Genomic DNA, 129,028 nt, shown 5'->3' on the forward strand with positions numbered 1-129,028 from the left:
AAGCAGGTGAACAGTCTTGGGGCTAGAGCTTTAAGGGCTGAGGTTGGCAATAAACTGTTCTGTCTGGGTGTCGAGTTCATGCAGCTCCTCCATCATGGAGGTTTGGATCTCATACACAGGAGATCAGCTTGAAGCAAGTAAACAAATCCAGGCATGGAGTAGTCAAACTTAACCTAAACCTAAACCTAAAAACAAATAACAGTACTGAGTCAAAAACATGGAGAATGACACTAGAAAAATGCTGAAAAAGTGAACATAGAGCATGAACAAAAGGCAATCTGGTGGTGGAACAACATGCACAAGGTTGGCTAATAACAAAACCAGGACAGGCTAGAAATAAGAGCGGGTGTGGATGATCAAGGGGGTTGAGAGACAAAGTGGGGCAGGAACGGAAATAACAGGACATTTTAGTATTTCCAGATAAAACAGGAAATACGATATGCAAGGACTAACAGGATATTACAGTTTTGTGTGTAACATCAAGGGATTACAACTACCATTTTGTTTTACAACCATGTGTTGTGAAAAGAGAAATAAATGAACCTTTGAAACTTTCCTTAAGTTCTGTAATGTGAAGTGAACCAAATTAATCAAAATAACAGCCTGGCTCAGACATCTGCATCTGTTGTTTTACGTCAGCCACCTTGGTGAGTGTGCTAATGCACAACCCTTGGCTTTAATTCTAATAACTGGTGCTGTGTGTGTGTTTCTTAGTCACACTTCATTAGGCAGCAGCAGACCTCAGTTAAAACAGGTGTTTAAGTGCATGCTGCACAGATTTTCTTCTTTCTCAGAATATTTTCCATTTTATGAGCAATTTTTTATGCATTTACCAATTTTGAGAAAACTTGTTTCCAAGTTTTGCAAAATTGGTTTAATGATTCATCCACCAGCTTAATATTTATGATTTTGTGGAACCCACAATCCCTTGTGTTATGCTCACATTAAGTTAGATAACAAATTATCTTAAATTATGCTTTCCATTAAAAAGCAATCCCAACTGTGTTTTTTTGTTTTTGGTAAGAAAGATAGACACATTACATGCATTGATACCAGCTGTATAGACATATCTTCAATGTGAATGAAGACTGAAATACACCTAAACAATCTCAGCTACAGTCTGCAGCTGAAAGGCACAAAATACAGAGATATCCCACAATCCTCAACTCTGTAAAATGTTTTATATAGGTACACAAACACATGTGTACAACCACAGACACATAAAAAATTGTGCACACAATTACCTCTAACCGAGATACACACCAACGAAGACAACACACCCTGTAGCCCCATAGTTGGGTTGTTTTTGGTTGTGGTCATTCCCCCCTCTGTTACGTGCATTCAGTACAAACTTTACTTTAAACTAGTAAACTTTAGAATCTCTACATGGATGATAAAACACTTTACACAGGGCAGTGTACGTCCACTGAAGGTTTCAGAGACTGACTGGAGCCCAGTTTGGGTGAAGAGGGGGATTTCCAGTCCACAGTCCTTAGGTTCCTGTGAGGATATTTTTATTTTCCTTTTTTTATTATTCATCATCATTTCAATTTTCTGCGAAGAAACACACAAAATCTCTGCTTTTTTTTAAATGCTTGATCGTCATGTTTGAAATAAGCATTTGACTATTGAAATTCTGTATCTGCAAAAACTTATCCAGTTTAGCACTTCTGTGCTTAGAGATTTGATAAAATATACCTAGTGTTATACTAATACACATAAAATTCCTTCAAGTTACAGTTGTAAAAATTCTGTGTGGTTTGAAATGTTGCTTTAGGAATGAAAACATGAGACCCTCTTCTTAGAATGGATTGTGGTCTTGATACAGTATTTTTTTTGGAATTTAGTGGGGACCATTTATTGTTCAGGAGGTTAAAGAAGACCATGACATTGCAATATAAGGAGTATCCACACAGCGCGTACAGTTATTCTAACTTGTGTTGATATTCATGGTTGAATACAGCTTGGGTTTGTCTCCACACTGATTCCAAATTTCAAAAAAATCTAATTGTCATTATTTATTACTTTTATGGAAGGAAGACAACAGTTTTATGTTATGTATATTAAATTAAGTAGATGAGTTTGTTTGTAATTACATATATTCATTACAGACAGTTTGGACAGGAAATATCAATGTGTGCTGGGGCTATCTACCCAGGTTTAAGCATGTATTGTCTTATTTGGAACTTTTGCTGGTAATTCAAAGTCCACTTGTGGCTGTTTAAACTGTAACAAACCATAAGGAAACACACTTGACCTGTTTACAGTACAGTCACACAGCCAAAGACCTATCAGGATAACTCTCATTTGTAGAGTTAATGTATTAAATTAGTCTATTTGGATACGTTTAATGGACATAATGGCCCAAGCTGAATGGACTTAAATTACTTTAATGATGCCATTTTCATTGTTGAGAAGTATGTAGTACTTCTGCCAACAAAAAGCCTGATAAGAAGAGAGTGAATTTGTTTGTACCTGACAACAATTGTGGTTTTATGATGCTAAATGTCTACTAAAACGACTGTCCCTGAAAGCTGGATGCTCCCAGGATGGAAAACAGCTCTTGAAAGTTGCAAAAGTGACAAAACATGCATTTTAATGTGTTGTATGTATATATCAGCTCGGTAATTGTTCACCCTTCTTCTTTTCATCTCTTCTGCTTTCTTTACTAAGACCAAAAATATGTGGTGGTCCTGCCTCTGTTGCATTCCCAAGACACACAAGGCCTCAATTCCTGTGTCCCACGTCAGTTTAAATGTATTCAAACACATTTTACAATCAACTCTGTGGGACAAAGCCACTTTATAACCTCTGATTTAGGTTTATTGCAGCACCTCACAGCAGTGTTACCGCCTCAGAGGCAGATTTCCCAGTCGGCCCACTGGCCTCTGTTGGTCTTTTCTGGTCGACTGCAAACAAAGTTTCCTTTTGTTCCGCTTTTTTGTTCTGGTCATGATCTACCCACTGGAGCAGTCTGTTGAACTCATTGATTCTGATTGGAGACATGAGGTTTTCTTTTTATGTCTGCATGCTGGAAAGAATCACACTCAGACTTACGTTGACTGCAGACCCTGCTCTGTCCAATAGTGTTATAATTAAGTGTTATAACTAATTAAAAATGTGTCCAATTATTTTAGTTGACCTCTGTCTTAACTCACTGCAGTTATCAGCTTCATCTTCGGCTCACATAACAATAATTTGTTTAAAATGGTCTTATAGCACTGTTAATCTCCAGTGTGGGAAAGGACCAGCACGGATAGCGTAGAACAAGAAAAAAGATGGGTAGAAGTACTGAAGTGGTGCAGGATGATAGAGTGACAGGGGGTGTTGTTACAGTAAGTAGACTGAGACCTGAGGAGAAACAAATAAGGTAACAAATAAGAGTAGGAGAAAAGAGGAAAGAAAGTGTCAAGCTTGGGCTCAAGGCAGGACTCAGATGCAGAGATACGAGCAAAATTCAACAGACTTTATTAAGTGTAGGCAGCGAGAGAAAACCTCTTGACAGAGTGAAAATAAACACGACTATGAAAAACTCCTGATGAACACATGGCTATTAAAAGTTAGTCTCTTATGAAAGAGTAAAACAAAAGGCTACAAAAATTCATGGGCAAAAATCTCTCCCAAGGGAGGAAATAAGCAACAACCTGATACTATAATCCTAAGAGCAAAAAACTCTCCAGCGAGAGGAGACACAAACTGACATGACTACAAGGCAAGAACAAAAAATCACTCTAAGCAGAGGAAGACTAAAGACTAAGCAGAAATTCTAAACTAAGGTAACTAAACTGAGCTATAAAATCAACAAAAATCACTTATAGAAGAGGCAAAGACAAAATCCTTACACAGGGCCAAAACTATGGCTGTGGCTGAGAACAAGGGAAAGTTGGCATGATCTCACAAGGGACAAAACACACTGGCACAAGACAAGGGAAATGCAGACTAGTGGACACGGAAAGATCGAGGGAGGCGAGGACATACAGCAGTAGGATTAACGACATGGGTATTGGGAAAAGGGCCCACAAACCGTGGTTCAAGCTTCTTGGAAGGTACTTTGAGGTTAAGGTCCCTGGCAGAGAGCCACACCCTCTGGCCTGGCTGGTAGGCAGGAGCGGCTCTCCTCCTGCAGTCGGCAGCCTTCTTTACCTGATCTCCCTGGCAGATGAGCATCTGCCTGGCAGCTGCTCAGGTCCATTGACAGTGGCATAGCAGAACATGGGCAGAGGGAACCGACACCTCCGGCTCGTTGTCTGGGAAGAGAGGGGGCTCACACGCTTGAACAGAGTAAATCCAGTAGCAGAGGTGGATAGTGAATTATGTGCATACTCTACCTAGACCAGGTGTTTGCTCCATGTCGAAGGGTTCTGGGGAAACAAGGCAACGGAGGCCAGTTTCCAGCTGTTGATTGAGGCGCTTGGTCTGGCTGAGGTCAGGCTGGCTTTGGCTCCAGTGAGCTGGCAAAACTCCTTCCAGAAGCGGGACACGAACTGGTGGCCACGGTCAGAGACAGTGTCTTTGAGAAATCTGTGGAACCTAAAAACATGATTAAGTATAATTTCTGCCGTTTCCTTGGCAGACGGCAACTTGGGCAAGGCGATAAATCTGACCATTTTAGAGAATCTGTCAACCACTGTGAGAACCGTGGTGTTACCTTGGGAGACCAGAAGCCCCGTGACGAAGTCCAAGGAGATATCTGCCCGTGGTCTGGAAGGAATGGGAAGTGATTGAAGAAGACCTATGCAAGATCCGGTGGACGTCTTGTTACGAGCACAGACCGAGCAAGCCTCGATGTACTCCTGGACCTTCGCCTCCATGGACGGCCACCAGAACCTCCGGGAGATAACAAACATCGTCCGTCTAACTCCTGGGTGGCAGGAGAGCAGAGAGGTGTGAGCCCAATGAATCACCTGTGGATGTAATTCAGCTGGGACAAACAGCTTATTCTTGGAGCACCCACTAGGTGGCGGAGCTACACCGTTGGCCTGCTTTACCTCCTTTTCTATCTGCCAAGTGAGCACTCCAACCACACTTGCCCATGGAAGGATGGAGTCTGATTTCTTGGCAACAGGTTTGGGGTTGTAGAGGCGAGACAGGGCATCAGGCTTGACATTTTGGGACCCCAGCCTGTAAGAGAGAGAGAAATTAAACCGGTTGAAAAACAGCGTCCACCTGGCCTGCCGAGAATTAAGTCTTTTGGCTTTGCAGATGTACTCCAGGTTTTAGTGGTCGGTCCAGACAATGAATGGCTGGCTGACCCCCTCCAGCCAGCCACTCCTCCAGAGCGAGCTTGACCACCAGCAGTTCTCGGTTGCCGACGTCGTAGTTTCTCTCAACTTTGGACAGCCGCCGTGACAGAAACACAGAGGGGTGCATGTTGCCATCCTGCTCGGATCTCTGAGAGCACACCGCCCCGATGCCCTCATTGGAGGCGTCCACCGCCACCATCAGACCATGAGGATCAGGCAAGGTGTGAATGGGAGCTGTGGTGAAGTGACGCTTGAGGCCCTGAGGTCTCTGCCTCTGGGGACCACTGGTATTAAACCCTGTTTTCCATTCATCACCCTCTCTGATCCTGATCAGATGGAATGCGTTGCGTAGGTCAAGTTTCGTGAAAAGGAGGAGTAATAGATGGTACAAATATTGAACAGAGGGGTGGAGAAACAGGAAGATGAAGGGGAAATGTAAGTCCAGAGACACATGGAAACCTCATGGGGGAGAGAGGGAGAATTGGTCATTGGTCTCTAATGTTCTGTCCCACTCATCCTCTGGGAGAAAGAAATCTTGCTGTGCTACAGCCTGTTAGGACTCTGAGCAGGGGCTGTTAAGGCATGTGTTCGGGTCCCTATAATCGAAGTCAATGCTCATTAGACTGTGTCATTACACTGCAGTCTCATAGGACACAAAGTTCATGCACAAGCTCAAACATCATATGACCCTTTTTCAGCAGGACTGTATTATTTATCTTTCAGTGTTCAGAAAAGCATCATTTATCACTCACTGACCCCTTGATGTTCCACACAACCACAGAAACCTCTCTTCCCTTCATGTTGATGGTCTGAATATGTTTGGCCTTCGAGGCTTCTTCCACAAAAGCCACAGAAAAATTCCCCACTTCAGCTTGAAACAAGTCTTAATTTAAATGGTGTGGACATTTAAAACCCACCATGAAGACCTGACTTTTCTTTGAAACAGAACAGCGACCTGAAAAGGATTTATCCAGATTTATTGATGTATATTTAGACTATCGAGAAGAGACAAATGATCTCTTTTGTTTACAAGTGAGTCCCAAAATGTTTCCAAGATGTTCTTGTAGTTCCAAAGTTCACCAAGGTGAAAATAAAGGCTTGGTTCATGAAAAACAGTGTTGAATAATTTTCTACTTAATGCGTAGCTTAACTCAGTCAAATTGTTCACTTCATCCCGACTGACTGTAGTGCAAAAAATGGGAAAACATACTTTTTCTATGAAAAAAACAACATAAATATCAACTTCCCTCATTCTCTCACCAGTTGTTTCCAAATGTCAGACTTCTACTTGAAGTTATGAATAATAAATAAATAAATGATAATTTATTGGCTCTAAATCCACTTTCCCAGCAGCATAACTTGATGACATACAGATCTCTGAATCTAATCTCATTTAAATAACATTTATCCACATATATATTTATATGTGCATTCTAAAGGTTGCCTTCCTGTATTGGATTTCATGGTGATACAAGACTTCACTTTTACACTTACACTTTTTACACTTTTGTGACAGAGTAAATAAAACTGTAACACTTCTATTTCAACTTTGGACTGTCCTAATTAAAAGATGTCAAATCTGATCAGACATGAAAAAGCAACCACAGTCATTTTTGTGACCCAGAAATCCAAAGAAAATGCGTGTGTGTCTGTGTTTGTCTGTGTGTTTCTGTGTGTGTCTGTGTTGTTGTTGTCTTGTTTTGTTTCATTGTGTCTGGTAACAAAAACCCACAACAAAGCTCTTTTGAATTCACTTGACTTGAAATTATTACATGAAAGTAGTCAAGGTCTTTCATTATTTTCATATGTATATAGCATAGCATAATATGTGGGCTGGCTCAGAGTCATTCTTCTAGGTATGACACGGTTTTCCCCAAGGAAATCTTTCTAGATGGAACTTTAATTCACTGAGTAAATGTAAGTGTTTTAATTGGGTTGATGTTCTTCTATTGCTTTTTATGCATTGTAATTTTGTTTTACATGTACAGTCATATGTGTTCTTATTAATATGTGTTTTTTGTTTCTGCATTTGCAGCGTTTTCCTTTTGCATCTGTTTCTTATATGCAACACGTTTCTGTATTTACAGCACCTGTCTGTATATGCAGCGTGTTTGTACTTGTCAGCCACCGTAGTTTTTTATTAGGACATAACTGTAAAAAAGAGCTTCCTGTTAATGGCCTTCCCCGTTTAAGTAAATGTAATAAAATCAGAGGTAAAGTTAGTTTTAACATCAAAGGACACATAAAGTAGCTGAGCACAAATTTGTGGTCATATAAAGTCTTGGACAGCTCTACAAAGAGTTGACAACGTGCACCTCAACAGCAGTTTCAACGGCTATTTTATAATGACCAGTTCTAAAGCCTGACTGCTGTGACTGAGAGACTGTATCATCCTCCCGGAGGCCTGCAATTAAATGATTTTGACAGACGAGACATTCTGCATTTAGATCAGTGGTTATTTAGGTCTCAAGTTTCACCACCTACAATATATAGACAAAAGTATTAGGTAACCTGACCATTACACCAACAGGGCTTTGCTGCTTTAACAGCTTCCACTCTTCCCGGAAGGTTTTCCACAAGATTTTTGGAATGTTTCGATGAGAATTTTTGCCCATTCATGGAGTAGAGCATTTGTGAGGTCAGACATTGATGTTGGATGAAAAGTCCTGGCTCACAATCTCTGTTCCAGTTCATTCCAAAGGTTTGTGTGGGCCAGTCAAGTTCCTCCACACCAAACTCACCCAACCATGTCTTTATGGACACTGTGGCACAGTCAGACCTTCCCCAAACTGTTGCCACAAAGTTGGAAGCATAGCATTGTCCAAAATGTCTTGGTATGCTGAAGCATTAAGATTTCCTTTCAGTGAAAGTGAGGGGCCCAACCCAACCCCTGGAAAACAGCGCCATACAACACCTGAATTCAGTAATAAGGTGTGCCCCAATACTGTGTTCTACATAGTGTATATGCAATTCCATCACTTAAGCAGTCTCTCATATTGAGGGAATTTTAATTTTTTTATGTTTATCAGAACATTATTAGCCTCCTGAGTATGTAATGACAAAGATATTGTAGGTCTGGTGGTTTTGGATCAGTTGAATCAGCTTTGATTCAAGACAGGGGTCATTAGTTTGCGTGATTTGCTTGATAACCAGTCAGGATTACCTATAGTAAGTAACTCAGAAGAGGCATAACATGGCAATCCTCCACAGGTTCTCACTGCAGAGGGACGCAATAAATGCTAATGAAGACTGAGACTTAGACTACACTTTATTGATCTCTTTGGGATGACTCCCTCAGGGAAATTGAATACTACATTCAAAAATCTTTAGTGTAACACTGTTAGGTCTGTAGTTCAGCAAGGGCGCTTGTACAGTGCTGTGAAACATTTGTGTTATGTCTTCATAACAGGTACCAGGTGCGTGGGGTGTAGTAGCCTCCCAGCATGGTTAGAAAAAACAAATAAGAAAGCAAACTTTGAGTTTTGTGCTCATTCTGCTTAAATAACAAATTTTTGGCACTGATGTTAAAATTTATGTAGGTTCAAACTTTAAGCTCGATAATAACTCCCTCTCTTGTTCCTGTTTTTGCTAAAATCACACACAGTAGGGGACTTATTGAGGTTTATAGGTTGATACTTTAAAGAATTACAGATGATTGCTGATAGTCCCAGACCCAGACTGTGTGTATTTTCCTTCCTTCCCCGTGATGCTGACCATCAGTTATACAGCGATGATTCACCACTGGCATCAGCTCATTTGCACTTGTGTCTTCCACGCAGATGAGCCACTTGCTGTTGCTGTGTTGTCATTGTATTGCAGACTCAGCCTGTCATTGGAAACCGCATTTGATGATGTTTGGTCCTGTAATTTCCTGGCATTAGTGAGATACAAATACAAAAGCATTATCTTAGCCTTAAGCAGATGTTTGCTGCAACAGGAGAACATGTGTTTCCATGTCCTGCTGCTGAAACAGTCATCCTTTAGGTATTAGAAACTGATGGAGAGAGAGACAAAGAGGTGCTGTTTTTACTCAGAGCGGAATAAACAACTGAGATGAAGACGGACACCTGGCTATTTAAAAGTGGAAGTAAACCATACGCCAACACACAGCTACATGCCAAATGTTAACTGAATGTTGCTAGGAAGTCCTGTCAGTTACTCACATACCAATGGTTGTTTACCTTCACACACTCTTATGGTTCACTTCCTGTTCTTTTCCTGTTTAGGAACAAAGCTGGATTTGGTCCTTTACCAGATCGCCCTGATTATTTCAGCGGTAAAGACCTGTCTCTGACGTGTGTGTGTGTGTGTGCGCATGTGATAGTTGAAACGGCTGTACTGGGTAGTGGAGCAGGCACCTCTGGAACTGCTCACCTGAGACCAAACCTTTTCATACACACTTGCCAAGTGTAGCTAATGTTGTAAGAAAAAGTCCATTAATTCTCCTCTTTCTCAAACAATTCAGTGACACTTTATTGGCATGACGCTCTGATCAAAAACATGTTTCCAGAGCATATATGTAAGACTGACTGCATAAACTAATAAATACAACAAGCACACAGAAAAAGACAAGTCCTCATCATACACACACACACGCACATGTACAGTACACAGTCTGCAGTGCACAAGCATATTTATATTCCAGTGAAGTGAGAGATTTGTCCTGCTGTGTATTTAAAGATTAACGTTTACTTCCTTTCCGAAAGCAGGGTTTTTCATTCTTCAGGTGAGAGGTTTTTGTTTTTGTTTTTGGGGTGTGTGTGTACCACAGGAAGTGTCCTGTGTCAAGTGCAGTGGTCATTCAGCTACTTCCTTCACACCTTAACCTGCAGGAAATGATGCTTCCTATTGGCATACATGTGGGGGCTTTCCACAACTGGATGCTTCTCTCTCTCACTCTGTCATGTGGTGAGCTGAATGAAGCTGCTGCCAACCTTGGTGACAACTTCCCTCATTCTCTAGAATGAACTGTAAATCTTATGATCATGAGAATAATGAAAGTACATTTAAGTGTCTGACTTTGACACTGGAGTTCTCATTTTGTTTCTTCTCAACAGTCAACACTGCTCTCTCTCAAACATGACCATCTTTCCTCTGACCTGAGCCAGGTAGTTTTAGCCTCCCACTTACCTTGACAGTAAAAGTGGCAGAAAACTGAATCATTTTTGGAAAGGTTGTAAAGAGCCAGTATTAGGGGCACCAAGGAACAACCTACAGTATTTTGTTATTTAGGCATGAGGTATGTACTGGTCACTTGACTCCAGCGTTTCTGTGTAAAGAGGTGATTAAATGAGGTGTGATTCAGGGACATGGCAGTGCCTTCACTAACACATTTGATTGAATAACCTGATTTTGCTCAGGGGACATTTCACTTTGGCAGAGCATCTACATTATTAGCCCATGCACCTTTTTAAACAGAGCTCTGTAACATTCTGTGTTCTAACTGCCTGCTCTCTGTTCACACAGGGTTTGTAGTGACACCCGACATAACAGAGACAGGGATGCTTTTATTAGATGAGCTGATTTGTTACATTCTCTAGTCGAGCGCTGTTAAAGCTCTAATTAAATGATTCAGCTAGTGGAAGGTAGTAATTGGAGATGAATCAAGGGAATGTTTATGTCTGAGTAGGATAAACTATCCCATACTGTCGGCTAACTGTCTCAGCAATTTGGGTCAAACAATCCTTTGAAACCCTATTCGGTAAATATTTATTTCAAAGCTTGTTCTTTTTTTTTCTCTATTCTGTTTTTTTCCTGTCTCATGTTCTTTAGTATTGTTTTTGTTTTTTCTTTCCTTACTTGTGTCTGAGCTGTTTGTTCTCTATGGAAACAATTTTCTGAGGTAGCGTTTGTGTTGTCAAGGTGCTAGGCTTCCATCACCTTCGATCAAGCAGTGGTCAGTGTGTGCGGCTGTGTGTTTTGAGTGTATGAATGACTGACTATGATTAGTTAGTGGGAGCACTGGTTCCTTTGTGTCAACAGACTCTCTAAGTCGCTAAGGCTAATCACCGAGGTAATTACTGTTAATTAGGCTCATTAATCATTAGACCTGACACACACACCCACCTGTCAGTTTTACTCCCTGGTGTGTGTGTGTGTGTGTGTGGGGGGGGGTGGGTGGGGGGTGGACAAGATAGGAATAGTATCTTTCAAATACAAAAGTATAAATTTTGTTTTGAAAGAATAATCTAAAAACATGGAGCTTTCCAGGTCTGTGCTACTAAATACCCAAGTCCACCAACCATGTGTTATATTCATGATACAACTACATTCTTCACATGCTGCACATGTCAGATTACTGTGTCTCTATTTGTACAGAAGAATGGTGTATTAATGTTCTGTTTCCACCATTTTCATACACAAAAGACATGTCACATTAGAAAACCTCTTGGACAAAACCAGAACAGATCAGAACATTGATTATGCGTTTTTCAAACCATCCAGCAATATCAAATTATTTGGCAATTAAGGTGATTTATTTCATCTATGGCCTGTATGTTTATTCATTTATTTCTTTTGGTTCAGGATCTGTACACACAAATACCGAAAGAGTGATGTTTAAATCAATTAATGAAGGTACAGAAAGATTCAGAGTCAGTTAAATAGCTGTGTCTAATTGTACAGCTGTACAACATGTAACACAAGAAGTGGACCGGAGGGATATAATCCCCCTGTTTATTCAGAAATGATCTACATTCACTACAGTTCAGTGAATTAAATAACTTTCTTAGCAATAGAGTAGTGGTAGTTATATGTTCAAATAGTTCATTGAAATTGCTTTCCATTAACTATACAGTGTGTTTACTGAACAAGACATCGATGCAATCACAGGAATATATGCTCTCCTGTTTCTCATTTAAAACCCAAACTAAACAATTCTGCATTTAGTGAAACAATAGTCTTTATTCATGCAACAGATGCTGAAGCTGCTCTTTAACTTTAAAACACTGTGGCCATACATCACCTACTGACTCAATAATGTGAGATCATGTTTAGAGAGACTGAAAACAAATTCAGTAAAATTCTCTGTTGATATTATCCTTCTTTTTTCTTTTGTCTCTTTGCTTATTAGTAACTGATGCTGTCATTCCATGACAGTACGGCAAGCCAAAACCTTTTATTGTAGACATTTGATTTTGATACAAGGAGAACACAATTCCTCAAAGGCCTTGAAAATTTTTTTGCCATATTTTTCTGCTTATGGAATGCTGACACTTTATGGACTACAAGAAGTTTGAATATCATCAAACATATTTTGGGGCATTGTGAGAGTGTATAGTACATTGTGGATATTTACATATAACATTTTGTATCTTTTTACTTTACTAGTTATTACTACATGATAAAGCCACAGTATATTAAAGATTTCACAGTGCTTGTGTAAACTGCAACTACCTTAACTCCCCAAAAAGTCATGTGGATTGAAAGAATAGATGGGGAGTTTGTCCCACCTTTGTAGAGCCAGGATAGCCCACAGTCCTGATTTTGTTGAACACGTGCTGAAGAACTGCTAGCAGTGACAAGTGGATGTAAACAATGGCTGTTCCAAAATGGTGACTACCTTGCACATCCCTGTGCAAAACTGTCTCTTTCATTTAAAAAAAGTATTTTGTTTTTCATATTCTATTGTTCTATCTATTGTTTTCCCATGCATAATATTTCTAGACTTGCTTTTCCATTCTTTGTGTTTTTGATATTTTTTTTTATGATGATTATTCCTATGCAACAGAAGACAAATTCAGCACATATGAAAACCTACTAGGTAATAAACCCCTATTCTGATTCTTTGTATATCATACCCAGAAAGCAAAGTCACAATAATGCATACAATATAAATATAGTCATAAAAAAAAACACAATGTAAAATAAAATAGAGAAACAGAAAAATAATCCTGTCTAGTTAGCCACTTTTACTATGGGATAACCTTCAAGTGGCTTCATATATCTATGTTCAACACAGTACTAAATGGCATGAAAATGTCTTGAAAAAGCCCTATCTCTTTTCATTTGCAACTGCTTAAATGTTGACATGCCAATGTATATAGATGTCATTTGTGCGTGTATGTGTATGTCTTGGGGTCTCAGTGATATCATGTTTTATATAAAAGCCACTGTATGCCAAAGTTGTATTCACCCTGTTATGATACACTCAGCTATATGTGGAAATATGTTTGCTTTGCTCACAGGAGAGGGAGAGGCATCACACACAGATAAGTGCATACACAAGCAGTCAGAGCAGCTGAACTTCTCACATGACTTATATTAATGTGGTGGTCCAATAACTGCATAAGTGATATGAAAGAAATTGCGATATTATTCAATTTGGACAGATAAGCAAATGGAACAAATGATCGTGACAGAAATCTTTCAGGTGTGTTTGTTCTATGACAACACATTGTTTTTTTCACCATGATGTTGCTGATGTTGTGTGTGTTTTAAACTGTTCAAGATGTATTATTAAAACTACATTTTTACAAGACTACTTACATCTCCAAGCCTTAACCATCAAACTGCTCTTTGAAGAAGTAAGAGCGGGAATTTCCTCAAAAGTTAAATCTCAGTCCTCACAAAGATAGAAGTACAAGAACACACAAACACACGTGCACAGAATGGCAAGTGGTACCCAATAAAATCAGCGTACGGAAATGAACCCTCAATTGGGACCCCACGGGCCATTGCAGACCCATTTTAACACACACAAAATGTATAAACAGAAAACTGAAGGCCACTGAAAACACTGGGGAACTAATGGGTTGCCAGTTTGAGTAATATGGGCCCAATTTCATCCTGTGTTTATGACGGGTGACCACATACTTCACTGGTGTGTGTATGTGTGTGTGTGCGCATGTGCGATCGGTGAATACTTAAACATATGTGAATGTTTTCATGTGTAAAGGAATGCAAGTGGCCTCACTTACGTGTGTGTGTGTGTGTGTGTGTGTGTGTGTGTGTGCCTCTTGTTGTATAGTCCTGTGTGGACCTGTGTTCCAGTGCTGACAGGCAGGTCATGATGATATTTGAATGAAGAATGCGGGTCCTAAAGTCAAAGATGGTGACACAGATATACCAGTGGAGGTGGGTGGGGTGAGGGAGAGACAGACGGGAGGGTTTTTATTACCCCATAAGTATAGCTGTATTATATTTGCCATTTTGTTTGAGGGTAAAGGTATTTGCATTTTTTTTTCTTTATTGTTTTCATTTTTAAACTCTGTATGACTTTGAGCACATTAGGAGATGACAAAAGAAACCGTTTTAATTTACCTTTTGTTATGCAGGTTTACATCATCTGTCAAATGATCAAATGGAAAATGTCTGGCAAACCAAACAGAGAATCATTTACATTTGACATAATTTTGTAAATTATTTCCATCAAGAGAATGAAAGAATGAATGTTATTGGATGGGAAAACAGCCGTAGGTAATGGTGAAGTAGTAGGCCTTATCTGCCAGAATTAGTAGATTTTTTTTTTATTAAATCATTGATTTATTCTAAATTGATTTTGTTGTAAACAACATTAAAGATGCACCAGTTAAATAAAAAATAAGACCTGGACCTGCAAAGGCAAAAATAAAGAAAATGAAATAGGGTGAGGGTTAGGGTTAGGGTTAGGGTTTTTCAAAATGAAATAAAACTAACCCTAACCCTAAACTAACCCTAACCCTAAACTAACCCTAACCCTAAATAAAACTACATTCTAACACTGTAGCAAAGTTGTTTTACAGTAATGTATTATACATTAAATTGAAGCACAATACCAGATAAAACCACTGAAAGCTGAGAGAAAACTTTTGATGGAATGAAATAATTAGAAAATTATTATGCTTTGTTCATCACTTTGTATTTGTTTTGCACCCAGCCCACCTGAGAAGGTGGGTGGCGGTTTGTAAAGATGTCAAAAGGCCTTCTGTGGTAGCAGGAGAGTGATCAGCAGCTTTCTGTGGGTCTGTTTGTTGAGCTTTCTTGTTCTGGTTGTTCTCTTGAATGGCTGGACTTCATTTCATTTTTCTCGTGTATTTTGGACTTAAAATCATTACATGACTGCCGCCATGTGGTCATAACACAGATGACATCATTTAGAACACAGAGATGGCAAGAAATGGATTTAGAGTTTAATCAAACTTAATTGAAATGGGGATCTTAATGAAACAAATTCTGTCATGTCATTCTGTCATTCATTCATAAATGACATCTAATGATGGCAGAAATTTGAAAACAGAAATGCAGCACACCCTCACATTGCCCTGGCCATCTTTATTATTATAATGCTGGGTTGTCAGGACTTTTTATTATTATTGACCTTTAAGGAGCCATATTCTGTTATCAATATTCTGGATTTTTATAACCCCTCTTTTTGTCCCCTCTTTATTACAGAACTGATTGGATATTTTATTTTAAAGTAACTGCATATTTTTATTGTGTTAATCAAAAACAATCTGACATAACATTTCACAAAGACCTCTGGGAGTATTACAGTGCACCACATTAACTTTGGCCTTCGACGTTTGAACTTTCACCTACAGACCGTTCTACACACACACACACACACACACACACACACACACACTCCTTTGCCATTATATACAGAGCTCTGCTTTACCCCAAAACAGACACACAATCCACAAGCACACATTTCTCTCTCTCTCTCACTCACACACACATACACATACACAAGCCTCTCCTTGTGAATTATCGTACAGGGGTGCGTCACATCACATGGCATGGGATACAACAGGGGTGGAGGGCTGTGTGAACAACAAAGACGCTAACAGGACACTGCGTTCAGAGGGGGAGCTGTAATGTCCAAAAAGGAGAAAAAAAAAAAAAAAGTCAAGGATGAATCCTTTTCAGCAGAATATTAACAATACAGATGTAAATCTACAATTATAAGAAAAATAAAATTCCACCACAACAGCTTATCTTTGCACATAAATACACAGGAATAATAATAATAATAATAATAATATTCAACATTGTGCTTTCTTTCCCTCGCTCTTTCTTGCCACTGCACCATTGTCAAACGCGTTAGCCACTAACATTGGTCATGCAATTTCAAAAGAGCACAAAACAACTGCGGCCTTAAAAGGGAGACTCAGGCAAATTTGACATCACTACCAATGTAAATCATTTCTTAATAAAGAAAAAGGAGTATACAACTAATAAATTTAATCTCCATTCAGTGAATTAACTAAGTTAGTTCTGTGGTTTAAAGGCAGATTAAATGCAAACGTATGTAGATGGGCAGCATTTTCGGACATTTTAAACTCCTTCTTTTTGCTGTCAATCCTGGATGTGGCGTCACAATAAGTGTCCCTTTTTATAGGAGTCAGTCAGTTCAGTTTAAAGAGTTAATAACATCTCAAAGAGGGTATATAAATAATGACATCTAAAATCCATCCACTGACCTAATTTGTGCCGCCTCCTGTTATTAGTGACTATGGGAATTAATGAAAATACCGCAGCCAAGCTTAGCCAATTTCAGTATATTGAAAATCATTTAACCAATGATACTTCTGAGAATGTGTGGCAGAAGCGCGAAAAACATTAATTTATCTTACAAGGCCAGTTGCGCTCTTTCACATGGATAGACTATGATACAGGTAGGCTCCTCACCTGAGCCTGTAAACACAATAGACACTAGGGGGCAGGCTACAAACACCATGTTAGCACAGACAACAAACAAGGTTTCTTTACAGATAATACACAGAGAGAGATCAGACTAAAGAGAGAGAAGGAAGACCATATTGTCTAATAGGAAGAGATGACATCGATAAGCAGCAGAAGTCAATCGTGTTAATGACTGTAACACTACGTTGAGAAGTGATTCAAACAGTATATGATGTCAGCTGGAAAGTTGCTGTTTGTTTGTTTTTTGCAAACAGTAAAATGCATTGTGGGTGTCACAGGAGAACAGCTTTCTGTGCATTTTACTGTGCTGAATGAGGAGTCGGTGACTCACTCATTTCATATTAATTGCATATATCTCATTATCACAAACAACATATGCAAGAACAGTGTAAAAGAGCAAGGAGTAGAAGTACCACTTAGAGTACAAAAAACTGATAAATATCATGCTCATATATATATGTACTGCACTGTAGCCCAGAAACGTGGGTTGTCATACTACAGTCCACTAATATCTTTCCTCTTCCTCGTCATAGTATTAATGCTTCCCACCCAAACTATCATGTTCATGACATCTCTTTAATGTTAATGCATCATGAAAGTCAGAAATTAAACCAATAAGTAACAAATTTTAGAGTGAAATTTTGGATTACCTCAAAACTGTTTGAATATGAACTCCCGAATACTGATACAATATTTCTGTGTTTAAGATGCCACAAGACGCTAAAACTTGTTCAAATGTAATTCTCGTATTTGCTTTTAGAGGTTGACTTCTTTGTGTTCCAGCTTTGTCTGTGCACTGTACAACATCTCGTCTTTCTGTCACATCATGGAATGCCAGTAGTTTTTCCACTCCTCATTCTCTAGTGGTTTGGACCAGTAACACAATTCAGTCATATCTGCTGAGATATGACTGCACTCTAACCATGACTGCATTGTGTTGTGAGATTTATTTTTGCTGCAACATGTATCTATGTGCCTACGGAAACTGCTATGACACCTAATATATAATATAACCACTTCTGCAACATGCTGATCTGTACCACAGGCTGCCCCACACTGCTGGTATCTCTACATATTCAGTGACTGCATTTTGTAATATGCACACGAAACCATGTGAAAAGTGAGGTTACTGGAAATGAGCACAACAGGAAGTGGATTAATTCATCTGTTTATATAGAAATAATGAAAAAAAATTGTTTGTCTGCATGCTTGTGCAATTGTACCTAGTTAAATGCGTTTCCAGTTAGAGATCATTACTTTCCAGTATATTCCAGTTCTCCATTCCTTCCTATTATGAACCTCACTCTTGTCCGACATTTTTCTACAGTGGTATGAAATCCTCAGGTAAGAAAAGTTGTGAGGAGAATTCGTCCAAAACCTGGGGCTGTTTTTGCTCTGAGTGGTGTAGCAGAGTGGCTGGGAACATTTATCCAGCTACAAACCTTGTGTAGCTGACATGTAGTAGGCAAACTTTAATACCCAACAAACGATATGGTATCACTGCACTGTGATCATCCACCATCCATTTACAGTCAGTGGTAAAGGAATGACAAGCGAGTGTATGTTTTTAATGCACAAAGATAAAGGTAGATTCATTCCCATGTACCTGCTTGTACACTCAACTACATTAACAGAACAGTGTAAAGGGAGCGTGCAGAATCAATATGGTGGGTAAGGCAGTACATGCTAGGGCTGGCCAATGGAACGAGGACTCAAGGATTGGGGTACCATATAGTGGGGGCATCCATAGATAAATATACATAATAGAGGAGGTGCTGTTTGTGTTTGTGTGTGTGTCTGTGCGCACACATGTGTTTTTATGTGTGTGGGTGTATCTGTATGTATGAACACCTCCAGAGTTCATGGTCTCTCAGTCACTTTCGATCATTTGCTTCCTTTCTCCTTGTATCAGTTACTCTTTTCTCCCTGCGCACTTTATTCCAAGGTGTTACTCTCCTGCGCTGCGAGGTGCCCGAGGGTTCGGTTTCCCATCGTGGGTCCGGCGGTTTCTCCCCTTTCTTATCTCCTGAAGATGCTTCCATTTCTTGTTAGCTGGGCGGACAGAAGGGCCCAGAGCTGGGACGTCCTTCCCTGGAGCAGGAAAGCTCTTATCCACTTGGTCAATGCCGGAATTTTTACGTGCCCAAACTTGCTCACAAATCTGATCGACTGTGCTCAGGTTAGGGTGGTCGACCAGCTGCATGAAGTCCCGGTACCAAAACTTTTGATTGGTCATTGGGTGCGCACCTCCACTGCGGGGGTCTAATCGGACAGGGGAATCAGAGGGTAGATTGGAGGTTGAGGAGGATGTGGAAGGTACAACTTCCAAGGTAATGCCCAGTAAGGTTTGCGTGAAGCCATGTTCCATGGCGTGGCACTGGTAGATGCCAATATCTCTCTTTAGGACCCGGCGAATCAGAAGACCTCTGTCTGTCAGGAGGATGCGGTCATCTGGACGCACCTGGAAAATAGAAATAATTTTTATAGAATTATTGGAGCTTAAATAATTGGAACAAGATGGACTGCTGCCATTTTGTCTTCTTGTACAAGTGTGCAAAAAGATAATATTGCATGTTCTTTAATTTGAGATTGGACTGAAAATGGTACTAAAGATCATTGTGGTTTTTTACCTCTTCACGTGGGTTCTGTGGATGTTTCTGAAAGGTCCAGGTGACTTTGGCCTGCAGGGATTTGGGGATACACTCCAAGAAAGTGCTGCTTCCTTCAACTCCATACAGCTTCCTCTCTGCAACACGATACTTATGGTGGTCTGCAGGGGGCAGCAGAGAAAAGGACATTAACAGTGTACTGTAATTCAGACATTTGCTCACCATTGACAATTAAGTACCAGGCAAGTATGGAAAAGGTCATTACTTTGATACAGTTTTGTGATTCAGACGATTAAATTATAAAATGGTTACTGGGACTTGGGTCTTGGTACTACTGGAAAATGCAACCTACATTAGTTATTATAGAAATGTAATGACAGAGTCTTGGTCAGTGTGGCTGCTGATGAGATAATTGATTACAATCACACATAATAGCAGCATACTGTAGAGCACTGCTGAATACCCACTGGTACTTAAAGATGATTTGAACATTCAGTAACATGTCAACACTAACAAGGACTCTTCTAATCCTAGCAATGCTTGGTCATGTATGCTCCCAGAGTGATAGGGTACAGACACTGATCTTTTCTCATTACTGTGCCTCAGATCTTAATCTTAGCTATAAGTGGGAGTACATCTATGGAAACATTTACGAAATCATAAGACTTTAAAAACATAATTATAACAAACAAGAGCTCAGTTTGGTCAGAATAAGACCAATTTATTTTACTGAACAGCTTGTTGAGGAAACACTGGTGTACAAGCTGCTTAACTACTTTGGGGCCATGTCACTCTCATCAGAGACAATTACTCTGACCTTCATTAGTTTTACACAACCAGGCTTGCATGCCACATGATGTAATCGTATTACTCAGGAACTCCTTCAGTGTGAGTGATTAGTTGGATTCAGTTATGTGGCAGAAAGACGGGTAGCAACAGAATGCTCACATTGTCATCTGTGGGGACACAAGTCAAAAGGGGTGAAGGGTGGAAGGGATTGGGATTTTTGGCACAAGGGAAGTTAGTTGTCAAATGCAGAGAGTCTTTGTGAGTCAGAGCAGGATCAAAATGAGGCTTTGTTCTTTTTTATTGAAATATACCTCTCTGCAACACTCAACTTGTAAAACTGGTCACAGCTACCAGAGCTTTCAAGCTTTCATTTTAAGAACCAAGACAAAACAATAGTTTTTGAATAATACCTCCAGAACATAGGGTGTTGGGGTCACCGTTCCTTACGTCTTGGCGACGGAAACGTCTGCAAAATGTTGTTAAATTATTTTAATATACTTGCAAAAACAGTAGTTTCATTGTGTTTTTCTTGCTCAGTATAACGAATGATCATATGGTGTGTATCATTAGTGTTTGTATCACAAACCTCTTGGTGTTTGGCAGGTAGCGAGTACAGGATGTTCCATCCCAGGCACAGTACGGGTCTCTGGCCAGGCAGCACTCAGCACAGGCCTTCCCATACACACTGCAGCGGTGAAGGGGAACCTGGGCAATGCCTGTGTCTGATCCCACATACAACTGTTGCTGTGAGGACACAGAGTGGAGGGACAAGTTTTAAAAGAAGACTGTACCCATATCAGAGTAAAAACCTCTTAACCATGATCATCCAGCTTCCTGTGTCCATGATAATTCTTGCAATGTCTTATGCCTTATGATGTTTCAGTGTTGATGTATACATGATAAAAATGTTCCAAAATTTGGGTCAGCAGAATTGTAGAACATACAGATCAACTTCAGTGTTGATCCAAATCTGGAATTACCATTATAAGACAATTGTTGTTTTTATGAAAATCAAGAGAACAACTTAGCCATGCAAAGATTAATATTCTCTTAAAAAGAAGGTTTATTTCCTTAGTTAATTATAAAACAAACATACCCGTTTTGAGGAGATCTGCATGTTGATGATGGATGAAGCATCCTGAAGAGAAAAGAAAGTACAGCAGAAACTATAAGCATATTATATATAAAATAAATTAGGATTATTATAGAAAGACAATTTAAAATACATGACTAGCCACGTATGTTCACTCAGTATATGTCAAAACATAAGTGCTTATATCTATAAGAAATTAGCTTTATCATTTCGTACTTTGAAGACCTCCAGCTCTTCCAGTAGAAGTTCCTCCATGTTGTTCCAGCTCTCCTTGGGGACATTGATTACCTTTAGTACTGTCCCTTTGTCTGAAATCAGAGATGGAGTCCAACATGTTACTTTTCATATATTGCTGAATTATTTTCATGTTTAAATACTGTCAGGTAAAGTCAGGAGTTATAATTGACAATAAGTAATTCACCTGTGCCGATAAACATGACGTCATACTGCCCGTCAGCAGCGCTGACTCTGTCCACAGCAATCTGTGTGAAGCTGTAGTCCACATTAGTTCTGACAAAGATGGGCCGTCGGCTCATAGGGTAGACGGGGTTATACATCAAAGGATGGTGACGTGCAAACTGTATCACATCGTCTGGGAAACCCTTCGTGGACTCAAAACTGCCAAATGTCTTGCTGGGACACTAATGAAAGGCAATTAAGAGAAGAGAATTCATACTGCAGCATATGTTTCTTCTTTAAATAAGCCTGACAAAGTAGATAAAGAACATATGAGATACAGCACAAATAAAATACTGGCAAATGGCTGCTGCTTACATTTAGAGGCAAACTCTCATTTGTAGTTATAGTGCAGATGTAGTTTTGGTTCCATTGTGGTTAAAAAAACTCACTAAATTCCAACAAGGCCACAACATGGTGTAAGTAATCTGGACCAGAAACAAACTCTGTATATACTGGCATCATTAAAATTGAAAAACATTTTTGTCCCAGGAACCTGTAAATGTATGTATTGCATGTTTCATATTTATAAAAGGATTTACCCACTAACCAGCAATTCAAAGTACTTTAATAATCCACTAATCTACTTCTACTGTAAGGGATTTGTTATAGCTCTGCAGAACAGGACTGGCATGTACTCAGAGACTCTTTTCCATGTTTGGACTCAAATATCATCCATCATGACTCAGATTATATTTGTTGGGCACTTTTTTGTCAGTTCTGCATGAAAACTGCCATAAAATGTTTGCCTTATCAAAGCCACGGCCCATCAGTCCACAGTGAAGTGATTAGCATACAGTATGACGGGGTCAGAAGGATATAGGAGAGTCCAGCCTACCTCTCTATAGCTCCATTCTTCATTCAAGGATACTAAATTCATTGAAAATGTGTGGTAGCATCAAGCAATTTTTACATTTTTGAAAGTGAACACATTTTGATCTAGTTTTTCATACACTTAATCTGCTTTCCATGCAGTTTTGCACAATTAACTTGTAAACATGATTGTGTTTTTATTTAATTTGATTTGTTTTGCTAATTTTACAACCCAGTCAGTTGACAATGGCATGTGAAAGGGTTTACTCAGGGTTTACTGTTGGTCAAATACCTTCATTATTCTGCACAAATACAGAGCAGAATGTTCTGCTATGGCAGTAACAACTAAAGCTCTGCATTACAAATCCTGCTGATGCTACACATTTGTGCTTAGTAAGTAAGAGCTCAATAAGTCATATTGATTAGGAGGACCGTGGAGAGCTTTTGGATGAAATGAGACCTAATGCTGAGCACTACAAGTGTATAAGACTTAAATCACAAGAATATTATATGACATGAATGTATTCATATTTAGGCAGTGAAGTATTCCATTAATCTTGCATTAATAATTTGATTTAAGTCAATGTTATGTATTATACAGTGTTTACTGAAGTGAAAGTAAGGTTAAAAAAAGGTGGTTCAATGTGAAGTCAGTTTTAACTTAATCTACTTTATATATTGTTTTGGAATTTCATCTACAACGTCATATTTTAAGCTCATTGTGTTTTGTGTTTAAAAACTGAATTTACAAAGCAGTTAGTCACTATGGCCATCTTATAGTGTATTGTAGTGTATGTGCTGAATGTTGATGAGTGAGGACAATGTTTTGATCTAAAATGTAATGGCATAAAATGTAAATACCCAGTAAAGTGCAAGTACCTCAGAACTGTTCTTAAATAGCATCCTCCTGTAAATATACTTTTCATTGGAGTTAGAAACCCTTGAAAATGCTTTAAGGATGGGCTTTTACAAACATACCATTCCTGGGCGGGGATAGGGGACTTTTCCCTGGAAGGGGACCCACTGATAATTGGGCCCCTCTTTGTGAGCAAAGGGCCCCAGGAAGGCCCGCCGGATGTCATTCATGGAGTATAGACACACAGCTGAGCCTTTAAATACACTGCTGCTGGGGGAAAGGGGGAGCTGGGTTAGAAATATCAAAACACACACATAGCACACACAGATATGAGCTCTCTATTTTTCTGTCCTTTCTCTCTCTTTTGCGCGCGCACACACACACACATACATTTGCACAACACGAATGAACTCTGACCTGGAAGTAGAAAACACAGTGTAGACCAGAGGGTTCTTTCTGTCCCTCGTCTGCAGCAGGAACACATCGCCTGAGGATGGACACACATATACTCAGTTCAGGTGGTTGTAGTCCAGAGGTCAAAGGTTGGGAGAAAGATAAGCAAAGCCCTATGGGCATGTCTAACTACTCTAAAGAGACATTTCACTAATAACTGAGGGTCATGACATGGAGCAAATTCCATTACAGCAAACAGTAGTAATGTGGTGTAGGTATTTCGGTAAAATAACATCAACATCAACAGGGGTAAAAGGATTCGGCCTCAGGTATGGTCAGAAAACTCTTGGTCAAGGGACTCATTGTTCATATTAGGGAATGCCATGACCGGATTTAGCCTAAGGTAGGGTTAGGATTTGGACAAATTTACCCACCTAGCTCAGTGTTCACTGTGTCACAAGATAAGACAGATCATATTACTGGCCATGTACAGATTAGAGGAATCAATCCAAAAAAATCTTGAGAGCTGAGACTGCTGCAGCTGCTGTGCAAACCACATGACTGGAGGTTTGGTATTTCTCATGAGATGCAAGATTTTCACATGTTGACTGTTTTAATCATAAATTCTGCATTGTTTTCATAGTTCAATGATTCCTCCACCTCAAATTAAAGGGAGATGTATTTAAGTGCAATAAGCTTTCTCTTGGTCTGACTGTTTGCTAGGTTACTAGTAGGCTTATCAGTGATTCTTTTCTGGCATGGCATATATGCAGCTTAGAGTCATAACTGAAGACTGCTCTTTGGAGTATTGCCCTTATGACACTTAGTAACCATAACAGGAACAGCAGGCCTGTCAACCTCTAGATTTCTTCACATGCTAAGTAATAGCTGGACAACTAGGCATTTGCTTGAAGGGGTGCTTCAGCAAATGGCAAATATAATTTATATTGTTCTTTAAGTTCCTCCTCATTCACATTTTTATTACATTTATTGTACTGTATGAAGTCATAACTTACAAAATAACACATAAAGATTGGAGCACTTTTATTTCTAAGTTATGAATATTTTTGGGTCCAATGTCAGGGTGAACTGGCACCAGATGTTTGTGGAAATGTTGAAGTGAATTTTAGTGAAATTATGTCCTCTTCATTATAAAATATTTCCTCTTCCCACAATCTATTCTTCAGAACTGTATCCTTACTTCTGGAACACGTTTAATGAAAGCACATTTACAGTATGCATTTTGTCATATGAACACTCACCAGAGAAAAGCCTTCAACTTAGCCTGAACCCACAGTAGAAACACTGGCTTCAGATCAGGCCAAAATCTATTACCAATTAATCTCTCACTCATGCTTTCTGCAAGTCTGCAGGAATGTGGGATTGAATGATAAACTACAATTGAGGTCAGAAATCCTGGTTAATTTATGATGTTTTCCTTGAATTTTTTTTCTCCATTTGCACCCACAGAATGTGCTTCTGGGTAAAAAAGCTGGAAAATCAGCCCAATTACAGGATTTTGTTTTGCCTTTCTTACTACTGAAATTGGATCTAGCCAAAACATTGTTCAGTATGATAAAGCCAGAAATGGCGACTGAAAATGGAAAAGTTTTAAAAGACTTCGTTATCTGAGTCGATGATAGTTCACATTATGACATCTGTTGTGAGTTGGGTGAGGTCAAACGTGTGCTTTCTTCAAGCTTAGAAAAGGATGACTTGAGTATCATGCAGGGCCATCACAACGAACATCACTTATGTAACATCAGACTCGACATAATCTTAATCATAAATGAGTTGATACTGTACAGATGCTGTCCGTGTGCACAGTGAACTTACGCAGCTCGTCAAAGTATGTGTCACTGCCGTCGGCTCCTGGTACCGAGCAGATCAGACGGGTCTTGAGGAATGTTGTCCATTTGTTCACCAGGCTTCGCTGACCGCCCATGTCATTCTGATTCAAGAGAACAATCGAGAGTTGTTATACAAATTTACGTGTGATATCCTGTAAAAGTCTGAAAGGATGTAGTTAGTGTAGTATTACAAATTTGGAACCTGCTACTTTCATCACTTAACTTGACCTCCATTACAGAACTGACAGCGAGGTTGAATGGGCTTGCTGCAAACACCCAGTTTATTTAAAATACTGCACTTAAACAACGAAACAATCTCCCACCCTGCAGAGCTGTCCGATGCGGGAATAGGTGGACTTTCCTAACCCCTGTGCCTCAACCGCCGTCTCACGGAAGAAGAAAAACACCTTGTCATCATCAGGGTTTTCACTTTCTGGGACCCAAAAGGAACCAACAAACTTTGGTTCTGGTGAACAAAAGAGGAACAATGTCAGCTTTTTATTATTTTTTAACCCTAACACATTATGAGTTGCTTTAAGTTAATTGGAGTATAAAGTAAAAGAACTGATGCCTAATAATCTGACACATAAACACACAGACCATTGAGCCAGCGCGAGTCATGCTGTTCGGTGCGGATGGAGGGCCGTTTCCCCAGGCTCCTAAAGATGGTGAAGTCTCTTCCCATCAAGTCAGTGGCCACCCCTGCATAAAGCTCATCACCTAGCAGACAAAAAGTATCAGCAACTCATGGTCTGTGCCTAGGGCTATACCATCAAACAAAAGCAGCTAAAATCAAGGTATGAAAAAGTCAAAAAATGAACACAGCAAACACATTTCCAGTCATTCACTTTTGAGGCAACCTTAATCTAATCTATAATAAGGAATCAAGGCTGAGAGAACTTTTTTCCACAAATGTTAATAAAAAGCTCACCAACGAGTACAGATGCAGCATTGTGGCGAGGATCATAAGGACTCTTTCCTTTCCCATCCTCAACCTTGGAGGGGTCAATCCTGAACACATGATCCTGAATTAGAGGAGAGGGAGACTTGGATTTATGGTGGGATCACACATACACTTTATTTTCTTTTGTCAGAATCATACAGTCATTTTGGAGTGAGATTTCAGGTTTGAGATTTGGGAGCATGGGGAAACAAATTCGAAACTAACAACTTGAACTAACCATGGATTTGTGTGCACGCTTAGTCATAATTTACCTTCTCTGCACCCTCAGTCTAGACTTCAGTTTTATTATGCTAAGGTTTCCAAGCATGAGTAACTGCTGGGTATCAGATGTCAACATTTGTCTCTTTATGCATAAAATCTTGTGTTTGAGGTACTTTCCTCTAGTTTGTTCAGATTATGTTCCCACTTATTATGAAAAGACAGTTATTTGGTTTTCAGAAGACTAAGGCTCACATTTTCATGCATCTGAACACATTTGGGTGTTTTATTTGTTTGAGCATGTGAGAACAAACGAAAAAAGTAGTGAACAGAACTTGATGCATTACAGTAAGAAAAAATGAGTTCAGCAGTTTGTGTGTTTGTGGTGTTGTTGCCCACATTCCTCACCTCCATCCTGTGTCCCACCTCTACGAAGGCACAGGTAGGGTGGAACGCCCCGGTCCCACAGGCGTACAGGTGAGTGCGGTTATAGTGGTGCACAATCTTCACATAGTTCACACAGTCAGACTGAAAGATACACAGAGAGAAGTTTTAGATTACGTACGAAAAGCGTATGAAAAAGCAATTTGAAGAGTGATAATTTGAGAAGAATATTGTTAATTGTTTGGATGATGTAAATCCTGCTTCAGGACATTGCACAACAGCAAGAATATCAAAGATAATCCAAGATAGACCAAAACTTGGACTCTCTCTCTCCCTCTCTCTTTTGACTCAGTTATACATTCCTCACATAGCTCCTCTAACCCTGTTGTGCTTGTGACAACACTGTCAAGTCCTTAGCTCTGGCTCCAACATATTGTTGTGGTAGGCTTTGTGTCCTCGCTATACACACACACACATACACACACAGACGCACATGTCTACACTGTGTGTGTGTGTCTGTGTGTGTGTGTGTTTGTATCTCTAGGGATAAAATGGTCACAAGAACCTCCATGTGAGTGAACGCAACAAATAAAAGTGTAAGAAGTCTCTAAAACTGTGGCCTATTTCATATAAAGGATATGCGATGGACTTCATATAAGAAAAGGACATTCTGCACTTGCAGAGGTTATGAAACTCTAAGCAGAACATTGGCATGAAAACAATGGAAGATAAGACAAAGAGACAAACAAATGGAACAACCCAAAAGGAGAGAACTTAGCTAAGTGGTTTGGAGGCTTGATTCTATTATTATAAGATTTAATGAACCAACCAGCTTAAAATGTAAAGATATCCATCCAAATTTTGGTAGTTATGTTTATAAGAGGATGTGACCATGATGTGAAGAATGCTGTTGGTCAATAGTCAACAGAAGCACAAATCTAAAGCATAACAAAGTTGAATATGAAATGGCTGCTATGGAACTGATGTTGTCTAATGCCATTGTGAGGGTAAAGTTTATTTTCCAGCTCAAGTTGTGTATTATGCTTGACATTTGTTTGCACACGTTTTATACCAGCTTAGTTAAAACATTTAAATCTCACTTAGGTAACAACTGAACCATACAAAAACAAAGGACAATAATACCTGTGAAGAAGTGCGCAGACACACACAGAGAGACACACACACGCACACACACAGTGAACTCCTTAAATTAACTTCCTTTTAAAGGAATTGTTTGATTTGCAGGCAGTTGGACAAGCAGATCAATACTATTCTCATACTGTATCTGCCTGTTGAATAAGCAACAGCCAGCAGTTGTTTAGCTTGGCTCAGAAATAGTCTGGTACGGAACTGTCCCTCGATAAAACCAAAGTGTGTCATTTTAAATTTCAGTTTTTGTACGAATTAAAAGACAATGTGCGAGTTAAGGAGCTTTAGAGGAGATGGGTTAAGCTCCGTTAACTAGCTGGGAATTGCATTTAGCGTGCAGTAAACCAAAACTAAAACCAAAGAATAAACTAGTGCTTGTAATCTCAGTTTTCCCCTGTCGTTTTTTATTTCTCTTCCTCTTTTAGCCATCTTTCAGTATCCCCATCCCTTTCTGTCTGTTCCTCCCTTCTACTTCTTATCTTGACAGCAGGTTATTGACCCACAGTCACATCTGTTCATCTCAGAGTCAGGTTACAGTACGCTGGATACCAGGAGACTGCTGGAGAAAAGATTTATCATAAACTAACAGACAGCACGGTATGCTCTGCTTTTCTTGCCTGATCTTAACACCAGGATTTGCGGCGATTGGCTTGTTTTACAACTACTCTGTCAACTGAAGATAACACGGACACCATGATAAATGTGATTATCGCCAATGATTATCAGTGATCTTCAGCTCAGGGATTCTATAACATACGATGAGCTAATATGATGGTTTCAAGTGTCTGTAATGGTACTACAAAACCAGTCTCCTCAGATCTTTACGCACTATTTTAAACACACACTCTTATTGTGCATTGAGATTAAGATTTCTCACTGGTTTACTGCTATTCTAATGCTATTGGATCCCCAGGGGCCACTGGAGAAAAGGTTCATAAAGACATGAATCTGACAATCAAACTTGGATAATGAACATTCACCCCATGTGCAGACTTTATTTCGCTTTGTTCTTAATCTTCCAATTTTATTCAAGATGGTAGAACCTTTTCAGCTTTCTATTTTTCTTTCTATGTTTTGATTTATACTTGCTGAACAAATTTAATTTAAGATAATTTCTTCTGTTACCTATTATCTGCACCTTTAACGTCTTCATTAATCAAATGAATCAAATATCTTTCTTTATCTGTCTGTTCGGTCTTTCAGTCTCACCCAAGGATGGCAGACAGACAGGCAGGCTAGGTCATGAAATCTGTGAGAGAAACAGAACTGTGGCTCATTAGGCCTAACACACACACACACACACACACACGTGCACAACATTCAGAACAAAGACCTGCTTTTCAGCCTTTGAAAACCACCAGGGGGTTAGAGTTTGAGTTGTTAGGGTGTGAATACGTACATGTGTGCATGTGTGTGTGTGTGTGTGTGCATGTACTTGAAGGTGCTCAACCAATCAACAGGCCTATTAAGCTGTTGACAAACACAGGAGACCCCTGTTTCCTTTAAAAGAAAGGGGAACACACACATTTCACTTTTTCCTGTACCCTTGGGCCAACACACACATTTACACAATGAATGAACACTCATACACACCCCTCAACATCTTCCCAAGTTCCTCTGATAAAACATACTCGTGCCAAGTTTCCATCAACTTTTGCACCTGATTCTTACTTTCAAGATCTCTTCCTCCCCCTAACTGCTATTGTATTTTAAGCCTTTAGTCTGTGTGTGTGTGTGTGTATGTGTGTGTGTCAGAGGGCAGAGGAAGGTGAGGGATTCAGCCGAGTGGCGTTTTGACAAAGTCAATTCTTTGATGTGACAAAAGAGTATGAGAACAGGAGGAAAAGAAAAGGTAAGAGGAGAAAAGACGCTTGAAGGACTTTGAAAAGATTAGAAAAGAAGGAGGCGAACGAGGGAGGTGAATTATGCCAGCAATCAGGTTTCCTCACTGTGTGGTTCTTAAAGGGTTGACTGGCCAACCTTTGACCTACCACTGACTCATTAGTTGAAACAGTGAGCAAAGCACAGGCCGTGACCTCACTGCAGCCTGAGCTTTAGGTCTTGCCTTCATGTCTTATAAAGCTGTATTGTTCCTCAGTGGATGTCTTTTTTCCCTTTTCTCTCTTTATCCTAGAAATCATTAACCCAATCTACCTATTTATCATTTTCACCATTATTGGTCCTTCTCCAATTCTTCTCTCCAAAAGTAAAATTAACTTGATTCATTTGAGCGAATACAAAGCAAAAAAAAAAAAGTCATATTCCATGTTTTAATGGCCATTATACTAAAACCAGGCACTATTTTAATGTATTATAACATTTTAATATATTGATTAATTGTTGTTATTTAATTGCATAAATAATATTAAGTATCTTTATGAAACTATGATTAGCATCTTTAGAAAAGTTCATTCTAAAGATCTTTAGACATTTTTCCAACCTTTCTTAACAACAATTATTGCTATTTTACTGCATCGTTATGAGGTTTTACATGTAAACAGATCTACTATTTCTTATCTTTCATTTTCTATTCTAAGAGTCCCAGTAGTCAAGCAACTTTAATAAAGTTAATGGCTGAGAGCCTTCAACTGAACACACAGAACGATGGCACGCAGTGGACAACCATTAGATACACAACACAGCACAGCGTAAGATCCCAGGAATGCCTTTGATCGCTTCTGCTGGACTGGACAATGTGGCAGCGGACATTTGTCTTGATCCACTTTGACCAGATTTTTTTTGCTGACGATACTTTACAACATCAGAATAATTCTTTGAGACAGAATGAGGTTTTTAATTTTTTTTTTCAATTACTGGGACATTAATGCTCAACTGTCTGTTATTTGTAACTGTTATTTGAAATTGAATCCCCACATGCTGGAGTAGAGTGGCAGAGCCACTGCTCAGCTGCTGAGACTCTGGGAGCTCTGGAGAGACAGAGAGAGATAGAGAGGGGGATCTCCTGGAGGAATAAAAACTTAGAGTCACAGCAAATTCTACTCTGGTTTGCCATTTACAGGCAGAGGTAGAGCTCAGAGTTACTTTTGAACTTTTGGGATTAAAAAGTGTCCCTAAACTCCACTGCCTTATGCTTTATATGCCTATCCATCCATTCATCTATTCATCTATTGGCAAACAAACAATTCTTCCTTTGCAACTGAACATAGACATATCAGTCTTTTCAGTTGCTTGAACAAATAAAGATTGCAGCCATGGCTATTAACTCAGCTCAACACATCCACCCTCACCACCTTCTACAGGGGCACCATAGAGAGTGTGCTGACCAGCAGCATCTCTCTCTGGTTTGAGAACACAAAAATGTCTGACAGAAGGGCCCTCAGCAGAGTGGTGAGGACAGCAGAGAAAATCACTGGGACCTCACTGCCCCTTAAAAAAGAACTGGTCCAAAAACGTCCTCTATAGACTGTTCACCCTCTTACCTTCAGGTAAGAGTTACCTCAGCCTGCGGGGCAGCATTGTTTAACAGCAGCTTCTACCCGGCGGCTGTGCATTTCCATTCTGTGCGCAATATGTCCTTGTGCAATAACCCCAGCTCTTCTTGTACTTTGTTTTCATCCATATTTATTGAGCACATTTTATTCATTTTTATTTTACTTTATTTTTTTCTACTGCTGTCCTGCGTTTTTTGAAAGGAGCCCTTGCACACAATTTCATTTGACTGTGCATCTCTGATGTGTGCTGAATGACAATAAGAGGAATCGTGAATTACTTGCAGGATCTTTGGCTGTCATGACAATTTGCATGTCAAAAAAACGTAAGCATTGCTTGATGTAAGTCATTTACACAAATGACCAATGCTTATATTTTTGTTGTGAGGACTGCTTCAGACTTGGAGCATTCAGTCACTCTAACACAGCATTAATCTCTTTCCCCAACATTTACCTCTTTCCTTAGTGACAATTTTCCAGTTGATCAATGGATTTTAACTGAAAATCTTCTTTTAATTGGCGCTACCATGACAGCGTAAACACACAATCCATCACTTCTGTAGTTTTAAATATGGCTCCAGCTCCTAGTGACGCCTCAGTCAAAGTGTTGAGTCAGACTGAGTGTCTGGCTGAGCTGTCAGCTGTTTACTGCCACTGTCTGACTGTGTTTATGTGCATGTGTCTGTGTTTGTGTTAGCATGTCTGTCTGCATGTTAGGTGGATTTCCTGTGGTCAGTGGTTGTGTGTGTGTGTGTGTGTGTGTGAATGATGGAGTGTTTATTACTTGTCTTTACGTGGGCAGATTGTTAAGCCCATCGCGTGCGCTGTGTGTATTTGTTGAGCTACTGTGATAGTGTGTACAGTGCTGAATAGCTTAATTTTTTTAGGTAGCTAGCATTGCTGTTAATTTATCTTTTGTTGATTTGCTGTCTTGCATTCTCATGTCTCTCCATTCAGCATGAAGCTATGCAGCCCTACTGTGTTCATAAATAATCAAATGCTACATATTGCTCGTTTAATAAATGGAAAAGTGTAAAAACCAACAAGCCGTTCAAGTTATCATTACATGGGTTTCCTGCTTTTAAACCAGTGAATATCGTGAGTAAGTCAGACACAGGAAATAGTTCTAAGACAAAAGGGAGGACATAATACACAAAAATGTTCACACAGTCATCCCATGTTTGGCCTGGTCAAACAGAACTCTGAATCAACATCTCTAATTACTTTCAAAACCGGCACACATAAAATTTAGGTGTGCACATGATGCATGAGTGAGTGTTAGATTTGGATTAGTTCAATGATTGAAATGAATAAATGCGGTCAGGCAAAGGCTGAGTGGGAATTGCTACTGCAGTGACAAGGATGTCATCCCTCACTGGCCTCCCACCTGAGAACCCTGAACACTGTGCGTAGTGGAGCTCCTGGCCTTTTCCGGCAGGGTGTACACTATAGACAGATATTTGGAAGACATTTTAAACCATTAAAATTACAGTCATTAGTTGTCATTCCATTTGAATATCACCTTTGTATCTGTCATTTTGAGATATGGCATTGTAAATTCAAAATGGCAGGGGGTAGAGGAGATGCGCTAAGTCAGAAATAACAGTTCAGTTCCTATTAATCACGGTAAACCAGACAGGTAAAACATAGTTTTGCCTTATTTAGTTCAGCTAAATAAGGTCTTACATAGTCATTTTATCCAGATTTCTACATATTTTTCTCCCACCAGTGGATGTTCCATGGATATATTCCACCTATTGGACCTTTATTTAAATTCTGTCTTATTTTGTATGCTTTATTTGAAATTCTGATGTACATAAAAGGTGTCCAATGCAGTGGACATATATATTGACATATATATTACTCCATCAAAATAGATGGAAAAAGTTAGAAGTACAAATATTATTTTGTGATTTAATAATTCAGGCATGTAAGAAATCTTGACCAGTACTGAATCTCTAGTATCTCTAGTATTAAGTCACTGCAGTGAAGTGTAAACACATACACTTGAGCCAATTAACAGTTAACCATTCTAATAATGTGTTTTTCTTAATATAGTGTGTGGAGCAAATGTGATTGTTTACTAACATTATATAAATTAATGTTAGTTAATAAACAACAGTGTAAAAACATTACATGATAGTGTAAAAATGCAGTGAAGACATTAATATGAGGGTAACTGACTGATTGAATGAAATGATGAAAAAGATGTATCATGGAGAGGAACAAACATGCATCAAGACAATGGAAGGACTGAAGGAGTTGGTCGTAAACAACTTGAGAATCCTCTGGTTCCCAGAGAGATATGGAGAGGCTATGGGAAGAGAGGGGAACTGAGAGAGTAAGGAAAGTAGGAGAGAAAAGACTCAGAGGGGGAGAAAGCTGCTGACCTCTTCCAACAGAGAAACACACTTCTCTGTAATTAGGGTCAACAGTGTGAGGTCAGCTCAGTTTTCAGTGTGTGTGAGAGAGTGATGACAAAGATAATAAAAGTCAAAAGGAATAACACGGTAGTGAGTTTTTGACCAAGGACATAAATAACATTTCAAGGGCCAGAAAGGCGGGAACAACAACTGACTTTTTAATGCAACCTTTATCTTCAAAATTCCCCTCAATTTTTCTTGTATTTCCTTGTCTTTCTCCCTTCATCTCTACTTTTTCTCTTCCTCTGGAGCACTTCACTAATTCTCTCCACTACTCTCCATCTGCACTGTTTCTCTCACTTTCAAACACACACACACACACACACACACACACACACACACACAGACTCCTGGTCAGGTGAAACTGGAGCCTTGAGTTCTGTATGAATGGACCTTGTTGTCTGTCTACTACAGCTGTATAATCACACCAATGAAGGATTTGTTTAACGCATGCACACACACACACACACACACACACAAAGAACACACACATATATTGGATACTAAAACACACATGAACAAAAGCACACGCACACTGTCAAACACATGAACATAAATACAGTATATATAGACATATTTGTGGCCTGGCAGCACACACTGAAGTAACTGTAACTGAAGTAACCCATGCACACACACACACGCAGTTAACTAATTGTGTGTAATGTAATTCTGGGTGGTCTATAGGCTCCTGTTGGCCTTGACACGTTGGTCAAGCCTGCTCTGCCCAGACTACATCCACCACATATAGAACATCACATTTAGACACACAGACATCAGGGCCCTTTCCTCAACACATGAAGCTAAATATTTCTACTGTGTAGTTCAAAATAGAAACCTTGATTTTTAAACTTTTTTGGCAGCCAGTAAAAGGACAGAGGGAATTAGCTGGGTGTCTATGTTTAGAGAAATCACACAGGGTTGATGAGCTCAGTCTTTGCAATGTATAGCAGCTGTATATGCTGTCACACAGGTCCATCCCTGCACACTCACCACATTTAAAAGCACACAGGAAACCAACATATTTTAAAAATTCTGATTGTGTGACATATTTTGGATCATTTCTTTCATCTAGGCAGTCTGTAAGTCTTTGCTATTACTTCCTCCCATGGACAAGACACAATTCAACCTTTATTTAACAAGAAAGACCTGATGGAAGTTAAATATACACTGCAAGTTAATGCGACCCAACACATGTTTACATGCAGTGGGTCAGTAAACAGATCCCATACCTCTAACTGGGTTTATCTAATTCCTTAAGCAAATTAAAGTTTCTCATTTACTTGACATTTAGGAAATTAGTTGACTGCATAAATCCACAGGAGACACACTAAAGCACTTATTGTATACTGTTGGAGAAAAACACCCGTGGCTTAACATCAGACTGCACTGATCTCAGTCAGATAGGGTTCAAAACAAACAGACTCTGAGGAAGTGATCTCAGTACTGGGCAGGTCCAATGAAGTAGGAGTGCTGCACCGATTATTATATATCATCTGTGTAAACTCGGTGTTTCTGTCTTATGATAACTCCCATGACTCCACTGGATTAAAAGGTAGCATTGTGCTGGGCTGGATAGGAGTGGACAGTTACCTCCTCCACAAGGAGCTCCGAGCCCTCTTATTTAACTCTGTGTACAATGGATAATGTCAGGGAGCTGATGGGTGATATTTATTCAAAAAAGGGATCGGGTTAATGTGTGGTCTTCAAACCTCAACAGAAGATTAATGTATTAATATAATAGAAAGCATGATCTATTTTTCGGGATGAGGTAAGGTCAGGTAATCTAAAATTTTGTGAGGATACTTACAGTGATATCCTTGCCGGCCCAGTTACACTCCTCCCTCCAGTCAACGGGAGCAGGCCAGTAGATCTGAAACGCAGCAGACAAAGATCAGATGATTCTGTGGCTTTATCTTAAAGCCTGCATATTGCCAATTTTGATAAATGATTTCACTTTTATACATCAAAAAACAACACGTTTGTTTGCTCCAAAGTAATGTTATTCCATTGAGCAAGGGACAAATGAGACACCATGGGTTTGGACAAATAAAGGTTTTTATCTCGCTTCCTTCTGTACTTTTTCTTTCTCTTCCACCTTTTTCATTATTGTAGCCTGATGTTCCCTTCTCATTGTAAAATAAAGAAAAAAGACCCCACTGTATTGAGAAACAGTATCAGCTGTGGTGAATCTGCACACCCACGCCATAAATCAAACCCGCCCATATGCCTAAAACCAACAGAGGCTTTACATCTAACATACCAAGCACATAATTTACTCCAAACAGCTGTGAGCAGATGTTTGTAGCAGAGTATAAGAGCACATAGTATTTTTGCCAGTGTGTACATTTGCCTGTAAATGGATTGTGCCCCTATATGTATATATCCAAGTCTGTGCATATGTGCTTCTACAACTTAAAAGGACTTTGACGATTATATATTTCGGAGGCAAAGGTTTCAATCAAAGTCTATCATTTAGATAATCAATCACAGTGTTCTTCTGGATGAATGCTCTCTTTTCATCTCTGTCCACCTCTTTGATTTTTTACCTTTGTCCATTTATCCCACATTTCTTTTTCTTACACGTGGGGCTACTCACTTGAGTGGTTTCACACGTGCAAGAATATGATTTAGTCATTTTAAAAGGGCCATAATGGTAAAATGGATCCATACTTTTCAATGTTTCTCTTTCTGCCATTCCTATAGGTCCACATGAAAGCAATCCATAAGGTGTGCTTGATAACAACACTAATAAAAGGTTCCTAATTAACACATGGCACACATTAGGTCACCAGTACATTTCAATCAAATACATCTCTCAATTGGGTAATGAAATGCACTGCCATGAAAAATATATTAATTGCTGTATTATACTACTTTGTTTTATTGCACTTTTTTCCTTTTAATGTTCAGCAATGTGTGCATAATGATAGACTATCTGCCTAATAAGAAATAGTTCCTGACTTACTGTTGTTTTCACTCAACACTTGGTTCTGACTAACCTTGTGTTCCTGCTTGGCGATGTTGTCTAATGACAGTGACAGCAGGAAGTTCTTGGCCCCAACAAAGAGTCGGCCTCTCTCTTCATCCAGCAGCAGTGCACTGAAGCAGCAGGAACGCTCCAGCTCGAATCGCCTCACTCCATGGAACTGCTGCAACTCTAAAAATGCAGATATATGGTGTCAGAGAGCAATACCCCTAAATCTGTCTTCTGTTTCATGTCACATGTTGCATCCTTCTGTTGCAGCCTGCATGAAAACTCTCAGAAGCTACTTTAAATCATTGCTTTGTCAACATGCCATTATTCATGTGTTTAATTTTTTGTGATTAAGTCTTGAATAAAACAACAAACAACAGTAAGCAATAATCTAAGAGAGACTTCAATACAACCTCAAGTCGTCTTCCCCAAATCAGTAAGTTGGCCACAGTACTGCGAGAAGTCATGTGATCGATAAAGAAGATCAGCATTTAATGTTAATATTTGAGTAGCATATTTGAGCCTTAAGGCAGCTGCTTGTCAAGAGACAGGACAAAATCATCTGACAGTAATGACACTATAGTGGATTCAGTGGAAAAACTGAGTGTCCTTGGTCTTTCCAAACTGGCAAGAACAAATTCTGGGGGACCAGTGCCCAGGAAAATTTGCCTTGTATTTGTAAACTCAAGCTATAAAAGTTACCCCAGGGCCATGGAAAAAACTGTGTTCTTGGCCTGAGAAGCTGAAGAAATAAAGGGATTGCATCCTCCCTTTTGGCCTAGCTTAACCCAGAAGCTTAAGAAAACAAGACCAAGGCCCTCTTTGCTTAGATATTAAAATGGCTTTATTAGTCTACTTTACTGAAGACATTGACGCCACCCAACAGCTGTCTGCGTGACATCAGGACGTTAGGTCTACTGCCCTTGTTTTAAATTTTCAACAAATTGTTTAGTTGGTGATTAATGCAGTGACAATACCCCAAGACTCAAAGAGGACACTTACTGCTCTGAAAATGTGTCTTGCTTATGGCACCTAGTATTCTCTAATACATGTTAAAAGAATGATCTAACTGACAACTTTTAAATAGATCAAAATGTCTTTGTGTTAAGTCTGCTCTCTCTTCCCTTTCAGTTAGTTCACAAAGAAGGCAGCTAGAAGTCCTTGACTTAGTTATGGATTCTTAAAAGTCTATGGCCACTAGTTGCCCTGTGAGGCTTGAATGCTCAGTATACATCATCAAAGCCTGCGGAATGGATAAAAAATCTTCAAAGATTGTAGCCGATCATGGCCTAGTTTGGTTTAAATCCATCCACTTTTTCTTCTGTACATGCTCTTCAGCCAATAGAATACCTCAGACTGACACCTTGCCAGGCTCAGCCTCATTTGTCAGACATGGTTAAACGTTTATCAGTCTAAATTAGACTTGCCTCAGCTGGACCTGAAATGCTATACTTCATTAGTATGTTGACAAGTTATTACAGCTTTGAAATATTAACATATACAGTTCAACATATTAGCATACTCACAGATATATCACATTAAGATGTTTAGTATGCAGCATAACAATATGCTAGAAAGTGTAACGTTTAATATATTAGCATGATAATGTTTTTGTGTTTTTCTAACAAAACTGACAGATCGACTGAAGAGAACTGAGTTCTTCTGGGACCACATCAACAACATCAACTTATTTAATTCATAATTATTTGCATGATCATGAATTCAAAATGAGCCAACAGAAATATTTTCATCTCTCACACTGCTGTTGTTCATTGTGTTCTGCTTACCTGGATGTTAAATAAATGATCAACATCTCTTTTTGTCCTTCATGTGTCAACTGAAGATAAAATATTCTGCTGTCTTTCCTGGGCTGCATGCTGTACCTTAAGCCTAAATTAAAGGGCGCACATATCTCAGCTGGGCAGACTGCCTTCACTGAGCCTCATGTCCTTGTAAGTTAGTTGAGGCTGTAATTGTTGGCTTTCAGTGATGGAACACATCCCTAGTTTTTGCGGTTATGTTGGGCATTGAGCTGCCTTCTTCTAACTTACAGTACTCGATGAAACTCAAAACCCTGCCACTGTGTATTTAAGTCGTGTGTGTGTCTGTGTGTGTGTGTGTGTGTGTGGCTGTGAATCACAGCAACCACAAATTTACGTCTGGCTACTGTTCAGGAGTGTTTACTTTGAAAAGAATATGGCACAATTTCACATAACACAGAGTAAGTGTGTATGTATGTGTGCACACACTGCACACAGAATAAAGTATCTGCAGTGGAAGAGGCACACATATACATGGGCATGAACAAACCACCACCCATAAAAATTTGCCTTTCTTAAACATAAATTCTTCAAACCTTTGGTTCTTACCTTTGTATGAGAGCTTCATACGTGGTGAGGAGGATGAGGAAGAGGGGGAAGGGGATGACGATGAAGAACTGCGGCTCATAGTGCTGGAGGAGGCATGGGCAGCGGCTAGACCCAGCAGGAACAGAGAGCTGCAGGTGACCATCATGGCCGCCATCATCATCATCATGGTCATCATCTTGGCACACTTGGAAAAAACTCCTTTTTCCAGCTCAGATTTGCAAACCCCAAACAGATTCTTCTTGTTCTTCTTGCTAGCTTTAGAAGAGACTGAATCCAGTCCCGTCCAGTCTTCCTTTCAAGTCCTTAATATTCAGTGTGATCTTTATAATGTCCTCCTTGGTTCTGAAGAGTTTTCTTGGCAGATCCACTGCTCCTGTGGTGAAGGACGACCAAGTTCACCTCTCACATCCAAGGCAGGACAAAAACGTCACACATCAGCACAGAGACCTAAAAATAGAGACAGAAAGGCAGAGGATTTAGAAATGGACACTACTAGCATACGTGTCCTTGTGCCAGGGATGCCCCTGCACACACACACACACACACACACACACACACACTGGCGTCTGAGGTATATTTAGTGAGAATCAGATTGATGCCCCTGCCAGGCCCTGTTAATGCCAGCCTCCATTATGGCAACAACACTATAATCTCTTCGCATTACAGCAAGACTCAGGGACAGTATCCAAAGCACACACATGCACTGACCATGGTGATGAAGACTGTGTGTGCATGATAGAGATATGCCATGCCCACTGCCAAGCCAAGCACAGCCTCTCCATGTTTGTGGCACTGCCAACACAAAGTGGCTTCCCCCTCTGTCTTTCTGTCTTTCTCTTGCTTGCTTGCAAGCACTCTCTCTTGCTCTCTCCACAGTGGCAGACAGTGTCAGATGAGATCTCTTCAATGTTGAGGATTAATGAACCAGCACTGAACTGGATGTATGGATGTATGCATGGATATGTGCAAAGGTGCTCAACAGAGAGTCATTTGTGGGTGAGTCCAAGACCACAGGGCAAATTTCCTTTGACAGATTTGGTGTCAGTCTAAGTTATGGTCTTACATGAATGACACTATAGAAGTTGTCCAAAGTTTAAAATATAGGTTTTTATAACTTTGTCTAAGTCAGCTTTTGTAATATGGAAATAGGACTTGCTGTCAATTGAGCATAGTCAGGGAATACAGAAAAGAATCTTTATAAAGTTATTCGAGAACTTGAGTCGAGTTTTAAGTGACAGATTTGTTATTGTTTCGGAAAAATCCCCAATAAATTGGTGCCTTGGTTGTGAGTGTGTTGTTGTAAACCACAAGTCTACCACAGCAGGAGCAGGAATGAGGTCACTGCTTTGTAAATCTACATGTATGTGAGTGCTTTGCACCACACAGAATACACACATGCACACACACCTCTCTTTCAGTACTTTGGACTCTGTGGTCAGCTGTAACAATAAAGCCTTTCAGGAGAAACAGTCTCCTTTATTGTATTACACCTCACTGTTGGCATTCAATCAGTAATAGACAGACATGCTGCTCCCCCACTCCCTTCACTTTCGGTCTTTGCTTCTTCTGGCTCTCCGAACTGCTACCTCTATCACTGATCTTCATCTTCATCTGTTCCGCCCATGTGGCGAACACGAGGCTTAACTCTGCTGTGTACCGCAGATTGGACCTGTTGGTCAATGTTTTAGGCAATGTCAGGCGTAAAATTACTGTTATAATCTTTCTTTATATGGCACTTCAAAAATCCCTATTGCTACTGGAGCTGATTCCCAGCTCAGATTGGTCCAATTATGCTCCCTTGAAATGTATCCAAATTAGCCATAAATGTGACTAAAATAGTATTTTTATGCATATAAAGTTGATAAACTCTGAAGATTCCATGACCTAAAGTGGTGATCAGTGACCAAACTTTAATTTTGACAGACTCATCTATTTCTGCTGTATTTGACCAATGGGGATGACTGGGTGAAGTGTGTTTTTGACTCAATGTCATCCTCTCAGTCATTTTTAAAACATTATACATTTTCAAATCCTCAAAATCCTAATTTTTTTTTAAAACTGAGATGTCTTAATATTAATTACAGCTGTACCTGCTCACTTGTAAGCACACATATACAAACAGAAATATACAAAGATGAGAATACACTCACACACACACACACTCACACAAGCAGACCCGTCCAGGCTGTTGGCACAGAGTTTTATGAATAATGGAGCTACTGAGGCGTGGAGACAGGAGAGCTCTGTAAGCTCACAACTCTCAGGCCACAACACAACAAAACAGAACTGACATGAACATAAACTCACACATACCTTGTAGTATGTAAACACACACACACACACATACACTCGTGAAAGGACAAAAGAGCATATGCACACCTTGAAAAGCAGACAACCTGCCACTCTCTGCTACATCTCACTGTTTCAGAAATGCACAGAGAGACATGACCAGATGTGATTTGTCTGGAATACTTTTATAACTCTGGTCTGCCAAGTTCAGGTGTAAGGCAGAAATCATCAGATTATCAGATTTCTCCCAGCCAATGCCAAGGAAGCAAATGTGTACAGTTCATTAATAAATTGTGTAGTTGCGTGTGTGTGTGTGGCGGACAAGACAGAGAGACTGTGTGTGTGTGTGTGTCCAAGGTTTTCTGCTGTGCTGCAAAGACACTGCAGTATTTCAAGGAGAAGGCCATCAGGGCTCTCCTCAGCTGCAGTGACATGACACACAAACATACCCCCCCCCATGAAACCCTTACACTCCTGTCGGATGCTATAAAGGGAATGGCCGGTCCCATTGTTCCTCTAAATCTCCCGCAAAATGTGTGTGTCTTCCAGATCTGCTATCATGAGTTGAAGAGAGCATCATTGTTCCTTGTACAACCTTCTCATCTCAGCAGGTGCACATACACATACACACAAACACACATACACACTTGAGTACTTATATACAAGCCCCTGCTTCTCAGCACTTGGATCTGCAAACACACAAACATGAGCACACACACTCACACACAAATACACAAACTCCTTGCATGCTCCATAATGCATCTTAATAAAAAAGCCACTGGGCCCACTGACACTTGCATTCAGTTCAGCTTCAATAGACATAGAGCAGCGGCATGCCAAGAGGGAATGGATTAAAAATGAAGACAGAGAGAGATTCTTTCGAGGGGAGTGGGCTGGGGCAAGCCGTCCTGTCAAAAACCAGCTTAAATAGACATGGGTAGACAAAGCACCCTCCACCCCCCACCCCGGCGGTGAGATGGGCTTTTCAGAGCGAGGTTAGAGTGCAGCTGTACTGTATGGCACACATTAATGAATGAATGAATATCAGCAGTTTAACCTTCGCTACAGCAGGTTAGAAAAGAGAAGAAGAGAGAGAGTAAGAGACACAGAAGGTCAAAGAGAGGGGAAGTGACAGAGGGTGACACAAAGGGAGAATAGTGAATAGTAAAGAGAGGAAGTGCATGAAAAATCAAGCTATTAGGAGGAGAGACAGTTAGACAGGATGCAATATTGAAGGACAAAGAGGGGGAGGAATGCAATGTATGAGAAAAAGAAGACAGCTGGAAAGTTAAGAGACAATACATGAGAAAAGTAGACATCAAGAGCGTGGCAATGTGAGATAATGTGGAAAAAAACAGAAGAAGGAGGGAAGGTAAGGCAATGAGATAACAAAGCAAAAGAGAGAAAAAGGTGGGAAGGAAGCAACAATTCAGATGGAGGAAGTATGAGATGAGGAAAAAAATTGGAAGAGGAACTATGGATTGAGACCGTAAAGAAGAGAAGTGGAGCACCAATAAGTAGAAGAGGAGAACAGACAAAGAGTGGAGGGGCAACATACAGTCAGTACACCACTTCAGTCCTGTCCCACGGAGGAAGAGAATGCGATGGAGAGGGAGGGATGGAGACGAAAATGAGCGAGGCGTGAGGTGGGGCAGAGAAAGGAGCCAATTGTTTCGCCTGCAGGGAGCAAAGAGTTCCCTTGGCCTGTGACCAACAAATCTAAGCCTCGCTGTGATGGAGAAATGAAAGGAGAGAGGGATGTATAGAGGAAAGAAGAGGAAGAATGGGGAGGAGGGAGGCCTCTAAGCTTTACAGAGTAAAATGACTGAACCAGCAGGTTACTGATGGCTTTAGCACCGGTATGACTGATAAGGAGGAGAGAGAGAGAGGGGGCAAAAGAAGGTGGAAAATTATGTAAATTATGGAGAATTCAAAACACAAGAATATGACCATTGGATTTATTATATAGGGACTCGGGGAAAAGAAATTAGAATTTTGATTCCGAAGTCTTACATATGTGTGAGACAAAAAAATAGTCTAATCTAGAATAATCTAATCTAAAATAGTCTAGGTAAAAAAAATTGCACACAGGCACATAGTGCCTGATTTCTTAATGAGGTTGTTTATATATATATATATATATATGTTTATTGAAATTTTATGACATTTATGAGAATGCAGCTGTGTGTTTTTCGGCCTCCTGCATTTCTGAAGCTGACACTTTCCTTTGCTGCAAAACACGGTGTCAAAATATGGCAATAATGGCAAGAAAAAGCATTTCAACAAATGTAGAATAAAATCTGCATATTTCAGTCAACATTCAAGTTGATCACCGAGCTCTTTAGGTCATTTATTATCATATGTATTTACCCTTACCAATAATGGAGCTTTGAATACAGTAATGAAGTGAAAAAAGCGAGGAAAATGAGCAGGGAGGAACAGGATGGATGAGAGGAGGGAAGAAACAAGATGGTGGCAAAGGACAAGTTAGACTAAACCAAGCAGAGAGCAGACTGAAAAAGAGAAGAGCTGGTGGGGGTTGGCTTAATCAACTACAACACTGAAAGTGATCATTTTTACTATAAATAGCGTGAAGTGTCACTTTTTGATTAATGCAATTGAAACAAAGTAAAGAGTTAAATTACTACATTCTTATCAAACTGTGTCATTTTGAAACTAATGAAGCACATGTGAAACATATTGGAACTGAAAGCACAAGTTTCATGCTCATAAATCCTTTTCATTCTGGAAATTTAGTGTTGTCTGAATCAAGTTCATAAATTGCTTTTCCATAAATCTGAAATGTGTATCATAAAATGTGCTTATAATTTAGATATAATTTATCTATCTATCAGTTTATTTATATTGTGTGTGTATGCATGTAGGGTATTTAGGAATGGTAAATCGGTTATTTTAAAAGATCAATCTTGGCAGACAACATGGCAAATGAGAAACTTGCCAAAATTCTTATAAATATCTTTCAATACATTTCAAAACAGAGAAAAAGATCACAATTTGGATCAGCATTGCTAGTAACTAGATTGTGATATTGTTTTTTGGCCACAGCATCTATCCCTGTTAATCACAGTCAAGCCCAATCCCCCATGTGAGGACAGTTTTTAATTTGATCTGCAAAAGATTAACCATTGATGTTAATGTAACACTTGGATTTAGGGTTGAGATTAGAAATAACAACTAGTTAATTGTGAAAGAAAGGACTGGTCTTCAACATGTAATTGTGTTGGTTAAGGTTATGTAAAGGGTCCAGGCATGGAATATGAGTCAGTGCCTTCAGAAAGGTTGTGTTTTCATTCAGCTCAGATAAAAATCTGTTTAATTTGTTGATATTGCTTCATTTCCAGAGGGAAAAAAAGAAAGAAACATGAAGTGCAAAGCACAAAATGTGTGCAGATAAACAGAAGAGAAAGAGCAGGTGATGCAGGCCGGCATGGACGCATGCCAACATGCTGTAGACTTTCACAAACAATTTCTAGAGGGAGCAGAAGTTGTATGCAGGAGGCATGTAATATAGTTCCCTGCTTCATTAATGATTTGGTGCATGAAGACTTTTTGCTTTTGCCAAGGAAAAGAATCATTGCCTGATAAGGACAGACCACCAACTTTCAAACTAAAGTACAGGATGATTCTGTTTTACAGCTGTGTTGTAATTGTCTTTAACCCACACCTGCATTCCAGTTCTGACAACATACTTAAGTTTACATGTGGCCCCTCAGACGCAGGCCTGCACCAGCACCTGGCCATGTGTGCAGACAGCAGCCTGCACCACCCAGAAAACAAAGGAAATCATTATGGATTTGAGGTGAGGAAGGAGCCATGCACATGTTCCCCTTCTGCATTCATGGAGCAGTAATGGAGAGTGTGTCAAGCCTTAATTTCCTTGACATCCATATCTCTGATGATCTCACCTGGTCCCCAAACTCATCCATGCTTTTCAATAAAGTGCATTGGTGCCTTTACTTCCTGTGGAGACTCAAAATAAAGTGGATTTGTGTCCCAGGATACTGGTGCACTTTGTCACTGTAACGCTGACAGCACACTGCATCCCGTGTAATATGGCAATTGCTCCATATTAGAAAAAGCACTCCAGTGGGTTGTAGCTATTATTGCACTTAATACTGCTGTTTCTCAGTACTTTCTACAGTATTACAGTATTTGCACTGCTCATTTTTGCACAGGCTGAATGTTGTTCAAATTACTATTGTTCACTGTATACTGTACATACCACCAATTGTACATGCACCCTAAAATACCTTTTCTATCTCTGTCCACTTCACCAGTATGTATAACATATTCATATACATACATATATATATAAAATGTCAACAAAGCTGCATCTAATACTAATGTAATAAGGACCCATACATAGAGCTGCAGTGATTTACTGGCAAATAAAAAGTCAAAAACTCAATCATATGAAGGTTTAGAAAAGAATTTAGGCTCTCTATCCTCTCCCTATCCTCTATCCTCTCTATCCTCTCCCTATCCTCTATCCTCTCTATCCTCTCCCTAATGTGGCTTAAAAGTACAGTCTTGTTTTCAGTCGAAGGTCTCACGACAAAGCCAGTTATAGGAGTAAATGGAAGTTTCACACATATACACACTCAGCTGACAAAGTAAAGCAGCTATAAGCCAAAAGTGACTACCAGTCTTTATGGGATTTAAGCTGAAAAAAGAAAGTGAGAAAGAGAAAGCGAGACAATCTGGGGCTGGAAAGCCTAGTTGTTCTGAAAGACACAGAGTGAATGAAGGAGCCGGGGAGGCTACAGTGCTCCGCTGGTCACTGGTACCGAGCCATCTGGCTCAGCATCATGAATGGAAAGTTTCCCAGCCTGCAAACTCGTGGCTAGCATTTGTTCAGTTTGGCTGAATTTTCCTTAGTCAAAGTTTAAATGGGAAAAATAACAAATATTCAGTAAACCAAACCTGTCGGCTCGTGTCCAAAATTCAAAAGTTTGTGCATGCATGTTTTGTACAGCTCTTATACAGCAAGTCTGAGCTGTCTTAATAAAGATTATGCGTATTTTTAAATCTTAAACTTAAGTTCAGCCTGCACAGCCAGAGTGGAGACTGTTGACAAAATTATTGTGCATAACATGATACATTGCAAAGACGAAATATATGAAAATGCCACTGGAAAAATGCTGTGGTCATAAGAAGGCTTAAATCTCTTGTCTGGTACAACAAGTTCTGATCAAGGAGACAATGAAGGAGCCACTAAGGTGACAGCAACCTGCTGGTATCTGGTAGCTGGCCATTTGGCCATGTTAAAACCAGGAGCAGCAGTAAGTCAGGACCTCACAGAGCTGCCTCTGGTCTCCTGACTGGAGCTGCTCCAAACAGCTCTCTGAGGGAAGACAACTCACTCTACACTCCTGAGTGAAACAACAGAGCACATTTCAACTCAGCTGTCAGAGGAGGAAGCCCACATGTCATCAGCGTGACTTGTAAAAAGATATTTGGTTTTGTGTTAGCTCGGGATTAGTGCAGGGTCAAGTCACAAACGCACACAGCACGGTAAAACATAAACTTCATAACTGAACAGAAGTTCTTATTTCATCGTCACTTCCTGAGTGTGCCAACAGAAGTAATTTTGTGATTTACAAAAAGTTATTTTATTGTGTGACACATTTCAGCCAGATCAGAATCATTTTTGGAAGACACACTGACATGAGTAAAAGTTGATTATAGAATATTATTGTCAGAAAAATATTAAATATTTATTTTAATATTTTTAATATTATTAAAATATTTTTGTGCTGCATAATTATTTTGTTAGTATTTAAAATTAAAGCACTTCAGGGATGTGGGCAGTGACGCTGAATGCTCCTTACAGGTCTGCGGTCAAACTGAACTCACCTGTCCATCAGTTTCCAGGGGAACCGAATTCCAAAAGGGTTCAGAACATTCCAGGTCAGGATCAACGATCACCTGAGCCAAACATATTTCTGACAGCACTAAAGCTTTCAGTAGTTGCTGTACTGCACTGATAGTTCTCCCATTGCAATACAAAAAAACAAATGTCCGTGTGAGAAAAAAAAAATCCTGCCGATTATGTGCTCACAGTGTAGACAGAGCTGTATGCACACCTAAACACGGAGCTCTTGTTAGGTGCAGGGAAAACACCCATTCTCAGGGTTGTGCATATCTAAATTCAAAGAGCAGATATGGAAATGTTCCCCTGGAAGCAGGTGGAAACAATTGATGTTGAATCTTAAAAGTCCATAAATTGGGATTCATAAAATTAAGTGTGAGGCAAGCAGAAATTCCTCTCAAAATTATTTTCAGAGAACTGAAAAAAAGTCTTGAGTAAGTCCAAAGAAGAGAATGATTGCTGGAAGGCAGAAAGAGAGCAGCAACAGAGTCCCACTTTGGTGCAAAAAAGTCCAGTGAGTCTAAAAAGAGTCCACAACGCAGCCGGTGTGTGAGTTAAAAAGCAGCGCAGTGAGATCTGAGTATTCCCCTGTCTGCAGTCAGCTCCACTGATGAGCGGCTGCTCTCCAGCTCCACTTAAAAAAACCCACAACCCTATGAACACACATAAAACTCTTCTTAACACACACGCGCAAGGAGTTCACACACACACTCAGAGTTTTCACAGGAGCTGAGCGAAGTAGAAGCGCTCAGAGGGAGAGCAGGCAGGAATAATGGACTTAATTCAAGAGGGGAGAGAGAAAGAGAAGGAGAGGGAGAGAGAGGGAGGGGTTGAAGAGAGGAGGGAAAGGTGGGAGGTGAGAGGAGGGGAGTGGAAAGGGGCAGGGACATGCACTGTGGTGTTCTCATTGTGTGTGTGTGTGTGCATGTGTGTGTGAGCTACCATATATTTTTTATTAGCCTTTACAGTCCATCATTGTGATCAGAGACTTTTATTAATGTCTACTGAGACTAAATACAGCAGCAAAGATTCCTTCCATAATACTTGACTTGACTTGGACTCAGTCTTAGAGGGTTCTATTCACCGTGTCATTTTAGGATGCTCAAGTTGGACATTGACAACTGTGAGAGCAACCATGTACTTCATATCACATTGTGAAATACTCTGTTGGCCAATTTATAAAAGACAGTCTACCTCAAAATTTTAGATTAATTTAGAAATTAAGAACTAAATTCTCGTGCTGTGATTGTTGCTATCACCCATGTTCACAAACCAGCCAATAGGAATATGGCATATGAGGCAGAATACACTGGCCAGTCAGATATTGTAATAAAAAGAACAGAATGCCCAATGCCTCACCTTTGGCTGGGGCAAATAAGTTGGTGTCTCACTAAAACCTACATGCAATACAATGCAAATGAAATCAAAACTGATTTGATAGGTTGAATTGATTAGTTTGTGGCATAAGTTACAGGAAGATGAGTTATACAGCTCTTATTCCATGCACATATAGTCCAACTCTTTTAGTGGTTAAACGGAAAGTTTTGTGGTATTTCTACTAGTTAAAAATGTCTGTCTGAAAAAATGGACAACATTGGCTTCAAGGGCTTATCACCCAAGGAGGTCCATGAGGACATGGTGGCAACAGGGGAGGGGGGCAGCCTCAGGTTACTGTTTCTTCCCAAATGATGAAGAACAAGCTCAGTGGTCCCCATTTTGACAGAGATTATGAGACCGTCATTGCTTTGGACCACTTTCTGGAGGTCCAAGAACCGCCTTGTGCAAATAAGGGATTAAGTGTGTAAATGTAGGAGGGGACAACGTAAGGTTTTCTAAAACTGACTCCTACCTTGAGGCCATGAACTTATCAATCAACGCTTATACACGAAGCATGAGAAACTTGCACTGAAACTTTGGCTCTGTGTGCATTTTTTTAAATCTACATCATCATGCTGTGATTCACCAGGGGTTAGTTACACAATCTGACACACCTCAAAACTGATAAACACTCTGACACAGGTTACAACCAGGATTTTATTGGACCCATCTTGTGGCATATGATCACTGTTGTTGCACCGTGTATTAAGCCCTCAAGTCACAAAAATGAAGCCTGAGACGGGGGTGTATCTGCAGTGAGACATTATTTGACGTAAGTGGAGACTTAATACTTGCTCTAACAGACTCATGACTTGCCACAAAAGACTTAAAACCAACTCTGACATAAAGTTTTTAGATAAGAGAGCAGCTTGGATAAAAATCACTACAAATACAAACAGAGACAAAGATTTCCAGATTACCAGATTATGTCTAAATGCTGGTGTGGACAGCATGTAGGCTGATAAGCTGCTGTAAATACGGTAATTGGCATACATTTATAACATATGAGGGCTTACATCATCCTCTGCACATATCAAAGTTGAAGCATGGGTCAGCTATTCATGACAGCCAGCCCCAAGTTGAATGTATAAAAAGCACAGAAAGTGGGACAAAAATAGAAAAAGTGAATCTTCTCATGTAATACCAGATTTAAATATATATATATATATATATATATATATATATATATATATATATATATTTAACGGCCCGGTGGGAGATCTTAAAGAATTTTAGAATTCACATATGTGTGGGCTAAAAGTTATATTTTTGTTCATTTTGAGTTTATCAAACACTCACCCTTGCATGGCTGTAAAAGTTGGTGTTTTCTTTCCTTTTCTTTTTCAGCGCAAACATTTGCTGTGGTTTGGTCAGATCAGTCAGATACAATGTATTCCTTTGATGACAAGTTTTCACGAGGGGAAAAAAAATCAAAGCATCCATTCAATTTGTCATATAACTCCTGCAGCACAATCCACTCCTGTACTGTACTAGGACTGGGTGGGGTGTAACATTAAAAGATACGACTTTATAGACTTTATTTTCCTCATAGTTACAAACAACACACTCAAATGATCATGTGACAAGTTTAAGCCCACATGCTCAGTTTGTATTTCATGCTTTTTTCAATGCAAACATCTGAGTTCACATGAATCACCATGTGGGCTGTGAAACCAGACCTGTACACCAATCAACGAGTGATTTCGACCAAGCTCCAAGAGCTCTTTTCCTCACTTCTCTTTCTGTCTTCATTCCAATGGCAGGTGTGGTGCCATGCCTGGCAACATGGCAACACACACACACACACACACACACACACACACACACACACACACACACACACACACACAACAAACATTTACAAACCCACTAGGGTCCCCATACAGAGAGGTCATGGGTCTCACATTAGGGGGTTCACTGCAGTGTGTGTGTGTTGTCTCCAAGTTTGCTAGTATTTATACACACAATGCACACTTGCTTTGAGTGCTTTAAACACTTTCATAGATGGATGTGTGTACAATTAAAGCCATGGAAGTGAATGTGTGCATGTGTGTGTTTGTGTGTGTGCTTGTGCAGTATGTTTTCAGCCCATTGCCCGCCTCCTGCTGACCTGTCTGTCATAAACCAGTCTGATGTCTCTACAGGCTGCAGAGTGAGCACTGTGATCCCGACAAAGGCCTTTGTCTCAGCTAAAGCCTCTGTGCTTTTGTAACAGATGAGTGCTCAGTTTCCTAACAGCTTCTTAGTGAATTTTCATTTTATTGCAAGTCAATGAAGCGAAATGATCTTTAGACTGCAGTGGGACCATAATCAGGCTGGTGTCTCCCACGTTGCCGTCTCTCACTGTGGTCTTCCTGCCTATTTATTATTCAGGTCAGGTATCCTAAAAATAAATGCAGAAAAAGAAGAAGAAGAGAAGATAACAGTAGAAACTGGGTATTTGTTAATTATGTTTCCCATTGCTTGCTTCTAACCTGATCTCCATCAGTCATCACACACACACACACACACACACACACACACACACACACACACACACGTGAACATCAACCTGACTTAAACAACTTTAAGATGTTATGTAAGAATGCAGGAGAATGCATGGAAATAATCTGGAAAATAAACTTTTTCTGAATGAACTCGTTCTGCCAGGCCTAAGTACCTCCAGTTAGTTACTAAAGCTTCATGATGATAAACATAAAGTCATGGCTCTCAGAAAATGCCAGGGGGAAATTGAAAACCTAAGAAGCACACAACATATACGTAATTACAAAATTATACAGTCTATGAATATTTATTCCTGCTGCCTCGATTGATGAGAAAGAGGGAATGATGGTCTACAGTTCTGAAGGACTGTAGCTGTCCTGTGTTGTTTTGTCTTTGATATACACGTTTTATTTTAATTCTCCCAATACTCGAGATGAGCAGGCTTGCTTGAGACCTACATCAGTTAAATATGTACCCCAAATGGTAAAATTAAATGTATAAAATCAAAGAGTATTAACCCATAATAATAATAATTATGATAATAATGCTTATTCAAAATACCTAATCTTAAATGTTACCTTACTATATTAGACTGGGTTGATTTCCATTGTCAGACCTTGCAGCTTTCGTGAAGTCATTTGGATATTAATGCTTTTGGTCATGTGTTTTACATTATGTGTTAAAAAGAGCAGGAATGCTCACATGACAGCACTAATCACTATACTTGTTAAAGACTTATTTAAGCAGCCCTTTTTATTCCAGTACTTCTACAATGTGCACTTTTACCTGTAATCCAGTCCTTTAGTTTCTCTTTAGAATGTTTTCTTTAGAATGTTTACTTAAACTGGTTCATAAATATTCTTACAGATACAAATTACAAGATACAATTCCTAACTTGCTAGAAACTTGTCCCTCAATGAACTCGATTGAACAACTGTTGATTTAATGGATGAGTAAGAGTAAATGGAGAGCCAATTAGAAGTAACCGATTTTAGACATCAGCCAAACTCATTGCAGATTTATTGTTTTTCAACATTTTACAGAAATAGAACCAGTGTCTGTAGCTCTCCTGGGATATTTACTTGCTACATGTTTGTTATATAATGCTCTCTATGCACAGTTCACAACAACATACACAAGCACCAACAAAGACACGCATTCTTCCTTGGATTACATCAGTCCTGCAAAGACACTACTGTTTATTTTATTACATAAACATACTTCTACGATGCTTACATATATATTCCCAGGGAAACTGTTATAATCTTCTCGGTAGCTACACAATAATACTAACGTGAATGTCCTGCATAATGGCAGCTGCCAAGAATCACAGCTACCTTTGACTTCTGGTGCTAAATAGAAGTATACAGTCAGACTGGGCCAGAGCTCAGAATAGGTCTGTCAGATATTTAACATTAGGTATTCCAATTGTGAGGGAATATTATACTAATATTAACGCAACAATGAATCCTTTTGAAGTTCAAACTTAAACAGAACAGCCAGAATAAAAGGAAAATACAAATGCCTCAGTGTTGGAAGGTCACGTGTCATTGAACTTAATGATACCTTAATGACTTAAAAACTGGACCTGTTAACACAAAGGTTTTGGTTGCACAGTGTTACTGCTGGAAGAGAAACTCTGAGCAAAATACTGAATTCAGATAGTAACCTCAACATTTCAAAATGTATTGTTGTATGTGGCTGTGAAGCTTAGGCCCCATTTTGATTTTCTACTGTCCAAGTGCACAATATAGCTGTTTTTTCCTCCTTCAAAGGACATGGTCAGTGAACATATGAATGGATGGGTAGTAGGCTGAATGTACATCGCTTTACTAAAGAAAATGACATGCAGAAAAAATTTTAAGGTGGGCTTTGAATATACTTGGTGTACTGTGAAACAAGGTCAATCAGTCCACAGGACTGATAAGATGGTTGAGAAGATCCATTTCAATTAATCTGGAGTTCCAATATCAGACTAGAAAAAGTGCTTTAATTTCTGCAGGGATGCCACACCTCCTCATTATTGAGGGCGTTGTTTAAAACCCAATTATGAGATAGCACGCAGCATTGGGTAATGTCCCTCTGTCTGGGCCAAACTGGCGTTGTTAGAAACATGCTTCCATCCTTTAATGTTGTGCTTACTTAAGTTTGATCTATTGTATATACTTTGCCCGTTCTCCTCAACATCTCTTTCTGATTAACCGGATAAAAACAAATGAAATAAATCCACACAGTCACGTTACAGTGCTGCTCCACCTCAATGAGGAATGGTATTAAAATCCTACAGGACAGATGAAGAGTGATTCTTCAAAAGCAAGGGAGGAGCAATGGATTCAAATGCTTTGTATTTATAGTGCGCCAACTGCAGCAATAAAATCAGTGACACTGCAGTAGTGTGACAACTGCCAAAATTGTTGTATATAAGCGTTTGCTCAACAGATACAGAAATACCTGGGCTTAGATGCCATGCTTGTAAAATTAGCAGCATGAAATACCACTGAGAAGACCCAAGAACTTTTGTCGTCTGTGATGTGAGGGCTCTGGGGTGCTACACAATGACCCAACATAAAACAAATACCAGTACCAAGTGGTGGACTGTTAGCATTATAGTGACTAGAGAGCCAATTCTGCCAGCTGTAACCACATGTTAATCTCATCTATGCAGGTGTATGTGTATGTTTGTAGTTGTGTGGAGTGAATTTATCTACTATTAACATCCAGAATATTGGGCCAGAAGTTGAACTCAAATGAATTATGAGATTTGGATGGGGGTTTATAGTGAGGTAGCATTTGCGTGAGGTAGCACAGCAAAAACGAAATAAAAACAGGTTGAAAAACAGATGAAGGGCCAAATGAAGTGAAGAAATAAGTGCAGGAAGGAAGGAAAAGCAGACAGAAAAGAGGAAAGAATGGTAAGATATTTCTTTAGTCTTGTCTGGTCTTTGCATCGGGCTCAACTGACTATTCAAATCCAATCGTATGATATGTGTCCTGACAGGTCGCCCATGACACGGTCCCCTGACCTCCTGACACCACAGGGATTATAGGGGCCCCAGTGGAGAGTGGCAGGAGAAAGAGAGAGGGAAAGCATTACAGTTAGAGAGAGAAGACTTGCTTGGGAACCCTAAGGGCACAGGAACCTGTAATCCTCCCTGTTTTACTTTGATGTCATCACACCCAACTGAAAGAATGGAGGATGAAGAGGGGGTGGTGCTTTGGCATGTCAGGAGGGCAGTTGGGTGGGTGGATGTTTGAGGGGACTAACTGTGGTGCCAGGAGGCTGTGAGGTGGGGAACAAACTCTCATAGGCACCAAATCACACACCATCTGGCTCTGAGGGTCACCACCTTCAAGCATAAGACCACCTTTAAGCATAAGCATGGCTTTAGTAACACATTTTCACACACACACATACACACCTCAGAGCAGGTTCTAAAGGTCACTGAATGGATTACAGCACCTTGCACGACCACATCCTTGTCTCTTTCACACACAGGCATATAAACACACACTCTTGCAATAAGCAGTGTTTCTCGGTGGAATGCACATTGCTGCACCAGTTCCCACCACTATTATATCTAGCTGACTGATCACCACATAAAGCAGCCCTGTTTCTACTAGATGTGGGCAAAAGAAGCGATAACGTCTATGACTGTCTCAAAAGTTTTAGTTTTTCATTATGTTTATTAAATATGGACAAGAGTTAGAACAGACATGCAGAGGCTGCTTTCAAGACAGAAGTGTTGCAGTGGGCTCTGTAATCCTGAGCTTCACTTTAATCAAACCCGGGCTGTTGGTACACTGCAGCTATTTCTAAGAGAATTCAGCACAGATCACAGTGATGATGGATGAAAGACAAAAAGCTGGGAAATCACCTACTAAAAACACAGAAGCTTTAGACTTCAGCCCCCACACAGACATTACACTCAGATTTACAGTTTTTAAAAGGCCCACACATGCATCAGTTCCTGCATGCCACTAAAGAGTTCTTGTTTTTATTTATGAGGAAGGTTTTTTAATATTTTTCATGTTGCACATATCTCCTAAAAGACATAAGACTGTCAAGTGTAACAATTACCATGAAAAACAGACTCCATGCATATGAAGATGTGGTCATGTTGCTCTAGCCTGCCATCATTAAAATGTCACATGGCCTTATCTTTGTACTAAATAGGAGAATAGAATTTTCTGCAGAGTAAGGGCACACTTTGATGTGCCACGTTAGCACACAAAGTCAGTGAAAGCTCATTTCAGCACACATTTTCATTGTTAAACAAGGCATATCACTGGTACAATGTCTATGTTCTGACTCCACATTTTCTCAAATGAGATTAAGCTGAATACAGCAAAAAGAGTGGGTGCACTGGATTAAAAGATCTGAACTGTCTAATATTAACTGACAGACATTTTCTTATTCTAGTGATTTTAAAGACAAAATCTCAAAATCCAAACTGTCACTAAAATGTTTGGATTTGGAAGCACTTTGGAAAGACAGAGTGTGTATGATAATGACATGTGCGTGCGCACACACTGTTGCTGTTGTGCTGCCTCATTAAGGCCTGAGACGAGATAGCAGTGAGCAAACCCAACGAAATGATTCCTGATCCTGATGGGCACTGATCCAACCAGACAGGCTGCTCTCAGCACCTTCGCAGATTAAGAATACACACACACACACACACACAGAGAGACTACCCAAGGGGTTGTTGAGACACTAGGTTGTGCGGTTATTAGTGAGGGAGTGCATATGCGCCCCCAGGGGAAATATGAGACAAGCTCAACAACGAGCAGATTTCATGAGAACATTATGATTCAAGTAAATGTGGTTGTCACAGTATGTAATATGCACACACACAAGCGCTGTCTGGTACACCTGAGTTAAAAATCACACTACATGAAAATGTATTATTTATTTTTAAACCCAAATTTGACTAAAAATATATTTTGTACAACATTTTCTTGTTTGTTTGTCAGCCAAATTTTAAAAAGTAAAACCTCTCATAGACAGTGTAATCATTGCTGAAATATGTAGATTCAGAGTACATCTTGTTTCTCGTGGGTCTAAGTTGATCTGGACTCAGAAGTAATCCTCCTGGTGAAGTCCTGGTGAAATCTCACATAAAGAGTTGTTGAATGAAGCTGTTGAAAAGAGTATAAAAAGAATAGTGGAAGTACAGTAACGAATTTAACAAAGCTTCAAGCAATCACCTGAAAAAAGGCAAATCCGTATAACCATAACCGTATAACCACATACCAAAAATGTTCATCAGTCTGCTTCACATGCACGTTTTCTGATGCCTTTCACCTTATAGCCAGTCAGTGTCAGACCTTGAACAGAGGCAGATCAGGTTCTTCAAGGATAATGGTCTAAAAATTGTAAAATGGCAAAGACAGCCATTTAGCCAAGCTGACCAAGTTGAAACCTGATTGGAAAGCTCTCCACATCCTGGTGCAGAGAGTGTCCTGAGCAGCTGCATCACTGCTTAGTTTGGGAACTGCACCATCCAAGACTGCACCTCCCTGCAGCTGAAAGCGGGGACAGCTGACATGATGATCATCAGAGTCTCTCTCCCCTCCATGGCAGACATTTACACCATACGGTGCATCTGCAAAGCCAGCAGAACTGTGAACGACACCACGCATCCGGCACACACACTCTTAAACCTCCTGCCTTCTGGTAGGAGGTACCGGAGCATCCATACCCTCACATCCAGACTCTGCAACAGTTTCTTTCCCCAAGACATCAGACTCCTCAACTCACAGGTATAGGACTGACACAAATACACACATACACTCACAAGCACACGCACGCAATCAAAAAACTAACATACCACACACTTTAACTCCCATACTGTCACTTTAATATCTATAATGTCACTTTGTTATCTATACGTCACTTTATTTAACCATACTGTCATTTTAATGTCATACGGTTCACTCTGTACTGTCTGTTGTCCATATTGTATTATATTGTATGGTACCATACTGTGTTTACTGTCTTGTCTATACTGTTATTGTACTGATGTATATTTGAACTGTTAAAAATGTTAAATAGGTCTATTTTTGCTTTTTAAAATTTTTATTCTTATTTTATTTTTTTAGATTCAATATGTGTGCTCCTTTATGTAGCACCATCCTGGAGGATCATTCTTTGACTGCTCTATGTGCTACACATACCTGTTTGTAATGACAATAAATCAGTTATTATATTATTATTATTATTATTATTATTATTATCAGTTATTATACTTACACTTTCTCTTTAATTTCAATTCCTGATCTCAGCTTTCAGCTGGTATGTCTTAACGTCTTCTTCTCTGTTTCCATCACACATTAACAAAAAGGAACAGGCTTGACTTTAACTTCTTTTATTCTCAAAATGTGTCAAAACAAAGCATGAGAGATTTATCACACTGGTCAGAAGAAATGACTTGTTTTGTTTTGGATCCCTATCAGTAAAACCTTTAAGTACAGACTATGTCAACCCTTACTTACAATCACTTTCCCAAAGTGAGGCATGCAAAATATGCAGCTGTTCACTTCTCTTTGCCAGACATGCAGAACAACAACACGTGCACACACCGACACACACTCCTGCAGACATTCATCAAACACACAGCCTGTGATCAGAACTGCTACAGCAGATTACATGAGTGGTTGAAGTACTTTCAGCTTTGCCGTAATTGTAATTTCACTTTTAAATTAGACTGTCATAACAGCTGCTGACACACACACACTCAACACACACACACACACACACACACATTTCTTAAGTGTGCTGAGCATCGTCTGTGTCTGCCGGGCAAGAAATCCCCACCATCAACGAGTAATTGAAGACAGTTAGAGGGGGAAAATTAAATGGGTGAATGAAGGCATAAACACCCATGAGAGAAGAGGAGCAGGGATGGATGAGCAAGCTGAGATACTTCTATGGATACGTAGCAGTAGCAGGAAGAGCATCCTCATGTGTGTCTGTAGCTAGTTACAAGTTACAGAAGCTGCCAGGTTTAAAGTTTTCCCACTGAGGCCACCCATAACGCACCTGATAAGTTCTTATAGTCAAGAGTGTAGGCAAAGAACGGGGAGGTTATAAAGGAGTGGAGCAGGAAATCTCATAAACTTAAAATGATTAGACGATGAGGAGCAGGACAGGACAGGATATAAAGAAATCCACGGAGCCCACACACATTCCTTCTACCATAATTTTAAAACCTTTTTCTTTTAATATGTGGCAGACATTTGTCCATATGTTGTTTCAATTTCAAATCGATCACTGTTAACTCTATAACTCTATCATTGTCCTGCATCGGACACATGTGCTACCTTCATGACACATAGACGCTGTCCATCACAGATCCACCTATAACAGTGCGGGTGTTCCCACCTACCTGTTGGAGTCACTCGAAACAAGAACATGATCCCTCATTGGCTTGTTCAAACACATAGCAAAGCTGGAGATTACAGTACACTGAATCAAACACCGGTTCTCAACAAAAAACAAAGTGCTACATTCAAAAGCTGAACTAAACTGAAATCTAATCTGGACACCAGAATATTTGATCAGTAGAAAGTACTGTTTTAAAAGCAGCATTGATACTGAGTAAAATATCCTGGAAAAAAATCAAACCCCATTCTTGTACAAAAACACCTTTACTGTGTGTCATATTTGCAAATTTTCTGTTGGCCTGCAGAAAGGTGAAGACCTACTTTTCTCATGGAAAATTTATTGCAAGTTATACTGCAAGTTTAACATATTTAGGGCTCTAATGCCGCTAAAAAGACCTTATACAAATCCTGATTGGATAACAAAGGCTTTTTTGCAACAGCACTCGGCTGAATGGCAAAGCTTTTGAAGAACAATTGAGCCCACATTCATTCCAGTCACAAAGCAGGGCAGAAAAGACCTTGTCTGCCAGTCTCACACATGTACACACACCAGCACTAGATGACACAGGGTGTGATTTTGGGTTGCCAGGGAAACATGGGAAATCACCTCATTATCACAAAGGCAACAGCTGTTATTAACATGGCCCCAAAAATCACAGAGAGCAGATACAGGCAGACGCACAAAAAAATGTCAAAATGTCTCACTAAAATAAAATCTGGAATCTATAGACTATTGAAAAAATATGCAAAGACTTTTATTTTCATGTGATGCCAACATTAGCTAAAGATAGCTAAATCTGTTTTGCTTTAGACGGTACAAGCACATAACCTCCATACGTCCAAGCACAGCTGGCTAACAGAAGGTATTATTAAAGCACACACTGATTTGGCGCTTCTCTAAAAATGGACAAACATACTGGTGCCTCTGCAAAGTTATCTTTGCCTTGCCCTGATAATTAAAATGTTAAACATTTACTGTTTTGATCTATAAATGCTGCCCATGGTAGCTGTGTGCCACCTATTTTAAGACTAAAATTTATGGAAATATGTGCTATGCCTATTTCAAGCAGAACCTGGTAGTTTATTCTATTTATGGTGCTAAACTGGGTCAAATATACAAGTTAGTCCACAAATATAAGGAAACCATTTATACACCACAGCCTCTGTCTCCATGCTCCCTCCAGCCGTTTTGTTTGAGGTTACAGGTAGTCGGCCAAGTGGAGGAAGATTAGAGTGTTCTCAGTAATAGGCTGTCCTGACCAAACAAACCGTCATTTCCCTCTGTTTTGGCTCAACTCTTCTTCTCCTTCCACCCCTACTTTCCTTTCCTCCCTCCGCTCCTCCCCTCTTCTTACAGCCAACGTGTCAAGGGGAAAAAAACAAAGCTGTTTAAACTCTGAGCAACATGAAAAGCTGGAGGGAGGGAGGAAGGGACAAAGGTACAGAGGAAAGGATAAACGAAAGGCTCAGATGAAGGGTTAAGAGGAAAGTTGAGAAAGAGAGAAATGTTTGAATAACAGCTGAGAGGTACTACCTTTCCGCGAATGATCTGATGTGTCGGTTTGAAGTTAAGTTTGTGGCCACAAGCACAGCACAATAACAAACTTTTGTTGTTATTATCATGATCTATTCTATTAGATACTTATATAAAATGATGTTCAAGCATACGATTTAAAATAACTTGATTATTTTATTACTTTCCTAAAAATGACATGACATCAGAACAAATCCTGCTTTATCCACTGAATCATCTTGTTTATTTTTCCACTTCTTTTTGAGTCTCTCAGCAAGTGGTCACTATTATGATATGTGTACCACATGAAAGCGTCTCCTATTTCACCTTACAATATGGGCCGTAATTCAAATCATAAATATGAGTAGACAAACATGAATATTCAAAAACAAAAAGGAACTGGAATTAAAAAAGTGCTGTAGCCCATATGGGAAAAAGGCAAACATAAACAGAGAAGTAACTGAAGACACTGCTGAGAGGCCAGTGCTGATCAACAAGTACAGTGCATCCACATGGGGACAGGACACACTGAACCTGGACTGCAGTGCACATATGTTCTCTGTCACTGACAGCATGAATCAAGCTAATGCCCTATAAAGACACAAACACACACTGTTCTCTTTTTGCTTTTAACTCTTAAAAGAGATAAACAACTCAGTCTTTATGACTCTTTAGTTTGTGTCATGGTTTTCTCTGCAGGTTGCTGTTCTGTGTTATCCACACCATCTCTCAAAACTTGTACAGAGGATTTTATTCATCCAGAAGCTGCAAAATTGTTACCAGAAAGTTTTATCTAGTGTGTGTTGATGTCAAAAAATAAGTAAAAAATCAAATAGTAGACTTGAATAAAATTCTATTAAATGTGAGTTTTCCTTGTGGTTGTCACAGCATTGCAAAATGACATAACAGCAACATGAGAGCCAGAGACCCTTTTATACTGGATAATCTGCAGAACGTCTTGTCAACACTTTTTTTACACAAACTATTTCTTCTGGAGAAACAACTTACCATGAAAACTTTTCCCCTTTGAATGGTTGTTGCCCATAAAATCTAATTCCCTGGATCTTTAAATTTACCTCTAATTTATGAAGTAATACAAGGATGTATCAGCCATCTCTTCTTCAGACGGACACCTGGTTTCAACCACAGACTATGATTAATCAAGAGGCCTTCCACGGCGCTGATATGCATGATACGGCAGATAAATAGGCACATGGTCTCTCTCTGTGTGTAAGTGAAACCACAGAGCCATTTACGCCAAGACCCTGCAGCCAGCTTGGCTAACATGACTTCTCCTGAACACATTAAATACGCAGCCTGCAGCCTCCCTCCTGTGACCGCAGCACACCCACTCTAATAAAAAAAAAAAAGACAACGGTATAGTACTTCTCCACATGTGCTATTGCTTAAATATGAATTGCCATGTTGGCAGATTCACAAAATACATTTCTGCCAAAAAAAGGCAACAATTTGACTGAAATAACATGAGAGATAGAGATGATGACGTGGAACAGAAGACAGATTTGTGTGAGTGGGTGTACATACTTTTATCCTTGTGAAGTCCATTTTGAGACTTTTAAGGACAATTCTGGACAGTGTTTTTAGAGTTAAGGGTGGATTAGGTTTCGATGAAAAAAAAGGAAATGGACCATATTTAGTCAAAGAAAGACCTCACAAGTATAATTGTGTGTCTACTTGATTAATCACATTGTTGATGCTCATCCCAGCAAAGGACAAAAAGCTGCTGTCCATATGCTTAACCCTTACTTGAGGGCCAAGACTTGGGTTTTCTTTAAGATACTGTGTGAGTGTTTGTGTGTGTGTGTGTGTGTGTGTGTGTGAAGAGACATTTGTTTACTTTTCGAATATTAATGACTGTGTAAAGAGTATTGTTCAGAAGCGTGTACTACTACAGCTGCCAACTTACACAGACCGCTGTTCACAAATTGTTTTTTGTGTCCAGTTAGGGGCTGAGAAACACAACACTTTACACCAAATATGTAAATATGTTGTGTACTAATTTGCAGTCACATTTGTGGTTATGTTCTGCTCTGTTTTTGGTGTAACTTGTGAGATAAATATCTACAGTAGTCGCAGATCTCAGCTTTAAGCAATTCTTGTAATGTGTTACTGGTTACAGAAAATAAAATAAAATAAAATGATTGACAGCACTTTTGTTTTTGTTCTCATAATGTTTGACAACAAAATAATATGTTTACTCCTTCTCAGTCATTTTCATGATCACAGCATGTTTATGAAGGGTTCAGTTCCAAAATGTTAGCTAAAATAATCTGTAACTCAAGAGTAGATAGAGTAGTACTTTTTAAGGAAACTCAGTAGCAAAAGGAAGTAGTACATGTTGAATAAGTTTCCCCATTGTGTGTGTGTGTGTGTGTGTGTGTGTGTGTGTGTTCAGCTGACTGTTCTCAGTATATGACTGAGCTGAGGCCTGTGTGACTCGGCCCATGCATCTGTACATCATTAGTGGGATTCTCCCTCTGACACGGTCTCTCGTGCTTTCTGTCTCGCTGCTTCTTCTTCTGTTTGCTTCTTCGCTGTTTGTCCTCGTGTTCCCCTTAGCACCGAACCATTTATCATATTTAAATCACTCAGGTGATGTCATATTCAAATATTTTCTCTTCTCTCTTTGGCACTACTTCTTCTATTTTTTTTTTCTTTTTTCCTTCTACTCTGTCCAAAACCTCCATATGCTGTGATGAACTTCAGGAAGGATTTGAACTAAAGTAAATAGGACACGCAATTAGGACATACGGCACCAAAAAAAATATTTAAAGGAGGTTTTTTTAAATATTTTTGGCAAAGCACCATCTCTAATCGTCTGACGTAGGTAACTACACAAAGAATGAAATTAAAGTCAGAAATTATTTCTTTCAAATTTCAGTCTTCTTCTCCTGATAAATAATTGGCGGAGGCCTGGAGATGGTCATATGGCATACAAGTATTCTGCCATAAAATGAGTATGTGCATGTGTGTGTCAGAAGCTCTCATCGTCACACAGAGTTTCCAGTGACCAGTGTGAGTATGTGTTTGCGTTTGTGTGTGTGTGCGTGTACTAGTGAACATTTGTGTGTTACATGCAGCCTCATATAACCCAAGGAAAGGGCTGGACAAAGAGTGTATTAGGAGATTGAAAGAACATTGCATGTGGTTTACCAAGGCTTGGCCTGCAGCACTTAAAAGAAAAAATGTGAATTTTGAATGTAGAAGTAATGGGCCAACTTACTGTAATCTTTTCTTTTCTGCAAAGTTTTCATATATTGCAAAGCTGTGGTGCATAATTATTTGGCTTTCTTAAGTCTTTGTTTTTCTTTTTTTGCCACAACATTATTTAGTGAGTTGAATCTTTATTTCCACTTTTATAGATACATAAGTGTTAAATTCGGTAGAAACAAGTGGTTTGGCTGGGAGAGCACCATATAAACAGTGAAAAAGGTTTTTAACCATATTAGAGAGCTAATATTTTTTTCTTTCTCATATCCATGAGTGAATCTGTAGCAAAAACAGCAGACTATGGGTTGATTCCAATGGCAAGACAGAATAGTAGAAGACATTTGTTGAAGCCACCACAGTGAGCTCCACAGTACATCAGTCCAGGCAGCAGAGCCTCACAGCAGCAAACTGCTTCTGCCATGTGTTGAGGAAGGACTGTAAAATAGGTGGTGTCTTTCAGCATTGCAAATATGTGGTTAGCACTTCACTCAGGGCTGGTTAGAGGAAGAAAGTGAGGGAGCAAAGTTGTGAATAAATTGTGCACTGGTCACAGAAGCCACACACACACATGAACACACACACAAACACACACGCACATGCACATGCAGAGTTTGGCAGAAGTCCACAACCACAAGAGCATGATGCCATTTGGAGGAGTTCGGAAAGGGATTGCCTCCTTCTCCTCTTCTCCTTCCTTCTTCTTTGTGTTGTTTTCATCCTAAGCCCCCTCATTAATCTTCCTTGACCACCTAGTCTTCATGAATTACCCCATTCCTTTTCTCTGTGTCTCTCATTTTTTCCTTCCTTTTGCTTTCCTCTTCTTTTTCCTCTCTGCCCTGACTAACCAACTTTCCATCCTTCATGACCTTTATCTCATCCTTCTCATTTCTTTTCCACTTAAAAAGATAATAAAATACAATGAAATGAAATAAAATAAAATAAATAATAAATTAAACTAACTGCGAAAGCAGCACATACCCATTGTGGTCAATTATTTTTGTCTTTCTCATTGCCATGGATTTCCCCTACTGCAGCCTCCTGCCAGTACATCCAGTTGATCCCTCAGATGGGAAACACATCAGACACCATAAGATCTGCTCACACTGACAACCGGTTGCATATGAACTCGGTCTAAAGCTGGATAAACACACCACACCTGCAACAGAGATCTGTCTGGGAAGTCAACACAAGATGGAAAGATCTCACAATAATTCAGTTCAAATAAGTCTGATTTTGTGATTTCCACACTGGTTTTACTTACACTGCGATGTGTGTAAAAAACAGGAAGTAAATCAGATCATATTAAGACAATTAGTCAAATGGAAAATGGAACATATGCTGAGCTGTCTGTGCTTTATATGGGAGGGGTAAACTGGATCCAAATGGATGAATATTAAAGGGTCACTGGCTTGGATGAGTAACCACAGCTAAGTGATTTATATGTGGACATGGTTTTATATAGGTCCGTTCATTAGTGGACAAAAAATCTTTTCCTTTTGGTAGATTCCAAATAAGGTGTAGTATGTTTTACCATTTTAACATAAATTGTCTCTCCATGTAGCCTTTTCAGTAGACATTTAAGGCAAAAGTACATCGGAAATGGCATTAATTGATGCCCTTAACTCATTTGGAAAGTTCCCAAAGCATTTAGAATACAATGTAGACTATCATGTTATGGTTTGGCGTTGTATGTTTTCTGTTGTGCTTTTCTTTTTGTGCTCTCTCTGTTTACCTTTCCATTTTCTGTTCCTTTTGCAGAGCCTGTGGTGGCAGGGGGTGTGGCTGACTCCTCCTGTTGGCAGCTTAGACACACCTGAGTTGTATCAGCCCATTCTCTCCTCTATTTAAGCCTGGCCTCCACTCCTGCTTGCTGCCAGATTATTGCTTGCTCTACCCATGCATGTGGCTCATCAGAAGTTACCTGGATTCTCCTGTCGAGGTTATCTTTCAGTCAGTCAGCGCCTCGCTTCCACAGCCTGCTTAGTTTCTGTATTTAGTTTGTGGAGTTTATTAAAACAACCTTTGTTCCCTCTCACCAGTGAGTTTGTCTCTGCTTTGGGGTACTAGTCTTAAAAGAACCTAACATATCATTTGGCAAGAGTTTTGAATATTATTTCACTTGTTTTCTTAGAAAATGTCTTTAACTGTAACTCCTAACCATTTTAAATTGTCTTAACAATCCTGGGCCAGGTGATTTCTACACTTCAACAATGACTTCTCCATATCTATTGAACTGCGCATGACCTCGTGGTAGAAGTCATGGACAGATGTATCAAGTCATGGAACATTCAGAATTAAGGAGTAATTCTTTTCTGGACCAACATCGCCACTAAAAATTAGGACAGAGATGTATTCTCTGTAATGTACCCACTCATTTCTGTGTCAACATAGTTTTATATTCATAAAAGTTGAGAATAAGGATTGTGGCAAAATTATAGCTGCCATGAGAATGAGGTCAAGCATCTCTAAATCTTGTACAGTTTGTAAGTGCTCTCTAATTGTTGTGAATTGTGCAATCAATCATTTCCTAAGAGTGAGTGTCACTTCTTTCAGCTGAAAGCCACACAACCTTGGACAATTCATTGTATGCTGTAATTATTCCCTCTCTATGATCATAAATACTGATCATTGCTTTTCTCTCTAATGTGATTCCTTGTGCCTGTTTTGTATTGGCTGATGGGAGAAGTATAAAGGAACTACCATGAATAATCACAACAGAGTGTGTTTCACCAAGAATCTGAGCTGTAGGCCGAAGCTAATGAAGTTAGTCAAAGAACATGTGCTCTATAGCCAGAGAGAGGAGACGATAAAGGCATAGAGTGTGAGGGAGAGACAGAGAGAAGAGAGATGAGAAAAAACAGGACAGAAAGAAGTAGAGAAACGGGAAAGAGAAGAAGGACCGAGAGAAAAGAATAATACTGCACCTCATAAATCATTTCATATTTTCTTTTTCTTTCCTCCCTAACTTCTCACTCCTCTGCCATCCTGTAGCTCTCAGGTTTCCAAATACCAGAGTCCCACTTGGAACGTCACATAATTACATCAGTTACAGTAATGATCTGTGACATTTTACTGTACATTGTAAACGTCTGGATTCCTACTTTTGTTCACCAGCTGGTACAAACTGTATAGCACAGACTTAATTGGTACCAAGTGAATGGCAGGCTTTACTGTGTCTTGCTTCACCTGCAGGAATCAAGTTATTGTCTTTGCTGGCAAGTGAAAGTCTCACACATAATTGTAATACTGTGATAACCAGTAATTACAGTGGTTTATTAGAGTCTGGTGAACAGTCCACAAAGGAAGCAATACACTTTGTTTGCTTGGTATAGAAAGAAGGAGATGAGATGGACAGTTTGCTAAAGCAACAATAGGAAATGCACTTACTGCAATAACGAATGAGTTACTGCAATCCAAGAATGAGCAATAGACAACATGAAGATGTGACTGCATTATCTACGCAGGTGACTTACTAAGGATTCCTTGAAAGTGTTCATAATACGCCACAACACTGAGCACCTATTAAACACATCGCCAACTTATCAGATTTTATTTTTTTAAAAATAGCATTAATGTTTCTCAGAGATACACATAAATTCTCTCTTGTATGTGTGCCTTTAATCTGATTAGTTGTATGTACCAGTTTCTTTTTCTTTCCTGGACAACTGTAACGGCCATGGAGTGTTTATCCCAAACTCTCAGTTCCAAGCACAAAGAGGAGAGACCCCAACATGACCTGGAATGGCTGAACTGTTCTAGTAACCAACGTCCTTTTTAAAATAATGAACTGCCATGGATGAGTTTACATTGGAGTTAGTAGAAACCCAATGTGTTTCATACAGACTCTAAAGGGTTGGTGTTTGATGACCTGGAAATGTCCAACTTTTGTACAATTTCTCTGCATCAGGGGTATCAGCATCAGTAACTCTTTAAAACTCATGGACCCAAGAAAAAATGTGTATGTTATTGTGTGTGTGTGTGTGTAAGAGAGAGAGTGTGTGTGAGTGTGTGTGTACATATATCATTCACATTGTTCCTCACATTCACCTTGCCTAATTAATTAACACACTTAACAAGTTCAGCCTGAACACAGCCACTAATTGGCCATGTCAAACTGCATGTGTCTCATGCTAATTGTCTCTTTGATTGGGGCTTCATGGAGTTAATTAGCCAATTAACCACTTAAGTCTGCCAGTTCAGCTTCACTATGGCTTATGTTCCCAGTTTTGGGTGGATCAGACACTGGTGAGAAAAGATTAGAAAATACACCGCTGCCTATCTGCCAAAGAAAAGCTGAAACAAGAAGACAAAAAGTAAACAAAAACAAAAACAAAACTTAGGTTAGGGACATAATCCACAATCAGCAGTTCAATTCCTCACACCAGCAGCAAACGTCAGAGAGGAAACATAAAAGTGATTCCATTTCTTCTCACATTTCCAGGAAACATGAACAAGATTCCTTACTGAAACCAAATGGGACAGCTCTGCAGCCCAACTGTTCCTTTGGTCCCCATGAGGAATGCTAACAATGAGAACAAGCCTTTGTCGGGAAACTGAAGGTCAACTGTAGATACTTGCGGCCACAAATGCCACAATGTCGAAACACATTGTGAAATGCGCGTGATCTCTTTCACGCTGACACACCCCTGTGAAGAATTCTGTGGTTATTCTCTCCTCATATTTCTGTTGTCGATTTTTTAGCACAGTATGACACTGTGAGTTGGAAAGTAAAATCTGTGCATGAACGATGACAACATGCAGTAAGAATGATTGAATGTCATGTGACAATCAAATAGCACATAGTGGTTGGTATATTTATGTGAATACATTACCTTAAATTCCAATGACTTAATGTGAGTGAGGTTTTTAGGATTAAAAATGATCAAAAAACCAACCAACCTTCAATATAACATTTTCATCTCCTCAGTCGAGATGAAGCTTATCTCAAAACAAACCTGTGGAAATGGTATTCTTTCCACCGCACTGTCAATAAATCCTTAATCATAATTATTTCACAATCAAGAGATTCTCTGCACTGCCTGTATTCTCAGTATTCTGTCAGTATTTCAGTGCTAGTGCACCTTTCAATAAATCATTCAATAAATAATTCATTTTCAGAATGGAGCAGTACTCAGCAAACATGCATTAAAAAGTGACCCTAGCAACCAAAATTCCACAGCTGTAACAACAAAGTCAACAGCAAAATCATGCTTCTAGGTTCAATACATCAGAAAATTCTAAGTGCTTTAGCAAGCATCAACAGATTTGGATTGGAAGACACCTAATAGGATGACAGGATTGGTTCCAAATCCAAGGCAGCTTTGGCTCACTTCATTTCCTAAATTGACAACAGATCTAAAGTATTGTCATCTTCTGAGAAGTTACACCATCTGAGGTCTGACCCAGGATGGTGATGAATTAGGAGTAAATACACAACTGTCTTTGCTTAAGCTGAATTCAGTTATGCTGCAATGGTTTGGCAAATGTGCAACACTCAGCTTCTGGAAAATGACATGTTTTCACTGTTTATCTGATTTAATTTACACTAGTGTATTCACTAGATTGTTCAAGAAAATTAAGTCCTGTGTAATGGTCTATGTGTAATTATGCATTTTTCTGCACATGCTGCACATGCAGCAGCTGTTATACTTTAGGAATAACAACAAAACTTCTAAAGCAGCAATTCTAAAGCAGCTGTTTAGCTTTCTTCAAACTATTCCTTTCCAGTGGTAGTAGGTATAAAGCAGTAAAAAGTGAAACCTGCACCTTCAAAAGGCTTCAGTCCTCCTGCAGCTCATCATCCTCTCAGGAGAACTAGCATATAATCTGGGATTTCAGACCACTTAGGAAGATGACAGATGGGATTGGTAACAAATCCCCTTATCCTCAGCTCAATTCATTTCCATAAGTGTCAACATGACTGAAGTCTTGTAGTGAGACAAGAAGTTACTGCAAAGACAGATTTAACACAGGCATTTATGAATTAGACAACACATGGACTGTTCTATGGCTGACATTGGAATATTCATACTGCATTGCAACATTATTGAAACTCAGCAGCAGTCAGCAGTTTGGGAATATAAGAGGCGTAGATGAGCCAGTGTTGAGGTAAAGATATAATCCGCTTAGACATTTACTGTGAAGAGATGTGAACTTCCCTGATAGTCTTGCATCCATGAAGCACAAACACTCATAGTCATATTTCCATTACTTTTGGGGACATTGCCTAGATTTTTCTGGAGACCTACACTATCCATAATCCATTTTATCCATAATTTAAATTTAATTTTACCCTTACCTTAAACCCAGTCCAAACGTTTCGGCCTAAAAATGAATGATTTACATTATAAGGCCAAATTTTGTCCCCACAAGGAAGGTGAGTTCCCACAGTGTGACTGTGTTAACAGATTCACATCCACAATGTAGTAAGACACACACACACACACACACAATTAAAGATGCAGATGAACAGTCACTGAGGAATGCATGACACACATCAAGAGAGGTATGCAGCAAGTAGGTAATAAGCTTCACTGTGTGTGGCACCGTCATAGTGAGAGGATTCACATGCACGTGCGCACACACACACACACACACACACACTGAGGAACGGATTAGAGGATATTGGGTGTCACATCTACCCTCTCTCTCTCTCTCTCTCTCTCTCTCACTCACACTCTATCTCTGTGTTAAAGAGTGTAGGTGGAACAAATGCTTATTCTACAGTAAAGCTAAAGACAGAAAGTGTGAGACAGAGAGCCTGATCATGAGACAGACTGACAGTTTAATTTGCCAAGAGATGACAAGAGTGTGAAAGTGTGAATATGAGAGCAGTGAGAGAAGGAGACATAGAGAGAGCACCCCAGCAGTGGTGTGTATGTGAGTTTTTCACTGAAGAAAAAAATGCAGTAAGGAATTCCTTTAGTTGTCCAAACTTTGTCCCATTGCTTAGCTTATACTCACCCGTCCCAAGACGGGTGACTCCCCGGACGGGTGAGTATAAGGTGAGTATACTGTGGATAATCAGCATGCATCACCTTCCATCTCTTGCTGTTGTCTTGGCCAACCTGCACCCTCAGCTATGGACATTATTCAAATGTTTTTTGTCCAAGCCCAGTCAAACTGTTTTCCTCCTCACACAAGTTCATTAAAAGGAAAGGCATAATTGTTGTGTTTTATAATGTTTTAGCAGTTTTAACAATTGATATTCTATATAATTTAATACATTTATATTTAGTTGCTCATGTAACTTATTGTTAGTATTCCTAATCATGCATTAATTCTGATGGGTATCGAAGCTTTTATTTCCATTCTTTGTTATTCCATTTCCTAATTTTATAAAATACACAGTATGTGTATACACTACACTAGTATTTAGTGTTGACATGTTTATTTTTGAAATATGACTTCCACTACTCTCTCTATTTTTAGTCTTAATATTAGTTTTAAAGGTAAAAGTATACGTAACGATAAAGTATCATTTAGCTATCACACTCACAAAACTTATTTTGTGTATTAAAGTGTGGCCAAAGTGTCTCCTTCTATGCAAAACAACAAGATCATTTGTCAGTAGTACCATAAGGAGAAAAAAGTCAGGATCTTTAATAAACTTCCATCAACAGTCTATATATTCACGCTAAAACCAGTAGTCAGCTCGCTCTGAACAGCCATCACACAGTAGCACTGCAGTGTGGTAGCTGTGCTATTTCTCTATAACATTTCTTCAACCATTCTTCCTGTAGTTTATCTTGGCCTCCCTCTCTGCTCACAGCTGTCCTCCTCAAAGCTGCCCTTGGGGTAGTAATCACTGTGCCCAGGTGTGCCTCTGAGTCTGTGTGTGTGTGTGTGTGTGTGTGTGTGTGTGTGTGAGTGGGTGTGTGTGTGTGTGTGGGTGTGCGCGATATGTATAGGGTTACCGAGGGGCCCCTGAGTACAGATGTCTCAGATCTGAGTGAATCAATGAAATGCAACACTGGCAGATAGCTGACAATTTCTGTTGACACACTGTCATTATACACTCAGCTTAATGCTGAGCAGAGCATCCATTTAACATTTATTGTGTTTAAGATACAGTTTGAACATTAAATTAAGCGACAGCCTAATGAAAGCAGGCAGATTCATGAATCTGTAAGTCATACATTGAAAGATACACACATATACACGTGCATACAATGCAGACACAGAGGCGACAGTGGCAGAAACCTGACATTAGATGTCACCTTGTCACGTCTCCTTCCTTTGTGTCTGTCTCTTCTCCATTTTATTCCGCACACACATTCCTCCACTGTCTCTCTCTCTCGCTTTGTCGTAGGAGTTTGTGTTTCAAAGGGGGAAATTACCTTATCCATACACAAGACACACAATACCAACAAACTATCAGTCATGCCCTACAGCACAGCTTTTCCCTCCTGTCTCCAAACCTCCACTCCCTTTCATAATGAGAAGAGTTCTGGTGCTACTTGGCACTGCTCGCCAACAGCAGCTGAGAGGAGCAATGAAGATCTTTTTTTTATGAGTGGAGGAGTGATAACCTAAACAAAGCAAGGACATTCAGAGGAGAAAGTGATGTTTTGGAGTTTCAGGGTTGAACAAACTGTACTTTTCTCATCAGTTCAGTCCTTGTGTTTCTTTCTTCCACTTTCTTCTCCCCTTCTCCACATTTTTTTCTTCTGTTCTTGCATCTCTTTGCCTCTGCCTCGTGTTTCTGGCTTGTCTTTTCCTCTACTCTTACTTGTTCTCTGTGCTTTTATTATTTAGCACCTGTCGGCCATAGAACAGAAAACCTTGTCATGCCAACCATCTGACGTAGAAACACACACAACATCAGTAGTCCTGACAGAACCACACACTTCCAAATGCTGATGCATGCAGACCCGCAAACACAGGGTTCCAGATACAGTACACATGAATACACCACACACACACACACACACACACACACTCCTGACATTCCTGATGCACATTAGCTAATGTGGAAAGACGGCTGGACTGAATTACCACTATACCTAATGACTATTTCATGTCAGGATGAAAGGAAGAGCAGAGAGGAAGACGAGAGGCCAGAAACTGAATAAGGGGTTTTGACTCTGATGCTTTCCTCTTCCTTTGTCTTTCTGTGTCTCAGATCAGATTAAATTGATCTCACAAGGTATGGATAGACTCAGTTTTTTTCAACTAGGCCGACAAGCTTAATGGTCTCGAAGCTGATTGATTCTACTTTATTGGATTAAGTCTTAAATTTACACTTCCTGTCTCACCTGTCTCTTTTTACCAGTGCCTTGGTCAAGAATTTTTTACCATGCCGACCCCTATCCCTTTGCACTTATAATGCAGGAATTGAAGTTTGGTCAAATTTGCACATTTAATTGTTTCAGTATTCTAGTAAGTACCTTATTCCTAATAAAAAAGACACTTAGATATTACACGAGATATTATAAAGGTTACACCTTTATACAACTGATACATTTAATGCAACTTCTGTTGGATAATGTTAGTCTTACACTAATTCACAAAAAGTCAGAATAATAAAGTAATGTGGGCTGGTTGTAATGCTACTATTACGTAATTATTTTGAAAAGGAATAATGAAAGGAAATAATCAAACTGAGAAGTCGTCTCCGTTGTCACAGCAGCACAGTGTTTTTCTGAACCAACCAAAGGAGCTTTAGAATCCAGTCTTCATTTTGACAGACCTGACTGTCAGGTCATCCTGTACTGCAGTTAGGACAAGAAATCCATCATGAGGAACTGAAGGAACTTGTGGAGTCAGAGTCACAGGAGTGTCTGGCTGTCACAATCCGATTCAGAAGGAGGAGTCAGATGAGGGAGTGGAGATGGAGGAGAGTCTGCTTTTAGGCCGGGTATAGAGGATCACTCCTCTGTTTCACCCAAGCTGGGCAAGAGATTCAAAACTGATCCTCACCATTCAGTGACACAGGATTCAGCGGAAGGAGTCAGAAGAAGATGATTGGCTTGTAGGTTAGACACAGAGGTAGACTGTACCACTTTATCCAAGATAATACTGACAGCAAGTTGAACACCAGAATCCAAAGGAGTGGGTGGACAAGGGTCTGTTACTCTGCTCTCTGTTTACTGATTCTGATTCTATTGATTAATTCTGACCAAGGCTCCTTGTTTAAATCTTCAGCCTGAGTGTGAATGGTGCCTGCACCATCCACTATGTCAGCACACTATCTCCCTCACTGCAGCATCAGCAGTGGTGCTTAACACCTCTTAAATTTCTTTCTCCTCAGGACGTCTTGAGGCTACATCTTCCTCATCTTTTTCTGGATAGACAGGATCCGTGATAGAGTGGGAGAAGGTGATCTGATAACCACTGGACAAAGACCTGGTCTCCTAGTCAGCTTTTGGTGTGTTAAATAGCATGTTGATGGGCCTGTGAACACTTCTCAGTAAATTCAATGAATATTTTGTTGCTGTATATCAAAATGACTTAACTGTCACAGTGACAATAAAAATCTTCCAATGTTAGGATCTCAGCAATGGACTGGCGAGTAAAAAAACCCACTCAAACATGTGTATTATTAGACTTTTGCTTTAAAAATAAATATCTTTTTACTTTTGGGAATGAAGAATGTGAAGTTAATAAAATGTCCATTTTGTGATAGCTTACACAGCCCCAAAGGTATATAAGCACTGCCAGCTTTAGGTGTTTTTATGTAGAGTAGAGGTGTGTCCAGGTGTGCAGGTGAAACCAACTGTTTTTCAGCATGTCACAGCCTGCTCTTTTCTTTTCTTATCTTATCTTATCTTATCTTATATTTCCAGCATAAAGACTAAACTCCCTGTTGAATGCTGGTCACTAATAATGTTTCTTTCTTTCATCTATCACCATTACTGTCAAAAAACAGATGGAGTCATTCATGCACACAAAGAAATACACACTCTACACACGACACACAGACACAATGAATAACTCACAACACCAAATACAGATTCTTTTCAGGTATTAGGAAATCTTCTTTTTCTGTAGATATCTGAAATCCAGATATCTGAAAAGATATTTAGATTTTCACCAGTTATATTATGATATGTTTTCACTGATCACACCTTGAAATGCATATAGATTCAAAATGCACAGTGCTTACACAAAGGAGAGATTCTCAAGGGACATGGGTGTGTTTATGTTGCCCTCAGGTAGACACCATCATCAGCTACTGACCTCTCTGTCCTCATCGGCAAAATAGGTACAAATGCAGGTTATCTGACCTGGTTGCCTCCCTCAACTCCACTTTCCACCTTTCTGCATCTACCACAACCCTTCTTGTATATCTTTCCATCCAACTTCATAAAGAAAAGAAGAACGGGGCGTAACATAACCTGTTGGTGCCCTTTTTGCAGCACCAGTACCTCTAATTACTACTTTCCTGACTATTTGCATTTCATCATAGAAAGCTAAACGTGTATAAATCTTTTCCTCCGTCTTTCATTTCTTTCTGCCCGTATTCCACCTCCCTTCCTTGTTCTCTTTTACATTTGAGTCTCCTTTTCTCCTCTTCCTCCTTCCCTGCATGTGTAAGGAGTCACATTCAACATGCAAATGATCAATCAAATGTACTGTCCCGCATCACAAATGTATTAAAATGCATGCAGTTGATGTATGTGCACAAATGTATACAGCATACAGGAACAGACTTTCCTTTTTTAATCAACATAAGAATTCACAGTTGAGGTGGTTATCAAACCACACACACACACACACACACACATACACAAAGCCAGTGATAATGAGGGATGCAATGAGCAGTATATAAGCATATGGGGTCTGAAGCATGAAAGACTTTGCTCTTTGAAGCCCCCTCACCCACACAGAAGACACCAGCCAGTTTTTTTCATAGTCTCAGCTAATAGTCAGTAGTCACATAAAAGGCTGTCAGCTCTGTATTTGAAGATGCTAACTTTCCATCCTGCCAATAAAAACAGGTTAAAATTTCCTTAAACATGTTCATTGAACTAGCTACAGAAGTTCTTGAGACAAATGTCTCAGGGGGATCAGCCTCATCCTGAATAAACATGAATGCCAACAGTGCAACAGTATGTCAGTTCATCATTCAGTTGTAACTGCAGCTCAGTTTAGCTGGAAAATAAAGGGAAGGTGGGTTCAATAAAAGGGTTACTTAATCTGTTCTGAAAACAGCATTAGGATTGTTTCTTATTGGGTTGTCAGCCAGGCACTACCCTAAGTGTGCAATGGTGTATGATGCAAATCTATTTGTATCTTGCATGTAGCTATCCTTAATTAATTTTAAATTCACTTATCTAGGTTTGGATACACTCTTTCCCTGTCTTCAACTCCTCCTATGAGATTTGGTGTTCAACTATATTGCTGAAAAATCCCTTTCCTGTCCTGAGGACCATGTGGACAGAGGATACTGTGGACAGCATAGTCCCCACATTTGGTAGTGTTAAAATAAGGTTTCCTAACTGGCTTCCCCTTCATAAACAATAACAATTAGTTTGCTAAAAGCTTCTCTTCTGCAACTGAACTTGGATCTCTATATTATTTGCCTGCTTTACCTGAATTTAGAAAATGTCCCATTGGCTGAAGTTGAGATGATAAAAATGTTTTGTTCTTTAAACATCCAAAAACTGGATGAAAAGTTAAAGCCATCTGGTTTCTGTTATGGTGCAGCTGTGAAAAAGTCAATGCAAAAACATATCCCTTCTGTGCATCTGTTTGAGTATATAACAAAAAGAACTCTTAATAATAGGATACAAACTATCAGTCCAAAGAGCTCTCACTTGTTAGTTAAAAACCGGGATGCCTTTTCCTCTCTTAAATACGAAAAACAGACCTGAAATCTTTCCACATGCTGTACTTTAGGTAACAGCTCTCTACGTGTCAAATGTGTTTTCCACAAGCCCAGCTGCCCCTGAGCCTCCAGCTAAAATATCTTATCTGTCCATCTGAAAATACCATTTTACTAATGGCCACAGCTACTGCTACATACCAAACATGCTTCTTGCGCAGAACCTGTCAGGATGCCCAACTTCTGCTGTGCTGCTGTGTTATTGTGTGTATACTCGACATGTGTGTGTATTTGTTGTTGAATTTCAGCCACTGTGTCAAGAAATTCCTCCTTGGGTCAGTGTTCTTAAGGGTTTACTTCACTTCTCTGAGATGTTTTTCCAAAGTATTAAAGTAGTTTGAAACTGCACACACATGCTCTTGCACTGGATTTGCAATGCATGCACAAATACATCATATGTGCAGATGCTCATCTGCATAGTATAGTATAAATAGCAGTGCAGTATACACTCCATACACACCTTTATCTTTCTGCTGGTGTACACAAGTGCAAATTTTCCAATTTCCAATCTGTGCATTGTAGACTTGTAGACTGTGTGATACAATCAATAACAAAATGTCTTTGTTCTCTATCCATCTGCTTGTTAGCTTCTCAGCTTATAGACACGCACTTGCATGTGCACACTCGCGCGCACACACACACACACACATTGAGACACGCCCATCACAGTCCCCAGGTGCGGTTTGTGGAAATGGAGGCTCTCTGAAGGTGAACCCCATGGTGAGCAAAGGCGAGCTGCTGTGCTCTGTGAGTGTGAGCGTGCATGTGTGTGTGTGTGTGTGTGTGTGTGTGTGTATGTGTCCTTTCATGTATTTAGTTGTATATTATGTCTGCATTTGGGGCTGGCAGTCTTGTAGACACCCAGCCAAAGAATAAAAAAGAAAGACATTAAGAAAGATGTATAAAGCTACATAGAAGCAGACAAACAAATATACAATTGTGAAACTAAAAACAAAGAAAATTGAGATAGAATGGTAGATAGTGAGAGCTTGGGGGTGGGGGTGGGGGGGCTGAAGGATGGAGGGATGTAGCTTTTATCTGGAGGAGGGGAAGCCAAATTAGAAATGTGGCATGATCCCCCCCTCCTGGGACTGAGTCAATTAGCCTGCCTGGAGGAGCTGCCAAGAGGCTGGGGCTGGGGGATGGTGTCAGCAAAGAGGGTGGTGGTGGAGGGTGACTGGTTCAGACAGGAGAGACCAAGGGCGTAGGCAAAAGGGTTTTCATGGAAGGGTGGGTGGATGTGGAGGGAAGCTGGCTAACATTCACAAGACTGAACACAAAGACCTGATAGGTTTGTGTGTTATATAACATATACTAATGTGATTGTAGAAAAAGTTAAGGTTGGCAGTTTCTATAGGTGATTAACACCTGCAGATGGAACATATCAAGCCTAAACACAATTTTATTTGTCTCATCCTCAGCTTTTTTATGCCCCCTTACTGCAAATTGCCCAGCAAACCACAGCAATGAATTACAAAAATATTAGTTTTGTCAGTTTTACATTATTTTCTTCATAAACTGGATCTAACTGCTAGACTTGGACATGAAAACTGAGGTAAAGTTTGTGACTAACTGGAAGAAAGGCTGAAAGACAATGGAGTGAATGGCTGCGGATGTAGGTGCAAATGACAGGTGTAATGTTGAATTTAACAGGACTGGCAAAATTCCATTGTCTTAACAAGCAGCTCAACCACAGACCACATCAATCATTACTGCTGTTATTATTAATAATGAAAATAATGTTAAGGAATTAGCAGCTGCTCCCAAAAACAAAACCTGGCCATAGTCTAAAAATCTCTCTCTCTATCTGATTTCTGTCACTCTCTGCTTTTCTCCAGCTGTGATCTTGAGCAGCTGCAGAACAGCCGAAAGCAGGATTACAGGTGGTGAGAAGGGAAAGGGGAAAGAAGGGGAGTAAGTGAAGTAGAGGGACAGAAAGGAGGAACAGGCCAAATAGGGAGGGAGGAGGTGAGGAAACAGTTGGGGGTTGTTAAGGGTAGTGGAGAGACAAGGTGAAGGAAATAAAAAGGGAAAAGGAAAGAAAGGGGTAAAAAGGAGAAAACAATGACGAAGAAATGAAGAAAGAAGAAAAAGCACTGCAGCAAATCTTTAACCCACATCATAAATTAGGTCTGTTTATAATAAAACATGAGTCTGATGGATGTTACAAAAACCAGCTGTCTTATGGGTGTGTAGCTGACAGAGGCAGAGGAGGTGTGAACAGAATAATCCCTGCTATGTGTGTGTGTTTATTAGTTTACCAAATGAGATACCAGACAGTCCGCATGTGTGGTATCATCACCAGTGGCAGCAGAGGGTGGCAAGTCACTTGAGTGACAGGTTAAAGAGGGAAGAGGAATGAGGGGAGGTTGTAATGCACACGCTCAGTAGTGTGTCACCAAGCAGGTCTGCATCGCCTTCCTTATCTGACAGGCACACTGCAGAACAGCAAAATCCCCTGCATAAGCCCCTCAAGCATTCCTCTGGGACACAGTGTGTGTGTGTGTGTGTGTGCACGCACAGAGACAGAAAATGTTTCTGAAAGTCTAAGGGTGCTTGTATATGTGTGATAATGTGTGTTTGGGTACTTATGTGTGTGTGAGAGAGAGAGACAGGGATGCAGAGAATCTCGTTATTTTCCGATCTTCCTGCGTAAAGCTTCCTAATTCCACCTCACCTTCAATACTGCATGGCCGCCCAAGGTGACAGGACAGGACAGGCTCCAAGCTCACACACTCCCACACACACACACACACACACACACACACACACATCTTCACGAATCAAGAGTGCAATTACAGGTCAGCCTGGCAAAGGAGAGGCTGTTCTGCAACAGTGCTGGACAGACCTGAGCATTGGAGGACGAAAGAAGAAATTAAGAGGGACAGGAAGGGCGATAGAATGTGTGTGCATGTTTGTGTGTGTACATGTGCGTCTAATAAAGCACAGTGGATGGTAAGACAGTAGATGAAAACCAAATGTAAAAAGGAGACGTGTTGGAGAAATCTTTAGAGAGAAGCAGAGCAGTTTTTAGCCACCTTGTGTGCAGGAATATTCCATTGTACATGTGGTATATTTACTTTGTTCATTTTTTCTGATGTGTTTTTTTAATGTTGATTTGCCAATTACTGATGTTAAATATTTTATCTATGAATTACTCATAAACAATAATTATTATAAGTTAAATAAATATCAGCATAAAGAGACACAGCCTGTTGTCTCAGCCCCCAGGACAATATTAATACCCTGAGACTGATAAGGGCAGCATTACATATATATAAATCGATTGCCAGTTAAATAGTTAGGATCTCGTTTGAAATTTTTTAAAAACCAGTGACAGGTATTGTATTTTATCAATCAATATCAATATTTTATCAAGTATTTTATCTTCTCCTGTCTCTTATTACCAATAACATCAGACCAGGATCGGTGTAGACCTGCAACATATCTTCAACTAATTATCAGTACTATGATCTAAACTTAAGTTTTAGATCTTAAATATGAAGTTGCCTGTACATATTGTCACTCACAATTGACAAACTGCCAAACTCCACAAGCACAATTTCATATCTCTGCAGCTGGAGTAGATGGATGTTTGTGGTGAAGGCAGTCAGTATACGCAAGGAATGAAGAGCATGAGCCTTGACCAAGTCAAGAAGGGAGTGTGAACTTATCATGGGCCAAGAAAAATCTGCACAAATCTCATCCACTAAATTGTTTCTTCTTTCTCTTTCCCCTGAAAGACTGTTTTGAATTTTGAATCTCTTTTTTTTTTCTTATTTTACTGAACTTTCGCAGCTATTTTGTGTGAAGTTTTGTGGTGCACATTTTGATTTAGGTATGAAATATGTCAATTTGACTGCAGGATATGCACAAGTCATAATTTTTTCTCATTTTATTTAGACACGTTTCACAGTCAGATTACTTTTGTGAAATTGACCTCTGCGGGTTGGTAATGTCTTTTTGGAGCAGTTAATTTGTGTACAACAAAGAGAGTGGCTTGACATCAATCGAGACCTGTTAATTTTTAATTTCTTTCTAATTTATACTACATTCTAATTTTAGTTTGGGCTCAACTGGAGTTGTTTAATCAGGGTACATACCATAGGCAAATGCTAGTGATACGGGATATCACTCAACATATTTCCTTCCCCCTGAACAGCCTTCAAATCAGCTCAGGAAATAACAACCTGATCACAAACCGGTTGACCCAGTGGTGTGACATCCAGGTTACGCATCCATCCACTCACTGTGAACAGTCCACTGATAGTGAACTGAGATTGAACACCGTGTCCTCAGCCTTACCTTTTCTTCAGGCCATCATCACTTTCAGTGATCCGTTTTTATCTGATGACACTGAGCCACGTTACCATTTAAGTCTAATTAACCTCATCCTCATGTTTTAGGTCTCTGATGGATCAGTCGCCAGATGTCATCAGATTAAACCAATTAAATGTACTCCATCTGCACGGCCAGCCAGACATCATCACTTAGCTTTTCACTTGTGTGGAACCTTAAATGATTTTATACTGTGCTGATTGTTTTTTTTTGGTTGGTCTGACATTTCATTGTGATCCTTATTTTAGGATCAGGTGATTCTTCACATGAGTCATGACTTTGAGATGAGTTAATCAAGTTGAGTTAAGTACCACAAATTCTGGACGTTTAAAGTTTGGCTTAATTTATGAAATGCTGATAACAGTTTTGTGGAACAATGTGCTGTTCAATCAAGTATGTTATTAAATAACAAAGAAAAATGTTGGTATTGTTCCAAAACTCCAAAACTTTTGTCTCCAAAAATTATATTGGCACTGTTACTGAAAATTTTAACCCAGTTCTATCTCCTACTGCTTGATGAATTATTCTCTGCGCCTCTCTAGTCTCCCTGCTACAAAACATAACTAATACTCACGTGTCCTTACACAGTTTCAGTGCTGGTTTCATCGCTTGGAAATCTGTCATCCTGATTCATTTTGTACATCCTTTCATTTTTTCTTTTATCTTTTAAGACCTGTGCAAAAGGTTGAGTTGAACATCAGTTAAGCTGTTATCTTCATTTTTATCTATGCTAGACATTCTAGCTTCCTTTTCTAGCCTTTTAACTCTGTGATGAATTAGGGTAACTATCTTCGCTGACCTCAGGTTCAGCTCTTTTGCTATCCATCCATCCAGGGGTTTTGGTTATCTTCGCACATCAAATGACACGTTTCAAACATGAGTTCTGTTATGTTACATTGTTGTATATGTCCTAAGCAGCCAAATATCTAGATGAAAAGAGAGAATAAGAATAACAAACAGCTGCTACCTTGGGTCATTAAGTGATCAATTTATAAAGATATAATTTGCTGCATTTTGTTCCATTTTGTAACACTGTGTTTTGTATTTAATCATTTATTCATGCACAATTTAGGTGTGTGATTATTGCACACATTCTGTTTATAGTTTTCTTTTTTTGCTTCATTTTCCACAAATGAAACAAGACTCCCAACCCTCCCTGAAGGACCCAGTTTGCTGTGACATGTAGACGAACAGCATTTTAATATCACAGGAAATAGTTGTTTCTTTATGCATGAGAACATCATATCAGAATAATGTTTTTTTAGTATTATTTTTACCTCAGTATGTTATGTTATGAGTAAAAACATCACATCACATTTTGAGCATACAACAGAGATACCAAAACAGGGTTCCACGTATTTTACATGGACTCATGTGACACTGTAACACACACACACACACACATACATTTTACCATTCATTAGCAGTAACTTCTATATCAAGATTAAATATCATGTTGGTTTTTTTTTTTTTAATCAGAAAAATTGAAAAACTCAAAATAAATAAATAAAAGTAACTGATGAAAGTTTGATGCTAACAGCCTTTTGCTTTTTATTTGAATGAGGGAACAACCTCTGCTCCCGTCAGTCCCCTCTGGCTATATGGGAAAAAAGTCAATATTTCAAGAGAGCAGAGACACTCATTAAATATTTTAAACAAAGGAAAGCTGACATTGCTGCCCAATATCATTCTCTCTCTCTCTCTCTCTCTCTCTCTCTCTATCTCTCCACAGCCTATCCTCATCGGTTCTTCTGTCCTTATACCTTCTTCACTCCATCATACACATGAAGAAAGAGAAAGGCAAATGGACAACGAACACAGACAGTCAAAGGGAAGATTAATCCTGTGGTCCTCAGACACATAAGTTATTGTACCACAGTTATGTTCTGCTTTACACATTTTTCACCTACTTTATGCTGACCTGGTAGATAGTTCAGGCTGAGGAAAGGGTTAAGAGGAAGGTTAATGGGTTTTTCCAGTGAGGAAGGGTTGAGATGGGGGTTAATGGGTTTGAAGGTGTGGCAGTGGATCAGTGTATAGCCATCTCAACCAGGAAGTTGCCTTGGTGGCTGATTCATCACCAGGCAATCAGCAGACCCACCTTGAACCTACAGGAGCTGTTAGGTTAAAAATGACTGAACACGAGCGAATGTAACCGGCTGGTGAAGCAATTATGTGTAAGCTGTCCTATGCACTGGGTCTGTCCTGGGAAAAATCCTCTGATACACAGGACTGTATTTTAAATCTGCAACCACAGCTGTGTGTTTGGCATACAGAGGAAGAGCTGGGAAATTAGCTTGCGCCATAACCACCATGGCTCAAAAGACAATGCAAAGAGTCACACCTACAGAAACTCCAAATCTCCACATTGTAGAGCAACGAAAGTGCAATTGCAGGAACAAAATGTCGCTGGTTGGATAAGCAACCAAGCAGCAGACTAAAGTGTAGTAAAAAAAAAAAAGAGAGAGAGAGTGAGAGATAAGCCACAGGGAGGATGATTATCCCAGAGGGCCGGCATGTAAAAGTTAATAAAACCATAACTATATACTTTTGATGTCCAATTTGGCAGCTATCAAGCTAATTAGCTTGATATCCTATTCGGATTCATAACTCAGTTTCCATATTTTTGTCTAGATGTGCAATTTGTTGTCATTTAGGTTTACTACTTTACAAATTCACTTTATTTATCCTTAACTGCAGCATACATAATACAGTCATGGATTTTAATCAGGCCTCAAAGTGTGAGGATCTCACCTTTGTGGCTCCTCCAGGGTACTCCACTGAATACCATCAGCACCTCCAGTGATATTGTGTGTCTCATGATGGTCAGTTTAAAAGTAAAATGATCAAAATCAAGACAACAGAACCAGAGCAATCATCTCTTTTCAAGCGTTAGCCTCAATATGAGGAGTTGCCTCGAGAGATCTGGTAAGCTCACTTCTTTCCGACTTTTCCACAGTCCATTTATATTTTTTTAATTTGTAGACTTGACCCAACTGGTGCTGACACTGGTGACACCATTTAAAGCCCTAAACATTTGTGGTTGGAAGATATAAAAACCTGTTCAACGTAAATGTCCTCAGACATAAGTGCATTTTCATCACAAATCACCAAATGGAGGTGCCCAATAAAACCATCAGGACACGTAAGGAAGGTGTAACTGATCTCCCAGCTCAGCAGCACATGGTTGTCACATAGAACATCACCAAGAAAAAAGAAAAGGACCTTTATGCATTACCACATTGTAATTAAAACACACAATAAATATAAGGTGACACCTTGTTGGACCACTGCACAGACAACACACCTCACTGCAAAGGCAAATTAAGGGTTAATGTGCCGTTCACTGGTATGGTAATAGAGGGTTACTGTGCAGGTTAAAGTGGGTTAGGGGTGGAGGGGTTATAAAGATCACTGAAACCGGGGATTACAAGTCTGAAAAGGTGAGATGACAGACCAAATGCACACCTGTGAGCTTGAAAACACATATACACCCACTTCCACACAAAAAAATTGTGTGGTGAGAGCTGGGTATAAACAAAGAAGACACTGATGCTACAAAAGGGAACAGATATTGAAAGCTTTATAAAGGTGGGTGAATTATCACAGAGGACAAGTTAAAGAAAGGAAATGGGTGGAAGAAAGGACAAGAGCAAGGCAGAGTGGCATGGGATAAGCCTCTGTCATTAGATGTGGGATTTCAGCAAAAAAAAAAAAAAAAAAAAAAAAAAAACAGAATAGGCAGAAGTAAATGAGATTAGAGAACAAAAGTGGCAGAGTGTGGCAGGATGGAGGGTAGAGGGAGGAGTGGAAGGATGAAGCACACAATAACTGCAGGTGTAAAAGGACCAAAGACTTATAGTCTTCCACTATATGACGACTGGTTTCTTTGTTCACTACTGATTTAAAATTCCTAGAATGCTTTTAACACAAACCATTTGAAAGCAGAAACTGGACATATGTTTATGTAGACCGTATTATGATCTCAAACTGAAAACAGAACTTTAATGTTATTTATCAATGCCAACTGAATAAGTTGGCATCGATTCTCTGCAAAAACAATAATAATTTTCTCTAAATCCCCCACTTCCACTGGTGGACCAGGAAATTAAACATCTAAGACAGACATTCTCCCACATGCACGCCAACTCTTTCTCCTTTGCCGATTTATGCTCCAATGAATCATCCAGAGATCAAATCCAGTTGAAATGTTTTTACTTGCATATACTTCCTGTGAAAAGTCAACAGTTATTCTGTCCAACCAGACTAATATATCACCCAAATGAACAACACAGATATGAAACCACAAATACAGCAGAACTGACACATTCAGAGCTGCATGGTTCCAACACAAACACCTGAACAGGGCATTCCCCAGCTTCACTTTTACTTCAGGAAACTGAAAGCATACAACATTTTGGCTTAGTTATTAAAGCTAACTGAATAAATGAATACATTCACACTTTTACCCCACAGTCAAATACACAAAATACTTCCTACATCAGTTACTCATTAAATTATAACCTCTGGCAAACATCTTCACTAACATGGACAGAGATCCTGGCAGAAAAGACACAGACAGACACCAGAGCCAATGTCAGAAAATCAAAATCTCACCTTCATCAGCAGCTTCTTCCTCCTGCGTTCGTCCTGTTTCAGTCCTCAGCCCCTCCTAGTCACTTTCCCCTTGGCAGGTGCCATCATGGTCAAATAGTCCACAGGAAAGGACTGTTCTCTAATTCTCTCTCTCTCTCTCTCTCTCTCTCTCTCTCTGAGTCCTGTATCACCACCAGAAAAGCAGCATGTGTGTGTAAGCGTGTGTGTGTGTGTGTGTGTGTGTGTGCACACACAACTCCAAAGGTCCTGGAATTCCTAAGCCCTGTGCTAAACAGCAAGCGTGGTTGAGCTCCCTCTCCGTCTCTCTGCACTCTTTTTCCTCTCGCTTCCCGGCCGGGCAGAGAGGAGGGGAAGACAGTCAGGGGGTGGGACAGAAGACAGAAGCTGCTTTCAGCCAACTCTTTCTCTATCTCTCCTTTCTTCCCATCTTTCTCTTCCTCTGTCCTTTTCCCTGTGTCTCCTTGTTTTTGCCTAAACTTTTACGCTCTGTCTTTTGGCTTGTTCTCTGTGACAGATACTCTTTCACTGCTCAGCAAGGCGTGAAAGCAAAGCTCTCTCTGTCACACACACTCACACTCACACACACACACACACACATACACACACCCTCCTCTCTCTTTCAACGCCACTCCCTCTGCCACAGTCCAGAGGTAAAGTCACTCCCTTGCTGTGTCACCCAGCCAGTGTCTTCCCCCTATTATGATTCAACATACTTTGTCCTCAGAGGTGTGCTGCTGTGTGCGTCCATTTGTCTCTGTGTGTTTTTTGATGATCTAGCAATTTTTTGGGGGCGATTCAATGGTGACGAGAATTAGGGTGCATTTGGGACAAGGGTGCACCTAACACTTTGATTTATTTTCAGTTTCATTGTTCAAGGTGTTGTTTTTAATATTCTATTTAATTTGGAGCTGAAAAATAAAAACTGATTCGGGTCCAGAGTTCATCAGCTGTGATGTCCTTGATGCTTTTTTGTTTCTGCTGTAGAACTTGATGAAAAAAGGCTACATTGGTTGGATGATGCAGATGCATGATTAGAGGTTTCAGGGCAAGATTTCACTCGCCTAAATGAAGAAGGAGAAATAGTTTTAAACATTAACAGTTGCTTCTGAGTCCTGGGAAAACTTGGATGGGGTTGGTGACCCAATTCTTCCCTTCTGCCTGTCTCACAGGTCAAAAGTTTGCTCTAGAAAGTAACACTAAAATAACCACACTTGACACTGGAGGCTGCCCATAACACCTTGAAACAACATTTAAAAAATAGATAAGCAACTCTTGCACCACATGAGAAAAGAAAAAGTCGTCCATCCATGTCCTCCATCCCCCTCAAAGGTCAGCACTGTCAAGTTGAAGTGACAATGAGGTCAACGGTGTGATTTCCTACGTCAAAGTGCACAAAACCTGAACTCTCAGCAGAACATTAGGGCAGTTTAATTTCCAAGAGTGGATCCTCTGATTGTGGCAATTCTGGTATGAACATGGCTTAAGGGACAGGGTCCAAACAATCCCCTCCTTCTTCGTCCACCATTGACGTTCCCATGAGGACTACGCTTAAGTATACAAGGAAATTTCCAGAATGTGAACATTTAAAATTGTACAGAGATAATACAGAGTATAATGAGGGATAAAAGATATTCACTTATAAGCACTGGTATTTGGTGACCTACAAATAAGACTCAACAATCAGCTATCTTTCTTGCTTACAGCACCTTTGAACTGTATGTTTACAAACAGCAGTGACTGTCACTGGGTACAGTATATCATCTGTACTGTTAATTATTCACTTATACAACATCCACACAATAGAGCACATACAACGAAGGTGAAAGACTACACCTTGTGGGACGCATTCAAACAAAACATAGACTCTCTTACTGTATTTGTAAAAAGATACCAGACAACAACTATATCACTGATGAGCCCACACACGCGCACACACACACACACAGGTCAAGAAGTCAGTGCCAATGGGAACATTCACATTCAAACACTCATGCAGGTACGCTCATATGCACACACAAACACCTGCTGAAGGTATGTTTATGTCAACACAAATGCATGCAAACAAACTCACACAAAACGCACACATACGCACATACACACGCTGCGTGCCGTCTGTCTGGCGTCTAGCTGGCACCATTCAGACAGCCATCTCTAGAGGCCACAGAGGTAGCCAATCACCACTGCCAGTCAGCAGCTTTCATTATCACACACACACACACAAACACAAACACACACACACACACACACACACACACACACACACACACACACACACACACACACACACACACACGGTAGGTCCTTGGAGAATCCAGACTGGGAGAAGAAGTGTGTGTATACAGACAACTGAAAATCTCCTGCTGCTTCTGTCTCCCTTGTTACCAGTAAGTTGAATGAACAAGGAGAAATTAGTGAATTACAGCAGAATAAGATGTCATATTGAGAAAAGCTAACAGACACATGAAGATCATGTCTTTCTGATGAGTTCTCCTCAGTTTTTCATCCAGCCGACATCAGACTTTCTGAATTGGACCTTATATATTGGATTTTAAAAATACTATTTGCACTGATGAACCTTACATGAAAACATGCACAATTACTGCTGTTTTACCAAAGATGTCTTAAGTGTTTTTTTTTATATTTTTTAAGGAACAATAAGGCTCCACCTATTTGTATTGCAATTAGACTGGCTTTATATGAATGTTTACATGCTGATGTGATGTAATGTGAATGGTAACCAATGGCAGAAAAGTGAAATATGTGACTGGTGGTCAAAGGGCTAAAACATGTTAAAACTACTGATTTTAATGTAGTGGTGACAAGGTAACGCAACTCCAGTACTTACTTATGTGCTCCTCTGATACACCATATAGTGTAAAGAAAACAGACTTGTTTGTTACATCTTTTAAATTACATCTAACAAATAAGTATAGAAAAAGGCTTATGCTAATAAAATTGCAAGCAGCATCTTTAAAGGATCAGTCTGCTGAGCTCTCTTCCAACATTTTGGTGGATTTGTTGTTGGTTTAATTCCTTCCTTCCGTCCTTCCTTCCGTCCTTCCTTCCTTCTCTTTCTTTCTTTAGCACATGTGCACTTCTAGGCACTTTGATGCATGTGTGTGAATGAGGCTTTTCACATAAACTGATATCTGACACCAGACACAAAGGCTGATAAGCCTGTGAAACACTCTCTGATGTCACAAACCGGACACAAGCGCGTAAAAATGTCACGCCATTCTGACAACATCAACACCAACCGATCCAGCATTTTCCATTGCAACAAAGATACACGCACACACACACACACACACACACACACACACACATTGCAGTGCCTGTGTCTTTTCCTTCTTGTAGCTTGTGAGTACTGGAATCATTTGTTTTTGCTGGAGCCTTTTGAAATTTTGTGCCTTATAATTTATTTATCAGCTATTGATTTTCTACTCACTAACACCCCCACACACACGCACACGTTACAATCCCTTTCCCTCACCTTTTCATTCACATAGAAACAGAGAGGCATGTGCAGGGCAAGGCAAAGCAAATTCTCTTTGTTTCTCTGTGTCATACACATGCACACATAAACACACACACATAAACACACACACACACACTCACACACTGACCCTGTTGCCTCTTTCCTTCGTCACAGCTAACCTTTACTCAGAGAAGCCTGTGGTTTTGCTTTCAGTGTCCACCTTTATCTAAAGTTGCCTTCTCCCCTTTAAATCCTTCCATTTCTCCATCATGCATCCGTCCGACTGATTCCAATCTCATGCTTCTCAACTCTTCTACTGCTTCACCCCACCCTTCTTTTGTCCCCTCCTGCTTTTCTCTGTCAATCCTCCATCTTTAATCATTTTTTTCTCATATTCTGACTTTGTTGCCCACTTCATGAGTCTCCTCCCTGTAGCACCACTACCTCCTTAATCCCTCTTTCTCCCCCTCTTTGTCTTCAACTGGTCTTTGTTTAATTTATTCTCTCTTTTGTCTCATTTCCCTCCATTTTCACCCTCACACACCCCTCCATGCCAGTAGTGCTTTTCTTCTTCCAGAATTACCTTTAAGTTCATACATCCACATTTCCCTCATTTGTACCTTTTTCCTCACTTTCCCTCCATTTTCTCTCTCCCTCTCTTTCGCCTAACATTGCCCCTGCACGCCTTCCTCCCTCCCTTCCTCTATCCGTCTGTCTCTATTCTCTGTTTGCTCAAGGCCTCTTTAACGAAGCCAGTCTCCTCCCAGGTCTCAACAGGCTATTGTCAATACTGACGTCTGGCCTCACACACACACACAAACACACACACTGAGACTCATGGATGAGCGCGAACACACAAACCCACAGACTCATAAACATGCACCCAAAAGTGCACATGGCTCTCTGTAAAGGTCTCAGCTTCTTCTGTCCTTTGTCCTGCCCTCTAATCGCACAGTTTAGCCTTTAACACTCCCTTAACACACACACACACACACACACACACAGAGGGAGTGCCAAATTCACCAGATCTCCTGTATTCACAGGACATGCAGATGGACAGGACGTTGTGTGGCAGAGAAAAGAGCATCAACATTAACAACATGTGGTTTGCATGTTGCAGTAATAGCTGAAAATGGAAACTTTAAGACCAAAATTTGCAGTGGAAATTCACAGTACATCACATTGTTACATGCCTTGTAACAAATCTGAGCAAGCTTGACACAAGTCTCTGGACTCACTTACTGGAGCAGCCTGAGATATACAACATGTCATGAACATGAACACATACTGAGATAAACATTCAACATTCATTTAAGTCTAAATACTAATAGATGAGGCAGCTAAGGAGAAGGAGGGAACACATTTGGTAAAAGCAGACAGCAGTCTAGCAGTGATGATGAAGTGCTCAGTGTTAGCTCAAGCAAATCAAATGAGAAACCAAACTAAATTATCAAGTTAAATGACAAAATGGGTCATGTGTAAATGCATTTTCTGATCTGATGTAACTACCAACAGGACTGACTTGGTTATGGTTTGGGTGAAATAGCTTAAAGTTATAGACAAGTTGTCTTTTGGGTTAAAATCCAAATTTTCTTGTGAATATGTGTCATCTCATGTCAGAGTGCCATATTTGATTGGGTGCTACACAGTAGCACTGACCGGGGACTTCTAGGCCTGCTTAAAATAACACAAGGCTCCAAGAATTTCTGCTGTGGAAATTACCAGCACTGACGTTCTTGTGCTTTTAGATAATAGATTTATAATAATAATGATATTATTCTTACCCCTTGTATGTGTAAGTACATCAACAATGATATAAGAGCAAACATCTTATATTGTCTATATTATGCTGTGCTTTTCTAGAAAAAAATGATATGACCAACTTGAAAGCTTCAACTAATGACTATGTTGATGCAATAATGTCACAATACTAACTACAACCCTTGCTCACTTTCTAATAAGCCATCAGGTCTGCACTCAGAAATGTTAGTTCATTTAATGAATGGAGTTGTTCTACAGGGCAAGGTTGAACTTTGTGGAGCTAATGTGAAGCAAAAAAGATTTTTCACAACCTTCAAACTCCAAAATGTCCTTGTTAGCAATAAAATCCAACTCTTTTACATTAACCTCTCCCAAATCACCAAAATACCACTTAATTGCAATCTTCTTTAAGCCTCCACATGAACTTACTTTGAAGATTGTCAACTTAAAGAAAATAACAGTGCATAGTGATAATACGTGACAGGACCTGGCCAAATCTTTTCAGCTCAATTTAATAATGGAATGGCCCAGATGATCTATGTTTATTTGTTGTTTAAACACAAGTTCATCCTTCTGTCCTTCTCTCTCTTTCTCTCATCTTATCCTCCCAAAGCAGCTCTCTGGCTCATATAAATATTTCACAACCAAAACTTAAAAAGGCTTGTTACTTTACACTTCAAAGACCCCAGTGTATGCATCACTCCCTCATGCACACATGCCTGCACACACACACCAGATACAAACACGCATACACATAATAATGCACACATACACGGCCCATTTATTGTAGGATACCAAACTCATACTCATACATACTAATGCACATTCACAGGTATATAAACCTTAAGGAATAAAACACATTTTCATACACAATATGGGGATTAGAGCCCGCACACGCATGCACACACACACACACACACATTGCTGTGGACTGCAGACCCGTGACTGACCAGGGAGAGGTGCAGGCAGATACACACACCTCATTAATGATTTATGTCATGAGGATGAGAAGAGATGATAGATTTTGCTCTCCAAAACACTCCTATAGCTTCCTGCTTGACCAAAATACAGAAACAGAGAAGAGTCATATATATTCATGTGAATATCAAAAAAGGTCAGTGTATTACCTAAAAGTGAACAGTCAGAACTTTTAACTTTAACTGGACAAAGAACAAAAAAGGCTTCCCATTTTGAAGTGAGTCTTATTTGCCATACAAGCTTCATGTTTGAATAGTGTATTAGCAAGGAAACCCAGTGAGCAGTTTCTATTCAGGGCACTGGGAAATGAGTGTCATGTTGCACAGGAGGCCAAAAAACAATCCAGAAAGAATTCATTTTCTTCCATCCTTCTCCCATAATTACACACAATAATTCAACACTGAAAAAACATGCCTCACAACAGCAGATACTGGACAAAAAAACAGACTGACCACGAAATGTTATTTCATTGACTTTAAGGACATTGTCTCAAAGTCATAACTGCTTTATTTTGGGTTAAATGGGCAATTTGTAAGATATTTATTTCAGTTCAATTCAGTCAATTTATACAGTGCAAATTCACAACAAAAGTTATCTCATGACACTTTCCAATTAGAGCAGGTGTAGACCATACTCTATGGCCCTGATTTTAGTTTAAACATTCCAAAAATGAGATTATCAACAATATTGAAAGAAACAACAATGCTGACATTATGTCAAAGAAATATTGTGTTGATATCCACTTTAGATAGCATGCTAACCAGCTTGTCCCAGCCCATTCTGTCTCATAATTCCACTGTATACCTTTAATGGCAGTATTCTGATAGCTCCTTAACACAACAGCAAGTTTCATAAATTTTATTTTAGCATTTAGTCTAGTCCCAGTCTGGTGTCCCACTGAGTGTGGTGAATCAATGAACCAAAATACAATCCAGTCAGCTATAGTGCTAACTGATCTAACTGTGGGTATAGCTATAGATAAGATACTGTAACTAAAGCAAACAGTATAGCGAGCAGCAGTTCGTAGTTACTCTGGTGATATACCAAGTGATCACGTGAGTGGACTGACCTGACCTGAAGATTTTACCTAAAGGATTACTGACTTAAAATTTCCCTGAGAAGAATTTTGACTTTCTTGCCATCAAGAGAGCTGGCTTGAAGTAAAACGTCTCTGCTATCTTCTTATTATTACTTCTGAAGCTATCCATGAACCTTTTAAAAAACTTTCAAGGCCTTATTTAATTTCTTCTTTGACAAGGAAATCACATTTTCAAGGCCAGTGGAAACCCAGTTGATTTTTCTTTGTAGTCTTCTCTCCCATGGCCTGTAAATGTATGCAGAAAAATGTTCTCAGTTGTGTGTTTGTGCTCATGCACATCAAACAGGTGTGTGCATGTGTGTGTGTGTGTGTGCTGACACACATCAAGCAGGTGCAGGGCCTAATAACAGTCGAGCAGCCGTCTGTCAGAGTCTTTGTAGGCAGATAGAATGAACCAGAACTCAGTGGTGTGTTAGACTCATCAAAGGCTGCTAACACTGGACGTAGAACCATTTTATTGCTCTGGAGAGTGCACAGCTGAATTTGAGTGGAAAACCACCTCACCTCCTCGAGTGTGTGTGTGTGTGAATGGCCCTCAGTGTGACTGACAGGTGGCAATGGGAAAGTATGCAGATTTGTTAAGGTGGAAATTTTTTGAAAGTGTGAATCTTGCGGTTATACTACGTGCTCATATGTGTGTCATATATGTGTGTCATATGTTGTACTTTGCAGGCATAAGTGTGTGTGCATGTGAGTCATTGTTGTCCTGCAGTCTGTGCAATTCCCTGGCTGGGAAACCCTTGACTTCCTGACATTTGAGGCCTCTCTCTCTCTCTCCCGTTCTCTCTCTCTCTCTCTCTCTCTCTCTCTGATCCATGAAAAAGGACAAAGAAAGTAAGTGATGAAGAGAAAAAGAGAGACACTGAGAAAAATGAAAATGAAAGCATGAGAAAGAGAGACAGAAAGAGAGAGAGAAGGACAAAGTGTTCCCTGTGCTCTGTTGTCAATCCCACAGTTCAGGGTGAAGCTCTTCGATTTGGGGGTCAACCAAGCACCAGCACCAAGAGCCAGTGATCCACAGCACAGGACTGAATGATGATGAAACCATACACTGCCAGAGCACATTGGGTCCAAAGATCCAAGATGAGAGACTGTTTATGGTTATGGCATCTTTTTCACCAAACAACCCTAGAAACTGAGGAGCGCAAAGGAACTACGGGAAGGTAACAAACTGAAGAAATGATTTGGTAGTGGAAATAATTTCAACACAGACCCAATACTGTTGGAAGCACGAAGTACAAACAAGAATAATCTCAGGCATTCACATGCCAGTAGTATTTGATCTCTCATTTGTCACTATCTTCATGTCCAAACCTCCCATTTAAGGGAGGACAAGAATCTAGGAGCGTCCGAAGGTAAACACACTCGGCTGATCATCCTTCACTCCCTTCACTGCTCACTGAACAAGGCCCCTCTAATTGGATAAACTGCCTGTCCAAACAGTGAAATCAGTTGCTACTGTATCTAAACATCACCCTTCCCCTGTCCGCTCCGCTTCTGTCTTCATTTGCTCTAAATTTCCCATGAAACACAAGCCAGAATGAATCACAAAACAGATTCATTTTTCAACAGTCAGGTGTAATGGCTTGAAGAGGCCGACAGCAGCGTCAGATCAGAAAACACTTCTGAACAATGTGGACACCTAAAGTCACATTAATGTGATTAATGTCACATGTTGTCTGTGGCGAACAGATGAAAACAGAAAATGTTAAGATACCAGTATTTTCCATTCCATTTTACGAATTTCCTTTTTTGAGCCAATAATCACCACAAGAACAATAAATACAGTCCCAATCCAACTGTTGTTGCAAAGAAGCTTGAGTTTCAAAACACAAACCTTTTCCTAATCACAATGAACTCAGAAACAACAAAAACATAGTTTGTGATTGTGACATGAAGAAGGCCTGCATGTTTCCCCCAATTAATGTTTTCCACAATGTTGGTTTTCTGCTGTTCTTCCACATCAGGTACATTGGATGGCTTGTCTCTGCACATCTCAGTACACTTCTTTATCAGCCCCACTCTCTCAGCCATCCATCCATCACTGTCACTGTTCCCATTGCTTCCTCTGTCATGTTTTCAGTGTTTCTGTCACTTCACAATTAGTTTATATTGTCTTTATATGGAAGTCATGAGGTTGAATTTCTGACAAGAAACTTCTAATTTACAGTGTACTTGTCAGTGAGGTAGCTAATGGTTGATAAAAATGCATTGTTTGCAAAATTGTGCATGAAATCCAGCTTTCCTAAGTCTGTCTGAAAGGTAGAGGAAATTTAAACACAGGGTTAGGGTGACGCGACCCTGACGGACAAGCGGTAAAGAAAATGGATGGATGGATGGATGGGTTAGGGTGAGTTTTCCAAAAAACTTATCTAAGAAAAGATGAAATAGTGTCCTTTTCCATTCACTACTCTTACGTGAACATTAAGATTTGGTGGCTCTAATTATCCATCTCATCTGCTGTTCAATCTTGATGTGATTCTGGATTGTTTGTTATTTTGCTTCAATACAATACATTTTGCACATTTTTTTCATTCAGGTTTTCTTTAATATATGACGTGAAAATGTCCTCAATAACAGGTGGTTTGAAATGCTCCCAGTCTGTTGTTTTCTCATCCACTTTTCCTCATGAAATCCTCCTTCCTTCCCATCAATTGCTTTGAAATCTTTTTTCAATTATAGACTCCTATTTGATTCGATCAGGCGAAATTCTTTCCATGCGAACATTGCTTTTTTGAGAGTAGAACTAAAAAATATGCAGGAAATGAACAGTTGAGGCACATGATAATTGTGTTTGTCAAAGCAGATAAAACATCAAAGTCAAAATATGTCCCATGTATTGTGTCATTAAGACACAAAATGAAAACTAAAGTGGATCATAATAAGCTGTATAATAGCCTAAACAAGCCTTTTTGAAAATTAAAGGAAAACTTCAAGTGAAACTGTGAATCGAGCCACTAATTTCAAGTATTTTGCGTATTTCATTTTCATATTCAACAACTTTCCCCAAGCAAGACATTTATAAATGTAAAGAAAGGCACTATACTTAAAGGGCTTGAATTTGGATTTAAACTAATTTCAAACCCTCTGCTCTCCTTTCTCTTTCGTTCAGTCCTCTATTTCATCCCATCCTCCTCCCCATTTTCCATTTGTCTTCCTTCTTTCCACTGCAGGAATGCTGACGGGGCATCAGTGCCAAGTAGGACACTGACCTGATGGAGGAACACGATCGTGAGGACTCTCACTGCCACTGCTCTTTCCTTTGTTTTCCATCCATCTCAGTTCTTCACATGCACCAGTTTCAGGTGTCAGTCTTGGCTAACTCTTCTTTCTCTTATCTTTGACTGTTTTTTTCCATTTCTTACAGATGCTGAGTGAACTGGAAAACAGAAAGTGTAAGTGAAAAGTAGAGAGGAGTAAAAGAGGAAGAAAGTTTCTCTTTGGATCAGTTCTTCACTGCTCTCAGTTCTTCCATCAGTCGGGGGGGTAATAATATAATAACTAGCAGGTGCAAGCATTTTACTACTTTGTAGCACTGCCTGGAGACATGAAGTCTACCACAGTGACCTTTTAGATAACACAACTACCGACACTGCCACTGTGACCTGTCTAAATGAGAAGTGACCTTATTCTCTCAGTGCAATCACAAATGGTGATAGGGTTTGTGTCACATCTTGTGTTTAGGTTATGCTTTGTCTTTTGGTTTCTGATCCATGTGTCATGTGTTGTTATGTTCAAGGTTTTTGTCATGTCCTGTTTTATTTTGAAAGTGTCACTTCCCCTGTGTGTCTCTTTTTCATGTAGCTTTGCTTTGGTTTATCTTGATTGCTTTCTCCTCTCTTAATGTGTTTCACCTGTCTCTCATTAAGTTGTCTATTTAGTCCTCTTCCCTGTCACTCTTTGTCGGGTTGTTGCTTTGTCTTCATGTTCAGGAATAGCTTGTCATGCCATGATTTCTTACCACAGTTTTTGTTGATCCTTGAGCCACAGTGTGTGCCTGTTTTTGAGTTGTTTGATTTAAATTAAAGGCTATTATTTTTGACCTCCGCCTGCCTGCCCTTATTTGAGATTCTGCATCGGGGTTCAGTCCTCTGCGTCCCTCGTGACAGTTTGTTGCATTGCTCACCCAGAATATTCTCTATAATAAACAAAAAAACACTGTCCGTGTCTAAACATTAATAGACAGCAACAGAAAGAAAATCTTCAATCATCTTTTGTCAAAACGGTTATGTTTGATGGCACATCATGAAAACATATAATGTATGTGTATGTAAATGTATGTGAGCCTCATTTGAATAATATGTTTGGGGTTTTTTGTTGTTGTGTTTGGGGGTTTTTTACATGCACATTTTTTTTTTATTTTTTCCAGTTGCTGGTCAGTCTCATAATACCCTAATCATCAGGTGTCTGTGTTTGAACAGATTCAGGATGATGACACCAAAACAAACTGTAGACGGAAAATATGTTGTATGTAACACTATCTGTGCCCGTGTGTATGTGTGTGTGTGTGTGTCTCTCCACATCTTGTCAGGAAGTGCAGCTATCTGTTGCTGTAATATTATTTCCTTTGTGAGGCCATTTTGACCTTTTCTGGGGCCAAGTGTCCAAGCATATGTGCATGTTCATGTATGTGTGTATGTACATGCACATGTGTCTACCCTGCATACCACACACATAAATACACACAGAGCTGTTATGACACATCAGAGAGATAAGCCTGGCGCTTGCAGACCAAATACACTCCCACTGCACCGTGGGAAACAAACCCTGTGTGTGTGTGTGTGTATGAGTGTCAAAATCTATGGTTCTTTATTTTCCTCTGTCTGCCCAAATTGTCTTTGTGTGTCATGTTACCACACATCCTCATATACTGCCCATTCTTTTCATTTTCTTTCTTTTCTTCGTAAATAATATGAAATATGTGTCAATTTACTTCAGTGCGTACACACAGGCATGCACATGGATTGGTGTGTGTGCTCAGTGTTACTCAAGGACACTTAAACACTGATAAGTGGCACAACACAACAACTCCACGCCTAGAAACCTTGAGTGTCTCAAGCACTCAGAGATAAACACACACGGAGGAAACAGACACTTATTATGGGTAAAAAATAGGCTGCTTATGGAAATGGTAGATGAACACAATTTGAAAACCAGAAGATGGGGCATCATTTTATATAAAGCTGACAATCACATAGTGGTTAATGACTAAACTGACTTTATACACACAATAAAATGCATAAACACACACAAAAGGTGACATTGTGCTCTCTCTCTCTCTCTCTCTCTCTCTCTCTCTCTCCTCTTCTCTCTGTTTCCACAAAATTCATTCCTTTTCTCTCATCTCTGTCTCCTGTCCTTGGTTTTTATCTGTCCCCCTGTGTGCTGTCTTTTCACTTTCTCCTTCATTCTTGACTGTCTGTCTTGCCCTTGGCTCTCGTCCCTCGCTTTCAGTTCTGTCTGTTCCTATTATCATCTGTGGCTTTTTTATACCTGTCTGCCTTCCTTACTTTATCTCCATACTGCACACTGGGACTGCATTTGTGCTGATTTATTACAGCTACAAAGTGTGAGTGTATTTGTGTTTGTGCACATGTGGAAGTCCATATAATTTAAAAAAGAAAGGGTAAAAGGAAGAAGCAGGGAGAGGAAGGATTAAGGAGATTGTTTATGTTGAGAAGTTAAAATAAAAGTAAGAATCCTAAATTAAACTACTTCAAAGCTATCCTCATTGGACTTGAAAATATTTTTAAATCTACATGGCTGCATTATGGAGGCAAAGGCACACCTTACAGTGCATAATCTGAACCCATTGGGTAGGGCAGCAACAGTGAAGTTTACAGCAGTATGCACTCAAAAATATCATGCTGGAAACAACTCTAGAATGTCACAAATAACATTCCTGACGTCCAAAGACCGAGTGATGAAAGAATGAAGAGCAGAGACATCCATCAGTACCCGTTTGTCCTCCTGTCCTCTGTCCTCCTCCCTCGGCTGCCTGTAAGTAGCCGACTGTTTGGAGGCCTTTGTCAGATTCTTGGCAAACTAAAATGAATAGCTTTCATTTGAGCTTTTTGATAACATTTTTCTATTAGCTTAAAAAACATGTTGTGGTTGTACGCTTATTATATATTTATTTTTAATATTTTAATATTTCTTCTAGTTTTTACTAGAGTTATTGTCAACTCAAGCAAAAATGTTACCTTCACTTCACTGATGCAAGTATGTACACAAGAAGCTGCTCTCCAAATTATGTGTATTGTGTTACTTGTTCTAGAAAGTATCATATTGTTTGTCATCCCAGACCAGATAATTAAACTTTGATAATGAAGTTGCTCCAATACCATTTGTCTTCATTGACCTGTCTGTTTGTCTATCATTTCCCTTGCTGTGGTTTCTACGGTTTTAGGGTCACCCAGCGAGCCACAGCAGCAAGCTGAAAACAATTCACTAACTCTGAATTCATCTGCTAAGAGCTGCTCATGTTCACAAGCACTGTCGCTGCCTAACAGGAAAAGGTTCTGACCATGAGAACATGTTGTTTTGCTGGAGAATACAAAATACTGAGGATAGAAGGATGGGAAACAAAATATGGAAAGTTAAGAAAGAATGACTGGGGTGATGTGTATAATGTGTAGTATCCCTAAATATATACATATATATATATACATCCCAGGCTATAAGTGTATGATGAATAGACTTGAGTAGGGATTCAACTGATCCTAAAAACCCAATGGGGCGAAATAAGGGAGCAGATGGGAGGAGGGATTGAATGGAAGTGCTGCAGGGAGAGGAGAGAATGTAGGGATTGAGCCGATGTGCTGGAGGGAGAGGAGGAAAGTAAATGCTAGGTGGGAGTATGAGGGGATAGACGCAAAGGTGGGATGAATGAGATTTTATGGAGGAGGGGAGAACTTGCATGTGTGCAATGGGGATAAGAAAGTGACCAAAACGGGAGAGAATGGGTGCCAGAAGGATCAGATGAGAGATTGAGATGGAAGAAGAGATGAGGAGCAGAGAGACAGATAGACAGAGGTTTGGGGGATAAGACATCGCCATTGTTCAAGACTGTGAACTTGTGCCAGACGTGATTAAAGACTTGGCCAAAAAATGCTTAAGCGTGGTTAAAACCTTTTGCTGAAGTCTGTACGCTAAAGGGATGAGTGGGCGGGTTAGTGGGATCAAGAGAGAAAGAGAGGAGAAAAGAGGGTGAAGAGGAGGGAGGGAGAGGAAGAGGAGGAAGGAGGGGTGAGAAGATGAGGAAGAAGGTGAGGATTCCCTTAGGAGGCTAAATAGGCTTATGTAAGGGCTCCGCAGAGACATACAAAGAGACATGGCCAATTACTTCTGTTTAAATGCGTGCGTGCACACACACACACACAAGCACAGAACCAGTGATGTGCTGGCCAATTCCTCAGACATCTCCCCTGAGTATATGTACAGTGGTACAATCAGACAAAGGCCTGGATCTGCAGACACACATCCTGTAAACACAAACCGAAATGCTGAGGAACAGAATATAAATTACAGGCATGATAAAGGAATAACAAATAGATAAACTAAACATGGTTCCCCTGCATTGACTAACCCAAAACCGCAAGATTTAAATAAAGTATTAGTCTGGACGGTGGTGTATCTGCAGTGTAGGATAACTGGCAAATGGTTAAAAAAAAAAATGGGGATATCTTCAGAAGTCAGAGTCACAGAAAACCACAACAAACAAAAGTTCTCTTATTACATTTAATGTAAAGATAAGTCATCTTTTGGAAAGCATTGTAAAAGCAGAGCTGTCTGAGTACAGTGGGTATCCGGTTGTGTGTAATGTGATAGATTTTGTTTTTGGAAGATCTTTTTTCTTTTCTTCTTTGCAGATGATGTCATTCAACAAATGTAATGAACCAACTTAACAACCAAATACCTGGTTATTTCAAAATTTTGAATGTTTCTTGAATGAATCTTCACTATCATTTCCTCACCAGCTCACCGGAGGTAAGAGGTCAAACAGAGCTATTGTTAAATGGTTAATCCTGTCATAAAATGAAACACCTGGAGAAATTTTAGTGACAAAAGAAAAGAAGGCAAAGGGGGTAGAGGAGCAGGTGCAGCCAGTATGAGAGGATTTGAATGATGGGTCTTGAAACCTGGAAAATCTCACAAATTATCACCAAACTGTGGCAACTTCTCACAAACAACACATTTCCTAAGTGGCGCTCAGAGCTCTGAGTGCTGAAGCCAGTGGTGACTGCCATATGTTAACTCTAAAGTGAACTGAAATCACAAACGTGATTGTTTGGTTGAAATTGAATTTCTCTTTAGGAAGATATTAAGGAATATAAAATGTTGGGACCATGCTTAAATGCTAATATGCTTACAATTTATTGTACATACTAAACATCAGCATGTTACTGTCATTTCCAAAGGAGGATTGGAGCATTGTGTCAACATTTTCACTCTAGAAGACATTCGCATTCATAGGGCTGGCCCTGACAGTGAAGCAGGCCTGTAGTACAGGGCTGATGAGGTTGGAGCATACTGCCACTGTTAATACAGTTGAGTCTGAGATGTTCTAAGAAAATAAAGCAGAAAATAAAGCAAGGATGTAATCAAAGAGCTGAATTCGGTGCAACATGTCAGACGTGAAATTTACCTGCAAAAAAAAAAAACAAAAGTGCCCTGAAATCCAAAAAATATTTTCCCCATGATTGTAAAATTTTTGAGGATTTTGAGAAGTTACAACCAACAGTCAGTTAACATAGTTAAGCCCAACGCAACAGGAGGGAACAGCCAGCTGAAACACAATAAAGTCCTAGCACCACCAATCCTTTAGTCCACTTAACAAGTTGTGTCTCATATGTTTAATTTTTACAAAAACAGTCAAAACCAGGTCACAATGTGATTTTACAATGTCATTATCTGCTAAATCACTTCTTGGCTGGGAGCAGTCATTCCTGGTGTCCCTGCATTTTGCCTGACATTTTCATGGTACCAAAAAACCTGGTACCGCTTTCTGTGGTTTTCCCCACTAGTTGAGGGAATCTGAAGTAAACAAAAATCTGTCTGACAAATTTGTTTACTGGAGTTTAGCATTACAGCCTCACAGGGACACGAGCATGACTACAGACTTGTTCAGTGACAGTTCAGGGGCATAAATACAGTTTGACAGCTCGATGGAAACACAGGCGATTCAATATGATTTGATTAAATTTGTTTTATTTATTAAACTGGCAGATGTACAACAAAATATGCAAACCAGTGACCATTATAAAATACCAAAAGCAAGTTTCCATCACAGCAGTCTCTTCTATGTCAAAATGTGTTCTTTTTCTAACATATGCACACAAACAGCAGAGCTCACATAGAGACCAAACAAAACATAACAGGAGTGAGTGATGTCATCTTTCATGTATATCAGAGAACCATCATTACCCACTTTTTTATGGTGGTTCATGTGGATTATATGAGAAGCAACAACAGTTAGATGAGAATCAATAACGGCTATCACACTCATTCACCCGCACTTTTTCTCCCTGTGTTGACCATCTCAGGTGAAATTCAGATAAGAAAGATGGGAAGATAGATCACAAAGAGAAAGCAATGAGCAGAATAAATGAACTTTAATGATGACAGAAAGAGTGTTATCATGTCATGCGCAGCCGTGAGCTCATCCTTTTAGTCAAGTAGATGTGCACTACCGAAATGATATCATTTGCTGATGCACAATAGGGCTTATAATGACAGTCAACAGCGACCAAGTAACAGATGTAAAGTAACACCCAAGACAAATTAAACGGGTAAAGGAGGAAGTTAAACCTGTAATTCTGGACAGCACAGCCCGTATTTATGAACATGAAGAATGTTTCCCAAACCTACAAAAATGACTGTTGTCAGCATCATAGCAGGGTCGAACACTTATGACAAAATCCCATTAATATATCAAAAACAATACAGACAGCACGTGTCACAGAGCACTGAACCAGTTATTAGTCAGAGCCACCCACTTCATTCTTGACCCATGAGACTCTGCCATATCTACTCTGTGTCCTCGGCAAATGAAGGGAACAATGATTCATTGAAAGAATCAAGTGTCTTTCTGTTTTTGCTTTCACTGCAACTCATTTCATACTTTTTTATATTCCAGTTTACATCCCTTCATCTCTATAATTCTCTCAAGGTTTCTCTCTTTCCTGGCCTGCAGCCTGTCAGTGTGTCTTCATGCACGTGTGTCACACTCTGCTCACCACATAAAGGCAATAGCAGATTTTTATTCTAAACCACAATTCCAGATGACAGATGTGTAACTGTTTAACAAGACCTGATAACAATTTCTTTGTGGAGTTTGACAGGCCTGAAAATTTTATTCTGGCCCAACTAGAACACCAACACCTCCCGTATGAACCTGTGTGGCAGCCAACTGCTTTCAGTGGGCCCAAACCAAAACCCTGAGTTACAGATAATGTCAAGGTAATTGCCAACATCTGGGAACTTGGTGACATTGAAAAGAAAAGATTGCAACCAGGCTGGAATATGAGCACTCAGATAATAATATAACTTGCTCTTGTGCCCTAAAATGTCAGTCAATATTGTACTGACTTGTATCTGTTCAAAGTTTGTCACTAGAGAAGAGTTTTCATATTTCTCTGCTGAAGGTGGAGACATCTGTACTTCCCAGGGGATAAGGTCTTAACAATGAATACATTGGACATTTACTTTTATTCTCTCATCCATATGTTTGGACTACCTGACTGCTCCTAAACCACTACTTGCCCTGTTGGACTGGCAGTGTCACTGTTTTCCCATATTTCAGATTTGAAATAGGTGGATAAAGCATAAGGTCCTTGATGCTGACACCTGATATTTTAAGAAATAATAATAAGTCTTCCAACTTAAACAACAAAATACATTGGCTGTCTATGTCCTCTAGGCATAGAGAAGCATTTTCGGGCTGGCTCTAAGCAAGACTACATCGGTTGTCCTTGCTTTCTGAAAACGTTACTAATCACTGTTGAAAAATAGATTCATTTATGATGTGACTACACTGTAGGTTTGGTTAGATTTTGGGCACTATTACAACTTGGTTGCAACTTAGGGTTTAAAATAGCGATTTATGTTTAGGCGACCAGGAATGACCCTTGGACCATCTCAGATCATCTCAGACAATCTCATCCAAAAATTCTGCAGTGATTCATGTTTCAGATCTATTGAGCAATTAGTGGCCCACTGATGTTTCAATAGAGTAAGCAGTAGATTGTACAACTGGTCTTCTGTCTTTCGCTGAATGTGAGCTACATTCACAGCTTCCACATTGTGTTTCTTTCACAGAAGACTTGTTTCTTGGGGCCTTCTGTGTTCTGTTTTGTTTTGATTTTTTTGTTTGTTCATATTTTTTAAAATTCAACACCACCAAAGACGCTCCATGATGATTACACACTGTGTGGATATGCCTTTTTAAGATTGTTTATAAGAAATTATTTGTGCAACTGATTATCCTGCTGTGTGAACCCAGGGGCCATAGAGGAGCCACATTTTTTTTGTACAGATGATGACCTTCATAATGGCCACCTGTATTGTGTGCTAAAAGTCCTACAGTATGAATCACACTTGTGTTTCAACCATACCAAATTTTAATGAGCTGCAGGAACTGTAGAATCCCCCTGGAGTCTTGGCTTGTTCACATTGTGAGCGATGCTATGTTTAGCCAGTCTTGTTCTGGATAACTTTCACAGTCAGCAACCTTTCGCTAACTTTGTTTTCTCACCGTTTCACCCGACCGGATCTTTTCCTGGTCTCTTCCCATCAGCTCAGCCTCTTTGTCTTTGTCTTTTCCGTGATGTGAGTGGTGCTGTTCCTCTCAGGAAACTACTCACTCAGCAGCCTCTGCCTCACCCCATCTCATCCAGCAGTGCAAAAAACGAAAAACAAAAAAGCAATTGCAGAAACTGTCAGAGACAATTTTATTTATTTAATTATTTATTGCTCATGTTACTTTTTGATGAATTTAAAACATGTATGACGTTAATGTTATTGTCTTTTGAATAGTAACTACTTAAATGTACTGCTTAAAGGGGGACATTGCGATTAATAATTTTAGTCATGTGGTTTGAGAAACTTGTTATCTCCAGTTGTTCTGCATTAGCAACACTGCTATCAACATTGTACTTTTGTCTTTCTCACAAAATAATGTTGAAATTATGCAGAACAAAATCAGAAAGTCTGAATCACACCTTGCAGATGCTCGTGTCATGCTAATTCAAAAAACAAAGATGAATAATTTAGTGAGTGACAAAATTCTCAGTGATTTTTTGTGAAATGTGAGGAACATGTTAATGAATGCTCACACTCTAGTCTTTGTCATAATCCAGTTGAAGCAATGAATGTATTTATTTGTACTGTGGCTTGACATAGTGTAACATGTGTTATAAATCCGCACATAGAGAATATCATCTTACTGTAACTACCTGCCACTGACACTGACAAATGCACAGTAAATACGCACAGATCCATTCAGCTGACCTTGTAGAATACCTGACACTGTGAAATGACCGTAACTCTCACCCTAATCTGTTACAGTATGATTCTGTTACACGCTCCAGTGGTGTCCTGTTGAAGATCTAGACTTTGTGTACAGTCAGCATCTTCGACCAGACCCCTCTATTTTTCATTCAAGTTGTACTTTTCCACAAGCTTTCCAAGAAAATACAACATTTTATCTAATTTCATCATACTATCATCTTCCTCACTGCCAACCATTACCTTCCATTAGAATTTTGACGTTAATAGTAATATCTATGCTATTAAATGTGCACTGTAGTAGCAGTATGTTACTGTATTCTTTGTTTTTGTTCTGTTGCTCCTGTGACATAAGAAAAAATTAAATACAGCCACTCAAGGCAGTAAGTTTCACAATGAACTCAACTCAACTCATTTCTTGTACTTTGTAAGCATACCACGTTTATATATACTACAAGATGTCATCAATCAGTTCAGCAACAGCCATCATCTGCCTTTAAGTTATTATGTAACTGCTCTGATTTAGATACAGGTGAAGATGACTACCATAGTAGTAGTTTCGCATTGTGGTCTCAGATATTGGGAGTGATCAGAAATGTCATCTGACATTAATGTTGGCTAATGCCATGATTTAGATATCACTTCAGAAAATAAAGCAGTGCCATGTGTTGTTTTTATTTGGCTCCCAACCTGGAATATTTCACTTTATTCATTGATGCTACTGCTACCCTGTCTCCTCTCTCCTCCAGTCTCTTCCTTGCCTCATCTCAGTTGGGCAGGACTCAGAGGTGAGGAAATGACTCAAGAATGTACAAACTGAGAAATTAGAGGAGGAGAAGGGCAAAGGTGTTACAATGTTACAAAATTGGGAGAAATTTGCAGAAACATTCTGCAGCTTCAGAAACAATGTCAATTCATGAGTGCATAGACAAATCCAAAACAAATACAACAACAAAAGCATGCTGCAAATGAGAAAATGTACTGCAGAAACCTGAAACAAATACACTGGCTGCCAACACTAAAACACTGAAGGTTAAAAGTACACACACAAACTACCCCCCCCCCCCCCCCCCCCCCAAAAGAAAAAGCCTTCATATCCAACACAACGGAAGTTATCCTGGTTCCTGGGGGGGCACTGAGGCCTCATTTCTAACAATGTTCACACATTTATATTTGAACTCTAGCTTTAAGGTCATTTCTGACAGTGTACTTGCTTTGAATCTACCCAAGCCCAAAATCTCATTCATAAGTTGTGCACTTGTGATGCATTAATCTATTTATTTTTGTTGTATAGAATCAATCAAAAGACTTCTTATAAAAGAGGCTCCATATCTGTTGCTCATAGCTTATGTACATACCTTTTAATGTTGCTTCCACTTCACTTTGTTCTTGCTTCAAAAGCAAACATTCTCTTTTAAGATACTGAGGGAAAGCTCTCCCAAAGAGGATGGATGAACATTTCTTGAAGGTTTGATAAAGTGAAGGTCAACATCTACACTGGGCTTCCAAGTTTTGCTGTCGAGATGTGTGTGCTGAGTCAGCTTCTTTGCTGCCTACCAGAGACAGGCCTGAAATCTCCTCTTCAGATGCTCCTCTTGATGCGCCTAAGGCTGAAATCTGCATCGAGTGAGAGGCTGTCCACCACATTCAAAGACGCCATAGCTGCACTGTTACACACTACAGCCCTCTTCAAGGCAGCATGCCACATCTGGAATCTGAAAGCTACAGCACCAACATTTCTTCACTATACAAATACGGGCACACTTTTAAGTATTTCATTGCCATCACGCTGTAGGGAAAGGGCGGGGAGGCTGGAGCAACATGTGACTAATAAAACAGTGGTCTTTTTCATAAACGATTGCCTGGGGATTTAGTGTGGTGGATCATGGATTTGACATCAGGGATAGACTTCATACAGACTAATGTAAGCACAGTTGAAAATCTCAGCATTCACAAGAAGGAGGACGAGGTGTGGAGGACACAGGGCAGACAGCTAACTTCCGAGTCCATGTAGAGAGAGTGACTGGATGTGTACACACTGAGCACAATACTAAGGAAGAAGGACGGACGTGATTGTCCTGGATAAGACTGTGTCTGCGTGCTCACAGTTCCAGAGTAGACACAGGAAAAAGAAGCAGCAGTCTTCTGTTCATCTGTGTGTGTGTGTGGCACAAAGTGACGACTCACTTGCTGAAAATGTCGCTCTGTCCTTTCTGGGAGTGTCCTTTTCAGGGACTGTAGCACTATACATGACCCAGGGTCTGTTCTACATTGTGAGGATTCTTGATCCTCATGGCTTGATCCTCACACACACACACAGACGCACACCCATAAAATCTTGTGTTTCCTAGCCAAGCTGCTCCCTCCATTTCCCAACAACCTAATAAACCATACAACCCCTACATCAACATTTGCAACTCAAGACACATTTCTCCTCAACACACCTTCCCTTCGAAACAACCACAGGTGATGAGAGCCCTATGACTGCCGGAGAATCCACGGATAAACAAAAAAAAAACCCATCATGACATACATTATAACATCAACAAGTTGTTATAATCTCATACCTGCGTATGTGGGGCTGCGCGGCATGTTTTGAACATGGTAGCCTGATCCATCTTTTTTCTTTTCTTAGATCTTTATTTTAAACCTGTTAAGCTCATTCCTTGTTTTTTTCCCCTCTCTCTGCTTCTGTCCTTGGGTTTATGTCACTCTTTCCGCTTGTTCTCCTCCATTTCATTCTTAAAAGGAGAGCCAGACTGAACAAGATGAGGTTGCCAGGCGTCACTTACCACAGCTGGCCACATGTGGGCACATCGGTCGCACTCTGTATCCAAATGTCGTTTACTGCTGGCTTCTACGATTGTTGCTGTCAAGACTCACAAACCAAATAGGTGTGAGATGCTACAGCTGAATGTAACTGAATCACGAGCACATGCTGCTTGTTTCAGGGCTAAGGTTTTTTTTTTGTTTGTTTGTTTTTGTTTGTGGGGTTTTGCAAGAGGTCTATGATTGTGTACATTAAGAAGAACATCTACTGTAGTATCATAGTGCTAGTATAGTATAATATAAAGTGAATCTGATGTTTTTTTACCACACAATATATATTTTCAACAAACTTTCCATGGCAGGGGAAGCGAATGAACATTTCCCTGACAGAACATACTGGCCACTACTACCAAGGAATATGAGTCAGCTTTCATCCCTATTTTATCATTTCTGTTCCTCTTAGTCAGCATGTCCATCCTCATTTTGTTTGTGTTTCTGCATCTGATCCAATGTGTCACATTGTTTCCATAGTTAACCTGTTAAAACAATAAGAAGAAAAATACAGACATGACCTCACCCTCCTTTTCTCTCCTCTCTGCTTGCTTTCTTTTTTCTTCCTACCAATTGTTTGTTTCAGCTCAGGTTCCCAGTGCTGGCAGTTACTGTGTAATAAGGTGCAAGGTGTGATTGCCTGATTCCCATAATGCTCCATATAACTCCAACTGTATGTCCTGCAAACATCTACAGAATTGAGTCTCCAGTCATTGAAAGATCTGAGTACCTTTGACAGGTTTTACATACTTACATGCTGAACAGGCTTCAGAAGGTCAAACTGTTTACCAGTTTCCTGCCAGTCATATTTTTCCCCTTTTCAATAACTCTCTCCACATGTGTTTAACAGTCACAATTTTCACACTTCTCTCCATATGGCAGCATCTCTGTTTTAACAGTTAAGGTGCACTGTGACTCCCCCACTCCCACCACACTCTGTGGCTTTAGCAGATGTCTTTCTGCTCCAGCCATAAACAGTAACAGCAAAAAGTCACCAGCCTTCAATTCCTGTGAATTTCCTCAGTTTTTCCTTCTTCTGTTTTATCTCGCACTTTCCTTCCTCTCGTCTTCTGTTGACCAGTGTGAGCATGTGTTGACATAACTTGTCAAAACTTGGACTCTGGAACAGTTATGTTAGCAGTGCTGGTATACTTGAAGTATCTCAGCTGTGTGTGAGAATTATTCCTCAAACCCAAAAAGAGTATGCTTTCTTTGTGTCCACATTTGTTTTGACTGTTTATTAAGAACACCAAATTGATTAAAACTTTTCCCCACGTAGTGAGCACAGGTAATAAAGGTTATGTACTGTAACTGTAGTTCTATGCGTTCCAATGAAATCTCTAACAGGCTGGCCAACTCACTTTACACACAACACTTTAAGACGGGAAACCAGAGTTTGCATCTCATATGAAACTAAAGGACACCAATATTTTCCTAAACTTGGCCACATGGTTTCTGTGCCTATAGTGGACCAAAGTGCCATTCCATGTCCTCTTAGCCATGTGTTAGAAAGCCTTAAATTAAGAGTATACCCAGACAGCTCTACACATGTGACTTTATGGCAGGAAGGCTTTGTGTGTCCCAAACAGACACTAAAGGGTACCTTGTGCCTGATTCAGTTTCATGCAAATGTTTGATTTAGAAAATTTCCCCAACAGAACATATTGGTCACTACTATCAAGGAATATGAATCAGCTTCCTTATTTTTTAATTTCTGTTCCTCTTAGTCAGCTTGTCTATCCTCATTTTGTTTGTGTTTCTGGATCTGATTCAATGCGTCACACAATGTGTTTGATTTTAAAAAGGAGTTAAAAACATTGGGAAATTTTAATAGAATGACTGGGTGGAGCTTTGCCTTTTCAAGGACATTGCATGTGCCTGCAGGGGAGAAGAGATATAATAAGATAATAATAACAATGGAAAAAATAAGAATTTTGGTCATTTAGGGTCTATCATGATGCCATCATATTTGAAGAGGGAAGGAGAAGCCTTGAGTAGCAGGAACCACCATGAGAGAGCTGTTCGGAATAAACGAAATAACCTCAGACTAGCTGCAGTCACTAACAGCAGCAGTGGTGGTAGCAAGGAGGAGGAGGCCAGCTGCTGTCAGTAATCTTACTGCAGGCCTGCTTACTACGACCTTTGCAAGGCTGGACAAAAATGAAATGTCTTGACATTAGAAAATCTGTGAAATGCACTGCTGCATGCTGTATTTCTATTAAAGCTTGCAGACCTGCGTGCACACATGCATGCAGACAAGCTCATGTATATAATGACTGAATATTTTATGCCAGGCAAACTCATTCATGCATACATCCATGCATGAATCCAGACAGCTGAACACCGACCTTTGGCAAACTCGATATTCAGACAAAGAAGCTCTCTCACCCACAAACCATCCCCTCTAGACATCTCTCTCTCTCTCTCTCTTTCTGACACCGTGTGCATGTGTGTGCATGTGTGTGTGTTTGTCTGTTCTTTTTTCTACCCATTTTTCATAATTTAATCTCTTGCTTTTCTCTTCTGCCATTACAGTGACCTCCTTGCTATATCACCTTCAGCCCATTTGACAGTTCACTTTATTCTGTTTTCCTCTCTTCTCCTATCATTTGTTCATTACACCTCTTACCTCACTTTTGCTCCTGCGACGCTCACATCAGTCTGTCCTCCAGCTGTACAGATTAGCGTCCTTGAAGAACTCATTTTCATTTCATTTCTGTGTTCCGTTTTATCAATCATTCAGACAGTAACCTGCTGAACTTTCAATCTGTCCCTCTACCTTCTCCACATGTAAGGCCTCTTCTATATTTGTGTTGCATGTAGAGCAGACATAAATTAATGATTAAATTACATTAATGCACAAGAGAGGCTAGTACATGTTTGACTAACCATGTTTTTAATCTTTTAATAAATTCATCTTTTCACTGTTGCTTTAAAACTGAACTACATATCTCTGTGCAACCACTAGTATTACTGGAGAGGAATGAACAAAATCAGAATATTTAAGTGTTAGTCTCAGCTTAAGTATTTGTGTATTAGTAGATTTCTTAGATTTATTTATTTATTTAATTTTGTCTGTGCCATGGTTCTAAAATGTTTCGAAGCTCTGTCTCACTATTTTCTTACATCCTGCTCATGTTCACGCTATCCACCCTGAATGTTAACACATTACTGCCACACTGCTACAGAAACACATGCATCAACATGTGTATGCAACACACACATGCACGTTATTCAGTGTTAACTGCCCATCGCAGTCTGAAAGAAATGACCTGTGCAGGTGTGGAAATTCAGCCTCACTGACCCCACACACATTGTTATGTCTTTAGCAGAGAAAGTACTAAATGGGGTATGATCTGAGTAGAAAGGCAAAAATTTACTAATGCATAGTTAACATCCATAATGAAGTGATTAATGTTCCCCTCCAAAATGTGAACAACAGTTGTGGACAAACCTGATCCACATTCCTCTAAAATTCACCAAAGCTTCACAGTCAATGCAGTATGAGTGTTTCACTTCCTTCCATCCAGACAGTTTTTCTGTCCACTGATTTCATTCCCTGTGACAGAGTAAAGAAAATCGGTCAATTTATCACTGGAGGTTCTTCTTTAGACTCGAGTGATGAAGGACGTTGACCTCATGTACCCTTTACTGTAGGCTAAATGGGTCTGGAGAAATCTCTGTCTTATCTTCCCACTCAGACAGCCTCAGAAGTGAAAACATCACATACCAGGAAAGCCAAAAAGTCAACCAACTCACCCATTTTTCAATTTGGAAGCTATTTCAAGTATGTGATTTGTCAGGATCTATTGTAATCTGTGTGGTCTGTAACCCCTCCACTCCTGTTGCGGAGCTACTTAGGGGCCCTGACCCTGAGTTCCTGCTTTCACCCCTAAAACACACCTCCTGTCTCTCCCATTGCTTTCCTCCCCAGTCAGTGCTTTCACCTCCACTTTCCTTTCTGTTTCACTATTCAGCCAGCTGTTCTGCTCTGCTTCATTTCTTTTCCAAACAAACAGCAGCCTTTTTCTTTCTCTTTCTTGTCATTTTTCAACAGAAATTTTTTCCTGGATACGGTGCATGCATGGCGTGCGTGTGTGTGAGTGTGTGTGTGTGTGTGTGTGAGCGAGAGAGAGAGAGAGAGAGAGAGAGCAGTGAACCACAAACAACTCACAATATGTCAAACTGCGTTCACTCATGTGTAAACCAGATAGCAAACTAGATTTATTATAGTGTGTTTTATAGGATCTGCTTTGTTACAGCAGTGACATTTCCTTTATGAAGAGCAAACCTAAAATGACTCCACCTCAACTGAACATGAAAAAATAACAACCTCAGCTATAGTTCAGACAAAAGGTATTCATCAAACATCTCAGGATCACTCTTGAGATGCTTGATAATCATACACTCAACCATGCTGAAAGTTAATCTAGAACTAAAGATACTCTTTCCTCAAAATACAATTTGAGATTCATTTCCACAGCTTCCTACACTAATGTGTCTCTGACAGTTGCGATTTGAAATATTACGCAGTGGTAAAATTCAAAGTGCACAAAATACCAAATATTGAAATATTAAATGTGCTTCTTCAGTCAGAAAAACCCTCTGCAGATGTTTGCTGTCAGAAGAGGCAGACTGAGACTGTTGTTTAGTTTATTTCCTTGGATAAGGAATGGAAGGATAAAATAGCAGTAAAATGAAATAGTCGATCACAGGATACTCTAAATTCTGACATGAAGATTTTAATTTACACTGCAAATGTATATCAGTCATCAGTCATTGATCACTAAATAATCAGCCATGAAAAAAACATTACAGTCAATCCCCAACAAAAACATCTGATTTTTACTTGGACACATATAAACAACCAGAAATAGCAAACAGACAGGAAGGGAACAAATGACCCCCCATGTTACATGAAGGTTTGGATCCACAAAGAATTAAACAAATAATTATACAGTATTAGACCACCAAACAATATATTTTTACAGGGAAAAAGTCTCACTTCACATGTCTTTATTTATTAAGGATAAGATATTTTACTCTGACTTCAATCCAATTACGTGTGCAAATTTTATGTTAACCTTCAATTAAAGGCTCATAAGAAAAAAAAAGCTGATGATATTTTGCAGAATTTTGATGCACCAAGAATATCTTGTTGCATCAAATATGCTCTACCTCTCAAAGTTCTGACTTGATTTAGACTCAACCATAAAACAATCCAAAAGAAAAATATTGTTCTTTGTGGGGACCAAGTTCTGCCTCCAGAGGGGAACTGAGCTCTATCTGTGTCACAGTGAGACAGATTAACAGGTTTTGGTCCCCATAATGTGATGAATATATAACACACACACCGTTCTCAGAGCCTGCCGTCAGTGCAGTTGAGCTGCTGTGCACCGGTGGAGGTTTAACAGCAGGGTGTAAGGACTTACTGACATGCTGATGCTCACTTCCTGAACAGGAAAAAAAAAATGTCAGGCAAAATTATTAGTCAAGTAGGAAAGACCTCTCTAAAAGCCAATGAACTGTGGCATGTAAAAGTAAAACCACTTACGTCCCATGCTGTGTGTTATGATCTCTCTAATGTGAGATCCTGCCATCCATCCTTCACACAAGCTTTGGGACCATGTTAATACTGCAGCGCTTTCAAATGATTTTGTTTGGTTTATTTTTGCCAAGCTCCATGGCACAAACTTTTTATAAAACCAAACTGTGAATGGATGCATGTGCTTTATGACTAACATGTTAATTCCCTTAGAATGTTAGGAAAACTCTTTGTGGTTGTCCTAAAATTAGTAAAAAGGGACAGAACTTTCATATGTATGAAAAGATATGTGCCATTCTCAGACCAACATTTGTACAGACCTCTCATTCACAATTCAGTAAGATGACTGCACTGGCCTTGCAGGGATCTCAGCTATCCTTTTCCCTTTGTTGTTTCTCTTGCACACTGACAGTTTGAAAGACTTGGTAATTTGAATGTCATAATGTGTATCCTGATATCCCAAGCAAAACCACACACACACACACACACACACTGTGGGAAGTTGACTTGGTAAAAATGCACCACTTCCTATGAGTTTAAATATAGGTCAGGTTCTTCCAGCGGAGTCAGCACTCTTTCGCTCTCTCTCTCTCAAACACACACACACACACGCACAAACTCTCACAGTGCTTAATGGGGATGGAGTGGACAGGCCCTTTAGTGTAAACCAATGTCAGCAAGCACTTTACATCAAGGTTCATGTCAAGTTATTTTCCCTGCTGCATTTCTCTCTGACGCTGACAACTTACTGTATGCAGCTGCCTGCTGGCCTGGCAAGATGTCACACAGAGGGATTTGATTTAACCTAATTATATCTGCAGTTCAGTATCTCCAGCTGAAAGAGTAACTGGTTGGTAAATACTAAAGTCAAACAGGGGCAGCTCATCAGCCAAATGCAGGTGATTTTGTGTCATGCTCAGACTTCTACTTTGTGACAGACCACAGCGCAGACTGAATTAAGTCTGCTTGTTCCAATTGGGCATTTTATGGGCATAGCCAAGTGGCCCTATATGCTTACTATATGGAAAGGGCCCCACTGGCCCCTCAAGGCTTGTGCCAGGGTTTACAACTTTGAGTAAATGAGCTCAAGCCGAGCTATCTTTCTGGTCATGAGGGATTTTGTTTGATATCAGAAAATAACGGTAATGTTAAGCACTTGATGTACTAGCTTGTAGTGCATCTTTCTCATCTGTCTGTCTCACTGCCCTAGCCGGACAGCAACTACATCCATTACGCGCTTGCCAGCTGCTGTGTGTGACTTTGTGCCTATCAAAAGTGAGAATGAAATACAACAGTTCGGTTGATAAGACACCAACAGAAACAGTGTTCATAAACTGCAGCTCGAGCGTGTGTTCATATGCGTCTACAAGAAATGAAACACGAGACAATATCAGCCTGATGGCACTCTACACAGACGCAGACAGTTTTAAAAGAATTTAGAAGACAATGATGGCTACAGCTTCCCTGGAATACTTAGCAGAAAGCCACAGTTTCAGCTATTTCACTTGGTGGGTAAACGTGAAATATTTTTACATATAGTCCCCTGTTTAAGGGAGGTGTAAAATCAACTGCATGCTCCTTTTGGAGGATATAGTTGGTGCTGTTCAAATGCAAAGAAGTCTTTGTTTTATTGAGCCCACCTCCACTCATGTAAATTGGGGGGTGTAAAAAAAGAAAGCACCTCTCAGTATAGCACAATACAATTACAATACTAAAATGATTTATGGCTATTATTTCTGCAAAATTGATGAAGATGACTGAAAGCTGTATTATTAGGGAATTTTCTTTAGAAATACTTTGCCAATCTGCAATGTCAAACAGCAAAACAGATTTTCATGTGAACTACAGAGTCCAGGGCGAAGCTCCATCACTCTATTCATCCACACAGCAACAGAGGCAAAATGTAAAATAACCCCTTACTTTAAATTTAATTTTAAGGTGATTCTCAACCCCCGACAAAGCACAGATGATCCACAGTTCCTCAACTCTGAAATTAGATTTCATTTTCCTGTTTTCTTCTTTCTACTACACTGCTCCCGCCTCTGCTGCTGTATACCCCAAGCCCATTCAGCACAACATTGCACCGCTTTACAGCAGAAATTCTGAATGTATATACTTTACACACGGTATAATGAGATAAGAGATAAGGAAACAGAATATAGAAAACAAGAAGGAAAACAAGACAGGATGCAGAAATGGATCGACAAATACAGGGAGACAGTAGCTCAAGTAGCAAAGACTGAGGGAGAAACTGGAGAGGGCCAAACCAAGATACCTATTGGTGTAATCCACTATAAACTTTAATTGTTCAATTGTATTGAATTCATAAAATGTTATTGCAATTCTTTTCATCATACATTCCAGTCCGGCACAGAAATCTGCAGGCTTCTACATGTGTAACTGTTCCTGCGACCCTATGCAGATACATCCTCTTACTCATCCAGCTTATTTCATAATGGAATGAGCTGCTCTCAACCACAAAGTCCTATAAACCTTTCACCACTGACAGGACAATAAATCTCCCTGTGATGGAGAAGGTTGAACATGACTGATAATAGTAGAAGCAGATACATTCACTTGAAAACCTGTGTCTCTAAGTTAGCAGCCAACATTTAGGGAGCTCCCACAGTGAAAATAACACCGCAGCAAAACCATCTAAAAGGCTGTGTTGTTTTGGTTTTAGGAGTGAAAAAAACCTACAAACTAGGCCAGAAATGAGCACCTGACACTATGGATAATGATTTACAGATTGAGAACTTGACACTGTTCTTCTACTCCACATGAAAGGCTAGGTTCCCATTTTGTCTCTCGTGTTGAGTGGGTGAAAAATGAACTCATTTTGTACATTCACATAAACAGGGGTGTTCGGTGCATCATTTGAATGATGAAAATGCAGGAGTCGTGAATAGAGCCCAGCCACTGACTAACACAGCTTCAGTGTACCTGCATGTAATGTGCATACGTGACACCACAAATCACCAAATCACAAAAATATGTACCAAATAGTTTGCCTGAACACCGATGCTATGAAATGACCTGCTGTTCACAAAATCGCCCTCATGTTCACTTAAGGGTGAAGCTATTGCACCTGTGAGCCATGGAAATTCTATGAAAGAATTAGATTTATATAGTTCACATGCAAGAAAACATCACACTGAAAATTTGATACAGAACTATTAATGTATGGTGCCTTTGATTTTGAAGGCCTCTTTGGCAAATGGCAAGGAAACATTACAAACAAACAAACAGTTTGTGCTACTGTAAGTGCACAGCTTCTTTGGTATGTTTTTTGAAATATACTGTGTCCCCTCAGCTGAGAATTTGTAGCACTCACAGAGCATATCATCATAAAATTCCAACATGGTCGAAGACAATCTTTCCAGTTACCAGGTACCAGTCCGGTTAAAAGAGAACCACTTCATGACATTTAAAATCCTGGCTTTTTTAGCACTCCCTCAGAGCAGTGAATCATTTAGAAGCTGAACTCTGACCTGTTCACTATAATAGTGTTCATTGTCAGGGTTTTGATTTATAGGAGCAGCTAAACGATCAGATAACGTAGTGATCTGCAGAAAGATTTATATGGCTGACAGCCAGCCAGCATTGTTTCTAGAATTTACTCATTCCTATTAATGTTAACTTCATATTGAAAAGTACTTTATAAAAGAGTAAGCTTGCATAACATTATAAATGATGCAATAACATGTGCAATATAGACAGTAGTATTGGGCCACCTGACCATGCCACCAACATGACCTTTAATGACACCACATTCTAAATAGACAGCTATAACAGCTTCCACTCTTCTAGGAAGTGTTTCTGTGGGAATTTTAGTCCATTCATGCAGTAGACCATTTGTGAGGTCTAAAAGGCCTGGCTCATCATCTCCGTTCCAGTTCATCCCAAAGGTGTTTGATGGGGTTGAGGTCAGGACTCTGTGTGGGCCAGTCAAGTTCTTCCACACCAAACTCACCCAACCATGTCTTTATGGACTTTGCTTTGGGGGGGCACAGTCATGCTGGAATAGAAAAGGGCCTTCCCCAAATATATATATGATATACTGAAGTATTAAGATTTCTCTGTAAGTGAGGGGCCCAGTCCAACCCCCTGAAAAACAACCCCATCCCACTACTTTTCTTTATATAATGTATGTTTTCATACTTAAAGTTGTTAGAGTGTGATTCCACAGATGCATGCGGCTAGCATATTTTCAAATATTGTCACTATTCATAGTAAGATAGATGTGAATGTGAACCTCTCAGTTTTTTGTCTCCATCCATGTGTCCATGTGGTCAATATGACCATTTTCCATGTTTGGAAAGAGTTACATTACTACTGTTTTGTCTTAAAATTGCATGAGTGTTTGCTTCTAATGTGGCCCAGTGGCCACTTGCATTATTGCAGTGAAAAAATCCTGTGCAGCTTAAAATCTTTCTCCCATGGGCTTTCTCTCATGGACCACCAGTATAAAAGAGATGTATACAAAACTGTTGATAGGACAGTTTGAACTGTAAACAAGGATGTTGTCTTTCTATAAAGATTTTTTGACCCACAGAGGTTTTATTTAAGAAAAAAAGAAGCGATTTTAAAATCTCTGATGTCATCTCAATGTTAAGCCTAGCAGGTACAGGCAGTGGGAGAAACCCTACTACTCATGTTCAGTGGACTGTAATCCCAGAAGCAAAATGAATAGATGCCACCTTTGTGTAGTATCTAGTTATCTAGTTCTATTTAGAATTCTATAGAATATTGTCAGATCACCTCTTAGTTAATCATTACTGATAGCCATAGCAGAACATTCATTATCAACATTAGAAGCAATCATCACTATAGACAGAGAGGGATTTTCCCCTACAGCATGTTACTGATATCCCTGCATGAAATTTGAGACAGCCCCTCAGAAAAGAACCAGAAAAAGCAACCAAAAAGATTTATGACACTTTTTGTCACAGGCACTTAACAGTACAGCTTGTTTAGGTAGAGTGAGGATCCATTTACACTTTATTTAGGCCACATGCCAATCATCAAACGAGTCTTCAATGTCACATTTACAACTGTTGTGGACAAAAGACCTAGAAACAACATGTGGGAAAATGCCTCCATTCTGAAGCTGCTTCTAACAGCATGACTGATAAAGGAAAACAGATCCTTTTACTCCGTATTCAGGCCAGATGCCAATCACAGATGAAATTAGGAAACCTTTAGTGTGAAAAACTTTAAAGAGAGGTTGCAAATTCAAACAGTAGGCTGGTCCTCAGATTTCAAAAACAGGTTGAGTTGTCCTCTGATCATGAAATGTAATAACTTAATGGAATCAAAGAATGAAGAAATAACATGCGGTAAACCCAATATCACTGAGGATACAGTTACTATAAGGTGTGTTTGAAAAATTCATTATTCATCTTTGGAAGTCTATTTTATTTATGTAAGCACCTTTAGATGTTGACTTGCCTTGTATTTATAGGGGTGAAGTGTAGACTATGTGTGTGTTGCAAAAATAATTAGCTTTTAGATTAAATTGTGTCAAGCTAAGTTAAGCAATATATGACAATTTATGCATAATTTACTTAATATCATTTAATATTAGTAGCATTTGTGCACAATAGCGATGGTTTATTTTACAGATATGCAAAAGCAATTAACCTTTTTTGTAAAAACAGTGGAGGTATGAGACAATACTTCATACCTTCACTGTTTTAATGTTTTTACAGTTCTGAAAAGATTTACAGATTGACTGATCTGTGTTCCAAAAGGAGGGTAAAAAAATAAAAAAGTAAAGGTGTTGGAGTGATGGGCTTACTGGCACACCTGGACAGGTAGAGACCTGTTTGGCTGACAGGAAGGGAAGGAGGTGGAAGGACTGGGGTGAAGTTACCTGTGAGCTCATCTTGCCCCAGGCAGCACAGTCGAAACTCGCCTCTTGTGGACCAAAGAGCAGATGTCAGGGTAAAGAGGGGAGAGACGTGATGGAAGGTGTAAAAGATTTGGAAAGAAAACAGTCTGAGGACGCTCTTGACATTTGACTCTCTGATCCATCTTGCAGGGTCAACATTATGTTAGACAAATGTTGATAAAAAATATGAATTGTCATTAAAATGAGAGAGAGAGTTTTTTTATTTTACCAAGGCGCTGAAAATGATCTGCTGTGCTGTTAACTGACTAACCTGTTGTCCCTGAGGATAACCTGTTGTTTGGGTGTCAGCATATATATATATATGATGAGGGGTTAAAGGTCAAAGGTTAAGGGTCAAGATCCAGAGAGATGAACTGGGCAGTAAAGAAAGAGATCCGCACAAGCATGCCTCTACACCCTCAGGGACTGATATCACGTCCGTTCTCCAAACACAGACACAGCATGTGGTGCTCTCATATTACAAACGTGTGACCCAGTACCCACACACACACACACACTCACACAGAAACACACAAACACTGAATAAATAAATAAGGTGCAAACATGACAAAAGAAAGCACAAGCATCATCCTTGTATTCTAATATTCAGTAGACTTCTACCTTAACTGTATATACTACAACATAGTCCCATACAGGGTGAGGAAACGCTCGCACTCCATCAGTTTTTACTTCTTTGTCTTACATTTCACTTTCTCTTCATGTGAGATCTTGTGGTTTATTCTTCCTTTACATTAGATGCAGTGGTGAAACAAAGGCCAATTAGAAATCAGTTTGAAAAGGAAGACAAAATAGATACATTATCAGCCACGGTGACAGAAAAAGAAGCAGCACTGAAACAAAAAGAAACTGAAAAAATGTCCACACAATTAGCACTAAACACAAAGTACAGCTGAGGCTGATGGAAATGTCATTTGTTTATGACCAAATGTCAACAAAACTCTTCTAGTGCAGCTATGGTGCAGATATGGTGTGCAGCCTCATGAAACCTCATGACTGTGGTGATCTGCTGACTTTTTATCAGGTTGACCTTTGAGGTTTTGAGTGAAATACCTCAACAACAATTTCCTAATACAGTCTGGTACAGATAATCATGTCCCTGTGGATCAACTGCACTTTGTGATCTTTGATGATCCCTTAACTTTTCCTTCAGCATTATGGTCAGATGAAAATTTCAGTTTGGTCAGTACTTTAGTTTTGTTGGCATTTGGTAAGAAACAAACGACATTCCCAACAGCCTCAGCTGTACTTTGCATTTAGTGCTAATTGGGAAACGTTTGCCTGCTACAAAACTAAAACACTATAAGCCATTACACCTGCTACACATCAGCAAATTATCACTACGAGCAGATTAGCATGGCAACATTCAGTCTCACAGAGCCACCAACTAGAGTGGATTTAGACACTTAAATGTCATGTCATGTCAGCAGAACAACTTTGCTTCCTATAGCCTCCTTGAATGGCTATAGAATTTGTTTGTCTTTTTTGGGAAAAACAAAATGAAGATAATAAGCCCCAAACATGATGCATGTATGGTCTACAGCTTTTCCAGTGTGCAAGCCTGCAGTTAAGATTAAGTTTATGACTGTTACACAATCACCATTGCATTTAATCAAACATATTGCAGCTGCCTTCAGAATTTACACTCACTGAGCTGCTAACAAAATCCAATTTTTATTTTAAACCATGGGACTGAGAAAGACAGTGAGACAGAGAGGACCTGCAGGCTGCTGTTGTCAGGGCCTGCCTGTAAGCCAGCAGCAATCATGGACTAAACTACGTCCTGGAGCACACACCCACGTATACAAGCTCATACACAGACTCTACTACACACGCTTCCACCCTTAGGTTCTAAAAATATACACAATATTCACAACCTAATTCATAAAACTGACAAGTTGCCACGTGTAACGCTAACCACAAGCGGGTCGTGTATAGACAAATACATGTTGAGAACAAGAAGAGGATTTAAGTTTGCTGCCAAGTACATGAACTTCTCTCATTTCATTTGAAGTAGGTGTGAAGACATTCCATCGTTTTCCAAAGAACTTTTACATGCTTTACAATGCTAACAAAGGCCAAGTTCAGCTGAGGTGACTCAGAATTAGCGTATATAAATACAAGAAAATCCCCTTTGAAAACATTAAATGCACCAACCTGCCTGAATACTCAGCAGACAGATGAAGGCAGAGACAAACATACAGAAGAAAAAATAAAAACACACAGACATCCATATAAGATCTTGCGTGCACAAGGTCACAGAGGTCATGGTCTCCTGGTGACCCTGAGGGACCTGTAAACACTTATTCTGATCTCTCCATGACTGAGCAAACAGAAGTGACTGACGGGACAGCAGCAAGCTCACGGATGCAACTGACAGATGACCGCGATGACTGACAGGCGTTGACACCATTGCCATGGTAACTGGCAGGCGGTGACAGACTGTTGAGGCTGTTGCAGATGCAGTAAGGAGAGAGATTAAGTGTATAATGGAGCTGGGATTAGTAATCTAACCACAATACCCCACAGTGCATCTTTTCAATGTACTCCTGAAACTCTCTGTTGTTCAGTGCGTATTCTTTAATTACTGTCTTTGATGACTAATCTGACTGCTAACATAAAGGAGGGGGCTTGTAAAAGATGAAGGGTAGTGGGCTATGATAACAGACAATTCAGTCTAAGGTCACAGTCAGACTCAGTCAAAGAATGTTAGCCAAGAAAAGCTGCACACAGCTGCTTTCCACAAGTGCTTGTCAAATCAGTGTCAACTGCCAATCAGATTTCCTTTCTTGTTACCTGACCAATGTAATTTTGAACAATAGTTCCCCCCAAATGGACAAATATTCATTATTACCGCTGAATGTGTGCCAATACGCAGTAACATTTATCTGGATGCTGACAGGAATAAAAAGTGAAGCTTGGCAAATGTATCCATCTTTTTAATTGTGACAAATCTCCCAAACAAAACAAAATCCAATTGTCCAATATAATCAACCACTCTTATAAGCATTATGACTTAAGTTGTTTCAGCCTTCCAAAACTGTTGAAAATAACTGAAAAATAAATTTGTCATATGATTTGACAACACTGCAGTTTAAGTTGAGTTAAGTTAAAACATAAACCAGCTTGATGAGGTTTAGAGAAGGATCATATTTTGCATTAAAAATTTGGCTTATCATAGTGGTCACAGTGATAAACACATAGTCATTTTTAAGGAACAATCTTAAAATATATATATATACAGTCAGCTGAAGGTTGGAAACATGGCTTCCGTGTTAAAGTCCACTGTGTTACTGACCCCTCCATACATGGACTTTGTTGCACAGTAGTAAAGTCACTCGGCTTCTTCCTCTGCTCCCATCATTTTTGCTTTAGTGGGAGCGAAGGAGGAAACAACTGTTGATGGCTCATGCATGGAGTTTTGTTTGTTTGTTGGTTCTCATAAAACTGTATTATGCAACCTAATTAGCACCTGCTATTTTGCATCTTAACTCATCAAAACATTGTAATGCTATAAATCAAGCCACATACCAAAGCTGCAAAAACACAATTTAACAGTTAATAACTTTGTAAATTGCTACACATTTAATTGAAGAGAATCATTAACCAAATGATTTGAGCCAACCAAAATCAAATTAAGCATTGCATTAAAGTAAATGATAGGTTTAGACGTGTCGTAAGGAATAATAGTTATGTTGGTGAACATGAGCATGACTCATTGTGTGTTAGTGATGGAGAGTGTGTGTATTCAGGAGGGTGCGGCAAGCTGCATGATGCTACTTCACCCTCAGAGCACACAAACCACAAGCTGGCTTTCCTCCACATGGAAGAAATCACTGCCAACACTTCCCTGGTACTGCAAACACAGCTGTGAACATGCAAACACACACAGACAGAGTAACCTGGAGGAACAAACACACCTGACAGTGATGACACAGACTAAACTAAAAATCTGGCAGGAGAGTCAACCTGAAGCACATAAATAAGTAAAATACAGTTTAATAGCCAGGTGCAAGCAAATGGAAACAGCCAAAGTAAAATGTGATTTAACTGTTTTGGGGGGCTAATCATCATCATCATTATCATTATTATTGTTATTATTATTTTTATTATTATTATTATTATTAACCTCCCACCTAAACAACAGTGCAATAATGATAAAACAATGTTGTAGCAGTTACTGAAAAGTGTACTATGAATGCCCCAGTATGTTTTGTCAGTGATACAACCAAGTGTTCAAGCTTCATGCTTTATTCTGTGGAAGTTTGAGAAACAGAGAGGGTTCACATTTAAAACTGAATTCAAATGCATCTGTATCACTCATCTGTTTTCTCCCTTCTTCCCCACTCTACCCTTCATTGTCCTCACCGGGCTCCTTCTCCCTGCCCTCCTGGAAAAAGTGAGAGGAGAGAGAGATGGTGCCACGCAGAAAAGAAAAGGATTATTTGTTGGTTAAAAATCCATCACGTCTCAACTAATCCCAAGTGTTTAAGTTCTACTAAGCTCTCCTAAAGACCGGGGAGCGACAGGAGTGACTGTGTGTGTGTGTGTGTGTGTGAGAGAGAGAGAGAGAGAGAGAGAGAGAGAGAGAGAGAAATACTTGCTACTTCAGTCCAACCTGTAATGAAGCTCTGCTGGTGGTTTCATACCTCGCGTCCCAAAACTGACCAATGGCACACAAGGTCATCGTCCAGCCAGAGTGTGGGCTGATCCAATCAGAGGAAAGTACAGCAGGGGGGCAACGAGGTGGCCAGAGGACATGAGGAGGAAGTGGCAGAGAAGGAGGTGAATTTGCTCCCAAAAAGCCTTCACAAAACTCTTATGACGGAGCATAATCGGATTCTGAGAAGCTTAGTGGGAATTTGACCCAAGAAATTGTCTTATTATTATGACTTCTTTGTTTCATGGATGCCCTTATCTCTGGGATGAATTAGAGGGATTATTCCTTTATTCCAGACTCCAACCCATAATACCAGGAAAGGTTTCGTTGCTAATTAGGTCTGAGTGCCCTTGTTTAGTTTGCCTCAGTACCACGGTATATTGTGAGCCGCCAGAGCACTCAGTGTTGTTATGAACTGGTACCCCACACTGTGTGGGGTGAGACAAGCTGAGAGATGAAACGAGAGAAATACTTCACAGTATTTTCAATTTTAAATGTTTTTCAGTAGGAACCTCCCACAATAGGTCAGTATTCATTATTGAAACACACCAGGCACACTTAGTATGTAAAATTTGTGAGGATGAGTGTGAAAGTCTTAATACCTGGAAAAGTAGAAAAAAGTGTCTTGATCTGAGGTACTGGAGTAAAACTTAACAAAATAAATATGTTCACTTTAAGATCACTTCACTTTAACATCTGTGGTCATGTTGTTTACCTTCTGAAATGCAGGAAACCAAAGCTTGCTTTGGTTTACTTGTTTATGTTGAAGAATTTCTGAGGAACTGTGCAGGAGGCTACATCTGAATAGAAATGTATCACACTTACTGTCATTTGGCCTTTATGACTGATCTTGTCTGCTTCGCCAAAAGGCTTTAACTAGAAGACTTATTACTTGCCATTGTGTAAAAAAGAAGTTCTGCTGTCTGGCAGCTGTTTATTTTGTTTCTCTGTTTTGACAAATGCTCTTGTGAAAGGCATAAGTGGCTTGACATTCAAGATATGACATGACATGTTATGTGTACCCAAATGCATTGTTGTATGCTTTTTAGTGTAATAATCCACCAGTAAGACACTGTAGCATCAACTCCAAGGAGGTCCTGGGTGCTTTTCGTTTCCAGCCAGAATACCGTTAAATTAGTCTGAGTAAATGGACCTTTAAATCCTGCTTTCCAGCTTAAAGATGCTTTAGGGGCAGACTGACAGGCACGGAGAACTGAGGGAAATGTGGAGATGATGGTGTAGGTGTGGTTTCACTGCAGTAAGGAGTCTCCTGTCAAAGGATTTACATAAATACTTGAAATTATGTTAAATTGTGGCTTTGCTGTTAATAAAAACATTACAGCTGCTATATATTAGTAAATCAAAATATATACAAGCTGTGTGGATGCAAAGAGATACACCTGTGAACATTGTATTTCTATAAATTCTAAGATAAAACTGGATAAACTGGATGTCAAGATAAATGGGGAAAAGCTTTCAGCGCTTTCATCTTCTCGGAGGATGAAGAGAGATGAGAGGGATGAGTTACTGTTGGTGAGAACTTGTACTAATACCTTAACTTTAAAATACAGTTTATTTTATCGGAAATAAATTCCAGCACAAGTTTGCATTACCATAAGCTCTGTCACAATGACACTTACTTTGTCTTACTTACTGTCATGGAAACTTGTGTTTCAAATGCAGCTGCAGTACTAATAACTATTGTTATTTTTTATGAATGAAGGCTAATAAGTCATCTCAGATGTCCAGGTGTTACAATGTAGCACATCTATATTTCTAAGAGTAACAAACTCATGCTGTGCTGAGATAATAATCCAGGACTACCTCTGCCCATTTACAACACTCCACATATACTGTGGATGCTCTGATGAAATAGTTTTTCTGTTTATGCCAGTAACATAGCTTTTAGGTTTATTTCTACAAACAAAAATGGCTCCCAAAACACATTCAACACAGTTCAAAACAACCTCAATTTTAAGATTTGGTCAATTACACTTCCATAATTAAGGCCACAGGAATAAACATTCTCATATGTAATTTTTCTGCACTTTTGAAGTGTTTGTTTTGCACCTGGCATTTCCACAGAGCGCCAACTGAACTGTGAAGCTCTGTTAGCTCTGAGTAACTGGAGGTACTTCCACCTGACAAAAAGACTTTATGGGCCTTTGTTCCCAGTATTTTCACAGTGTGATTAAATGTTTATGGTAATTTATTATTTTTTTAAAAAACATACAATGTCACAGTTGCTCTTCCCAGTTTGACTTTGATGTGCTGAGAGCAGCCCTATTGGCATGAGTATATTTTTTTAGACTGACTCAGATCACAGTGTGAATGTTGCAAGAGGGAAGGAGCGATGGAGAAAACAGTTTTTTACTCAGGCTCATAACAGCCTTGTAAATGCTTTATCTCTTCACTCATTGTCTCTGAATCCCAAGGACAAACTGTAGCAGGCTAACCCGACTGGTCACAGTCTGTCAGCTAAAGCTTTGTTCATCCTCTAATGACTTCAGATTCAACATTCATCTGTGGCCACACCAAGAGGAACACACACACTCACACACAAGCACCTTTAATAGCCTGAACGTCCCTCCATCTGTAACAACATGCACGTAAATGCCTAAATGTGGCCATCAGTCTTCAGGTGGTTTTCAGTCTAAATGTGTTGAGGTGAGCGGCACACAATAAGACCGGATAAAAACACACTGCAACAGCTGTTCTGTCTTTCTATTATATTCCTCTCCTGTGCACCACCAAGGGTCTTTATAAGACAGGAGCGATATGTTTAATTCCTACATGCACACTTTGCACACTAAAATCTTCTTTGTCTGAGATTTCAAATCTTGATGTAGTCACAGACTGAATGTTGCTATAGATATGAATGTAATGTGAAACCTCTTCACTTACAATGGCAATAAAGTCTTTTCTGATTTCTGATTTCTGAAAAGCCCAAAATTCCTCTCTCTCTCTCTCTCTCCCTCCCTCTCTTTCTCTCTTTCTCTCTCTCTCTCTCTCTAGTTAAGCATTTTAGTCACACTGGCAGTTATGCTCCAAGGACGGAAATGTTGGTGGTCAAACTATTAAATAATCTACCATTTGCAATGCTGTGATCAGCTGGCTTTTCAGTGGTGTTAGCCCAATGGTGAATTTTTAATAATGTTATATCAGCCTTCTTGAGTCACTGACAATGCCTGCTTTCAGTGTGATATTGTGCAAAGTAAGGGTTATTGGAGAAAGCCGTTGCATTCTCAAGGGTGGGCGTGTGAACCAGAAACTCCACACACTGTCCTAATTTTCCAGTGAAAGTTCAGCTAAACTGAACTCTGATCCCAGACTGACTGACCTCTACAGCACCTTCCAATGGTGCTCCAGCAGTGACAGGAGACAGGCATGGTGGAGAGGGTGTTGTTGTAGAATAGAAAGGTTCATTTGTGCATCTCTAAATTCCTGAAGTTAAATCACTCTTATGTCACTCTAGTTCTGCTTACCTACTCAGAGTGGATGAGCTTACTAGAGTAGAAAATTAATATTGTGATTGGTAACATTCAGCTATGCATTGCATCCCAGTTGGCTGCTTTGTCAGAAGCCCAGAGCTACACATATTGCCCTTCATTCCACACTCTAGATCACACATGGTGAAGAACAACTGAACTCACTTTACTCTATGTTGTTTTGCAGTCAAAGACAATGATTTTTAAAAACTGATATATCAGAAATTGCCTTTTTGATCTTTGCGGCTGGAGGGGTTTGTCAGAGTTGGATTGAGAGCAAGTGGCAGGCTGGGAAGCAACAAGGGAAAAATAGACAATGTAAGCAAACTTGCAGTAGCCAGCAACAGTAACAGTAACAGTAGCCAACATGTCATGTTGGCTACTTTTGGTAATGGTACTGAATAGGAGTACATGGACTGAAGTGGTGTTTGCGGCTAATTACCTTTCTATCCTGCAAAGCAGTGCACTTTCTTACTTCACTGAAATCCAATGTAACACAACAAACTGAAGCTGCTGATGGAGGAACAGCTGCTATTCCTTCATCAGAATACAAATAACTAGGTTGAAAAGTGAAAACAGTTTTAGGGACTCTGGAAGTCTTCTTCATTTATTATCCTGTTATTTCATTTGCAAGATACAACACATGTTTCTGAATCATTTGGTTTGTTTAAGGTTCTTATATTATTAAGTTTCATGAAGCAAATGCAACTGGATAATCTAACACTGCACACCTCCCACCAACAAAATACACACGTGCGAAATCTGAGTGCCCACACATGAAGCCAACCGCAACACAAACAAGGTGTGCGATATGCTACAAATGGAGAAGATAAAGTGAAACTGAATGATGGTGGAAAATCTCTTTTCCTGATTTGGCAGGTGCTCCAGCTTGGTACAAAGAGAACCTGTCACTCACACCAAAAATGACTGAGAAAACTCTATAGAAAATAATTGTATACAGTCGAGCAATGGAGCTGACACACAAACACCTAGATAACCAGGGACTTGGGAAACACTCTGAGTTCTGTAGGTGGATGTGATTTCACGCATACATCAAGATACAGCTTTCACATGGTCATAAACAAAAATGGACAGTCTCACATCCAGCAGAGAGAACCATGTCTTTAATCAAGCCTAGTGCATCTGTCAACAATGCTGTGAAGACAGGGCTTCACCACAACAGAGGG

At 39.7% G+C, this 129,028-nt stretch overlaps 1 protein-coding gene across 2 annotated transcripts; it reads right to left on the reverse strand.

The window, feature by feature from the left end:
- Positions 1-15,627: 15,627 nt before the first annotated feature.
- sema3b (sema domain, immunoglobulin domain (Ig), short basic domain, secreted, (semaphorin) 3B) lies at positions 15,628-86,154 on the reverse strand. Of its 2 annotated transcripts, none has more exons than XM_046396335.1 (18): positions 85,595-86,154; positions 39,638-40,084; positions 37,294-37,451; positions 36,102-36,164; positions 27,298-27,417; positions 26,659-26,752; positions 26,328-26,447; positions 26,051-26,193; positions 25,714-25,828; positions 23,902-23,971; positions 23,607-23,751; positions 21,781-22,000; positions 21,576-21,667; positions 21,363-21,404; positions 20,853-21,010; positions 20,677-20,732; positions 19,499-19,638; positions 15,628-19,329 (listed from the first exon to the last, which is right to left on the reverse strand). In XM_046396335.1, the coding sequence occupies exons 2-18, from the start codon at positions 39,810-39,812 to the stop codon at positions 18,817-18,819; spliced, it is 2,424 nt and encodes an 807-aa protein (XP_046252291.1). In that variant the 5' UTR covers positions 39,813-40,084; positions 85,595-86,154; the 3' UTR covers positions 15,628-18,816. The 2 variants fall into 2 exon arrangements, with proteins under 2 accessions (XP_046252291.1, XP_046252292.1); XM_046396336.1 differs by lacking the exon at positions 85,595-86,154 and adding an exon at positions 47,804-48,591.
- Between the last annotated feature and the right edge of the window lie 42,874 nt (positions 86,155-129,028).

Source organism: Scatophagus argus, chromosome 8 (assembly GCF_020382885.2).
Source record: "Scatophagus argus isolate fScaArg1 chromosome 8, fScaArg1.pri, whole genome shotgun sequence".
In the NCBI taxonomy this organism is placed as follows: Eukaryota; Metazoa; Chordata; class Actinopteri; family Scatophagidae; genus Scatophagus; species Scatophagus argus.

What these genes read in the sequence shown, in the direction of transcription:
- sema3b (XM_046396335.1), bottom strand. Translation starts at nt 39,812, where the DNA reads ATGATGACCATGATGATGATGATGGCGGCCATGATGGTCACCTGCAGC. An exon ending in TGACTCGCGCTGGCTCAATG is followed by an intron (nt 26,194 to 26,327) that starts GTCTGTGTGTTT and finishes TTTGTTCACCAG; the next exon opens with AACCAAAGTTTGTTGGTTCC. An exon ending in CACAGAACCCACGTGAAGAG is followed by an intron (nt 19,330 to 19,498) that starts GTAAAAAACCAC and finishes TCTATTTTCCAG; the next exon opens with GTGCGTCCAGATGACCGCAT.